This window comes from Zingiber officinale, chromosome 8B (genome assembly GCF_018446385.1).
Source record: "Zingiber officinale cultivar Zhangliang chromosome 8B, Zo_v1.1, whole genome shotgun sequence".
Taxonomy (NCBI): domain Eukaryota; kingdom Viridiplantae; phylum Streptophyta; class Magnoliopsida; order Zingiberales; family Zingiberaceae; genus Zingiber; species Zingiber officinale.
In genome coordinates this window covers 32,141,880-32,274,024 of record NC_056001.1, presented here as the reverse complement: position 1 = coordinate 32,274,024, position 132,145 = coordinate 32,141,880, and the positions used below count along the sequence as shown (strand labels likewise).

The following is a 132,145-nucleotide window of genomic DNA, read 5'->3' as shown; positions in this document are numbered from 1 at the left end:
CTGCATTTCAAGTATTTGGTCGAAAAATGAAATACACGGTGATTTACAATGATACACCTTTCACCCCGCCGGTAAGGCCGGAGGTGGTTCGCGTCCACGGCTAGTCGCCGTCCGTCCTCGCCCTCCAAATAATACGCCCGAGCGAGCTTTTGATTTGAAAGGGCCCGCCCATGGAGCTTCAAGCTTGCCGACCTCTCCAACCGGCTTGACTTTCTTCCGCATAAGATCGCCGACTTGAACGATCCGGGAATTACGCTAGTTTTGTTTCATCCACGACGGTATGCCATCACCGAACTGACGCTTTGCCTCTCTTCTTCTATCAAGTCCAGCTCCATGCTCGTCGTTGTCATCATCATAGCTCGATCCGGCCGACTCAACGCCGACTTCGACCGATGAACCTCACCGCCATATACCAAATGGAACGGTGTGACTCCTGTCCCTTCTTTTGGCGTCGTTCGGATGGCCCACAAGACGCTCGGCACTTCATCCGCCAACTCCTCCCAAATGGTCGAGCCGAGCGCGCAGAATACGAAGAATTTCCCGGTTGGCGACTTCACTGACCGTTGCTCGAGGACAGGCCACTGACGTGAAATGTTGCTCAATGCCGTAGCTTTTGCACCAATCCTCTAACATTTTCCCGTGAATCGTTGTCTGACACTAGTCGGCGAGGGATACCAACCGACAAATGATGTGTTGCCGGATGATTTTTTAACCATTTGTTCGGTGATCTTTGCCGGCCTCCACCCACTTGGAGAAATAGTCCACCGCCACTAGTAAAATTTCCTTTGCCGCCATCGGAAATGGACCCACAATATCCATTCCCCATTGATCGAACGGGCATGAAATGGTTGATGCCTTCATCTCCTCTCGGTGGGAGAAGTTGTGATACTTCGCATGAAAGGCATGTAGATACCGTCCGAGCATCTGCTTGTAAAGTTGGCCAAAAGTATCCCGCCAAGAGGATCTTCGCCAATGAGCGCCCGCCCGATGACCCCGCATGATCCTTGATGTACTTCCCGGAGGATGTAAGCTGCGTCCTCCGAGCTTATTAGCAAAGGGCGCGAGAAAGCTTTGTAAAGTCGATCTCCGAGTGTAAACCGACCGACTCTTCTTCCGAGGAGTCGGGCTGCATATTCATCGGGCGGTGTGGTGCCCGAACGGAGGAATTCTATAATAGGTGTCCTCCAATCACTTGGAAACGCGAGGCCTTGCATCCGGTCGACATGCGCCACCAGCAGCTTTTTCAATTAGTTGCCGAATGGCGACCTTATTGAGCTCGCGAGTTTGGCTAACTCGTCGCCGCCTGGTTCTCCGCTCAGGATCTTCTCAATAAGCACCTCTCGAAAGTAGCTTGAGTTTTTCAAAGGCCTCAACAGAGTTTGAGCCAACACGCTTGATTTCAAAGGTGCTTGGAAAGTTGCCGAGCGCCAACCGTGAATCGAATAGAGTGTCACCCGCCCGCCTCCCACATGCCGTCCGCATCCGCCATGAGGGCCTCATACTCGCTTCATTGTTAGTAGCTTTGTAATCTAGCCGACGGATAGGTGCATCTTTTCTTCCCGAGGTGAGAGTAGTAATATTCCGATCCCACTTCCGAGCCGAGTGGAGGATCCATCCACATATATTCTCCACATAGCTTCCGGCTCGGCCTTGCACTTTGGTCACAAAATCAGCCAAGGATTGGGCTTTAATCGCGAGCGGGCTGATATTGGATGTCAAATTCACTTAATTCGCGTCCACTTGATGAGCCGTCCGGACTCTCGATTCAACAAAGACTCTTCCGAGTGGACTGTTCGTCCGACAATAATGGTGTGAGCCAAGAAATACGGTCGCCGAGCGGCTAGAACCAAAGCAAAGGCCAACTTCGAGCCCGGTGTAACGAGATTCAACTCTTTAAAATGTGGCTTAGAAAATACACCTGCTGCTCCGCTTGCCTCACAAGTGCCGAGCCTACAGATGCTCATTGTCGACAGATACATATAAAGTGACTCACCCCGACCGGCTTGGCTAACACTGGCAGAGAATTCAGATATGTCTTCAACTCCTCAAATGCTCGGTCACATTCTTCATCCCACTGGAACTTAGTGGCCTTGCGCAAGATCTTGAAGAATGGCAGGCTCCGGTGAGATGAATCTGGATAAAGCAGTTATCCGACCGTCAACCTTGCACTTCTCTTGTATTTCTTGGGGCGGCATGTCTTGCAGTGCTTTAACCTTGCTGGGATTTGCTTGATTCCCCGCTCGGTCACTATGTACCCCAAGAAACGCCTCCTTTTGCTCAACAGACACTTTTGGGGATTTAGCTTGACTCCATATTTACGCAGCGTTCGAAGGTTTCTTCCATATCCTTGAAAAGATCGGCCGCTTCGGACGGATTTGATAAGAATGTCGCCCACATAAACTTCCAGATTCCGCCCGATCCGCTCCTTGAACACCTTGTTCATCAAGCGTTGATAGGTGGCACCGGATTCTTCAATCCGAACGGCATCACATTGTAACAATATGTGCCGTTAGTAACTTTTTCTTGATCTTCCCGGCGAGCGGCACTTGATGATATCCTTGGTAGGCGTCAAGCATGCAATTAATTCACCGTAGAGTCCACCAGTGATCTATCCGGCGAGGATAAAAACTTGGGCATGCCTTGTTTAAATCTCGAAGTCGATGCGGACCCTCCACTTGCCGCCCGCTTGAGACCAAGACTACGCTTGGCCCAACTCGAACTGCACCTCGCGATGTGGCCGGCCTTCAAGTTTTTCCACCTCCGGGATAATGGCATTCGCTCATCAAGTCCCTTTTTCTCCGCTTCATCGGCCAAGCGTCCGGTCGGACATGCAATTCTGCTGCGCTAGGCTTGGCGAAATTCCGGGTAACTCATGTGTCGACCGACGAAGACATCATGATTTCGTTGGAGGCATTGAATCAGCTTCTCCTTCTGCTTCCCGGATCGGAGGCGATAAAGTCGTGGCCTCCGATCGGGTCGGATGGATCCGGACTTCCTCCTTTTCATCATAAATTAAAGCAGGAGGTTTCTGGGTTATGGCGTGTTCAATTCGGGCGCCTCGAGCGGAACAAGCTCGCTCGGATCATCTCTATATAGCACCGACGAGCTGCTGATCTCCCCGCACTTCTCCTACTTTGTCCTCCACGGGAACTTTATCTTCCGGTGGAAGGTTGAGACCACCGCTCGGAATTCGCCGAGCGCCGATCGACGTTGTAGGATGAGGGAGAGTCGACCACCACGAAGTTTATTGTCCCGGTCCTCTGAGCGACTCTTCTCCCGAGGTAGCCACCGGATTTGTCCGACCATCAACTTCGCGTAAATCCGTAGAGCGGGGTCGCCATGGGCAGCAGCTCGGCTCGATCAATTTGCAGTTGATCGAACGCCTTCTTGAATATGATGTTGACCGAGCTACCTGTGTCAACAAATATGCGGTGAATGGTGTAATTTGCTATTACCGCTTTAATGAGCAGTGCGTCGTCATGGGGCACTTCTACTCCTTCTAAGTCCCCGGGTCCGAAAGTTATTTCCGGTCCACTTGCCCGCTCTTGGCTGCAGCCGACCGCGTGGATCTGCAGCTGCCGGACACCCGCCTTTCTGGCTCATTGATCTCGCCTCGGGAAGTGTTGCTTTTATTTTCTTCTTCGCGAGCGGATGGTCGGGATCGTTCTTTGGACGCTCGGCGATTCTCTTGCCTGGGTGAGCGATGCCGATCGGGAGTCTGTTGCCGTGGCCTATCAACTCGAGTCCGATTGGCTTCCCGAATTCTTTGTCGCCGATCGGCTGAGGGAGATCGCCGTCCGGCATTCCGCGGCACAGGATGAGCCACGAAGGGAAGACTTCGACAATCCCTGGTGTTGTGCGTATCCGTCTGGTGGAAGGAGCAGAACATCGGGGTCCATTTCTTCTTTGGCTTGCTTCGAGCGGCAGCTACTTCTTGTACCTGGGACCTTACACGAGGGGATCGGATTGCTTCTGCCCTCGGTCCTCTAGGTGGCTGCTGAGCGGCATGCTGTTTCCGCTCGGCATGAACAGGTGCCCGCTCTGTCGGAGTTTCCTTTTTCCGGGCGGCTTGCGCTTCTTCCACGTTAATGTACTCGTTGGCCCGATTTAGCATGTGATCATAATCTCGGGGCGGCTTGCGGATGAGCGATCGGAAGAAGTCGCCATCCACTAGGCCTTGTGTGAAGGCATTCATCATGGTCTCTGATGTGGCCGTTGGAATATCCATCGCCACTTGGTTGAATCGCTGGATGTAAGAAGCGATTCTCTCGGCTCTTGCTTGATGGCGAACAAGCTGACACTTGTCTTCCGATAACGCCGATCGCTAGCGAAGTGGTGGAGGAAGGCCGTTCGGAAGTCCTTGAAGCTAGTGATAGATCCGTCCGGCAGCCTCCGAAACCACCGTTGAGCCGATCCCGAGAGAGTTGTAAGGAAGACGCGACACTTTACTCCATCTGTATACTGATGGAGTGTAGCTATGTTATCAAACTTACCCAGATGATCATCCGGGTCCGTTGTTCCGTTGTACTCTCCGATCGTCGGAGGCACGTAATGCTTGGGCAAAGGGTCTCGTAGAATGGTCTCAGAGAATTGGCGATTGATCCGCCGGGAGATGAATCCGCTCGGGGACTTTCCCTTTTCTGGCGTCTCGCCTGGCATTTCGTCGAAGAAGATCCCTGTCTCTCCGAGCTGTACGGTTTGGGGTGCGGAATAGGGCCCGATGGAACGCCACGGTGGCTTGAGGTGCTTCCGCTCGGCCACCCGACGCAGATTGCTTGTTGCTCCCCGCTCGGCTGCTTTCTGCTTTCGCTCCACAAGTTTGGCGGCCCTCATCCAGCCGGAAGCCCAACTCTTCTTGTGAGAGTCATCACTCCCTGTCCCTGCTCCGTTGATGTCCCCATCAGGATGTCCGGGACGACGCCGCCACGATCCTCATCAAGCCCTCGACAAGCATCATGCACATGGACGCTCGCGCCGATTGAGGAGTGCTCCGGCGAACTCCGCAGGCCGACTGAGTGTCGGCCAACGGCCCGGAATCACGGAGATGAGGGCAAAGAATGGTGCTGCGGAGCTCCGGTGAAGAAATGGAGACCTTATATAGAGCTATCGAAAGAGCCGAGGCACGTCGATCGAGCAGTCATCTGCTTCACCATACCCAAGTATGGGCCTGTCAGAAGAGCATATATGAGGCCATACTGCTACTGTATCCACCTCTCCCTGATGTGACGGCGGGAGCTTCCATCGTGCAATCTCGGGTACGGCCTTATCATCAGACGTGCCTTCTCTGACATCCCATATCTCGAGACAAGCGCATAGGCCGCTCGGCTACCTTTGTACCCTCGCCCTTATCTTGGCCGAGCGGACCACCTGCTCGGCCCTTAGGTCCCAGCCGAGCGGACTCCTGCTCGGCCCTTAGGTCCTCCTGCCTTGGCGTCAGAAACCCAAGCCCATGGATGGGTTATCTATAGCTCCGCTCGGACCATTATCCGCTGGGCCAGCCCTCCCTCCGTCCTTAGGCTGGGACCCTTCAGAGGGTGGGCCCCCCATTCTTACCGCTGGATCATTGGGAATTAAAATTCTCAGGACATCAGAGGGGATAGTTCTAACACAATCCCATTATGTAGAATCAGTATTGAAAAGATTCAATGCGTACGATCTTTCTACTGTAAAAACACCTATGGATCTAAGTCAACACTTAGCGAAAAACCATGGTGAGACCATATCGCAGTTGGAATACTCTCGGATAATAGGCAGTTTGATGTATCTTACAAACTGCACACGTCCGGATATTGCCTGTACGGTCAACAAGCTGAGTCGTTTCACCAGTAATCCAAACGACGCCCATTGGAAGGCATTGATGCGAGTTCTTAGATATTTGAAATATACTATGAACTATGGATTACATTATGGAAAATATCCCGCTGTGTTGGAGGGATATTGTGATGCTAATTGGATATCAGATACAAAAGACTCCAAATCCACTAGTGGATATGTATTCACGATCGGTGGGGGAGCAGTATCTTGGAAATCCACTAAGCAGACGTGCATTGCTCGGTCAACTATGGAATCCGAGTTTATAGCACTAGACAAAGCAGCTGAGGAAGCTGAATGACTGCGGAACTTCTTAGAAGATATTCCGAGCTGGGAAAAACCTGTACCTGCCGTACTGATCCACTGTGATAGTCAATCGGCGATTGGAAGGGCACAGAGTAGTATGTATAATGGGAAGTCAAGACATATATGTCGTAGACATAATACCATTAGGCAGTTGATCTCGAATGGAGTGATTGCAATCGACTATGTTAAGTCCAAAGATAATTTGGCAGATCCTCTTACGAAAGGGTTGAGTCGAGATCAAGTATACTGCTCATCAAGAGGAATGAGATTAAAAATCTACAACTGAAAACGATGAAGTGGAAAACCCAACCTTGTTGATGGAGATCCCAAGATCTTGGTTCAATGGGACAACAAAGTTTCGAAGTTGTGGTTCAAGACAGAGATAGTTTATCTCTATCCCAATCCTAGGATGAATTTGTGCTGTCCTACCTCATGTAGTGAGGTTAAGCTTATGCTTTTAGTGACTTCTATACCTTATAAGGTGGAGTATGGTAGGATACTCTTGATAGAAGTATCACCTATGTGAGTGTGAAGACAGGCCGCTTCAATGAAACACTCATGAATCCAAGATGGTGTCTATGGCCAAAACGGAACCAACCATGAGAACCTAAAGTAGGTGAGATAGGTCTCTGTGTGGGTGTTATTGTCTTAGTATACACAAACAGCTGAGCAGTTCAAGACATCACGTTCACTGCGCAGCCTAGTATACTCGATAGCATTCCACTACGGAAGGTTCAAAGCCACAAGCTACCTCTCCCGATGCAGTGACTTATCGATTGGACTCTTGTAAAGTGTCAGCATGCATACACGCATTACATTAATTTCCATTCATGTGGGGGATTGTTGGATATTGGGGCTTAAATGGACCAATACGATTTTGAGGAGGAAAAATCGGAAGCCATCAATTGTTGAAAGTCATAATTGACTTCAAAATTGAAATCTACGTTTCGCGTAGATAGATTTAGACTATTAATTTGCTCAAAACCGATTAAGGGTGAATGAGAAATTAATGTTCAAAGTCGGCCCAAAATAACGTTGGTTATTCATTAAGGAAATGCAAGGGAGAATAGTCCCACATCGGAAATTTCCGATGTGCATTCCTTACTTATTAATGATGTTGAGTTATTGGAGTTAACTCAGAAAAGTACCATGTACTCTTTGCTCAGGGGCGAGCAGGTGCTCGCACCTGTGAGCCCGCCACCCGCCACGTGCGCACGTGCGCTTTGAGGCGCACTTTGCACTGCACTGCGTCGCGAGGAGCATTGAGGAGCTTAAATTTATGCTCCAGGTGACATTGCAGTGCCTACATGGCACGTGCGCGATGGTCGCTAGTATGGCAGTGCCTATGTGGCATCCTCGTGGGCAAAGAGAGATGACCGGACAGTTGGTTGGGCGAACGGATGGCGGCCGTTGATCAACGCTGATCAAAGAACGGATGGAGCCGTTGATCTAGGCGTTGGATCACAATGAGTCACGATCCGACGGCTTGGGATGAGACATGATCTGAAGCATCGGATCAATGGATCCAGATCCGATGGCTGATAGATCTGAGGGTCACAACTCTTAGATCTGATGGATGAGATTAAAGGGGCTATGTGAAGGGTTATAACTCTTCAGTCCGGACGGCCCAGATTAATCCACCCAAAGGTCACACCCCTCCCTAAAGCCTCTTCCTTCTGTATAAATAGAACCCTCCAGATTGGAATCAAATCACTCAACTTAATCTTCTCTTCCTCAAGTATTCACTCACTCATCTTGTGCATTCAAGAATCCAAGAAGCCTACGAGAAGGTTCGCTGGTCTCGGAAGTCGGAGTGCTACGATTCCGAGACGATTGTCGTCGTTGTATCTTGGGAATGAATTGCAACAATCCGTTAAGCACCGTAGCGGAGTAATATCGTTTACGGAGATAGTGTCGAACACTAGCCTCGACGATCAGTTTGCATACTCCGGAATTTACCGGTAACAACAATATATGCAATGAAGTTAATTTCCAATTATCTTATTGTGTTTTCATTTCAAATGGTAGGTCAATTATTCCAAACAATGATATTAATGTAATGATGATCTGTACTGTCCGTTGATCATAAATTTTAAGGGGACTTCTAGTTATAGATAAATATGATATTTATTATATTTATATTTTTAAATCTTTAGCAAATCAAACAATCAATCATACTTAATCAGAACTTATTAAATAATAGTATTAAAATAATTAAACTTATTCTCATTCTAAGTTACTATTAAATTTATTTTTATTTTTATCCTAGATCAAACGTCCCCTAAAAACATGGATCAATTAGCTATCATTGTGATGTAGCAAAAATAAAATATAATAATATGCACCGCTAACATAATTATTTAATATAATTCTAAACTCTTAAATTACAGCTTATCAAATGTTTTTCATCACTGACTGTCAATCCAAAAGTCCAACGTAACAAATGTAACTTAATGATAGAAAAATGAAGTACTTCCATACAAAGGCTATCATTACAAGGAAAATCCTTCTTATTAGCAAGATGATTTTAGGGTATGACGATGAAATCAAAATATTCGCAGCTATTGGGCTAAATTGTTTTTCTTATATTAACCTATGTAGGTTTATGATCGGATAATCGAACAAAAGGAGGGATGAATACTAATTGCAACTTATAAATACGTTCTATCTACTCTTGCACATAGCAAAGTCATAAACGGATTAGTACATCATAATAAGTATAAACAAACAATCACACTGACCAAATAAAAATACATTATTTAATATGATTTAGTAGTCCTTAGACTCCTCTTATTTAAAACAATCACACTTAAAGCATCAATAGGAACTCCCATTATAAATATGGTAAGGGGAAGGAACTCTCTCCCATAGTGTGAGGGAGCTCGTGCTCAGTGTTGGGAAGAAGCACTCTCAGTTTTGGAAGTCTTCTTCCTTCCTTTTTATTTTTTTTTAAATTTAAATAAAAAATGTTAATAAATTTTTTTATTTTAGGTTTTTTATTGTAAATAATGTAATTTATTTTTTAATTATTAATATTATTTAATGATAATTTATGAATTTAAATATTATTTATATATAAAGTAAAATATAATAAAAAAAATGTGGAATCCATAAAGAAGTTGGTTAAAGATTTTTTTGATAATAAAGAGATGTGTAAGATTTTTTACTTTTGATGTAGCGTATATGTGATAACGAAAGAGCTCATGGAGATTTTCCACAACGATGAATACCCTTAGCAAACAATCCACGTAGTTTTATAAGTTTGCTCCATGTTTTTTGATAAATTATGGGTGATCCAACGTCTAACACTTGCTATTTGATTGTAGCTTCACAGGGAGCCTTTAACTAGTTTTGGTGGCTCGATGTGAAGCATTGTTTATGGCAGCTTAGAATCCAAATTTACCTTTAAGTAAGTTTGGGATTATCCAATTGGGTTAAATGAAGGTAAAGTTATAAATGAGTCTAGCCGAGTTAAATTTTATAGTGTTTAAAATTATTTAATAAGTTAACTGAGTCAAATTAAACCGAACTTAAAATAAATCAAATTATAATGATTGTTTAAATTTGACTTAATTTTTTTTCTTTTTACGAGTTTGAGTTTGATTTGTTTAAATGTTCTCAATATCTTAATTCAAGTTTATTTAATTATTTAAAAATTTTATATTTTAAAATTTATTTGATTTATTATTCAAGAAGTTTGTTTATTTTTAAAATTTTATTTATTTATCATATTAATAAGAGTTTATTGATGAGCATTATTTGTGAATATTATTCACGAATTACTCATAATTTTTTTCATGAATATTAATAAATATATATATATTTAAATTTATTTATTTGATTTAATAAATTGTTCAAATTTATTAATTTAATTATATATATATATATATACTAGTGTGGTCGTGCACACGCGTTGCGTATGTAATATAATAAATTATTTGGGTCTTTGAAAATCCGAATTGTTTTATAAACCAAGAATTAATTATTTGGGTAAGATTAGAGAATTCCTTCCCTATGCAAAAAATTATTTTAATTTAATATTATACTTGTCTTAGTACTAAGAAAAGTAAACCAAGCTAGAGAATCTCTTCCCTATGTAAAAAATTATTTTAATTTAATATTATACTTGTCTTAGTAAAAAAAAACTAAGAAAAGTATATTTTTTAACATTGTCGGTTTAAAATATTTATAGAAGCTTCTTTAATCATAGTGTTGTCAATTTTAAAATATGGGACTAAAGAGAACTATATTTTTTTATATAAAACAATCAAAAAATTAATGATAAGAACAATTCTAGATTGTTTCGCTTGTGGAATTACTAATAAACCTTGAAATTATTTTTAGTATAAATAGAAAAAAGGGCGTTAACGTAAATACATTTTAGGCTTCACCAAAGTTAGTTAGTAAAGAGAGGAGATTTTTAATAAAATAATAAGATAATAAGATATATATTAAATAAACATAAATAAATTTTAACCAAATCGTAATGCTAAACTTACTTAAAAATATTTGATTCATTTATATAAATGGTAAAAGAGGACTTTGTCCTTCGACATCACCAGTGCGAAGACAATCGAAAAGGAGATAAATTATAATGGACGTGACACGTGAGCAGGATTTTATTCCCCACGAGTGATTAGTGAGAGTTATGGTCCGATGTAATTCGGATTCAAATTGGATTCGATGGTTGACCCGATAAGTTTTCGGATCAGCGACTGATTTACGGATTTATTCCGAACCGCCGGTCCGCTCAGCGGTTCGCCCCTTCCCTTGCTCCCTATTCCCTCCCTCCTCTCGAACTCTCTCACCGGCCGCCGCACACACTCGCGTCCACGGTCGCTGTGAGAGTCTGCGCCGCCCGTAGCTGCGAGGTCCGGCTACAGCCGAGACCAGTTCTCCCTCTCTCGTTTGCTTGAAGAAAGGAAGAAGGGAGATGAAGAGATGAAAATATGGCTCGATATACTTAAACCTAATTCACCCTCTAGACCGAAGCGAACTCCTCTGCTCCGTCCGCCACCTCCGAGTCCCTGCATTCTTGGCCGTTCTGACGACTGCTGAACTGGAAGCACCCTGTTGAGGAAGCGTCCGGTGTCTAGGGTTCGTGGAGCTGGAGCATTCTGACGCGCCGACCACGAGACAGCGGCCTACTCAAGCCTACGCTTTACTGTTTTGCAGTAAGCTCGTTCGGTCATGTCGACACTGGAAATTGAAGCGCGGGAGTAAGTCCTTTGTTTTAGGCTTCTCTTTATTGACAACAACTGCCTCATCCTCCTTTATCTTCTATGTAGGTAGAGTTGTTTTCTTCACCATTTGGGTTGGGATTTGTTGTACGTTTTGTGCTGGTATAGTTTCTGAAGGGGCAACCCTAAATTTAGAGTCATGGAAACTTATGTTATCAGGGAACTTAAAATGCGGAGGAAACCTAAAATTTGTGACCTGAGTTGTCATCGAGGAAACAACTTGTCCATTTGTTGAACGTTGATCCTCTCGCCACTTGTGTAATTGTATCCTGATAGACCATCACAACTGAAGCTAGTCCTACTGCAATGGCAAGCACCATTTCGCTGGAGGTCTAGGATAGTGATTTAGTTTGATGGAGATGGAGGACTTTATTTGCATTGTTGGGGATATAACACATTGTTAGAATTGTTAAAAAAAAAAGTCATTAAGCAAGCTTGGCTGACGCCCTATGCACTGGGTCAAGTGTGATGATTTAGAAATCTTACCCCCCTTGTCTATTCAATCAGAAGAATAGAGAACCTGAGTGAGGTGTGATTCAATTTATGCAGTGTATTTTTTCAGTTGAACTGGATGGAAACTTGTGTACCTGATAGTGTAGAGTCACCCCTTGTGTTTCAAAATGCTGATCAAGTGAGGATTTTGAGGTGATCAACAGATGAAAGTTGTGTCAATGGATAGTCAAATCATTTGTTAGGTTTCTTTTTTATTTAAGTTATTTTGAAGATTACTGCAAAGTGTATTCTAGTCACTGTCGTCTAGACATTATAAAAGCTTTGAAGGGGAAATATCTCACTGTGGTGCTTTGATTGCATCTTCATTTTCATGTAGTAAGTAAAATGATACTCCAACGGATCAATTTATTTTCTTTTACTCTAAACTTTTTCAGGAATAAGAGATTTTTTAAACTGATAACATTGCAGCTACTATGCAGAACCCCATTACAATTTTTTTCTTTATAATAAATCTTGTAAAAACTCCGCCCATGATGACTGGTCATGGCCGGTCTCAAGCCCGGATAAAAGAGGAGGGTTGCGTTAGGTTGTTAGCCAGCGTCAAAACTATGACAAATATTCAATGAATGGATCCATTAAACTATTGTGCTAATGCTAGGTCCTTCTCCGGAAGGAACATGTTGCAGGCTCTGACTATAACGTCTCGGCAAGGACCGTTGCATCTCCAGAACTCGGGTATAGTGCTAAATATGTAAGAGTTCGCGTTATAGGGTCCGACTAGCGAGGACCGTTACATTTCCATGAGAACTTTGGTGTAGTGTTAAATAGGCAATAGTTCTCACACCATAGGTTGGATAAGAACAAATATGATAAATAAACTAATAATCTAAGATTTGGAACATGGAACATGGAACATAGGAACTCTTACTGGTAAATCAATGGGGGTAGTAGATATGATGATTAGGAGAAGAATTAGTATTTTGTGTGTACAAGAGACAAAATGGACAGGCGAGAAGACAAAGATGATAGAGAATTCGGGTTTTAAGTTATGGTACACGAGAAAGAGTAAAGCGAGAAATGGAGTGAGTATTATTGTAGATAGTTTATTAAAGGATGAAGTTGTAGGAGTAGTTAGAAAAGGGGATAGAATTATAGCCCTTAAGATAATAGTGGCGAAAGAAAGTATGAATATAATTAGCGTATATGCACCACAAGTAGAATTAGATGAAGCTACCAAATTAAAGTTTTGGGAGAACTTAGATGAAATATTACAAAATATTCCACCAAATGAAATGATTTTAATAGGAGGTGATCTAAATGAGTATATCGGAGTGAAAAATGAGGAATATAAGAGAGTACATGAGAGTTATGGGTTTGGAACGAGGAATGATGAAGGGAAAACTATATTAGATTTTGCGATAGCATATGACCTTATATTAGCTAATACATTTTTTTAAGAAAAGAGAAGAACACTTAGTCACATTCAAAAGTGAGAATAATAAATCGCAAATTGACTTTCTTATGGCTAAGAAGAAGAATAGAAAGATTTGTAAAGATTGCAAAGTCATCCCTGGAGAAAGCTTAACTACCCAACATAAGGTAGTAGTGTTGGATATATGCCTCAAACATAGTATCAATAGAAAGAAAATATATACGATTCCTAGAATTAATTGATAGAAGTTAAAGGATAGGAAGCAACATATATTTAAGGAGAAGGTAGAAGTACAAGCATTAGGTGAAATATACGATGACTCTAATACAACATGGGATAAGATGATATCAAAGTTGAAAATAGTAGCTAAGAGTGTACTCGGTGAGTCAAAGGGACATGCACCACTAAGTAAAGAATCTTGGTGGTAGAATGAGAAAGTACCAGAGAAAGTGAAGGAAAAACGAATAGCTTATAAATATATTTGTAAGAACGAGGAAAACTTAAAAAAATATACAATAACCAAGAAAGAAGCTAAGAAAGTAGTGAGTGAAGCAAAAAATGAAACTTTTGAATGATTATATCAAAAATTGGATACAAAAGAGGGGGAAAGAGACATTTATAGAATAACTAAAGTGAGAGAAAGGAAAATAAGAGATCTTAGTCAAATAAAATGTATTAAAGATGAATGTAATAGGGTATTAGTAAACGATGGAGAAATAAAAGAGCAGTGGAAGAGGTATTTTCATCAACTTTTTAATGAAGGTTTAGGTGACCAACTTAACTTAGGTAATTTAAGTAGGTCAAATGAGCATAGAAATTTTAATTTTTATCGTAGAATTCAAACTTCAGAAGTAAAACAAACTTAGAATGAGATGCATAATGGAAAAGCCGTTGGACTAGACGATATTCCGATAGAGATATGGAAGTGCTTAGGGAAACCAGATATTGAATGACTTACAAAATTATTTAACATGATATTGAAAACAAAAAAAATGTCTGATCAATGGAGGATAAATACTCTAGTTCCCTTATATAAGAATAAGGGAGATGTACAAAATTGTGCAAACTATAGGGGTATTAAACTAATGAGTCATACTATGAAATTTTGGGGAAAAGTAATAGAAAAAAGATTAAGGAAGGAGACCACAGTGACAGAAAATCAATTTGGGTTTATGCCTGGAAGGTCGACAATAGAAGCTATACATCTTCTTAGACAATTAATTGAAAAATATCGGGAGCAAAAACAAGATCTACATATGGTATTCATTGACTTAGAAAAAGCTTATGATAGAGTCCCAAGAGAAATTATATGGAGAATTTTAGAAAAGAGAGGTGTTAGCGTAACATATATTGAACTAATTAAGGATATGTATGAGGATGTAACGACTAGAGTAAAGACTTCAGGCGGAGTAACTGAAGCATTTCCAATAAAGATAGGGTTACATCAAGGATCAGCTCTAAGTCTCTATCTTTTTACACTAATTATGGACAAACTCATTGCGCACATTCAAGACATAGTACTGTGGTGCATGTTGTTTGCATATGATATTATTTTGGTAGATAAAACACGTGAAGGAGTAAATGCTAAACTAGAATTTTGGAGGGAAACACTAGAAGGGAAAGATTTTAAGTTTAGCAGATTAAAGACAGAATATATGGAATTTAAGTTTAACAATATTAGAAGTAATGAAACAATTGTTAAGATAAGAGAGGACGAGTTATCCGGAACCGAGAGATTTAAATATTTAGGATCATTTTTGCAAAACGATGGAGGGATTGAGAGAGATGTCTTACATAGAATACAAGCAGGATGGGTGAAATGGAGGGGTGCGTCGAGTGTTTTATGTGACCGTAAAGTACCTCTTAAGCTTAAAGGTAAGTTCTATAAAAGCGCAGTTAGACCTCCTATGTTATATGGAGCTAAATGTTGAGCTATGACTCGAGCACATGAGCAAAAGATGAAAGCTGCAGAGATGAGGATGTTAAGGTGGATGTGTGGACATACGAGGATGGACAAAATAAGAAATGAGAGCATTAGAGAGAAAGTCGGAGTTGCATCTATTGAGGAAAAACTCCGAGAGACATGTTTGAGATGGTACGGACATATATTAGACGACCAATAAATGTTTCAGTTAGGCGATGTGAAACTATGATAAACATGTATATCAAACGAGGAAGAGGAAGACCAAAAAAAGACTTGGTTAGAAACAATAAAATAAGATAAAATTTATTTAAATATAGATGATGATATAATAGGAGATAGAGCTCAATGGCGTAAAAGGATTTATACAACCAATCTCACCTAATGGGAAAGACTTGGTTGTTGTTGTGTTGTTAATAAATTCTGTAAAAAAATTTTCTTTCTTTTTATAGTCTCATCATTTTCACCAAACAAACTTTTATGTTATTGATATATTATATTTTCCCTTGCTGACTTACTAGAGTCACTACTTAGATAATCTTATTTTCATTGCTTTGTATTGCAGTGTAATCAAAATTGTTCTTCAGTTCTGCAAAGAAAATTCATTACATGAAACCTTCCAGACGTTGCAGAGGGAGTGCCAAGTCTCATTAAACACTGTGGACAGTCTTGAAACATTTATCGCTGACATCAATAGTGGAAGATGGGATGCAATATTGCCTCAGGTTGCACAACTTAAACTTCCTAGAAAGAAACTGGAGGACCTCTATGAACAGGTTGGTAGCTTCAGATTTTGGTATCTTTTTGACTAATCGAACATTACTCCATTTTCATTTTTTTTATGTGACATTTTCCACCCTTTGTTTTAATTTTAAGTCTTTCTTTATTGCATACATCATTGTTGTTTATTGGGAGGAGAGTAGCTTGAAATTGTCGTAGATAATATATTATTTTATGTTCTAAGTGTAAGTGAGTGTCTATTCTATTTGTTCAATTTCTATTTTTTGAATTTGCAACTTTTTATGGGATTATTACCTATAGAACAGATCATTCATTTCTCACTTGAACATAATAATGTAAATTTTGTTCCATAAGCACTTGGATAAAATTGTCCCTTACTGATTTTCTTTATCTAAATGTAATGGTTTTTGTTAATTTAGTGAAGCCTGAGACCTATCTTACTGCCTTTTTTAAAGAATACTCAACATGCTTTTGTTGGATTTGCCAAAAATAACAATTTGTGAGATTTTGATTCCAGTTGTTGCCTGACAGATTGTTCTTGAAATGATTGAGCTTCGTGAGTTGGACACTGCACGAGCTATTCTTAGACAAACACAGGTTATGGGAGTAATGAAGCAAGAACAACCTGAGAGATATTTACGTCTTGAACATCTCTTAGTTCGAACATACTTTGATCCCAATGAGGTTTGTATTATTGGTTATTTTGATATGCAATTAATTTCAGCAATGTCTTTGTTAATCCTAGTTTAATCCCGTTATTATTACAAAATCATTGTCATATTTTTGTACTGGATTTTCTTTGTTTTGTTGACCATCCCGTTGACTATCCTGTCTTACCACTTCCACTATCTGTGTTTATTGGCTCCAATTTTTCAAGTTCAGTTCTGCCACATTATAACTCTCCTGAAACAACATACTAGGGTAACCAAAACAGTGAGTCATCTGATCGATGTACAGAAATTTCAGAAAGACAGTGCAGCTCTCTTTTTCCAAGAAGGCTAAATGGTTTAATGTGATTCTTAAAGCTACAAGGACCAATATAGATAATTTTTAGTTGAAAAATGTAGGTTCTATAACTTCCCATTAAAAATTCGTGCTATGTTCTAAGCTTCATCTTGACCTAGATTCTGTTGTATCCTCCTCAGCATGGAACATGTATCCTGTGTGCATTTTGTTTACTGTAGTTTGATCCTTCAATGTGATCATTCTTTGTTTGATATGGGTTGCTTTTGCCACTTATCAGGCATATCAAGAGTCTACCAAGGAGAAGCGCCGTTCACAAATCGCTCAAGGTTCCATTTTAACATTCAAGATTATGAATGTTCCTTCTCAATTTTTTATACTGGAATCTCTTTGTCAGATCTTGTTTGGTTTATTATGTCCATTGAGCATCTAGAATATATTGTTGTTTATATTGCATGTTTTTATAACTATTATAGACTTGATGAAACTAAAAGTGTAATATTTGAAAACTAAAAAGATCTGTATGCTATTAGTTCTAGCAAGTAGTAGATTGTAAGTGGCTATAAAACATTGATATTTTGAATTTCTTCTAGTGTTTCACTTGTTCCTATCTCAGAAATATATGAATTATATATAGGTTTTACTGGAACTGTTAGATGACCTATAGTGAAAGTTGGGACATTGAATTGAATTTTTGCCACAATTTTTGAACAATCTTCATGCACAAAATGTTTATTCTTTTATAATATTGTAAATAATCCTTTGTTTTATGCAAACAATTATAGATTTTAATATTGATTGCTCAAACACAGTGAGTAGGATTGTTCTATGCAGCAACATAGTTCTTGACTATATTTGAAAGGGAATTGTGAAAAACACAGTGTCCTTAGGCACATTGTCAATAATTATATTGTGATGTCCTTTCTTATATTTCCATGTGCATATGATCAACTGACATGAAAATATGATATCTTCTCTATAATATATTTTTTTGTGCAGCATACTTCTAATGACACAAAAGAAGACATGTTGAGTTTTAGCTAAGTTTCTTGGAGTTTTTTCAGTGCTATTATGATTGTTGGTTTGTGTCTTATTAATTGGTTGATAAAAAACAGTGCTTACCATCTATGTTGTTCCAGCTAAACACATCATATAATTTCTTGCAGTATATTCATCAATTTTTTTCTTCTGGAACTTTTCAGCTCTCGCTGCCGAAGTGTCTGTTGTACCACCTTCTCGATTGATGGCATTGATTGGCCAATCTTTGAAGTGGCAGCAACATCAAGGTCAAAATTTTAAGTTAAATTAATCTCAACCATCTTGGCTTTTATTGGTTTGAATCTCCTTCAATCAGAAGCCTGGTTTTCTTTTTGTATTTCCCAGGGTTGTTGCCCCCAGGCACTCAATTTGACTTGTTCCGGGGTACAACTGCAATGAAGCAAGATGAAGATGATATGTATCCAACAACCCTTGCACACCCAATAAAGGTATATGTTGATTGGTAGTATACTAGTATTTAGAAAATCTGTCAAGTGCTTCATAGTGTTTAATTTACTTATCATTTTTACTCAAAAGAATGCCTTTTGTTCTGGTCCTTTGACAAGCCATAGTTATGCAACCTAACGATCTTGTTACTGAAGTTTTAGCTATGTAAATTTGGAAATATGCTAGTATGCCACAATTTCTCATATAAACTGTATAATACTGACAAAAATATAATACTACTGTAGAATGTCTATCTAATGTCAAATCTAACAAACTGTAGAATATCCATCTTCCTCTCCTTTCTTGTTTATAGTGTTTCATCTCGTTTATAGTGTTTCATTTCGTTTATAGTGTTTCATCTCCTTTCCGTGATCAGCAGTGAGTCATGGGAACAAAATGTTCTATCTCGGCTAATACTAGCCAAGATAGAACCTATCTTCATCACTACCAGCGAAGTTGTGTTGGCAGGGGTGGCCCAACACAATATTAATGTCAATCAGCTGTCAGAACAATATGTTTTGGTCCTGCCGTTCAATATCGGATCAACACTTGAAATCATTTTTGATCATTGTAGAAGCTTCTGGTTTGGTCATATCAGAATAAGAGATTATATGATAATGATAAATATCACCATATAACATTCTTATTTATATTGCTTTCCTCAGATTGCATTAAACCTTACAAAGTCTAGCATATGCAAGAATTTGTTCAACGTATCATACTTCTAGTTACATGTGCTTTGGTGGTTTCTTCCAAATCTCCACTTTATGTAGACTTTCTCTCAGCAACTCTAGATGATGAACATATATATATTTTTTTAAGTGAAGAAATTCATCTCTTTTTAATGAATTCCAATGTACTATTTGGCCCTTTGCAGTTTGGAAAGAAAAGTCACCCTGAGTGCGCTCGATTTTCACCAGATGGTCAGTACCTGGTTTCATGCTCAGTTGATGGATTTGTAGAGGTAGGATATTGTATTAATTTTTCCATTCATGGTGCTTTGCGAGCGACAAGTTAATAGCATCACTCATTTCTCCAATTATATGCAGGTTTGGGATTATATAAGTGGGAAGCTTAAGAAGGATCTGCAGTATCAGGCTGATGTGAGTTAGTAACCCGAACATTCAATTTTCACTGCTATAAGAAATTTGTATTCATTTTAGATATTTCAAGTAGTAACGTCAGATTCCTGCCAGCTTTGAAACTTCAAATTTATTTTTTAGTTGGTCTAGGTGACAAAAATACTAAATGTATATTTCAAGAGTTTTCTACAAAGAGTAGCCTTAACTTTGTATCATGTGGATTAACATGTCTTATCCACATTTGAAAGTTTCACTCGGTGCTGGTTGGCACAGGTGAACACGTTTTACCCGCCAATTGACATGCATAATAGACCAATACTCATGGGCACTTTTGCACAATATATGAAACCTCCTATTCTTCTCCCTTCTCCTTTGAACACCAATGTTCCCCTCTTTCAAACCTTCGCTATCATGCAAGCACTGTGGCATCGTATTGCAATCTCATGGACGTTGGCTCCTCCTTTGTGCTGAAATTCTAACTAGCATATGTACTTCTTTCTTTTGTGCTGACTCTTTCGCCTCCTTCCATCTAGCTCCTCTACGTTGAAACTGCATCAAAATGCAGTTGGTACAGATAAATCTTCATCTCCTACTCTTCTTCCTCTGATGCTAACGTTGACACCTATGTTCTTTCTCCTCTCCTTGCCCCTTCTCCTTTGGCACACTTCAAACACCGATACAATACCGACTGATATTGTTTTGAGCCAACCGTGGTCTGAAACCCTGGCTCGACTTGATCTTTGATCTTATTTATGTTTTATCTGATTTCAAAAGAGATACTGCTTTGTGATGCAATATTAATTTGACAAATAAGATTGAGTGGGTAAAAGGCGTTGTAGAAGATTACTAGTTGGTACCTGGAATATTAGATTAAAATGTACGAATAATAAACAGGTTAGAAACATGATAGTGCGACAACTGTCACTTTATTGTGTCTGATTTCAATGAGTCAATACTTATAAAACGTACCTCTTTCATCAAAATAATTTTTATACATCAGTCAAGTTAACTTTATCAATAGAAGAAAGCAAAGTAAATTTTGACAATTGGCAATTAGGTCTATCAACATGTTTATAGGTGGTGTGAGGATTGTGGAGAGCTAGAGACTTATCAAAAATAGTAGGCAATAAAAATATAAAATGACCTTGTTTTAAGTATATCCTTGCTGAGTCAACATTGAGAACATATCTTTACAATTAACTATAAGTTGTTGCAAGGTTTAGAATCTTGACTCGTACTTAAGTTTTGGTCCCGGATCGGAGCGATACAGTTTCTATACCATATCGTGTCGTGCCGGCGAAGGGGAGCCTTGGCGCAACGGTAAAGTTGTTGCCATGTGACCAAAAGGTCACGAGTTCGAATTCTAGAAACAACCTCTTGCAAAAAAAAAAAAAAAACAGGGTAAGGCTGCGTACAATGGATCATTCCCAGGGACCCCGCATGGCGGAAGCTTCGTGCACCAGGCTGCCCTTATCGTGTCGTGCCGGTATGATTTCAATATTTTTTAAATATAAAATATATAAACTAAAAATAAAAATTAATCTAAATATTTAACAAGAATAATATATATTTAAAATATATATTAAATCAATAGGATAGTTTTATTAGGATTTAATTAAGGTTATATAAGTTATCCCAACTATAGTTAGAAGTTGATTGAAATTATTAACGTAAGTTTTTTAATTAAAAGCTAAGTTGATTGTTCCACCTTCTCCCGCTTCTTTGTGCCATGTTTCGCGTCGCTAGTGAACGCAAGGCCCGCGCTTGACATTTATAATGCATCATATATATGAACTTTCAAGTCTTAATATAGAATATCAGTTAGAAAATTTTAAACACTATTATTCCAATGTTACGAAGCATTAATAAATTAATCATATAGTAGACATATGAACAGTATAATATGACTCCAAGTATTTTATCTTTATATATCAAGGAATGACTTCAATAAGGTAATGATAACTATCTATCTAATGACAATAGTTAGAGTGAATTCTTCTACCCATGCTTTAAGAAGAAATCTTATATACTTAAAAAGTTTTCCTGATGCTATGGCACAAAGGGTATTTTCTACACCAACTGTCAATCATTAAAATGCCTAATCGAATGGAAATATAGTATAACTAGTCAAAGTTGTTGGAAGATAGATGAACTGTAAGAGACATAGGATCAAATTGTATGTTCATTAAACCCTAGCCTAATACAGATATGGATTGCTTTGTTCAGTTTGGATCCTATGACCATAAGATTCTATGATCCGGATCACAATCTTAACTACCATGGTTGGATGAGTCTCACAGATGAAGATAATTGTGCCTACCATGACATAGTTAAAATTAAAGTGTTTTGGCATCAAATTATAAAAAGGATAGTATGGCTCAATATATCGCAGTTTTAGTTTTTATAATTTCAGAAGAAAAATGAGAACATTGCAACTTATGCAAACAAACTATCCATGAATTGGTGATGGCCTAAAAGCAATTGCCACTTTGGCAGGAAGAATTTGATTGGGTGCTTGTACTTGTATGAAATGCAATTGTTTTCCAGACCATGATGGATCAACTTATATAGATAACCGAACTATTTGTAAAGATTGATTGGGACCATTGGGTCACTTTCATTCTTCTTTGAATGCTTATTCATTGATTTAGTTATCAATTTCATATCATTGGTGGATGCCGACAAATGCTGACATTGCCTTCTGTTCATGTATTGAATTGGTATTTTGTAGCAATTTCCTTCATCCATAACATGAACATAAAGTTGGTCCAATTTTTGTTGTCTTGTGACTCCTGTGTTGCTTAATCCTTGCAGGATGCTTTTATGATGCACGATGATGCAGTGCTTTGTGTTGATTTTAGTAGAGATTCTGAAATGCTAGCATCTGGGTCACAAGATGGAAAAATTAAGGTACAATAGTCCATCTATATTTTATATATTTGTTAAAGTAAAGCCTTCTTATTGTTTATTAATGTAAACATGCCTGGTTACTTAGTAGTTGTATAGCTGCTATTTGTCTTAGATTAACTTTCTTCCTTTTTTAAAGTTTATTTAGTACCTCAATCTTCATAATACAAATTTAAATGGTGTATTATCAGACTGCCTATTGGAGAGTGCTCCTTTATGTTTGGGTTTTTATGGTTTTTTATGTTCATTCTTGGTTGCAGTTTCTATTTCTACTTTATTCTTAATTGTATCTGATAAATTTGATGATTTGATGTTACAGGTTTGGCGTATTAGAACAGGTCAATGCTTGAGGCGCCTTGAACGAGCACATTCTCAAGGTGTAACCAGTCTTGTGTTTTCTCGTGATAGTAGCCAGCTATTGAGTGCATCCTTTGACGGTACAGCAAGGTTTTCTTCTCTCACAACCAATTTTCAACCTATCATGTACCCATAATTTCTCTTAACATCCTACCATATCATTTTATTGCAACTGAGCATTTGCTTAGAGATTTTCTGAGTGATTTTTTATCTTTATCAGTGTACAGTTGCTACTTAACTAATTAAATTTGAGCTAGAAAATAAAGTAATTGAATAAGTTCTTATTTCAACTACTACTTGAATATAGCTTTTTAAGAGATGAAGAATTTATGAGTTTCTCTACATTGATAATTTTGGAAGCTTGAACTTGTTTTGCAATTAGCTGCTTTAGCCATAGTATGAGATTGGTCATGTATTGAGAAAAAGATTAATTTGTGGCTATAGTATATTTAGACATTGTGAAATTTATTCTGAGCTTCTAAGTTCTAAACCTACAGCTGATGTATCATTCAACAATGAACAATTCCGATGTTATATTCGGCTGAGTTTGTAGGACATGTTGACTGAGTTAAATTTTGATATAAAGCTAAACTATGAATAAGGTTCAAGTTAGTATTGAACCAAGCTTTGAGGTAATGGTGAACCTCAATAAGTTCTGATTTCAGTATGTAATTGTGTCATGATTGTGAAAGTTCTGGCTTGTGCTGATGTGCAGTACTTGACTTATGCTGGCTTCTCAAGGCCTTTCCTACCTCTTCCCTCATGTCTACATTTGTTAGCCGCTCCCAAATGCTTTATTTGAGCTCCCTTGCTGGCTTCCTAATGCCTCTCATACCTCTTCTCTTATCTCTGCTTGTTGATTTCTCCTAAATGCTTTATTTGAGCTACCCTACATTGTAACTGCTGGACAAAAAGAATAGAAAAGAAACGAGATGGGGGAGGAGGGGGCATGGTGGCGTAATCAGCTAGAGGGACAATAAAGTGAAGCTAGAGAGTCCAATGTAGTATTGACTATTGAGGTTAGGCCCTAATTTTGCCCTGGATATATGCCACCTTGTGCTCAGATTGTCTACCTTTGCCTTCCTCAGCGTGAAGTGTGGAGGTTGTAGTAGTGCCACCTGAGAGAAGAGGGAAGTCAAGGGTTCCCCATTAATTTTATGTTAGCAAATAAAAAAAATAAAAGGATCCAAATAGACTTGGAATCCATTAATTCTATATAATTGACACCATTTAAATGTAAAAAAAAAAAAAAGATTATTAGAATATTTCCAAATAGACTTTGAATCCATTAACTCCATATAATTGACACTATAAAAATGTAAAAAAAAAAAAATTATCAGAATATTTTCAAAAAGATCTTACTATTTATTTAATAGTGCTAGGAGGTATTCAGTTTGATTGTCTACATGATATATGTTCCTATACTGTTGGAGGTCCACTATTCTCATTTAAATTAAAATTAGCAATTTATTTAAGCAATATTTGTTTTGTTATGGACCGTGGCATTAGTTCCTTCTAGAACATATATGCCATTATATATAACTTTTTGTCTAACTTGCCATGAAATATTGTCGCTCTTATCTTTATGATATGAGAAGGGGAGCCTTGGTGCAATGGTAATGTGACCTAGAGGTCATGGTTCGAATCTTGAAAACCCTTTCCCAGAACCCCGCATTGGAGCTTCGTGCATGAGGATGCCCTTTATGTTTTTGATGTGAAGATTCCCCCCTTTGAACATAGATCTTTATTTCATTCCAATTTTTGAATTTATCTTTTTTGGTCGTAGAATCCATGGTATGAAATCTGGCAAGTTGTTGAAGGAGTTCAGAGGTCACACTTCTTATGTGAACGATGCAATTTTCTCAAATGATGGCAGTCGTGTTATTACTGCCTCTAGTGACTGTACTGTGAAGGTACAAACATTAACTTTGACTGTTGGATTAATCCTTATTTACTAAAATAAAAATATACAACAACTATGCCCAACCATTTGGGATCAGTGAATTATTGCTATAGCAGCAAACAATAACAGCAATTACTCCTGAGATTTCATGGTATTGTTGGTTAGGTGTGGGACATGAAGAGCACAGATTGTTTACAAACCTTTAAGCCACCACCTCCACTAAGGGTATTTTGGATCTTTTAATTTATCTTCAATTTTAATATTTTTTTTAATGCCCTCAATTTGTTTGTAACGGAACAGTTTTTTGATTTTTCAGGGGGGTGATGCTTCTGTAAACTCTGTTCATTTGTCCCCCAAAAACAATGAGCATATAGTAGTTTGCAACAAGACTTCCTCAGTATACATAATGACTCTTCAGGGACAGGTGCTAATGCTCAGTATTTGAAATTAGTAAATTCAGTTACTTTAGTGCATATTTAATGAGCACACTATATTAATGATGCTCTTGCAGGTTGTAAAAAGTTTCTCTTCTGGAAAGAGAGAAGGAGGGGATTTTGTTGCAGCGTGTGTTTCCCCAAAAGGGGAATGGATCTACTGTGTTGGTGAAGACATGTATGAGTGTTCAGTCTTTTTCTATTTATCATTTGCTGTTTAGTTATTTACCGTTTCAATTATCTAATTTTAGATCTTTTTTTGTTCCTTTATGCAACTAATTTTAGATCTTGTTTCATTCTCTTATGCAACTAAGCTAAACGAAGAAATGTACCTAGTGGATTCTGTATTTGGTCTTAACACTGAGCCTACACATAACATATCAGCTAGTACATAGTCATATGCATCTAGGACTTCTCTCTCTAGGACACTACACTTTCATTACTTGGTTTGCCTAAAATAAGAACTAGATAATGGATTAGAGAATGCATGCAATTCAAGTAGTCAACTCTTACAATGGTATATTCTACCAAATTAAAAATTTCCTTTTTTAGTGTTAAGATTAATGTGTAACCAATTCACTGTATTCAATATGTTGGACTCATTCAGCTTTTCCCCGTAGATATTTTGGTTTTTGATATTCCATTGTTTCAATATTGTGCAGGAATATGTATTGTTTCAGCCATCAGTCTGGTAAACTGGAACACCTAATGAAGGTTCACATTATCAATCTATTTTATTCAGTTACTATGATCTTCTTTTGTGTAGATCTTTATTTTCATTGTTGCTTTAGAGATTTATTTGCAAGTCTAAAGTTTAAATGCCAGACAAATTTAGAGATTTATTTGCAAGTCTAAAGTTTAAATGCCAAGAAGGGGAGCCTTGGCGCAATGGTAAAGTTGTTGCCATGTGACTAAAAGGTCACGGGTTCGAATCCTGAAAACAGCCTCTTGCAAAAAGCAGGATAAGGCTGTGTACAATGGATCCTTCTTCCGGACCCCGCATGGCGGGAGCTTCGTGCACCGGGCTGCCCCTTCTAAAGTTTAAATGCCAGACAGCTTTTGCTGTACAATTTTCAAAGTTTGTGAAAGTAGTAGTATCCTATTTATTGGTATTTTTCTTTCTAAGTGGAAACTTCGAGAAACCAGGTGGGAAAGCTTTGTATGTATGGCGATAATTAGTAATTTGCTCGAGCCCTTGGGATAGGAAAGGTTTTCAATTATGAAGATAATTACCATACAAGTTTGACTAAACTAATTACCCAACTATTTGATCAAATTGAGGCTTAGCATATGATCTGTCTGACTTGCTGCACCTGATCCTCCATTTCTTCATATTGGTGCACTCTAGAACCTGATCTTCCATTTCTACATATCACTTGACTTCTCTAAAGTGATCATCCCTGAACTCCATCATGCTTGAGTTCGCCTATTTTCACATATTCATCTGAAGTCTTTTCTGCAACTTTAGCTTTGAAATTTTTTATTCTCTCATTTTCTTCCCATTATTATGCGAGATCATTTATATTAAATATAGCTAGTAGTGGAGGTACTGATTAGTGTTTATACTGGCAGCTATTCATTGTTGTGAAAAAGGACATGGCATCGGTTTGTAATAATCATATAAATCTTTTTTAGGTTAATAATCAGATTATTAAAATTGGTTGTCCTCATGGATAATTTGAAAAGGCTTTACAGAATTGGAATAGTTGGAATATTTATATGTCAAAATGTCTGAAAAAAATTAGATACTAACCAACCGACTTAGATCAGACAGAGTAGAAAAAAAGATCAAGATAGAGTAGAGGAGGGAAATGGTGGAAATATAAACTTTAAGATGATAAAAAGTGTTGTCTAATGGGCATTTGACTGAGAGAACTCATTTTACAACCCACTGTAGATTACACCCAGGAGGGAGAGGAACCAATTGCCAAGTGTCATTCGAATGCAAAGTATCCATCTCGTTCACCATTACTCTATCCCGGATCTAAAAATGCCTAGGAATATATTGTAAAGATTAAAAAACATTTGAGTGACAAGCTATAGAAGATATAAAATGTGAAATCCGATGAGAGATGGAGCATTTTTATTTACCTTTGCAAAAAACAATGAGAATGTCCAAATCAGTGGGAGAATCTGGCACAATTGTTAGTGATTGGAGAGTGAGTCTTTGAGAAAGCACTGAAGTACCTTCATGTGGTGGACATCGACTATACGCTTGTTTAGGAGGTGAAACCATATAATATATGTGGCATCTCAGGCGGTGAAATCACGTAAGGTGGAGGCAGGTCCACAACTGAGTGGGTAAGAATGGCAGTGTAGGAACAAGAAAACTTCCTTGATTGACTCAAATAAGAATGGAGGAGTTCAATAGTATGGAGTATTTACTAAGGACACGTCAGCACTGAATCACTTTTATTAATAATCATAAAAGAAGCACTTGAGAGACTCATCACAGCAAGGGGATATAAGATTATTAAGATGTACAAAACTAGTAAACCTAAAGACCCATGAAGGAAGAACATAGATAAGTGTCCTAGGGAAGAGGACAATTAATGAAGCCTAACTACGAAGAATGGAGAATGACATATAATTAGTAAGATAGTGTGAGGTATTAGTATTACCCACCCAAGAATGAAAGTGACACATGTATATGTAAGAGTAGAGTTCGAATGGGTTTGAAACACGCCAATTTTTCTTGTCGGCATACAATTTTGCTGAGGTGTGAAGACATGAAGATTGATGTAGAATGTCATCGAAAGATAGTAATCATTGGAATAAATCAGAGAGAATTATTTCTTGACATTAGCACTATGTAGAATTTTGATAGAGATTATACAATAGGAAATATAAAAAAATTGCAGAACTATCTTTCATTAGAAAGTACTATATTATTCTAGAATGACCATTGATGAAAATTGTGAAGCATTTTAATCAAAAGGAGAGTTGACACTATTTGGGCCATACACATCTAAATGAACTAAAGAAAAAGGTTCTGGACCACATTTATGGGCACTCATTGGGAAAGGGGACTTCATTTGTTGGCCTGATGATTCACGCTCTATGAACTATATGCTTCTAGTGTTGAAGGAAGGATGACTAAGACAATTGCTCAACTAGAGATGAGAGAATTTAGCCAAAAGAACAGATAATAGTGAAGGCACATCCAGCTAGTTAAGTGCAGAAGTAATGCCAATCACCTCGTCTAAATAGAAACAGAAGTAGTATTAAATATAACAACTAATAAATAATAACTTCAATGGAATGGAGAGTTAGCAATATAGAGGGCAGAAGATAAATAACACGAGGTTTATAAATAAGCGAGTCTATCGTGGCATTGGCAGGATGCGTGGGGGCATGAGAGTAGATACAAAAGATGCACTAGCAAAAATATGCTCAAAAGACCCTAGAGTCGAGGACCCAAGAGACAATTTGAAGGTATGTGATTTGTGATATAGATGCAGTAGAGGTTTCCTCCTTGGTTTAATGAGGTAGCTGACTGAGATGATGCATTGGTAGTCACCTGGAGCTGAAGCAGTTGAAACTACTATCTTGTCGGAATTGTAACAGTAGAATTTGACCAAGTAGATTTAGGAGTATCAAATTGTGTGACATGAGCAATGTAGGATGGATGATTGAGGGGGAGTTCATGAAGAGAGACACGTATCACAAACATGCCTAAACATATCACAGTGAGTGCACTTAATTGATTCTATTATCCATACGGGAGGGAGAAGGGAATCAACTTAGATTTATTCCAAATTAGGATATTACACAGTTACATATGAACCCACAACAATTACTTTACCTTTGACTACAATATATTTATATCAGCTATAGCACAACCAATAGCACATATTAAATGACAAGTTTTATCCATCATTATGGTCTAAAATTTATTCTGTGGAAAGATGATGTGGATGCTAAGTCTACAACACCCTTTTTAGTGCTATTGTTAACCACTAAACTGTATTGTTCTTCATACCAAAATCCTTCACTAATTCCATAAATATTTTTTGGAAGAATTGATTGTTATGTTAGTTAGCATTGCATTATGAAGAATGGACTTCTACTCAAATTTACAGTCTTTTTTGCTATTGTTGTATTTATGTATTCCCCCCTGCATAAACGATTTCTTAGAACTTTTATAACTTGCTTTCGTTTATGCTCCCACAGGTACATGACAAAGATGTCATCGGCGTAACTCATCACCCTCACAGAAATTTAGTTGTCACGTATGGTGAAGATGGTACAATGAAGATATGGAAACCTTGATCCTCATATTTACATGTCAATTAAACCTCTAATTGTAGCTTATTTATTTTGGGCAATCAAATCACTGTAGCATTTCTTAAGCTCACGCTTGTATCGTGCATCTGAAGTTCAGAAATCTGTTTTACTTGTCAAAATTCACTGGCTGTGTCATCTCCATTGCTGCAGAAAGCAAATAGGCAAGCTTCATCTCCGGGTACAAGCTATACCCATGTTTTTTTGCATCTATCAAATACCAAGCTCAGCGTTCTTTGATGTTGGCGTAGACAGGCTGATCATATTTGATTATTACAAGGGATTGAATTGTTAGAACTTTCTTTGTTGTTGATTCATCAGATGGTACACCTGGAATTTGACATGTGATTAGTTATCATATTCCTATTTAATTGTTTGGTTGTATCAAACTGTCTATTATTATTTTAAAATCATAACAGATTACAGAAAACATTACTGGCTATGCAAGCCTAATTTTGGCATCAATTGGGAACGAGACGAGAGATTTGAATTCAGTCGGATTGTAGTTTTCTGAACTAGGTTTAGTTTGGCCGAAATGGGTGAGGAGGGAAAGTAAGTGGTTTAACTTAGTTGGCATTCTTAGCTGTTTGATTGAGGTCTGATTAAGTAACACCAGGTGTTGGGATTTGGCTAGTGGTTCGAGTTGTGGATGATCGTGAAGGGAAAAGGTTGGTGATAAGCTGAAGTAAGGCTAGAGCAAAGTCCGAGTTGGAGACAAAACGATGAGTTGTAATTCTCTTCGCTTACAGGAATCTAGCCCACTATAAATAGGATACTCGGTCCTCTCAAACCTATTAGCTTTTGAATCCTTGTATTTTGAGTCAAACCTAGTTGAATTATGTAGCTATAGCCTTGGTTCCTGGAAGAGTTTTGGGGATCAGTGTAGACACATCTATGTACCCTTCGCCACAATCAACCTAACCTCCTGATCATGGAAGGCCTCTGAGACTGAAGCCATATCTTAATCAGTTCTTACACACTTTCTATAAATTTAAAGCGTATAGATTACCAAAAAAAAGTGTATACCTCATCAAAAAGATGCCCTATTAATTTTTCGTTCTGATAAATGCATAGTTATACAAAAATCAAATGACTGTCTTCTTGGTCCTTAGAATGATAACTGGTGAAATCCAGAGGTTTGAGCTGGGCAATGGTAGTCTTGAGTATATTTATGAAAAACGACGCGCGTGGTTGCGATATGAGTTTTGCCTGCCACTGCACCATAATCTAATCATGATGGATATGCAGACATTTCGGCGACTGCAGAGCTGAAGATGTGAAAACGAAGATCGAAGATACGATGTCCTTTCCGCTTGCTTGGTGAAATCGACTCCTTTGACTAATATGGGCAAATGCGCGAATAGCTAATGAAAAATAATAAATAACACAATACACTCTTAACGAAGATTATCATGATATTTTTGTGGAACCATGTTTGCTAAAGTTGCCCATGAGCTTATATAAAGACAACTCCAATTAATACATTTTGTCCGAAAACCTCTAACCAACTGTTTGAGCGGATATTATTGTTGAGCAACTAACAACTATATTACTTAAATCTTTATTCTACTCAGAGAGAATTTTAGACACTTGCTACTCTTAACAGAAATACTTTATTCATCAAATCCCTGTGTTTAGTTGACTTTTCAGCTGATTCGATCAATCCTCTCCTCTACTTAAAGTTGAAATGAGCTATCCCGTCAAAGGCGTTCAACCTATTCCTCAAACTAAGAGGCTACCTCGTGACATGCTTTGCTGTGCTCAGGGCCGACCTTGACTTTTGGGGGCCCTTGGGCAAAAAGAGAAAAGGGACCTCTATAAAAAAAATTATTAACTTACAATTTGAATATAGTATAATAGAAAAATTTAGAAATCAATATATTTCATTTAAAATATGGTAAACTCCATACAAAATATATTTCTCAATATTCTTCAAAAAGTATAACACCATATAAAATATATTTCCTAAGTTTCTCCAAAAAATGTAATACCTACAAATACAGAAAAAAAATATGAAATAATCGTTGAAAAAATTTATAGCTTCTAGCATTTTAAGAATAAAATTATCAATAAATCTTCAAAATTAAGTTTAAATTAAATTAGGATAATTTATTAAACTTTCAAATCTATAGAAAAAAAGTCACATATAAATATTACAAATATATATAGTAGATAACTTAAGTTTTAAGTTTATATATTGATGAATATTATATTGATGAAACTAAAATTTTAATTGAAATAAATTTTTCTAATTTAATTAGAAGAGATTCAAAGGGTTTTAATAAATTAATGAAGAAGAATAGAAAGAATTTTTTTTTTAAAACTACAAAAGAAAATATCAAAATATTTATTTTTTAAAAAACAATTTATTAGTTGTAAAAATAATAAAAATGATATAAAAATTATTAATATTTTTTGATACATTTTTATATATATAGAATAAATTTGTAATACAATTTATGCACATTTAGAATTGATTTTCAGACGGCCCTACTAGATCCATTTATATATTTGAGTCGCGTCCGTGTTTTTTTATCATGCCTAAAATTGCGCTCTAATAAATAATACATCAAATGAATTTAATGCGCAATTGCTATCCCAAAGTAAAAGATACGGTATACAGGTCGCTTGAGTTTCGAATTGACAACTCTAATGATACATCACCTATAGAAAGAGCATCCTTGTGCTTAGGGGACACTTCAGCAAGAATCACTTTCCGATACTTCAAAAAGCTTAAACGTTTGAGACGCATGACCCAAACTTTATGAGATGAAACATCAATAGTTTGCCTAGAGGGTACCAGAGAAGCAAATCGCACAGCATAATCTTCTTGGCAGAGACGAACGTTAACCATGAAAGGATATGCAGAGCCAGTGGTAACGACACTAGAAGAATTTAATCAAGAAGGAAATGAATTGTGGCTACTATAAGCACATAAGGCATTTCCTTATGGTGGTTTGGAATAGGAGCTATTCCAGGACCCTGAACTGAGCAAATAGACCATCCAAGTAGACGAGGATAAAATATGTCCGACGAAAAACAATTATAAAGCAGATATCACCATCACAGCATCAAATCTATCGTTAAGTCTTACATGCTTTCGACATGTTCAGATTAGGTGGGTTCAGAGAAGAAGAGTGAATCAGGCTGCAGGAGCATCAACCATCTCTTGTTCAATTGGGGTCGGCACCACAGGATAGTACTTGTAATGAAGCTCGCCGACATCATCACCAGACATCTTCTTCCATCCGTCAGGGCCAACGTAATAAACTGAAAAACGTAGCAGCATATTAACAAAAATATATCTAGGAAGTTGAGATCCAAATATAGAATTAATTGCGACGCGCATTCAACAGCTGTAGCAGCAGTTGCTATTAGTAGCATAAGATACAAAAACAAAGCTAGTTATTTTCAATTTTCATACAGATAAACACATCAAATAAAGATCTCGCTTCATTTCATCAAGTAAAGAAGAGAAGAATCTACTTGAAAACATCCCCCAATTTTCTATCCCTTCTCCAATCTGTGCCATTCATTTCCATCCTCCCAACTAAACCACAATATATAATGATCTATCTATCCCATGTTGGCAATGTGGCAATTATAAAGGTGATAAATACATACGTTGAAAAGTAAAAGCAGCCAATGAAAATGCTGAAATAATTTAAACTAAAGTAGAATAACACAAACTAATTAGTAATCAATTAATAGAATCAACAGGAATATCAAGGAAACAAAATAAAGAAAGAAGGAATACCGCTAGCTACTCCACCACTAGCTCCATCGCGGAAAGTTGCATGATAAATGGCTCGGCGTGCCAGTTCTGCAGCTTCCTCGACTGCCATGTCAAATCGATATCTGAATGACAAAAAGAACAAAGTTACTCAAATATTAAACTATAACGAGAAAAGATCCACCCCAAATCAATGGCAAAACGAATGCATACCCATTATCAAGAACACCGTAAGCATATGGACTTCCTGACCCAACTGAGAAGCGTGTTCCCTTGAGCCTTCCACCTTCACTGTCAACATAGTACAACCCAGGCCCCTAAATTCACGAGAATTCGTCATAGAACTTCATTAAAATCAGGTGAAAAGGAAAAATATATTATCATATATGTGCACCTTTTCATCCCATCCAGCAATCATGGTTCCTACTGAAAGTCCCATTCCTCGATAAGAGTAAAGTATATTAGATAACAGCTTTGAGGCTCCTGTGACTGAGATTCTTCTCTTGTTTGCCAGCTCATGAAGGCGACACTGCACAGGAAAAAAAATATAAATTTTATGAATTTTCACTGAAAAAAAATCCACATTTAGTACTTAAGGGAAATTATTTACCTAGATAAGATATAGATTTTACTTGTATAGAATATGCACACACTACCAATAACCGTACCTTGATGCCCAAGTTCCTATGCCAGAATTGACAATCTGCAGCACCTCCAGCCATTGTACCAAGCATATATGGATTTATCTCAATGATCTTCTTGACACTCTGTGAAGCTGCAGAAAGGTAAAAAGAGGACAATAAGGTGATCAGCATAATGTTGACCACAGTTTGGTATGACAGTGCTGATTTGACTGATCACTCAGAAAGCATTTTAATGAGACAATAATAGCTTGTGCCATTTGAAGTTGAATAAAGTACTATAAAATACACAGCACAGCTGGTCAGACTTTATCATGTTTTCTTCCTTTCCTTTGCCTTAATGATTATCTAGACCATCCTAAATATGAATAGAAATACTCAACATTTATAAGTAGCAGTCAGGAAGTTTATAGATACATTGAAGCATGATTTTAATGAAGATGAAAGTGGAGCTTCAAATACATGAGAGCAAATTGAATTAGGTAACCGCAAGCTCTGGAGCAATGGGGTTGTCCGGATGCAGTGAAAAAAAGTAACAATATATATTTGACAGGAAATTTTCTCACAACTCTAAAAATAAGATGGGCAAGATGTGCTGAAAGGTAGTAACAACATGATTGACAGGAAATCTTCTTGGGTTCTACAGATAAATCAGCATATACATGGCTGACAAAATTAGAAAGCGGTCCCAGATCGAAGGCACAATGCTTATGACTCCTGCTAACAATATTATTATTGGCAACAGAAGGGTTAGCTTTCATGATGGAAAAGAGCATTCAAATTCATGAAAGATTCGGTTGTTGATCTAATTGCCAAGTGAGAATGTGAGATCCATACCCAGAATGTTTAGCTTCACTTTGCATAGAATGATCAGAGAGATGGGCTAACCTAATATAGATACCATCCTTGTGAATCAAACAATAATGGTGAAAGTCCAATTTTAAAATAAAAACAATTAATTACAGAAATCATACAGAAACTATAGCTGCAGTTTCAATTTCATACATGAACTATTGTTTCCCTAAATCTGGCACATAGATTTACAAAAACAATTCAAGCAACTACATCTATCAATTTCACTTGATGGAATGTTGGCATGATTGATGAAAAAACTGCTTCATCAACAAAGTTTAACACACATACTTTTAATTATATTTTCAATCATTAAAAAATATTTGTGAATTTATGTTTTCATGTATTTTTTTTTATCTCTGATCTCTTCCTCTCTCTCTTCTCACAATCCGACACTCTACTTCCCCTACTCTTGAGCAAACACTCACATGACAACAAACCTAACATCCATCAATTTCACTTGATGGGATGTTGACATGATCACAAAAACAATGTCACATTAACAAAGTTTAATCAAAGACTCGTATCATGCCAAACCTGCTCCCTCTTTGGTTTTCCTTGCACCCTTTTCTTCTCTCACACTGCCCGCTTCCTATCACCACTTCCTCCCTGTTCACTCTTCCTCCCACCTTTTCATTCGCTTGCCTGAGTAGTGCTAGTTTGGTGAATGCATGGTGTAACTTTGAGAACTTATTGTGTTCATCAGCATTAGATACTTTAATAACACCACTCGTGTTCATATCAAATTGCTAGATTGATATCCTGTTATTTACCTCTACTATGATGCACCACATAGTGTTGCATTCTCGACATCCCTTTGCTCTTGCCTCCGTAGCTTCCCAAGGCAAGTCTTAGATGTATTGGGATGCACCACTAGACACAGCCTAACTTATTTTCCTGCTTGAATCTAAATATTTGAATCGCAATCTATCTATGGTTCAGTTTAAAATTTCTGTTACATTCTTCTTATATGTACAGTTAGTTTACATTTTGGGTCCAGTTGCTTATTTGTGGACGATTCCAGTTAGTATAGTGACAGTTTGCAATTATTCATTTATTTTTTATATAATTACTACACACTTTCTGATGATACGATATGACATGTGCTTTTGAATGTGATTGTTGCGCCATTACTAGAGCCTTGTCCATGAGAAAGGGTCCACTTGGGATAGTATATTTTTTATATTGTTGAAGCTAAAATGTATGTGTTTTGATAGAATCAAATTACAGGCGAACATCAACAATTGGTTCTCGATTATAAATCAATCAGATGAATGCATAAAAAAAAATAATCAAAAAGTAAAGAGGTATTAGCTTTTAAGACAACTATGCTAGAAGTTACGCTAGGATGTAACACCATAACATAATTAAAGCTGAAGATTTTGAATGAGCTAAATGCTTACAGATGTATCCTCCCATGCTGGCTCTCGAATCAGCAGCAACAATAACGCCCTCCTTAAAGATGAAAGCGAGCGTAGTAGTGCCTTTCGCGGGCTTCACCATCTGGACCGCGTCCTTCTGGAATCCATCAAACTGAAGAAAACACTCCATACATTAGCAATCGCAGATCCAGAAGAAACAAAACCCACAAATTCATCTAGAACAGACATCATCAGAACAGGCCGGGAGTTGGAAAGAAGGGGGCGCTGAGATGTCCTCGCCAAGATCGTCAATGGCGCTTCCGCGAACCAAACGATGCGATTCGAGGCCGCTGAAGTCGAGCTTCATTATACTCAATTCAGGAAGAAGACTAACCCTAGATCGGCGAGGGGAACTGAAACCGAATAAGAACAACTTGTGACTTGCGACGCAAGAATACGAGAGGAACAGTTGAAAGATCCGACCCGTCCGTCCGTTATGGCATGATGGGCCATCCAAATTAAAATTACAGACCTTAAATCCCTCCACCCAACTTCTGAATAATAAATAAAAAAATAAATTAGAGAATACTTACTGAACAAATAAATTTGATGTTCTCGATAAGAATTTATTTATATTTATTTAATATGTACCAGATAAATTAAATAAATAAATTTAAATAATTTATTAAATTAAATAAATAAATTTGAATAGTTCGTTATTTTTTTATGAATATTCACGAATAATATTCATAAATAATTATTATGAATAATATATATCAATATAATTCTTATCAACATGTTAAATAAATAAATGAAATTTTAAAATAAATAAATAAATTTGTATTATCAGATTTAATAATTAAATAATATTAATGGATAATTGTTGTGAATCATATATATCAATAAAATTATTATCAACATGTTAAATAAATAAGTTTGTATTATCAAATTTAATAACCAATTAAATAAGATTAAAATATAAAAATTTCAAATAATCAAATAAGTTTAAATTAAGAACTTATTAATATCAAAATGAATTAAATTAATTCAGGTTAAACTTAATTAAGCTCAAGTTTATAAAAAAAACAAACCAAAATAATGTTGAATAATCATTTCAACATGTTCATTTTAGGTTCGATTTGTTTACAATCTTACCCTCGAGCTATAGTGCAATGACATGGTGCCTACATAGTTTTCTAAGCATCATGATTTGATTCCCAACTATATTGTACTATAGGATATTTTTCTCTGGTAGGATAAAAAATTTGGGATGTTGAGTCATCTTGCTATTTGCGTTTTTGGAGTTGCCTTGTTGGTCCGCATGAAATTTTCATGGGACTAAGTCAATCATCTCTACAAATAATTAGTTGGTGAGAGATTTTTGTGAGATCGAGTCAGTCATCTTTAGATATGGGTGAGTAAAAATTTGGTTAAACCAAATAAACGAATCAAACTGGCCAAATTTTAAAATTCATTTTTTTTCCTAAAAAATTAGTTAATTCAATTAATTTGGTTCTAGTTCAGTTTTAAATTTTTTTTATTCAATTAAACTGAATAGACCGAATAAATTAAATTTTAGGGAAACGACGACTTTGTCAATAACCCTAGATCACCGAATAATAACAACTCTTATGACTTGCAATGCAAGAATGCTAACGGATCCGATCCGGACGGCTTGATGGACCATCCAAATTAGAATATAATATGAAATATCATATTTAGTATTATGTCCATAGAGATGTTCACGGATATAAGAATTTATTTATATTCGTTTAATATATGCAACATTAAATTTGATGCTTAACTTTATAATAATTTATTTATATTTATTTAACATATACCATATGAATTAAATAAATAAATTTAAATAATTCATTAAAATAAATAAATAAATAAATTTGAATACATACGTATTTAACTCGTTAATTTTCATAAACAATATTTACGAACAACATTTGAACAATAATTATGGATCATATAAATCAATACAATTCTTATTAATATATTCAAGAAATAAACGAAATTATCAAATTTAATAATCAACCAACCAAATTTAAAATATAAAAATTTCAAATAATTAAATAAGTTTAAATTAAGAGCTTATTAACATCTAAGAAGTAAGCTCATGCCAAACTTGAATTAAGCTCAAGTTTATAAAAAAAATAATAATAAAAATAAGGTTGAACAATCATTTTAACATATTTATTTTAAGCTCGATTTGTTTACAATCCTATCCTGAGCTATAGTGCAGTGACATGGTGCCTATATAGTTTTCCAAGCGCTCATGATTCTACTTCCAATTACTATTCTATAGGATAATTTTTTCTAGTGGGATAAAAAATCTGGGATATTGGGTCATCCTACCAATTGCGTTTTTGGATTTAACTTAGTTATCTATGGGAAATTTTCATAGGCTAAGTCAATCACCTCTATGAATAATTGGTTGGTGAGAAATTTTGGTAGGATTGAGTTAGTTATCTCTAGATAGAGGTGAGTAAAAATTTGATTAAACTAAACAAATCAATCAAATTTTAAAATTTGGTTTATTCATAACCTCGATTTTTCCCCTAAAAAACAATTAATTGTCAATTTAGTTTGAGTTTAGTTTTAAAAAATTTTACTTGAATAAATTAAATTTTTAGATTTAGATCCTAATTACAAAAATTTGATTAATTTAGTTTTTTCAAATTAACTGATATTTTATCGGTTTTAGTTTGTTTATTTTTTAAATTCAATTGATTCAATTAGTTTGAAAAAAATTAGTTCGATTTAGCTCAGTTTAGTTCAATTTTAATCACCTACTCATCCCTAGTTCAAAAAATTAAATACCTGGATTAAAAAAAATATTAAATTAGAGATATTAAATTTGAATAAATATATATTTTGTTTAAAAAATAAATAAAAACAATTAGATAAAAAAAAATAAGAGGACATCCTAGATTATTACTTATAAAAAGTAAGTTAAATTAATATTTTAATATATTTTTCATCCTAGATTATTACACAATTCAGGAAGATGGCGACGAAAACAAGAACCCTAGATCGACGAGGGGATTGTGAACTGAACACCACCGAATAAGAATAACTCCTTGTGACGTGTGATGCAAGAATGCGAATTGTTGAAAGGATCTGATCCGAACCGTTATGGCTTAATGGGTCATCCAAATTAGAATTCCATATCCGAAACCCACCACCCAACTTCTTAATAATATTTTAGAGGATATAATATAATATCATATTTAGTATTATTTTTATAGAGTAAATTAGAGAATGCCATGAATGAACTGAATATTCACAAATAAATTTAATCTTTAACATTATAAGAATTTATTAATATTTATTTCATATATACAAGATGAATTAAAAAATAAGTTTAAATAATTTATGAAATTAAATAAATACATTTGAATATATATGTATTCAATTCGTTAATTTTCGTAAACAATGTAAAACTACTATCAACATGTTCAATAAATAAATAAAATTTTAAATAAGCAAACAATTTGTATTATCAAGCTTAATAACCAACCAAATAAATTTAAAATATAAAAGTTCCAAATATTCAAATAAATTTAAATTAAGAGCTTGTTAACATCTAAATGAATTAAATTCAAGTCAAATTTTAAATTCAAGTCAAATTTAAATTAAGCTCAAGCTTATAAAAAAAACAAAATAAGGTTGAACCATCATTTCAACATGTTCATTTTAGGCTCGTGTTTACAACCCTATCCATATTCCAATTGTTGGGGTTGTTTTGGTACTAAAAAGGGTGATGATATGCAGCGGAATGAACAAAAAATAAAATTACAACACTAACACAAGGATTTACTTGGTATCCACCTCAAGAAGAGGTGACTAATCCAAGGATCCACACACGACACACACTCCACTAATCAAAACACTCCTTCTCACAATATACAACACCCACAAGAATAAAATACAAAAGATACAAATGAAAACTCTTTCTTCTTGCTTACTTGTTGCTTGTTGTTGCCTCTTAAACCTTGGAAGTATAACTACACTTGTGTCCAAGCATTTTCAAGATCTGGCTATGAAAGTGTGGAGAGGCTCGTGAGAATCGGCGCTGAGATTCGTTGTTGGAGGAGAAGATGCAAAGAAGACGCTCGCCAACGGCTATAACCTGTGCAACGGTCAGATCTCAATCGATTGAATGTCTCTCAATCGATTGGGGAGACTTTGAATCGATCGGCTGATCAATTCAGAGTTCCTATGTGCTTTCTGGAAAATAACTGAATCGATTGCTCGATCGATTTAGCTTCTATCGCGTGATTTCAAGCTTCCCAATCGATCGATTGATCGATTGGAGGTTTCAATCGATCAATTGATCGATTCAGAAGCTCACTGTTCGCTAAGAAATTCTCCCAATCAATTGACCAATCAATTGAGGAAGTTTTGATCGATTACCCAATTGATCAAGAAGGTGTCTGCACAAAATTGCGTCAACCAATCGATTGAAACCCCCAATCGATTGGCAAGCAGAAAACTGTGTAAAGCTTGAAACGAGCTTCGTTTCGCATTCGAGATCACCTCATTCCGATATCCGAGTCAAAAGTTATGACCTTCGGAAGTTTACTACGTCTGAACTTCCTAGTTCCATGCCAACTCTCTATTGGACTTACGACCGCTAAGTGTTCGATTAACTTTTGACCCATCAGGACTTTATTTTTGCCAACTTCTCATTGGACTTCTGATCACCAAGTGCGGTCCTCCTTAACCCACCAGATGTCCGGTCACCCTTGACCCATCTGGATTTCATTGTGGCAAGTATCTAGTCAACCCGGTTAATCCTTTAATCTATTTAGACTTCTCAATACCAGGTGCCCGATCAACCTTGACTCACCTAGATTTACACATGCCTTGCTTCACTCACCAGGTCTTTCCATCTGCCTAGCTTTACTCACTAGGACTTCCCATCTGCTTGGTTCACTCACCAGGACTTTCACCTAGCTTTACTCACTAGGGGTTTCACCTAGCTTCACTCACTGAGACTTTTCACCTGTCTGGCTTCACTCACCGGAACTTTCACCTGCCTGATTTCACTCACCAAGACTTTCACCTAGCTTCACCCACTAGAATTTTCCAACTGCCTAGCTTCACTCATTAGGTCTTTCACCTGACTTCACTCACCAGGATTTTTCATCTGCCTAATCTCCAGTTAGGACTTCCCCAGTCAAGTATCCAGTCAATTGTATCAATAATCTCCCCAAACGGGCGATTGCATTTACAATCTCTATGTATTGTCAAATATCGAAACTCAAATATCAAGACTTAAGTTTGAGTCAACTCAAGCTTAATCAACCAGGTCAACTTTGACCAAAAGGATATTGCACCAACAACAATGACATGGTGCCTATATAATTTTCTAAGCTCCCATGATTCGATTTCCAACTACAGTATACTATAGGATATTTTTTGTTTGGTGGGATAAAAAATCTGAGATGTTGGGTCATCCTGTCATTTGTTTTTTTAGATTTATCTTGGTGGGTTGTGGAAAATTTCCATGGATTTAAGTCAATCACCTCTACGAATAATTGGTTGGTGAGAAATTTCAATAAGATTGAGTAAGTTATCTCTAGATAGTGGTGAGTAAAATTCAGTTAAATCAAACAAACCAATCAAATCAACCAAATTTTAAAATTTGATTTATTCGAAACTTCGATTTTTTCCCTAAAAATCAATTAATTAAGTTAATTTGGTTTGAGTTTGTTTTTAAAATTTTTTATTTGGCTAAAATGAATAGACTGAATAAATCAAATTTTTGGACCAAACTAAATTTTTAGACCCTATTTTTTAAATTGAAACCAAATTTTATTAAAGAAATCAAATTTTTAGACCTTAATTAAAAAAATTCGGTTAATTCAATTTTTGACCGAATTAACTAATATTTTACCGGTTCGGTTTGTTTTGTTTTTTTTTTTAAAAATTCAATCGGTTTAGTTAGTTAAAAAAAATTAATTTAATTTAATCCAGTTTAATCCAATTTTAACAGAATACTTATCTCTATTTTCAGGATTAATTCGTTCAAAAAATTAAATATCTAGATTAAAAAGCATTAAACTAGAGATATTAAATTTGACTAAATATATATTTTGTTTAAAAAATAAATAAAAAATAATTAGATAAAAAATAAGAGGGCATCCAAAATTATTACTTATAAAAAATAAGTTAAATTAATATTTTAATATATTTTTCATCTTAAAATACTTTTATTTTAATTCGAATAATTTTGATAAATTAATAGGAATTTTTTGCAGATTTTCATTTATAATATTTTAAATTAAATTCAAAATTATTTATTTTAATATATTATAATAGCTACTTTTTAGCTCGTATAATAATGTTAAAATAATAAATATATTTTTAAATGAAAAATATAATTAAATGTTATTTTATTTTTTTTACAGAAATAATAATTAATGGTGTTTTTTTTTAATTTGATAAGAAAAAAACAAAATATTGATTTGTTTTACCCAATTAAAATGGAAATAAAAAAAATATTGATTTGTTTTAAATGATCTTATTTTTGGTCCTCTGTGAAGACCAAGAAATTGCTAATCGGCTCTAGATATTTCGCTTCGCTGTGGGCCGACCGCTGCCGGAGCACAACGAAATCGAAGGCGTTCGTGGTCGATCGTTCCAAGAGCACTGTAGATCTATCCTCTACTCGTCGCCGAGATCCGCGCCCCTCAGGTTAAGGTACCACCCGCCCTCATCGAATCGTTCTCCCCAATTGTGTGTGCCCGTCTTCGCCAAAATCTCAAAGCGTGGGTAGGAGGTTCGACTTCAGTGCAAGATATCAGTTAATTGCGTTTTATGGAGTTCAATTACAGTCCTAAGTAGAGTTTGTTCGTTATTGATTGGAATTTGTGCGTAATTGACTCTGAATTTGTGTTGATTTTCCTATAAAACAAGAATCAAGTTTGATTCCTCTTTATACTTTAATTTTTGTTGTTGTCTTCCTACTATTTTTCGTGAAAGGGAACGTATAATATATTTCATAATCTGTTAACTTGTATCCAAAGCTATTTCTTCGAGGGAGAAGGTTATTCATAAATTGTTTGCTTCTATGAAGTTGACTATTTTTCAGTTTTCACTCTTGATGTTGACTATTCGTCTCTTTGTTTTTTGTTGATGGACAGATGGAAAGATCCACACTTTCTTTAGCATTCAAGCGTTCCATTGCCGAGGCAATCAATGAATCAAGAAAGCAAAAGAAACTTTTCATGGTATACATTTCAGGTAACTTTATTGTGCACTAATTATAGCCGTTGCACTATTTAACTAATCTTTGATGGGGCACAACATAACAGGTGCTTAAAGTTTGATGTTTGCTTAGTATGTTTATCCGTTTATGTATAACCAGAAGCAAATTATCATAAGACAAGTCCATTTATGCTTGGTTGATGAAAAACAGCTATTAAGCATGGAAATATTTGCATTACTAATCGACAAGTTTGAATAAACTTATTTCCAAGGAGCTTCATTGATAAACAAAATACTCGGGTAATATATTTTTCTGAAAAAGGAATAAGTGCCTGCTTCCTTGAACATTAAGATGAGCATGGAGTGGGGATGCCAGACCAATGAATTATCTTTTTGTTGTTATCTTTGACAAATAAAAATGGAAGACAAATATTTTGAAGGGATGAATTTGATCATCCATCCTTCGTAGTTCATCCACCTAAAACTGGTAGAAAAACTTGAAATTTGTTTGAGCATAAAAATATCCATCTGCTCCATATATCTATTCATGGAAATAATTCAGGACAATTTCTTTCTCATCCCTTCCTTCCATTCTCTATCTCCCTGTATATCCTTTTTTTTCAATTCTTCATCTCACAAGGAAATAAACCCTAAATAACCATGACAAAGTTTATAACATTATTAATCTTAGAATACTGAAACGTTTTTTGAGTCCCTATTTTTGAGAATCTTGCATTGGCATTTGTGCATGATGACCCTCGTGCCCTAGATAGAATCTCTTCTGTGGGGGAGCTCATTCTCAACTTGGTTGAGCACTCAAGGCTGCCTTGGTATTGACCGTAAGGTTATTGGGTACCATCTAGTGTCAATACATTCACAATTCTGCATATGAAGCTGTAGTTTGTAGTCTTTCTTCTTTGAAGTGATTATAGGCTATTTTTATCCACTTTCCATCGTAGGGAAAAACACCTTGGGATAAACTTTCTAAAAGTTTGTTAATAATTCAAGGTTAAGTTTCACTTTTAATCATGATTTTAAAAATACATTACAATAATATATGGTCCAACAACTTCATAATGCATAATGCATATGCAGTATGTAAATGTAGTTTCGGGTTGTCTGATTTAATTTTTGTGCATGGTTCTTAAAAATAGTACTAGTTATACTGATAATAATGTTTAACATCATGCTTCAAAAATATGAATTTGCCTTTGTTATATATTGTCTCATAATCCATTCAAAACCATCGATATAAACAAATTTGTGTCACTTAAAAATAACAAGCAATCCATAATTCCATGTAAAATATTTTGAATAAAAGTGTAACAGTAAACAAATAAATATAACAATTCATGTTGGCCAACTAGCAGGGTACATCTGAAAGAAATTATATAGTGACCTGATACATAGAATATATTTTTATGTTTATGTATTTTGAGAAACTTCTTTAATCAAAGAGATGTTAACTTGAGCATGACTAGTGTAATTCGACAAACTAGGGAGTGATTTAGTCTGCATAAGCCTTATGAGGTAAGATGTAGACAAAAAACAGTCCTACATTGCATAAGCTTTTTGTGCTTGCATAAGCAGCTTATGCATAGGATTTATAAAACCATGCTTTTGAAGGGCAGAAAAATTCAGGATATTCTTTTTCATCACTCTATGAAATTGCAGGCTTTGCAAATGGTATCGATAATCTATTTGATTTGTTAATTGCTCTGATTTTCATGTGTTCTGTGTTAAATTTTGATTTAGTATCAGTCAGCTAGGTTGTCATGGACCAGTTAAATTATCAACTTGTGGTCTTATGTTGCCATACCCTAGCCAACCACTCGTTGAATGAGATTTGTGCACTGTTGAGCATTATGCAAGTAACAACGATGAGTAACACTTATAAATGACAAAACAATAAAGTGAATGAATTCGGAGTGGATCCACTTTTAAAATGGTAAAAGTACTTGTTTAAAGTGCTTATTGTTTTAAAATCTTTAATCTACCAGTTCAACTTAACTTGTTTTAAGGATTCCATGGTCATCAATGAAAACATGGTCATCAATGTAATGGGAATTGAATGATGATGTTGCATGATTTATTTATTGTTGACGAAATACATAATTGACTTATCTGACAATGTAGTCATAATGAATTTGTAATATTTTATCTTTCCTCATCAGGAGATGATGAAAACTCAGTCAAAATGGATGAAGAGACATGGTTGGATCAAAGAGTATGTTGTTGTTTCTCTTCTTATCAGATCAGACATTTAGAAATAGAGATATTTGACTGCTTTATTGTGCCCACCATATTCCCTTGTCTTGTCTTCTGACATTTATGCCTTCAATTAGGTGGGTGAATCAATATCAAAATGTTGCATATTATTGCACTTGACTGCAGGAAGTGTCGATGCATCACAATTTTCTGCAATTTGTATCCTATGCTGGTCAAGTTCTTATTATTTGAAAGTTTGTGCAGGATTATTCACTGGAATTTTCAAAGCAGTTTCATATTATTTTTGTTAATTTAACTGGTCTTTGGTACCATGCTGATGTCTCACCAACTGAACTGATAGTGAAATGACATTTACATTCTTTGATTCTCAACCTATAAAATGTCAGTTAAACCTTTCACTGCATAAGATGAGCAGAATCAATGATGCTATTCTTCATATACTTGGATCTCTGCCACACAACACAGATACAAATTGTTGTGGTTCATCTTGATTAATTTTGTCATGTGCTAGTCAAGGTCTCATGGGGTCATGGAAATTCCTTGTGATAATTTCTCTATACAATTTTCTTTATAATTTTTCATCTTGAGTTGCAATTTGTATTTTCCACCATACACTTTAAGAGAGATTTACTTTTGTGAAAATTCCAACTTTCATCTTCATTTCCTTTGTTGTAAAATCCACCTCCTCATGTGAAAGCAAAAAAAGGTACCTAATTATCATACTAGGTCTCTCTCCGTGCAACATCAAACCATGCTAAGTCTCAATTTCTCCATCTACCGAACTCTATAGAAAGTATCACTAATGAACTTCTCTATATATATTGATAGATTGATTGATTACATGCTGGTTCCAAATGATTCCCCTTTTTGGTTGAAAAATAGGCCATTCCTGAGCGCATCTCATTATATTGAAAGGAAATGCTCATTTTTGGTTCACTTTTTACTGTAGTTTAGTTTGTAGTGCTAGAGAACCTAGACGAGTTTCAATATAGACAACAATGTTTCAACTTCTCAGAAGATACATTGATGAGTCCGTCCTCATACATGTTGGCTTTGTTATTTAAAGGCACTTGATGCAGCATCTAATATTAGTCAAGGTGCAATGCCATACCTTTAAGTCTTATCAGGCAGGCAACTTCTGTCCATTGTGACCTAAGCAGGCGCCTCATGAGAAGTGATAGGAGAGTGCCACTTACCAGAGAAATAAAACTCCAACTAACTCTCATAGTGGATCTTATATCATCTAAGCTATCACTTCATTACCAAAGCAGTCAGTAACTTTTGTCTTGTTTTGTCAATTATTTGGAAGTGTTCACCTTGGCTATCGTCAACTTTCTCTCACTATGCCACCAAATTTTCTTTTCCTGCCATCGTGCACTTATAACATAAAGTCCATTTTTTTTTTTCTTTTTCTTTTATTATGACTTGGATTCAATTTCTGATTTATTTCCATTTCTTAATGGGTTAGACTTTGTCTAGATTTGTTTCAAGCATGGTTTAAAATTTCGAGCCGTTTTGCTCGATATGGGGCGAAACATCTCGTTCCACCCACATACTGGCACTATGCCGGTGTGCTGAATGCGTCGTGCGAGCCTAGCCACATCGCATGAGCCCGGTGACAAGTCTAGATGCATAGCGTGAGTTTGGCAATGTTGTCCAGACAAGTCGTGCTAGTCCGGAGATGCATTCGGACACATCGTGCGTGCCCGCAGTCGTCACGAACCGGAGCGGTTGTCGCAGAACAAGAAGAGGGTGAGGAGTTTTTAACTTAGGGTTTGATTAAATCCTTATACTAATAAATTTAATCAACTCTTAATTATGATTGAGATAATTTCAAGAGGCTTAATTAAAACATAATAAAATTATCGTATTATAAATATATTATTTATTTTCTAAATATTTAGATTAAATTTTTTATTTTTAGTTAATATATTTTATATTTAAAAAATATCGAAACTATATCGGTATGGTATGATTCTGAAACTACACCATTCCGGTCTAGGACCGAAACGTTGGCATGGTTCGAGATTTTAAACCATAGTTTCAAGTGAAATCCGTTGAATGATTCTAAGGTCCTATTATTATTTCACTTATTTACGTGTCTCGCAGTGTTTGCTGTCTTCATATTGTTCATGTTTTTCATGGTGGGAGTTTTTGAAGTCTAGGTAGTGAGAAAAAAAGATCAGAGATGAGAGGAAAAGTTGCCTTTTCTAATCTGAAGATAATTTTCTTTTCCTTTTCTTTTTATTTCCAGATGTAGCTTCTATGTATGCTAAAGTCCAATTGTCAAAACAATGCAGTGCTGACATTTGAAAAATATTTATCTTTATATCTTAACTTGTACCTTCTATGTATTAAAATTTCATGTGGCTGGTTATCACACAAATCATCTCTGAGATTTATATAATATGCTCACGGTATGAAGCTCTACAAGTTGGAACTCCTTTCTGTTTATCTTAGCATTGTTCAGATCCACAGAGAGCTACTCCAAGTATTACTGCCATTGGACTTAATGGTGTTATGCTATGGCATCATGGTAAATATGAATGCATATATCTCCCTTAGGAGTGCAGATTAGTTGTTCGGACTGACAAATTTGGCTATTCCTTGTCTTGTTTGCTGATTTGCCAGTGGGATGCATTACTACAGAAAATCTTATAACAAATATTGACAAAGCTTGGGCAGCACTGCAAATGCAGGTTTTTACTATACACAATGTTTTTTTGGTATTTATTGCTAGATTGTATTTACATCACACTGAGCCACTTGTTGCTTACAGGAGGCAGCTCTAACACTTTTGACAGTAGCGCTCTCATCCAAAGAGCCTGACACTCTAAATAATGTTCCCAGTTCCGGTGTGGTTCCATCTGGGCAATTAACCTCTGGTGAATCAAATGTTCCATCAACTTCATCTGATAAACCGACTGACAAGTCCGAATCTAAAACACCAACTGATTCTCAGCAATTGGTAAGGGAGAGCCTCAGTCAACCAATGAGTCCATTATGCTTTATGTATTTGTAAACATTTTTTTTCTGCGGTACTAGCTTGTTATTTACTACTGTGTTGCAGAAAGAAAATACACTAGTGGGGGAAACCAGTTCTCAAGCTGATTCTATTGCTGCTGTGAAGACTAGAAATGTGGATTGTTTAAGTGGTGAAGATCTGCATTCTCTAAAGAACATTAATTCTACAACTTCTGATCTTGGAGAAAATAATTTCCCAATTTTAAATACAACTGTTGATAACAGCCAGGCTGCAGCTTTTTCAGAGCCAGATGGGAACGATACTAGACTTTGTTCAATACCTTCTCAGGTTGCTACTGAAGCACAAGAGACAACTACTCAAGTTAAGAAGATTGATTTTTATAGTGGTGTGTCAAATACTGTGAAGTCAAATGATATTCATCTTAACATTCGTATGCCAACTGGGAACAATCTCCAGACGAAACTAACTATAAACGATACTCTGAATTCTGTGAAAATCTTTGTTGATGAGAACTTGGATAACGTTCTAAGTTTATATGATTTGGCTGTTCCTTATCCACGGAGGTTATTCAACAATGAAGGTAATCAACCTTTTAAATTTTGGCAACATCTTCAATCCTACCATATTTGGTAAACTTTGTTGATTTTGATCATGTATTCATGTTAAGATTTCATGGTGTTATTTCTTGCATGTTGTTTGGATCACCATGCTTTTATTAATGCTATTTTGACCAATTTTATCATTTGATTCATGTTAGTCATGATGAATGACTTTTTTGTATCATTCTCTTAGAGAGGCAAAACCAGTTGGCCAGTTGTTCCAAACCGAGGCTTAAAATCTTGTGTGTAGTGTTGGAACTTTGGTTTCCAACTGACAATTTAGCGCAATAAGTTATAATATTATAATTGTTGTGACTATTGATTACATCTTGCTAATACTAAAATGAGTGCCATGCATTATATGGGAGCAATGTTAAAGTATTATCTATGCTAGAGATTCTGCATTTAGCAAAAAAGTATGATTTCAACACTTATGCCAACACTCAATATGCCAACACTTATGACATGTGTTTAATCTGCAAATGCAATTTATGCTTTTGCTAATCAACAAACTGTAGTATCATTCCATTCTTTCCAAGTCTATGTTTCTACTTTACTGCTATGTCAGGTCCATGCACAGGATGTCCTAGATTACATTAATTTTCATTTAACTTGAAGTCCTTGCGACTAAAATTCCTGCAAACAATAACTATTTTTACCTCATCATTCTTGAGTACTTTTGAAGCCTTATCATGCTTCAACTCACCATTCTATCATCTTTTTTGTTGGCATTTGACATTATCAAGATATGACCTTTTAGTGAGCTTGACAGTAGAGAAATGTTCTTCTGAACTCCACGGATTGTGACTTAGTGACAATGTTATGGAAAATAAAGCGATCCTCAAATTTAAAGATTTATGTATTATTTGTTTACACAGATATGCGGAGAACATTGTCTGAACTTGGGTTTGCTAGCCGGCAAGCACTGATAGTAGTTCCCCGAAATCAAGCCACTCAGCCTCATAGGGTTCAACTTAGTATGAACATGACCACCTCAAATGACAGTAACAGAGGGTATTTCGATTACGTGAAAAGGGTTTTGTCGTATGTAAATCCCTTCTCCTATCTTGGTGGGAATAATAGCTCATCAAATTCTGAGACGCTTACAAGAACTGATGGCCCCTGGCAACACAGTAAGAATCCTACTTGTTCATTCATGCTCATTCAAGATTTTCGTCTTTATGTTCATCATGGATTATTTGATATTCCCCAATTCATTTTTTTTAGCAGAGACAATTTTCCAGTCTCACAGTTTTTATTCTTCGTTGTTGCTTAATAGGAAAACTTAACTGCGTGCATCTGCTTTTTCTTTTAGGCTCTAATCCAGCTCTTCAGAATCACTCGTTGGATTCTGATAACCGAAACACTGCTAGGGACAGTAGCGCCTCAAGTAGTGCCAGGCCAAGACCAGCCAGACAATTTGGCAGCAATATCCACACTCTGAGGCATGATGGTGATTCATCTAGCGACAAGAATGTTTTCTGGAACGGAAATTCCACACAGTTTGGAGGTGACGACAAGAAATAAGGTCTCATCCGCACCTTGGGCTACAAGAGTTACACAAGCAGGAAACCAACAGAAATTAAGGCGTCAATGTTCTTGGTAGTTGCATTTTCATGCCGTTTTTTTTTTTGTTAAACCTAGACTCGTGCGTGAGTGGAATAAAATTTCTTCTGTATGCATCATCTGAATCGTTAATGTAATAACATATCGTGGCTGTGGCTGTGGCTGTGGGCCAAACTGAGAATTCCCAGACAGTTTTCATGTGGCCGCATATCTTATCAACAGTAATTTGTGAATGCATATTCCAGGTTTTAGACTACTCAGGCTGTCAGGCATGTTATGAATATGATGGTAAGAAGGAAACATTCACAAGGGTAAGTACAAATCATTTTGAAAGAATTCATGCTTATTTGTGGTACATGCTCCATTGAGGAAAAAATTGATTTGCGTTAGCTTCATTGTATACTTATTTATCATCTATCATCTCAACCAAAAAAATTTGATACATAATTTTCCTTTTTCAAATTTTTTACTAATACAATTTTTCTAGATAAAGGAAAGATGGAAAATAAGTTATACCTTTTTTTTTTCCATAAATTGTTTCTATCCTCTTTCTTTAACTATTTTGTTTCTTGTTGTGTATGAGACATGTATATTCTCAGGATCTAGTTGAGTAAGAATTTGAATCGTGATTATGATAAATAATCCTTCTATATAGGTACTTTGCGTGAACTTTATCACGTTTTACGATGTTATAATTGCAAAAACGATAATATAAGGTAAGATTGTGTCCCATACATTCGATGCGATCTAGTTTTTTTTTTAGAAATTTCTTTTTGATGGAAATTTTATGTACCAAATTGTTTTTTGTAAATAAATATTAAATGATCAGCCATAATTGCAGTAACCAAAGATATTTATAAAATAATTTTTATTCCACTCTCAAATTTATAGAACTTCAATATATATACAGTGGATACTATCTAGCCACTTAAAAAATAATAAATTTATTGAAACAAAATGACAGTAAAAGTTCAAATAAAAAAAAATTAACAAACCATTGAGTGATTTTTTTTGCTTTAAGATTTGTGCATGTCGAGAGCATGCGTGTATTTTTGAAAACACACGAAGATGGTGTCAAAAACAACCTTATAATTTATGATTTCATTCATGTTTGGCAGCCGAAAATAGAAAGAGCGTGTATTTTGAAAAAGAAAATAAGGGTTTGGGCAAATCGAGAAACTAGGGCATCGACAGTCGTGCTTTGACTCCGTTTCCAAGCGCTTCCCAATCTTCCTTCATCGCTTGCAATCGCAAGGACTGATCCGGCCATGTATCGGATCAAGAGTTGGCCTTCCTTCTTCGTACTAGCAGCTGCCGTCTTCTTCTACTGGAAGCCGCCTCTTCAAGAAATGGCCGGGGAAGTTCCCAATTCCATCTACGATGTCCATGTGAAGGTAATATTTACCTCCTTTCGTTTCTTCCTTGTTTCTTCCTTGGTGCCATTATGTGATTCTTGATTTCGTATCGCAGGATATAAGCGGAAATGATGTTAGTCTGAGCAGTTACAGTGGAAAAGTTCTTCTTGTTGTCAACGTTGCTTCTAAATGGTATTTTGCTAATCAAATCCTCTTCTGTACAATTGATTCGAAGTCAGGTTTTTCATAGATAAAAATTTTGTTTTTTTTGTTGTCTGTTGGACATGTTCTGTTAAAATATAGTGATTACTTCTTTATGTTTGACCCATGCACCGTATGTAGGTAGATACCAGATGATTGACCTTTTTTGTTTCCTGTCTGCTATATTATCCAAATGGTCTTTCTATATTATTTCTTTCTATCATCACTTGCCTAGAAGAGTTGTTCCACTCCCGCGATATCTCTCATTTGTGCCAAGGCGGAAGAATCATGTGCTAAAATTTGGAAACATCCACTGTTGTAGCACTTCTCATGAAATGTGAGCCTATTTCCTTGCCATACAATTCGGGCCATGTTAGGTCAAACATCTAAAAACCTTTCTTAGATTGAACTTGGGATAAGAAAATTTTCATATAAAGCTACCACATAATTGTAGCTTACTAATATTCAGCAAACACTGTTATCTGTTGTATTCTGACTGACTTTTCGCTTACTGACTTTAGTGGTCTCACTCACTCCAACTACAAAGAGCTGAATGTTGTGTATGAGAAGTACAAAGATGAGGGTGTGATTTTATATTTTTTACTTGTCCTATTATATCATTCAAATATAACTTGTTCTTAAGGTATGTGGTTGCAAATTTGTTGTAGGACTTGAAATACTAGCATTTCCTTGCAACCAGTTTGGCAGTCAAGAACCTGGAACCAATGAAGAAATTAAGGAGACCGTATGCACAAGGTTCAAAGCTGAGTTTCCAATATTCGATAAGGTAATTACAGCCACATAATATTTGAAAACCCATGTAGCATTTTTCTTACAACCATATTTTCATTCTTTCTTGTATGTGCAAATTTCATGGTGTCAGAGGTATCTGTTTTAAGCAGAAAAGAGATATTGTCTCTCTCAAAGAATATTTTGATAGCACCTAGTAATTGTGCCAATAATGTATATTCTCAAGTTCAAATGTTGAACTTCACATACAGCCAATCTGACAATTTGATCTTCATGCATCTTTGGACTAAGGCTCTTAGACATGCTGTAAGTTCATGGTTGAGAGTTTCATATTAGTTTTTGAACTGTGATGCATGCACTCTAAGCATTGTAGTTTTACTCTTAAAGTTGATCAGCTAACTACTAATCCCGAAAATTAATCTTTTAGGGAAGAGACCAAAATATGTAGTCATATCCTTAACACTCCCATCATGTGTGGAATGTGGATGAGTATGCTTCACTTAATTGGTTCAAACCTAACTCATGATTTGATAATAAAATATTATTGTCACTAGGATATTTGAATATTAGACCTTCCACTCTAATACCATGTTATAGCTGATCAACTTAACACAAACTAGAGATTTTAAGAATCTATATATTTATACCCTTAAAAGGATATTAATACTAACTCAGCAAACTAACAATTGCTATTCCTCTCATTTATTTATTTTTTGTAGTACTACTTTTTCTAGCATAATGAGAAAGGCACATTTCTCTTTTTGCCCAATTACTAGGAAACCTTTTGCTTCAGAAGAAATATCTTCAGGAAAGGATCAGACTAAGCCAAAAGAAACTAGATGAAATTAATACATATATATGAACTTAAAAGACCATCTAAAAACCCAGAGAAGAATATGATTCCATGATAGTTGACATCATTGAGTAACGTCAACATTCCTTCATCTTTCCAGGTTGAAGTGAACGGTAAAAATGCTGCACCATTATACAAGTTCTTGAAATCAAAGAAAGGTGGGTTTCTAGGTAATCGCATCAAGTGGAACTTCACAAAGTTTCTTGTGGACAAAGATGGCACAGTTGTTGAGAGATATTTACCGATAACATCACCCTTAAAAATTGAGGTTCCACCACTAATTGCTATTTACATAATTGCTTGTACTTATATGAAGTTTACTATTATTGAATTTACTGTACTTGCAGAAGGACATTCAAAAACTATTGGGAACTGCATCAGGGTAAAAAGGTGGTCTTGTGCGATTGGAAATGTTATCTTAGGCTATCCAATAAATAATGATGAGAATGATGTAGCACTTCATTCAAAGTCATATTAATCCTTAAATGTCAATATTCTTGATACTATTTTGCTGTTATTAACTGAATTATGACATGAATAAGATCATCATGGTCTACTGCTTTCTGAAGCCTATGTGACAATTTAGAACTGTCTTGCATGGAATTGAGTTTTTTAGTTTGCAAACTTGCATAGTATAGAATTAAAAGATAGGAACTTGAGCTTTTTTTTTTTAAGCGATTAGCGAAACATGTAGCATACTCTCATCTCAACCTTACAAGATAATTTGCAAGATAGGCTCAATTGACCTAAATGAAAAATTATAAATTTTCACTTCATGTCCATTGTACGGGCCACGGTGGCCGTCCTGATGACAGTGTTTATTTAATTACTTGAGCATCCAGAAACAAATTATACAAACCTTTTGAGTTCTGATGCAGTGAAATATACAACCAATATGGAAAACCAAGCTACATTCTTCACTAGACGAGCTAAAATATTACACCTTCAGAAACATTTAGGAACATTTACAAAATCATTATATGTTACATATCAGTGTAAATTATCTAAGTATGCTTGATATGTAGGTAACTGTCATGAAGTCTTAGGTCAATAAGGGGAATCAATCAATTTAAATACATCTCAACAAACAGATGCAAGTCATGAGTTGCCAAAGTTCTCAGTCATCAGTATTTTGTTGTTTTTTTCTGTGTTCACTGGTGCCCACAGATCTGCTCCATTGCTTTGTGCAAGCTTGTGTATCGAGTTGATCGGCATGAGGCAGAGACCGCACCTTCTCAGACTGTAATGATCATTTTCCTTCATCCAATTTACAGTATCCAAATTATAGTATATATGCCATACTCTATATGTCATTTTTGGTAGATGACAAGTATATTTACTTGAGAATGTTTCACAGTGAATTCTTAGAGGTTACTCACTTCGATCTCCCCTTCCATTGTTGTCTCAAGATATGGAGCACTCAGCACCTGGACTTGTTCTTGGAGGAATTTGATATATGCAGCGGCCTCAGCAAGCACAGAGGCTGTATCTGTCTGAGTTCATGCAAAAAAATAAAATAAAATAAAAAGGTAAATTTCTACTTGTAAGTTTCAGTTATTGGCTCTCAAGTCAATCTCTCAATTCCAACCTTTCCAAAAGGTGAAACCAGTTGCTGAAGCTTTGCTACTCGTTCTCCAACCTTGTCCTTCTGCCGCACACCCCAATCTTGAGCATCAAAACATCGGTATCTGTATCGAGATTAAATTTGTAGAAAGAAAAGAAGAACACAGACCTTGGCAGGGATGTCAGTCTTAAGCCTCTCCTCACCAGCTAAGTTTCTCAGGACAAAACTATTATTATTACTGCAATTTCTTCTTCTTTTGTGATCAACCATTTTGGCCATCATCCACCATCATCATCTTCTCCTTCTACCCTCTGAAAGATTGTCTTGCCACTGATTTTAATTCGGCTCAGTTTAGAAGAAAATCTCTGAAAGATGAAGAAGAACTAGCACTAATTGAGGAGTTACTGTCTGCTTTTATTCCTCCATTAAAGTGGAGCTTTATGAATGATAGGTAGAGGAAGAGAAGAATAGATAGATAGGAGACAGATTATGGTGAGAAATTGAGGAAATTTATATGGGCAAATATAAATAATTTGATGGTTTTTTATGGCTTTCACAGCTAATATCCAACCCATGATGGTGCCCACAGATAGTCCTGATGTCATTCTCTTAGCTTGAGGACAAGAATTCAAGCTTTCAACTCAGGTTGTAGCTAGGGTTGCCCCTGAGATGCTTGTGAGGACTATTTAGTGTTCCTGTGGCTTCAAGCATGTTTCTTTTCCCTCAAATTGTTTGAGCTGCTACATGATTAGGGTGTTTCTATCCCAATAAAGACACATTCTGGAGGTCGACTTTTAAGTGTATATATATTGTGATGCAATACCAAAAAAAAAATAGAAACTTTATTTTGAATAAAAAAATATAAAAATTTAGTAGGAATTATAATTAATTTTCTATTTATTGTTTAAATAGAAAATAATATTTATCATATAACAAACAAATTAAATCTTTAATTTCGAATATTTTTTATTTATTTTATTTATGCAGATGCATTACTCTTGAGTATTGTTTGATTTATTTTCATTATTGCAGATGAGCTAATATTGAACATTTTTCAATTTATTTTCTTTTGTCGCCATGAACCAATTTGAAATTTGTTTTCAGATTTTTTTTCAAAATTATTATTATTATTGTATAATTTAATTCCTTGTCTGTAGTAGATTGTGCTTTCGAATTTATTAACGAATTTATTAAGTAGGCGAATTTGAGATGAAGATTATCTACTTTGTGGATTAATTGGACACTTGAATTATAAAAATAAATAAAATTATTTGTTTGATTTTTTTTTCCTTATTCAAATCAGGCCTCTCATGTTCCAGATCAAATCTTCTGTCCCCAAATTTCTCTGTCCCCGTGTCCCGACAAGGGGACAGAGAAATTTAGGAATAGAGGATTTGATCCACTCATGTTCAATATGTTCCAATTGGGATTTTGCAAATATTATTTTAAAAAGTCAAATATATTTTCTCATATTTCCATTGTATCATTGATGCATTAAGTAGACATTCAATGTTATAAAAAAAGAAAATTTCAATTTATCAAAGATTTTATTATTTTTATTTACTTATTATTGTTTTTCAATTTAAGTGTTTGTATCAATTTATCTCGCACCATTTTCTTATATTTTATTTTATTAATTTTACGAAGAGATAATTACCTCTAAAAACTAAATTTTAGTCGATCAAACGTCCAATCCTTGTTCCTTCTACCTTAATATATTAATCATCCAAATATTAACTTGGAATCACAAGAGGAATGATTATTTGTGTTGACAACGTGAATGCAAATGAATGAAATTAACTCCGATTAAAATGTGAAATAGTTTGATATTAAAAAATTTATGATAAAAAGGTTAATTTATATTGAATCACACCAGTACAATTATACAAGCACTGGTAGATGAAATAATTAATTTACACTAAATTAATAGACTTGCCTTGATTTACGCTAAAACTAAACGTGATATAGAGGTGTGAAGTTGAAGATTATACCTTTGACAGCTAAGAAGCATCGCTCTACTCGCCAAAGGTCATGAGTGATAGAAGATGTTCACTTATCACATGCTCACTCAGGATGTTGTGATTTACCTTCCTCGTGATGACCTTGGGTCGAGTGCGGCGGGGACGCTGGGGACGAGCGATTTCGTTTTTTTGCCACATCAGTTATAGAAGATGTAAATTAAGAACAAAGTCATCGGCTGAATTGAGGTGCAAGAAGTTTATCTTGAAAAAGGATTAGATCTATTTATACTCCATTTTATCCTGATTGTTATTGTAACTCGAATAATAATAATAATAGAAACATATTATATAATCAATTATTCAAAACTCAACTCCAACCTCTAAATCAAAACAGATCTAAATAAATTTTAACTTCGAGCTCCAACAAATTTTTTTACTAGACAGTTAACCTAAATATTGGCCATCCGCTGAGTTTTCATAGATGAAAAATTTATATAGAGCCTCATCAGTCATTCCCAAAAAAAAAAAAAAAAAAAAAAAAAAACAATCCTGCAGTTCTCCACCTCACACCCCCTCTAATGGCCAGGCCCTTTGGGGCTTGGCCCCGAGACCAGCCCCTCCCTCAAGCCCGCACTGCTTGTCTCCCTCACAGCCGGCGTCCCGGGCAGCGCTCTCCTGGCAGCCACCGCTACGCCGGAAGAAATGATCACGAGAACCACCATGAGCAAGAACGACCAGGCCGGCGCCACTCTCCTCGAACTCATCAGGCGGCAGCAGCAGGAGTTGGATTTACAGTTAGTTAGTTGCAGAAGGTATAATATAGCTAGCTAGCTCCATGACTTCAGTGCCCGCCTGCATGGAGGAGTACGTGGGGCGGTGGCCGGGAACGGCCGTAGCGGCGGAGAAGACGGTGGCTCGGCTTTTGGAATAGTATTATTGTAAGGGGGAGGTGCTGCGAGGAAGGGGGACAGGGCATGGGGAACGAGAGGAGGCTGAGTGCCTTCTGCTGCGTGTGTGAACATCTTTGTACCAATTTTGCAGGTTTCGAGGGTTTGAGGGAGGTATTTTTGGGGTTTAGTAGGGTTTAGGGTTTGATAGGGTTAAGTAGCGTATCATAGGCCGGCAGTTGCTGCATGGATTCATGCAGTGATTGATGCAAGTTTTATTTTTATTTTTACTTTATTTTTAGGGTCTAAGAAAAAAAAAACAAAATCGAGAATTTACCAAAATGTCTATCCAAACTTTTGAATTAAAAAAAGAAGGAAAAAAAATACATGTTATTTTATTATTTATCAAAAGATATATTTTTTTATGATGCTTTTTTCACTCTATATTGATTATTTTTCTTTTTATTTTCTTTGTCATTTTTCTCATTTTTCTTTTTCCTCCTATACATACAACGTTTTTTATCTTTCATCTCTTTTTTTCTTCTCTTTTGCACGTCGATTCTTCTAAAAATATTTTATCACTTCTGAGAATCCGAAATAAACAATGGATAATATATTTGAACTCCTTACAATCTCATATATCCATAGGAACTAAAATGAGTGCAATCAGAGCTCTCTAGGTCCATCAATGGATTTTGGTCAAAATCTACTGATGAACTTAGAAAGCTCTGATTACATTCATTTTAGTTCTTGTGAATTTTTGAAGTTATAAGGAGTTCAAATATATCATCCATTATTTATTTTGACCTAATATGGATTTTAGAAGTTAATATGGTGTGTATAGTCAATATTGAATGGATGTTTGATGAGTGAAATTTATGATGTGTCAAGGTTTAACATATGCTTGACAAGTGAAAGTCTAAGCATGTCAAAATTTATAGTAAAAATCTTAATATTTAACAAGTCAAAGATGATCATATGTTTACTCTCGATAGATAACATTGATCGGATGCTTAATAAATAGAAGTCAAAGTTAATAGATTGCGTCAAGTTGACAATATATATAATAGGTAAAATAGTGTTATTTGAAAAAAATACTTACAAAGATATTTTATAGTCAATTAAGACCTTAGACACAATACTAAGATAACTCATCTTACTTTATAAATTGCATCTTCACAATTTTAAAATCACCACAATACCACTCCTACTCGAAGCCTTTAGCATCATTGCCTCATCTAAATTCTCATGTACTAGAATAAAATTTTCAATTTGAAAAAGTGAAAAAAATGATAAATGGGCGGGGAAAGTGAAAATGAACCAAAAAAAGATCTCATGAGATCAACTGTTTTGACTTTGACAGCTTTGCGGATTAATTAGAACAAAAGAAAACGCAGCGATTTTATATGCGGTAGGCGCATCACCGTTCAATCCGACTCCATCACCAGGGTCCAGCATCCAAGATAACATCGGACAGTCAAAAGCACAGAGTCGCATATGCTTTATATGCAGTTGTCTTCACGCGTCGCGTTCTGGTGCACCGTCTGCTAGGCTAGTCAAGGACTTGCCCTTCCTTCCAACTCTTCTTTTCCAAATCAATATTTGATTTTTGTTTTTCCAAACATCAATTTCAAGGGCTTGGCAATCGAATTGAGTAGGCGGCGGAGTTGTATTCTTGTTCTCTTTTCGATTCGAAGAGGCGGAGTAGTTGATCTGTGTCGCAGTTCTTCTTCCCTGAGAAAGACTTGCTGTAAAAGAGGTAACTTTAATTTTCTTTCCATCTAATCGATTTCGTCTCGAACAGAGTATCGATCCAAACCTTGTGCTTTTCGTTTAGTTTAGCTTCAATTTTCTCCTATAGAATCGACAACGTAGAAATCAACGAAGAAATTTTCCATTTACTTCCTTAATTAGGTATTACGTAATTATCTCTCCATCTTGCAGTTTTCATTTGCTAGGCTTTAAGTAGTTATTTGGTACCCATGAACTTGTTGAATGCTTGGAATCACCTGTACTGAATGCTAATATTCTTAGTTATCTTGGTTGCTGTGCAGATTTTAGGGTTTGGTGCTGCAATGGACGCCCCTGAATCAGATCCTTGCCCAGTGAAGGAGAATGTGCCTTTGTTTAATTGCGATCAGTTTGACAAAGCTGTGGCACGAAAGATCTCGCAGATGCTACTCTTTGGATTGTCCACTGCTTGTGTGGACAATACAACTGGTCTGTTCAAGGGTCCTGCTTCAGTGGCTGTGGTCATTAGGAAGGAGATGGTAGACTATCTCAAACAAAGAAGTCAAGCGTATATTGCAGAAGCCACAATCCAAGGAGGTGCTAATGCCACTTCAGTGGATGAATTTCTTGAAGGTCCGACTGAAGTCGTGTCCGTTCTTATCGATGAGTTTGTTGGTACAAAGAGGAACTTGTTCAGTCGTGTTTCGGGGTGGTTATCGAGTGAGGGTCGAGAGGAGAAAATAGATGATTTTGTGCAGGAAATGGAGACAAATGTATTTTGGCCAATAGATCGGAGGGAAGCGGTTGCGGCAATTCTGATTCAAAATGTGGATTTGAGGAATGTTTTCCACTGTTCAATTAGGTTTGATTCTGCTGAACAGCTTGCTGAGCATAAAAGCCAGTGTGGATATAGGACATTGAATTGCATGAACAATGGATGTAAGGCTAAATTTTCTGCTATGCATGCTGAAAAACATGACTTAGAATGCCCTTTTAAGATTATCCCTTGCGAGCAAATGTGCTCAGAGATGATTATGAGGCGCGAGATGGATAAGCATTGCATTACTGTATGTGCAATGAAGCTTGTGAATTGCCCTTTCTTTCAAGTTGGCTGTGAGTCAGCCTTTCCTCAATGTAACCTTGAGAAGCACTGCTCGGAATTTCTTCAGTCACATTTACTGTATGTCCTCGGAGTGATTCACAAGCAAGAGGCTTCAATGGAAGAGCTAAGGATGCGTGTACAGTTGCTCGAAAAGGTGATATTATTTCTTCAATTTAATTCTATTATCATCGTCACGCTTTCTTTGAATCTTTGTCTAGTTAGAATTATACTTCCGGATCTAGATCTTGATTTGATTGTATCATGATTATCGTGTTGTCCTTCAACTTGTAGTTGCTATTCTAAAATTCTAAATGCTTATATTTACTACTTGTTTCAAGTGAACATAGTACACTGTCCTAAAATAGTACAAAAACAATACCGTACCATCACAAACTGAGTTTTATGATCCAATCAAAATTTGGTATAATGCAAACAACTTATAGGACAAGCAATATGATATCTCAAGGATTAGTCGAACCTTTCTTAAAATGTTATTTGTCCATGGAACCTCTTCTAAATTGCATCTCAGTTCTCTCAAGTTCCCACTACTAAGACACCATGTCATTTTTAATGTGGTTCAATATATTTTCTTTTTAGATTGATAGTTCGTGCCAATCTTTCGTGCATGGCAAATATTACGTAGTATTTATGAAAACTAATACTTGTGAATAATATCTGAATATATAAGTTAGAAGTCACTTGCCTATACATTTATTAGACACAGTCTGCAAGATCTGCTAGGCGATTGTGAAATTGTTTGTTGATTGTCAGGAAGTATCTAGGCATACAGATTACGAATAACTTAGGGGTAAAGATTTCTCTATTTTAGATTCTTCCTGGAATTCTTTAGGCAAAGAGATGCTTGATGTATGCTGCATTTCAACATGATGCAAGCAGTAAATGTTTAGGGCGAATCATATAGGATTTGGTTATAATAATTAAAAACTAATTATTATGGAAGGGATGTAAGCAAGGTTGTTAGGATTGAGTTCCTATATAAGAACAATCTGGGGTTTGTAGGTTCGAGCAGGATCTTAAAAATTACAATTCAAAAACTATATATTTTTGTTTAATAGGGATCTATAACTCATTTTTGAGTTTCTAGCTTACTACATTAAACATTACATCCTTATAATAGCGTAACACAATTAAAACTACTCATATAGTAGATATATAAACAATGTTAAACGTTAATCTGTTACATTTTAGGTATGAAATAGTAATTTCTTGTCAATGAAAAAACTAAAAAGATTTCTTTTCAAAAATTAAAAAGGCTTCTTATATAATTTGAATTTTTTTGATGCTACGATATGATGGTAGCTTGCTAAGTTCATTAGAACTGAATCCAATTTAGATCTTACTTAGGATCTGGATTGTCAAGGGAGATTTAGTCTATAAGCATTTTTATACTCTGGAGAACAATATTAAAAGAAAATATCTATAACTTGTTTCCACATGTTATTGAAGCTAAACCGAAAGCAAAAAATGGATGTGTTGGGCAAAAAGGAAATCCAATCCGTCAATTTCTAGTTGTCTAAACGAGGATAGGACAATGAAAGTAGAGTCACGAAGCAACCTCATGCCTTCCTAATGTCGCTGGTAGTGATGTTATTTGAATACCACCAATGGACATGAGTGTAGCTTGTAAAATAAAATCTTAATAATCAATGTGAAGCACACGTAAGCTTGAAATCAAAGTTCACATTAGGAAACCTATGGACTTCACTAGTGAATTAACTCACAAATTAGAAATATAAATTCCTTGCATAAAACAGTTGTTGAATCATGTTATTTTCTGGCAATTGTGCACTGTATACTTGTGTCAAACTAATTATGCATCAGAAATGCCAAGTGTGCATACTTGCTGATGTTGTTATCACTTTGCCAACCTAGCTATAAAATAGAGGGAGTAGTTACTTCTTGCCACAACTCTCTAAATTTCAAACACAATGTTGAAGTGATGTTTTTGGTTTTGCAGTCGCACTCGATAAATGAGTTATCTGAAGCCTTGGATGTGAGATCACTTACCCTTGCGATTAAGGAGCAAGAAGCAAAGATGAGGAAACTGGAACGCAATGTCAGTAAAATTCAGAATCAACAAGAGCTAATCAAGAATACAAAATGAGCTATAAAATTCTCTTCTTCTGCCTTTCTTCAGTCGTGATCTCCATTTATTTTTTTATTTGGAGTATACAAATTATTTCTTTGCTATGTAAATTAGATGGATTTCATATCAATATAAGTTCATGAAGAGGTGTCCCAGAGCTGGCTTGTCTGGGATGGTTCCAAACTTCTAACTTGGATTTGGAATGGGGATATACAAAGGCTATCCACGATCATTTCTTCAATGTTATTTCATTTGTTATGACAATTACCAAAACAAAAACAGGTTTACCATCACAATTTGTAACACCCCAAAGGTCATTATAGATACAACAACTATTAAGTTTTTATCTCATTAAGTGAAGTTGATTACATTGATTTTCCTATGTCATTGGATTAGATTTCTTATTTTATAATCATCTATATTTAAATAAATTTTATTATATTTTATAATTATTAATTAAGTCTTCTTTAGTTTTCTTAGATATTTTTCATGATTTTATATTACCTAATTGAAGTGTTTATTGATCGCTTGAGTATATTTTTATATCATTTTAAATGGATATTGGAATTTCACTTAATATGTACAATTTCACTTTGTTTTTTCTAATATTTTTATTTTTTTTTATCTTTTTCATTCTTATATATTTATACATTTATTTTGATATTCTCATCTTGACTCATCTTTTTCTCATGTGCTTGTTAAAGGTCATTGTAGATAGAATGCTGTGGCGACATTATTGTATAATTATGGTTATCGTAAAGGCAATAGTAATGGTTGCTACTATACTTCTCGTATTTAGTAATGTTTTCTAAATTGTTAGGGACATCATATAAAACCCCAAGGACGAGTATAAATGTAAAGAGAATTTAGCTTTACATTGTAAATGTCATGCACTGAAGCTACAAGGTGTAAATAGAAAGATAGTGAAGCCTCCTACTATACATAATACATGCCTTAAGTAACCGAAAAAAATGTATGTGAATTGATACCATAGACGATATAAAATGATTATTCATCTAAGACACATGATTAGGAAGGCAAAGTTACTTTGAAATTTTTAAAAGTAAATTTATGTTTGGGGAAAAAAAAATCTTTTTTTGACTTCTCGGTAGGAGTTTGTCTTGTCGACTTCTTATCCTTAAATAACATCTTTGCTCTTTCTGTCATAAAAACAAACGAAAGAACCAAACAATGTCTTTGTATGTCTTTGCTATGGAGCTACCAAAAATCTCCACAAGAGCACAATCCATCTTTGAAATGGTGGAACCTACTTGAATCCCTTACAGTGATTTCTCTCTCGACAATCTTGGCTATTACCTTGATTGCGGCATGGCAATCTGTGCACGCTCGTATGTTCTTCATCACAACTATGGGTGTTCCAGGACCCGTGTTTAGGATAGCGAATGCAATCGCTAGCCTTTCGCTGTGGTACCTCAAGGACACAATTTTGCTCTCTTCATCCACCAAATGAAGTGCACAGCCAGCATCTGGCCTATAACCTTCCTTTTCCATCTCCTCACTTAGCTTATCAAGTAGATCTTTGATCTCATTAATCTGAGGGTTCATGTTGTCATTGGAAGAGAAAACATAGATTTTGTGCATGATCTCGACCCAACTATATGCTGGTTCCTTCCTCAGTCCTCGGTCCCTCATCATTTTCTTAACCTTGGCAGCAGCATCCCATTGGCCCGCCCGAGCATAGACATTTGACATGATGACAAAAGGAGCCGAATCCTTGATATTCATACTAAAGAGTCGATCAGCTGCATGTCTAGCCAATTCTTGGTTCCCATGTATCCTAGATGAGTTCAGGATAGAGTTCCATATGATCTGATCTGCCTCGAAAGGGATCTCATCGACGAGTTTTTCCACCTCATCTAGCCGCCCGACACGACCCATCAAATCTATGACACAAGCATAATGCTCTCTCTTTGGCTTCAGTTCGTATAATTTGCTCATGGAATGAAAATATTGTAAGCCTTCTTCGACGAGGCCATTGTGACCGCAAGCGGAAATAACACAGAGGATAGTGACAGAATCTGGTTTGACATCCTGTCGAAGCATTTCTTCAAATAGTTCGATGGCTTCCCTACCCTGTCCGTTCTGCGCGTGTGCAGATAACATTGTGTTCCATGAAACTATATTCTTGTTGGTCATCTCATTGAAAATTTTCCGAGCCAAGATAAGGTATCCACATCTTGCATACATGTCAAGAATTGCACTCCCTGCAAACACATCGATCATGTAACCGCACCTGATAACGTTAGAATGTAGTTGCTTCCCGAGCGAAAGCAAAGCCAGACTAGATGCAGCTCTCAAGATGCTCGAAAATGTAGCTCTATCGGGACTCATGCCACCTCTTCTCATCTCACAGAACAGTCCCACTGCTGCTTCGAATAGCCCATTCTCTACATAGCCTGATATCATAGCAGTCCATGAAACTGTGTCCTTATCTATCCCATTCCTGAATATCAACATAGCAGTCTTGAGATGACCACATTTTGAGTACATATCGACAAGGGCATTGCACGCAATGTTATCGCATGCCAACCCTGTTAGAATCACTTGAGCATGGATCTGCCTCCCCATTTTAAGATCAGGTAGACTTCCTGCAACACTTAGCAGACTAGGAAAAGGAAATTGACTCCTATCGAAACCAAGGAACTGCATCTCTGTAAGGAGCTCAATTAGTTCCTCAATGTGCCGATCCCAAGCATAGCCGGATACCATAATATTGTAAGAAACATTGTCCCTCTCTTCCATCCCATCAAATAGTGCCCTGGCCTCAGTTAAGCAACAGCACTTCGAATAGAAATCCAGCAAAGAATTGCATACGAACACGTTCCAACTGAAATTCGTCTTAATGACGAGACCATGAATTTGTTGGCCTAGTCCAAGATTGGACAAACCAGCAGCAGTGGTTAGAACTCCAGAAAATGTGAACTGAGATGGCTTCAGCCTCAAATTCCTCATGGTGACAAATAGCTCCAATGCCTCAGAGTAGGATCCCTCTTTTGAGTGACCCATTAGCATTGCATTGAAGGTAACAGAATCCCTTTCTCGTGCCTCATTAAACAACTTTCTACCCAACCGGACATTGCCGCACTTACAGTATGAGTCCACCATGGTATTGTAGACCATAACTGTGTTGCCTAATCCAGACTTAATGATGTGCGTGTGAACCTGAACGACGCAGCTCGATGTGTCTGGTGAGCTGCAAGAACTCAGCAACGCCACGATCGCCACATGATCAGGACTGATTCCCGATCTCCACATGCACCGGAAGAGGTCAAAAGCTTCTTCAGGTCGGCCAGCCTGGGAGTAGGCATTGATTAGGATAGTCCACGTGACTGCAGTGCGGTCTGCCGTGCAGTTGAAGAATCGACGAGCCTCTTCGAGGTAGCCATTCTTTGCATAGCCAGATATCATGCGGTTGGCAGTGAAAGTGTTCTTCAAAGGCATTTCGTCGAACAGCTTGCGTGCTCTCAACAGTTGTCCCTGGTCAAGCAGAGACTGGAGGTGGTGATTAGAGTGGTAGGTTTGGAGATCAAAGCCAGTCTTGATCATGTGAGCATCGACATGGAATGGGCTGACAATGGACTTGAAGGGAGACTTGGGATTTACTGAGGCAAATGCTTTGAGTTTAAATAGTTTCATCACAAATGCGACAGGAAGATTCCCAGTTCCCAACTAAAGCATTTACTGAGGCAAATGCTTTTATTTATTTATTTTCTTTTATCATGGATGAAAATTTTATATTTATTATTTTTTTTAAAAATATTTTCTTTCCCATTGTACTTTTATTTCCTTCTTTGTATTACTATTTTTTTTTTTATCAAAATACTGTTTATCAAATTTAGTCAAAATTATTCCAATTTAACCAAATCGCTTTAACTTGATAAAATTATTTAAAAATTATTATAACAACTATAACTATAGTTACAGAAACAATTACATCATCGTTGCATAATTATAATACTTTGGAAGTCATTTTGACCAATATAAAATAATTTTTAATAAATTTAGATAACTTTAACCAAATTAATAAAAAAAGTATAAATCAATTTATTTTAACAAATTATACCGATAGTAACTACTACAAATCCAAATATGAATATTTTTAAGATGAAAAATATACTAATGTGCTATTTTTATTTTTATTTTAAAAAATACTCAATTAAAAAGCTTAAAATAATATTGTTAATCCAGTATCTCCCATAGGGATATTTGGATGGCCCCCTCTAGGGATTAATAGTAAGGATTACGGAGACGGGCCCAGGCCGGGCCCAGATCCGACCAGGGTCGGGTCTACAGATGATACAGCACGGCAATTTGATGGGCTGCGGATCTGCTGTCTCTCACCATCACGCTCCGCCAAGACAGTGATGACGATCAGCTTAGAGCTAATCTTTCTGCTGTTTAAATTATTTAATAAGATAATCGTATTTAATCAGTCGGAGAAATATTCTCACCACCGCGGAAGCTCTTATAATGTGTCAATAAAGGAATTTACGGAGTAATTTAGGTTCAATTTATTTAGATAGAACAAACAAAAGAGTTGAAAAAAAAATAATCATAAAGTTACGCATAAAACTCCATTATGATATTATTAAAATATGACTCTTATTGCATACACGACAAGGTTTGAAAGACAGTGATTCACTCCCGGGCAATCACCACCAACTGTTTCCCGACGTTGCGACCGGAGAAGAGGCCCACTAGAGCCGCCGGAGCATTCTCGAGTCCTTCAGCGACATCCTCGACGTATGTGATCTTCCCTTCCCTTATCAGCTGCACCACCTCGTCCTCAAACTCTCGGTAGAGGTGATAAAATTCGGACACCAAGAACCCTTGCATCCTGACCTGTTTAATGAGGAGACAAAACAGGTTGTGCACAGGATCAGGCTTCTCCAGGTTTAACTGAGATATCATCCCACACACAGGGATTCGACCATAGGCTCGCATGTTGGGAAGAACCGCATCGAGCATCCGGCCTCCTACGTTCTCGAAATAAATGTCGATCCCTTCGGGCAAGCACCTAGCAAGGAAGAATTGTTGTTGACAAGGAACAAGCTAAGGGATTCTCAGAACGTAACGAGATTTATATAGATATATATATACTGACCTCTTTAAGGCTGCATCTAGATCAGTTTCTTGCTTATAATTGAAAGCTTCGTCAAAACCAAACTTGTTCTTCAATAGGTCCACCTGAACAATAATATTCAAACAATTTAATTCAGAATGGATCTTGAATCGATCCGCTGTGAATTTGAGTTGCATTTTGGGACAAAACCTTTTCATCAGACCCAGCACTCCCAACCACGTAGCAATCCATGCGTTTGGCTAATTGCCCAACAAGTTGGCCAACGGCACCTGAGGCAGAAGAAACAAAGACCCGTTCGCCTTTCTTCGGCTGTGCGACTTGAGAAAATCCAGCATAAGCTGTAAAGCCAGGCATGCCTGAGACCAAACGCAATGGAAAAGTAGATCGAGTCACAAATCCTTAATTAAAAAGTCCATTGAAATGGAGTTGATCAGATGGATGGATGAATGAAGTTAAGACCATGGAGCAATCAAATGGTATGCAGTTTTATGCATGAATTCCTTCAGTTTAACCTTACAAATCATAAAAATTAACTAATCGGCAAACGTCGATGCAGATCAGATGCATGGAAAGATGACGAGGAGACAAATCGACAATTTGAGGCATAAAAGCTGACCTAAAAGACCGGTATAGTAAGAAAGGGGCAAGTCCGTGTATCTGATCTTGAAGAAACTCCCCAAATTAGAGACGAGGAGAGTGTACTCTTCCCATCCGGTAATGCCCCAAATCAGATCACCGACTATGAAATCGGGATGCGTGGATTCCACCACTCTACTCACTCCCAAGCCAGTAATCACCTTCAAACAGAGTAAGAAACATGCAATCGAATCTCATTCAACTATTATATATATATATATCACAGCAATCGAAGTCGATTTTAGGGATGCGATGTGGGTACAGAGCCGGGAGTGAAGTCGGGGATGTAGCTAGGCGTGTCGTGCTTGGTCATGCGGCCGCGCATGTAGGGATCGCAGGAGAGGTAGAGATTCTTAACGAGGATCGCCGGCGGAGAGCCCTCGGGAATCGCCAGAGCGACGGTCTCCGTCGCCACGACCTCCACGTCGCTCTCCCTGGGGCTGCGTCCGGCCTCCACGTACTGCTTCAGCACTACCTTCTTGTTCCTCACCGCTTCCGAACCCATCGCTCGCTCTGCTTCTGCTTCTTCTTCTTCTTCTTCTTCTTCAGAGGGCGTTCGATGAGCAAATAGAGGTTGAAGAAGGTTGTAGATTTATAGAGACGAGAGGAAGGATTTGACAGCGACATCCGATGGGCTGGTGCTTACGGTGCGAATCATCCATGCAAGACAAAATTTAATAGATTCTAAAATTTAAATAATTAATTAAAAATAGTACGTTTGGATAAAGTTTAAAAAGGGAGGTGCCCGATTAAAGGAGGGAAGAAATTTAATGTGAATAAAAAAGGGGCAAAAAAGGAAAAAAAGAGAGGATATTTTGTGAGGGGAGAGGAAGCTTTTAAGTGACCGCGATTAAGAATGACAATTTCTTTTGGATCAATTTCGATATCTTTTATATATATAATTCTGTAAATCTGTATCCATCCGTTAAATTAAGAAGAAAGTAGATATAATATTAAATTTTACTTTTGATCAAAGAATATTGTGAGTCTGGTGTGGAGTGGGTAGATTATGATCATGTTGATCCTCGTCTGTAATCAAATTAGGTCCAACGTGATCTTAATCTCTAGGAGATCATGTCTAAGCGTTCTAATTAAAAAATAACATAATAATGGAACACCTTTAGGGAGCCCGAAATACACGTTAAGACTCCTTGCAATATGTGAAACCCACGGTACCTATAACGAATGTAATCTGAGTTATCTAGATCAATTTTGATCGAAACTTACGGATAAATCTAGGCTATTTGGATTTCTGTAAACTTACACCCATCCGATAGGATTGAGTGAGATGCAAATAAATATGATGTCAAATCTTGGTTCTGATCAAGAAATACTGTTGGCCTTGTGTGGGGAGACCAAGACCAAGTTGGTTCTACTTGGTCCTAGTATGCTATCAAGTCATGTCCAATGTTGTTATGGTCTTTAGGAGTAGACCAGGACAAAGTTGGGTATAGTCTACCCACACAAAGCTCATAGTGTTTCTTGATCAGAATTAAGGTTTAACACAATATTTATCTTCTTCTCACTTGATCCTACTGTTAGTACCCCAAACTAGTTTTGATGTGATCAACCAAGTCAGGTTAGGTCATATTGATTTTTAACCTTGTATCTAAGTGTGCAAGAACTTAGGAGCATAGGAAGTCGAGCGAAAGACGCAGCTAGCGAGAAGGATGACACAGGAGAGAGCCGACGAACTCGGTGTGTCCGAGGGATGAGGTGCTGCAGAAGAGTACGCGGGCAGACGAGAAGGAGGCGCGCGGCGTTTCCGAAGGACGAGAAGCCGAAGCGGAAGATTGCTCGAAGGCCGGAAGTTGGGTTCGGGTGAGCCCTATTTCAGATGGCCCAGATCACCCAAGCGAGCAGAGCCTGAGCGGAGGATCCGGACTAATACGAGCGGGACTGGAGCGGAAGACCTGGACCAAAAAGTCAACTAGAAGTTGACTTTCTGGTCTAGGCGCCCAGAACCAAAAAGTTAGCCATTTGCGACGTGGCGCATCTCGTTGCGTCAGGGATAAACTTTTATCTTATTCCAGGTGTCTGGAACCCTTCTAGGCGCCCCGAACAGGGCTATAAAAGTAGTCCTACTCCTAGAAGCTAAATACAATAAGAAAAAGAGAGAGAGAACACTTGTAAACGATTTCTTTTGTCTAGCTTCATATTTTTAGTACTTCAACTACTGTAAAGAGGGTTTTCCGCCTGAAGGAGAGTTTAGTGTGCTTTTCATCTTTCTTAGATTAACAACCTCCCCGGTTGTAACTAAGTAAACTCTTCGTGCCTCTTCTTTACTTTAGTTTCTTATATTTATTTTATGCAAGTGTTAATCTTAATTAAGTTATAAAAGTTTGAGGAAGGTTTTTCATTTTTTTCTTTGTAGGGCTATTCACTCCCTCAAGCCGCCCGCCAAGGGTCCTAACACCTACAGGGTAGTTACAAGTTTGCATAAATCCAAATATCCTAGGTTAATTAATGGATTTTAGTCAAAAATTACTAATCGATCTAGAGAGTTCAGATTACCTCCATTTTTGGTCATATGGGTTTTTGAGATTATAAGAAGTTTAAAGATGTCATCCATTAATTGTTTTGGGTTCCCTAGAGGTGCTCTAGTATTATATTAACTTTTAACTAGAACGCTTGGGCTTGGTCTGCTCCTAGAGACTAGGATCATGTTAGGCATGATTTGAGAGCAGACTAGGGCCAAGTTGGTGCTACTTGTTCCTAGTCTCCCCACACCAAGCCATATTGTTCTTTGATTAGAACTAAGATTTGACAGCATATTATCTTCCTCTCTCTCAACCCTACCGAATGGTTGTAATTTTACAAAAATCTAAATAGCCTAGGTCCATAAGTGGTTTCAGTCAAAATCCACTGATCAACCTAAAGAGCTTAAATTACACTGATTTTAGGTATTATGAGTTTTTGAGGTTGCAAGGAATTCAAATGTGTCATCCATTATATTTTTTGGGCTTCCCAAAGGTGTTACAGTATTATACTAACTTTTAGCTATAACGCTTAGGCCTGATCTACACTCATATCAAAGACAACATGGTCCTAGTCTTCCCACGCTAGTTCCTTCCTTAATCAGAACTAAGGTTTGACATCATATCTATCTTCTTCTCACTCGACAGGTGGATGCAAGTTTATAGAAATCCAAATAGCTTAGATCCATCATTGATCTACCCAGAGAGCTCAGATTGTATTCATTTCAGATCCTGTAGATTTTTGAGATTGCAATGAGTCTAGATATACCCTCAATTACTATTTTTGAACTTCTCTAGTGGCGGTCAAGAGGTTTTTCCTTGTAGAGGTCATAACTTTTAACTCAAGATGAATTTTGGAGTGTTCGAGGAGCCAAAATGAAGCTTATTTAAAGATCTACGATTTGTTATTGGGTTAATCCCTAATTTCCTAATTTCAAACCCCAAAAGCATCATTTAAGGTCTTTTCGAAGGTTCAATAGATTTTTTTCTCTTTTACTCTACTAGGGAGCTCCGAAATAGTAAAGACATTTGGACTCCTTGACATTTAAAAAACTAGATTTTGATTAAAATCTACTGATGGAACTATGTTATTTAGATTTCTATGAATTTGCAATCATATGAAAGAGAAAAGTTTCGAAAAGGTAGACTTGATGTCAAATCTTAGTTCTGATTTTAGTAGTTAAATTTAAAAAATATATATATTTGAATGGTATAAGAGAGATTTGTTTCCATGAGTGAAGAGAGAGAGGGAGAGAAATATTGAGGTTGTATGCATTCAAACCACATAAATAAGTTTTATATTTAATATTTTGAATGCTACTCAGATACTTAGGAAGTAGGAATTGAAATATGCAGTTGACAGGAGAGATAGAATAAATAAGACGCAAAATAGTACGTTTTTTGATCATTCTCAAAGTATGCCACATGAGTCTAAAATTTCCCAACTATGTGAGCTATTTAGTAAAATGCAAAACAAAATTAAACATATTTCTGAAATTTTAATAATTATTAATTAATTTTTTTAAGGAGAAGTTTAAAAAGTGTTTTTTTAAAGTTGGCCTATCCATCTTATTTATGTCTATTAATTTTAGGATGATTATCTCGATTCCATAAAACTTTTTCATCGGCTATTGGATAAATAAAAAAACTCTAAGGTGACATTTGGTTCTCTCCTAGAAATCGGAATGAGAATGGGTATCATAGTATTATGGAATGAGAATGAGTATGAACTTGAGTATCATTCTTAAAAATAATGTTTGGTTAGTTGAATATTTTCAATCGGAATGAACATAAATTTTGTTTTTTTACCCTTAGTGGAAAATAAGGAAAAATTAGATTGAAGAGAAAGTTGAATGTGAGAGAAACATATGATGAGGGAGAATGATGAGAGAGAAAGTGTGATGAGAAAGAAATTATGATGGGAAAAAATGAAGAGAGGGAAAGTGTGATGAAAGAAAATGAGGAGAGAGAGCGTGATAGGAGAGATTGCGAAGAGAAAAAGTCTGATGAGAGAGAAAGTGTGCTGAGAGAAAAAGAGTGATGGGAAAAAATGAAGAGAGAGAAAGTATGATGAGAGAAAATGAGAAATTGAAAAGAGAAAGTATGATGAGAAAGAAAGTGTGATGGGAAAAATGAAGAGAGGAAAAGTGTGATGAGAGAAAATGAGGAGAGAGAGTGTGATAAAAGAGAATGAAGAGAGAGAAAATGTAATGAAAGAAAATATGGAGAGAGAGTATGGTAAGAGAAATTGAGGAGAGAGAAAGTATGATGAGAAAATGAGGAGAGAATGAAGAGAGAGAAAATAATGAGAGAGTGTGTGATAAAAGAGAATACAAAGAGAAAATAGTAGAGAATGTGTAATGAGAGAGAATGAGGAGAGCGAAAGTTGATAGAGAAAGTGTGATGATAGAATGAGGAGAGAAAAAATATGATGAGAGAGAATAAGGAGTGAGAGTGAAATGAAAGAAAAATTGAACAAATATACTAATGGTATTTTCGTCCAAAACTTAATTCTCATTTCCATTCCATCAAAACCCAAGGAAGAGGGTGAGTTTCATCCCTACTCAAATTTTTGGGTTTCATTTCAAAATCTTGATTTCATTTCCATCAACCAAATACAAAGTTTGAGAATGAATTCATTCCTTCATTCCCAAACTTCTAAATCAAACGCTACGTAATTGTGAGTGACTAATCAATCCAATATTTATAGATTAATTGTTCATTTATTCATTAATTTACTAAGACTGAAATTCGATCGTGCCTGAGAAATTGAGAGACGTCCTACGGGGTCTTAAAGAGAGCTATTGTTTTAATGGTGAAGAGGTCGGGTGACTGAGACCGTCCACGACCATGGGATTGCTCTTCGATTATGAGCAATCTCGTGGCGCCATGGGAGACATTCGAACGAGGTAGGTGGATAGCTTGTTCCGTCTGATTTTGAACGGATTAAAAATATTAAAATATTAATGCACGAGTGAATTTTTTAATTTATATGTCTACCATTTTACATTGAATTAAAGGGGGATATCCCTTCTATCTTCTCTTATGGAACATCTAGAATGTTATTATAAGTAGCATATTAATATAAATGAATTTAATCAAAATGATTAATTAAACAATATTTATCATTTTAATTAAAATTATTTAAATTTTATCAAAAAAATTAGTTTTAGATAAAATATATTAGGATATTATTTAAAATGTTAAAAACAAAAGAGAGTCTTTTAATAAATAGTAATAATTAGGGTGTTCTTTTGAAATAAAATTATTTAGAAAATAATTTAAAGGATCAATATTCTATTCTTAGTGAGGAATTCCAATTTAAAAAATAATTTAAAAAATGGATAAATCAAGACAAACATAAAAGCAAAAGTGTTGGTTGTAAAGAAAATTAATGTTACGATTTCAATGTCTTGCTTGTAAAGATAAATAAACATTAATTAATTTTTTGACAAAAAAAATGCCATCGAGTCATTTGTTCAAATTAAACCCACAATTATAAAAGATAGTGCAATTAAAAAAGATATTATATAATATAATTGAATTCTTTCGCTAGAGATACAATCACTTTAATATATAAATAATTTTTTATTTATTTGAATAATATAATTTATTCATTATTATAATATAAATTGGGACGAGAGTCTTTATTATTGTTTTGGTCAAAAGATGTCTTTGAAAAAAAAATTAAAATCTTAATAAATAAGGAATAAGAAATTAAATTAAAAATTATATTAATTTCAAAATAATTAAATATACAATATAAAGTCGACTCGACTGAATAGTAAAGATGAAGATAAATTTTTTAAATAAAAAATCTATAAACCGTAATAGAGATTATAATTATTCCATATTTATTATTAAAATAGAAAATATCAATTATCACATACATATTAATTATTTTTCTAATTTATTAAAAGTGCATCAATTTTGAATACTTTTAAATTTATTTTTATTTATTACACATGCGTCAATCTTAAATATTTTCTATTTAAAATTTTGTAAAATTTCTTTCCTTTTTCTGAACGTATCTAAAATTTATCTTTAATTTATTTTCTTTCCAATGATATTTGTTTCATTACCTGCATTACTATTTTTATCAAAATACTTTTCATCAAATTTGATCAAAATTGTTCAAATTTGACCAAAATTGTTTCAAGGCTAGAACAATTATGTCATACTTGCTATAATTATAATAGCTATGATATAGCTACAACAATAATTTTGAAGTGATTTTGACCAATATAAAATATTTTTTAATAAATTTAAATAATTTTAATGAAGTTAATAAAGAATATTTTGATATAATGATATTTTTGATATAATAATTTTGATTAAGTTGAATTGATTTATTTTAACATATTATATTTTTTAAGATGAAAAATATACTAAGGTGTTATTTTAATATATATATATATATATATATATATATATATAGTTCAACAAAAATGTAAATGAGGGATACTCTTTACATTTTTGCTCATATAAATTTCTATCCCTAACTAAACTCATATTACATAGAATGGAATTCAATATATTTCTTTGCTAAAAACAAAATTCTAGCATTACTTAATGACTTATTATATCTATGCATATTAAAAGGGTGATTTCACTCATTTATTTAGTCAATTAGTAATACTACAAATAAACATAAAGGAGAGTCTAATTCAATATAAAATATCAAAATACTTAAGTGATGATCTTAACTAATATTGTTAATCCCACTTATAACGAGTCCAATAAAGGAATTCTTTTAGCTTCAATTTATTTAGATAGAACAAACAATAGAGTTGAAAAAAGCAAAACTTAAAGTTAAAAAAGTGCAATTGATATCATTGTAAGGCAATCTTGTTATTGAAGTATAAATTCAACTTTAACTTCTTGTTATTGAAGTCTAAATTCAACTTTAATTTATTTATTAAGTGGCATGAGTAGATAATCTCATGTTGCTATGTATGAATGGATAAGTAGCTTGGGTGGTTGTGTTGTTGGGAAGATTTGGTCGAGATTCGAGGCTGAGATGTCTACCAAGATGTTTGTTGTGGCTTGAGGCCGATATGTCCGTCGAGACACGAAGCTGAGATGTTTATCGAGTCATGAGGTCGAGATGAATGCTGAGATGACTGTCGAGACCCGAGGTCAAGATGTCCATTAAGACACGAGGCCAAGATATTTGCCGAGACCCAAGGCCAAAATGTCCGCCAAGATGACTACCAAGATCCAAGGTCGAGATGTCTACTGAGACACGAGGTCGAGATGTCTGCCGAGACATGAGGCCAAGATGTCTGCTGAGACACGAGACCAAGATGTCTGCCAAGACCCGAGGCCAAGATGTCTACCGAGACACGAGACCAAGATAACTACTGAGACCAAAGCCGAGATGTTTACCAAGACACGAAAAGAAGATACCGAGGCCTATGTTTGATGCAGTTTTCTTAAAATAGATTCGTCCTCCTCCGATAGTACTTCGAGGTTACGATGAATGTTTGTTTTCCATGATACAATGGAGAAACCACAATCGCACTCTAGCATAGATTGTTTGTGATGAATTGAGAATGTATCAGAGTATTATTATTGATTGACTGCCGATCAAAATGAATTGGCAGAGAAGAAAGAGGGGGGGGGGGGGGGACAAAGGTAAAGAATTCTTTTTTTTTTTGTTTTGCTATTGCATTCCTCTGCTCTCAAGGTCATGACCTCCTTTTATAGGAGCTCCATGCCTTCACTACATTGAATGACCTAGCAATAATCATTCATTGCCTCTAGCCACTCGGTCTTGACCGTTTGCAATCGACGGTTATAGATTCTCCATTAATCATTGATTAATGCAACTGTTCCATTTGAGTGACAAATAAAAAGATTCAGGTGGTAAAATATTGGCTCATTCGCTTGGGCTAATTTTGCCTTGACTGATCCGACATTTGACACGCGCAAGTCGTACTCGCACACGAATCAAGACCCTAAATTTGCACTTCTTGTGGGCCCATGCATGAGAGAGAGTTTTTTCCCATGCATTTATTCACAACATCAATATTTATGAATCAATATAAAGCAACAAAAGTGTATTTAAACTTTCAATATGGGGCTAAAGTATGATTAACAATAGAGTATATCAGTTGAGTCTAATATATAATAGATATATTCTTACCCTTTGAACATTCCCTTAAAAAGATTTATTTGCTTATTGACTAACAGTAAATACAATATCCTTGAATTGTTCTATTATCTATATAAGCATTGATATATCTCACCTAGAACTTTCCTTGATAAAATTCAAGTCTTATGAGTGTGTTCATTCTTGACCATGAATATGCTTGGTGAAAAATTCTAAAAATTGTATTTCCAATTCTCTTTGAAGCGATCTCACTTCTTTCTCACATAGGTGATCTTTTAAGATATTCCATATTACTCTATTAGATCATTAAAAATTGGGTGTTGAACCTCCGGCTTTCATTAATACATTGGGTCATTCCCCCATAGTAAATAACTTTGTCGATGTAATTAGGTTGTTTATTTGAACATAGTTCTTGAGATCTCTAGTCTACATAGGTTGGATTTTCTTTGCACCAACATTTCTCATTGGCATCAAGCTCATCCGTCACGATAAGTTTGTAACTAACTTTCTGTTTAACCCTTTAGTTAATGGATCCACTAGGTTATCCTTTGACTTCACATAATCAACAGTGATAAGAAATGACATTTGCCATTGAGAGTAGTTGTCTAATGGTATTGTGTTTACGACGTATATATTTAGACTTATCATTATATAGATGATTATATATCTGACCCACTATAAGAAATGCGTCGATTAGTGATTGAAATTTCGGTTGCTAATTTTTTGGTCACTAACATCATTTAGCGATGGAAATTAATTTTTCACTGTTAATTAGCGACGACATTTAAATTTTGTCACTAAAATTAGCGATGAAATTAATTTTCCATCATTAATTTTAGTGATGGAATTAATTTTTTGCCGCTAAATTTAGTGATCAAAGATTAATTCCGTCGCTAAATTTAGCTATGGAAAATTAATTCTATCGTTATATTCATTTGTGATTGCTAAATTTAGCGACGAATGTCGTTTAATATCTGTCACTAAATTTAGCAATGAAATTAAATTTTTGTAGCTAATTTTAGTTCAAAATTTTCCAAAACACTCTTAAAAATATTAAAATCATGGAATATTATATCACATAATTTAATTCAAAAACCTTAAACAAAACAACATTCAAAATTCAGCTTATGCTCCAATTAAAATAATATCAACGTACAAATCATCAATATCAACACTAATCATCAAAATAATATTATTAACAACATAATGTACACAATTATAATATCAATACTAATCAAAATTAAATTTACTAACAATATCCAAGTGTACACATTCTTGGAAGCACTATATTTAAAAACATTAATCAAAATCTTCTTTGTTAACTACATATGTCTCAATTTATTGTCCAATCTTCAAAGTTCCAGCAATTCTTCATGGATTTTCTAAATTTGCAATTGCACTTCAACAAATTCCCTTGTCCTTTCCTCTTTTTGTTTCCCCAGCTCCTACAAAAGTGGTGCTACAGCTCCTCCAGACATGACTATAATTACAATATTAAGATAGTAACAATTGATTCTAAAAAGATATATGGGAATGTCATGTCATATGATGGTCTTATAAGACAATAAATATATGGTAGGTATAACATTTAGCTCACATGCTTCGTCCGCATATCATGAACATGAAAATTATGTCTCAATACACAACTCATGCATTCAATTACAGAACTAAGTTTCCACAAAAAATTTAAAAACTAAATAATGAAAAAAAATAAGTTTAGCTAAATTCCTCACTTAACACCTGGATAAACTGACTAACAAATGAGGACATTAAGATAAGAAGGTAGGTAAAAGTAACAAAGAGTCATGTATGATTAAAATCAAACAGTATTAATTAATGAATCAAAATAGACCGTCATTTGCAATATATCTATAAAACAAAGTTTTTTACTTTATGAGCAACTTACTCTTGTAGCATGAATCTGAGTGAATTTACTGGGTAGCATATTCATTTTTTACCATCATGAATCTGAGTGAGTTTACTACCATATGATCCTCATCCATCAAGGAGAATGTTGAGGTGCTCAAATCTTAAAGAGAACTGTGCTCCATAACAAACAACTGCAAACCAAACTTAAAGCAAATAAACCCCAATTCAAATATTGATTTTAGTAGGGCTACCGATATATAAAAGGGAACAATTAATCCCTAGATTGTTGTCCAACAGTTAATTAAAATAAAAGTTGAATTATTTTATGGAGATTGCTTGTAATAATAAATTCTCTTTTCAAGGTATTTAGGTTTCCTTTCATTTAAATTAATCTAAAAACAAAGCGAGCGCATGATTTTCCATATGACAGGGCATTCAACACTTCTCAAAGCTATTTACGTAGTAATATAGACTTTAATATTAGGGAGCACTCAATAAACCTATTCTAAATATTGTAAACATTAGCATTAGCTATTTTAAATTCGAATTTTATCAAGAAGGGGCTGAGATTTGAGAGGTAAATACCTTAAATACAATGTATATATAGTTCATTTAGATCAAAATTAAATTCTTCAGAACTATTAAGAGTCTTGGTAAGCATGTCAATTAGTCTTGCACGCCGTTCTCGCAGTCTAATCTCACATCTAACTTTGGCTTGATCAAAGTGAAACTATAAGTAGAAAAAGATTAATAACAGATTAAAAAAATATCGTGAAAGACTTCAAAATTAGGAGAAAAAATGTGGCAAGTTAAGAAAATTGAGAATTTGAACATATCATATCCTAAGGAAAACATCTCCAACCTACTGAGAGTGTGCAACAATATTAGTATGTAACAATAATGTAGTAGACCTCCAACCAGATCAATTTAGGGGATAATCAAATGAATAAAACGGATCAAGTATAAAGAACATATTCCCTTTCATGAATTTAATTTTATTTCCAATCTGATTCAAAAAATAAAGACAATTAATTAAAAGAAAATTGAATTAAAAAGCTTGGAGGACCAAGCCAACTCCTTTATATTCTAGATCAAAAGCTCAATGAGGAAATGAAGACTAAATCAATGGACCTACAATCTTGACAAATACTTATTCAGACTTAAGATATAGTAAATGTATCATTTACAGAAGTAGCTAGCTGAGCTCTGTGTTCACAAGTCAGCCAGATCAAAAGTTCTAGACATGGCCTTGTGTCAAGATTCAGCCCTTCCCTTTCTCACTTCTTCAAATAATTCGGGATGAAATATTGTATGCTTTTCTTGATATCCAGAGGCAAGTATATATCCATTCTTCAGTCCAGACACCAATAGCTAGTCCAGTAGCATAAGCTGCTCCCAGCGCTGAAGTTTCAATATCTGTAGGTCATGCCCATTAGATCAGCCTACCATAAAGAAGATATCGAGAAATTTTGCTAAGGTCTATAAAAACAAGTGAAAACATGTTGGCAAAGTCAATGGTTGCAAAATAACAGGGTAAAGTTTGTTTAGTTCTTCAACTCAGGAAAATCAATTTACCAATAATATTCACCTATTTTAATCCAAAATTTGCAAACTATATATACAATTGTGTACAGATGAACAACCAGGATGAAAATGACAGGAATTGTTTTAGAGCACTGCACGAGGCCACCTCTACCGGTGTTGAGGGCACAACCAGGGATGAGCGGCCACGGTTGAGGGTGCAGCTGGCCACGAGGCAGCGACTAGCCTGCCTCGCGAGCACAGGAAAGGACATCAGAGAGGGGAAGGGAAGGAAGAGGTTTACATGCGATAAAAATTAAATTTCTACATTAAATAGAGACAAAAGTTTAATTTTCATTTAACGACGGAAATAAAATTACGTCACTAATTTTTCTAGATTAATCATAATTTTATTATGGAGACGGAAATAAAATTTCATCATTAATTAGTGACCGAATTTTATTTCTGTTGCTAATTAGAAACGGAAATATAATTCTATCGCTAATGACGGATTTTTTTTGCAATAGTCAAATGCTAATTGACTATCGTAATATATGCAAATTAACAACATATGTTTTGGCCATCTAGGAATATATTTTAAGAATTATCATAGTCATTGAGCCTCTTTATCATATTTGTTAAGAGCTACAAATTCAAATTCCAACGTGGATCTGGTTTACGGTTTGTATAGAAGATTTCCACTAAATGGTTGTACGTCCCAAAGTAAATATATATCCACTTGTAGACTTCGAGTCTTTCATATAAGATATCAAATTTGTATTGTTGTATTCTTGGATCACAGCATGATATCTCAAATAGTGCAATTCATATCTATGAGTATACCTCAAATACCTTAGTACTCTTGTTATCCTTTTCTGGTGCTCAACATCGTGATTACTCATGTATCTGCTCGGTTTACTTATTACGTAGACTAAGTCTAGTCGTGTATAACTTATTAAGTATATCAGACTTTCTATTACTTGAGAGTACTCTATATGAGAGATACTTTCTCCTTGATTCTTTGATAAATATTGACGTGTATCTATCGATGTTCATGCCAACACAGTATCACTCTTGATGATTTTCTCAAAAATCTTATCCGCGTAATGAGACTGACTAAGAATAAATCTTTTTCTTGTTCTAAAAATTTTAATTTCTAGAATTACATCAGCTAGACTCATGTCTTTCATGTTAAATCTTGAGTTCAACATGTCTTTAGTGGATTCAATTATTTTATTATTACTCCTAATGATAAGTATGTCATCTGTATATAGACACAAGATGACATAATCATTCTTTGTGATTTTCATGTAGACATATTTATCACATTCATTGATTTTGAATGAAATTATCAAAATTTGCATGTCACTATATTGGTGCTTGTTTCAAGTCGTATAACTTTTCCAATCTACAAAGCTTATTTTACTGTCCTAACACAGAAAACCCTTCAGGTTGCTCTATGTAGATTTATTCTCCTAAATTCCTATTTAGAAAAGTCATCTTTGCATCCATCTGATGCATGTTTAGATTTCATAGAATGACGCTAGTCAACAATACTCTAATAGAAGTTATTCTCGACACCGGAGAATACGTATCAAACTAATTAAGGTCTTATTTTTGTCGGTAACCTTTAATTATCAATCTAACCTTGTACTTATCAATTGTGTCATCTGGTTTAATTTTCTTTTTGAAGATCCAATTATAACCTAGTAGTTTACTTTCTTAAGGAAGATCCACAAGTTTTCAAGTATGATTTTGCAAGATAGAATATATATTAGATGCAATTGTCTCTTTCCAGAGAGGTCTATCAGAAAAGTTTACTGCTTCTAAGTAACTTTGGTGCTCATCTTCTAATATAAAAGTGATAAAATTTATTCTGTAGAATTTTTCTATAGGACCGGTGTGATTGATAGAGGGGGTGAATATCAATTCTTCTTTTCATGCTCATTTTGTTGTTCATTCGATCTATCAGATTAGTACTTGTAGCATAATATAATAAAAATAATAACGAAAGAACACTCACGGATTTATGCCTAACCTCCACGTAGTGCTTCAACACTACCTTCTTTTCCTCACTATTTTGAAGTCATCGCTCGCTCACTCTTTTGTTGATAAAAGTAAATATATATCATCAAAATGTACAACATGTTGGTGCGGTTAGCACTAACGGTCTAACTCAGGTTTTGATGAATGACAAATCAGGTTAAGTTAGGTTTGTTGTTGTCTGACACTTTTATCAAGTGTGCAGGAAAAGTCCAGCTAGGTCGACGGGCTGACCGGATAGCTGGCGAGAAGTCCAAGCGGGTCGACGGGCTGACCGGACGCTTGGCAAGAAGTCCAGTTAGGTCGACGGGCTGACCGGATAGCTGGCGAGAAGTCCAAGCGGGTCGACGGGCTGACCGGACGCTTGGCGAGAAGTCCAGTTAGGTCGACGGCTGACCGGACGTCTGGTAAGTGAGGTAAGTCACCGGAAGGGAGTGACTGTGAGGACCCAGGAAGGGAACATTAGCGTCGATCCGGCTTAGATCCATTTCGGATGTCTAAGTCGAGATCGTGACTAGATTCGGTCTCGAAAGACGGAATCTAAGTCATACTCTTTCTTATCCATCTATTGAACTTTAAGCGTGCTAACTCTGTTTTACAGATACATATTTGCCTCGGACTAACCCTGTTTTGCAGGAAAATGAGCTCGAAAGGTGATCCGGGGGCCCGGAAGGCAAATTTCATCCAGCCGAGTCGTCGCCACGTGGAGCATCATGGTTCGTGCAGCTACGTCACGTTCCAGGCGCCCGGAAGGGATCCAGGCGCCCGGGACAGCATATAAAAGAAGCCCCAGGTAGGAGCTTCAAAAAGATCAAGTCTGCACTGAAAACTTACTGCTTGCTCTGCTGCTCTACGCTCCTGCGACGCCACGAGGCTATTCCGACAAAGCGCTTTCTTAAAGTCTAACTCTTCTTCTCTTGTCGGTATTTTATTTCTGTCAATTCTTGTACTTATTTGTAATCTTCATTCGAATTGATAGTGATTGCCCAACGAAAGTACTCACGGAGTACGGGCCTTCGAGTAGGAGTCGTCACAGGCTCTGAACGAAGTAAAAAACACCTGTGTCTATTTTAGTTTTCCGCTGCGTTTATACTCATCTTTATCGAATCGATATTCACCCCCCCTCTATCGAATCCAACGGTCCTACAAGTGGTATCAGAGCGGGTACCGCTCTGATTTGGTGCAATCACCAATCAGACAGGGGGTGAAAATTTTTTTTAATTCCAAACTGATATTATTATCTTTTTGGAAGATTTTTTCCCGTTGCACTTAAAATCTAAATTGGTACAACACCAACTTAGAGTTTCTATTTTTTCCCGCACTGCTAATCCAAGATGAAGTCTTGGGATTTTCTTTTTCCAGTTAATTTAGTGTGTGCAGGATAAGATGTCTCAACAAGAAGGCTTCAGCACAGTACGTCCTCCCCTATTCAATGGGGATGATTTTTCGTACTGGAAGAGGAGAATGGAGGTCTACATGAAGACAGACTACGACCAATGGATGAGCGTCACAAAGGCTTACAAAATTCCAGTAGACAACTCCGGGAAAATAGTAGACCCTGAAGAATGGACAAATGATTTAAAGAAAAAGGCATCAATTGAAAACAAAGCCATCAATACTCTACACTGCGGACTAACACGAGAAGAACTGAACCGGGTCGGACCGCATGAAAACGCTAAGGAGCTTTGGGATAAACTGATTGAGCTGCACGAAGGAACAAGCGACGCGAAGGTAACAAAAAGAGATTTGCTGTTAAACAAAATTTTTAATATAAAAATGCAGGAAGGAGAAACGGCAAGTCAGCTCCACGCGAGGGTCAAAGATATCCTCAACGGTCTCCACGCGATAGGCCACCAAATGGAGAACCGAGACTTAATAAGGTACGCGTTAAATGCTTTTCCGCGAAATAATTTGTGGGCATCAATTGTAGATGCCTACAAAATTTCAAAAAATTTATCTAAATTAAAATTGGATGAACTCTTCTGTGAATTAGAACTTCATGAGCAAACTAACGCCAGGGTCGAGAAAGGTGTAGCTTTATTCGCAGGTTCCTCTAAAGAAAAGAAGAACAAACCCGAATCTGAAGAAGATTCCGATCAAGACTCTGAAGACGAAGAACACCTGGTGAACCTGGTAAGGAAAATGTTCACCAGGAAAAAGAGAAGCTTCAGCAAACAGGATCTTCAAAAGATCAGTTCGCCAGAAATGTCACATGTTTCGGATGTAACAAAAAGGGGCACTACAAGAACGAATGCCCAAGATTGAAACTTGACAAACCAAAGTCAACAAAGAAGAAAGCCCTCAAAGCAACATGGGACGATTTCTCCTCAGACGAATCGGAGGGAGAAAGGTAAAAGCACCAAAGTCACCTCGCGCTGATGGCTCGCGAAGCTGAAACGGAAGACGAATCAGAGGAATCGGAAGACGGGTCCGAACCCGAATCGAGCCACGAGTCCGCACTCGTTTCCGAAGGTTCCGAAGAGGTATACCTAAACTTAAATCGTAAATTCTTTAGAATTATCTCGTGTTTAAATAAAAAATTAGTTAAATTGGAAAATGAAAATAAATCACTTCTTGAGGAAAATCAAAACCTCAAGGAACAATTAAAAAATTCGAATCCAACTCAAGATCGAACACTTGAGGAGGAGAATTTATCATTAAAATTGAAATTAATAAGTTAAAAGAATTGTTGGAAAAATTCACAACAAGATCTAAAAATTTAGATTTAATTCTAAATAACCAAAAGGCATGCTATAATAAAACCGGACTTGGATATAAGTCAAACTCAAACAAAACCTTTAAATCATTATTAACCCAACACAAAGCAACTAAACAAGCTTGGGTCCCGAAAGCGTGCTTAACCACACAAGTAGGACTTAATCAATTCTATATACCTAAAGATAAAATACATTATATAAACTTGAATAAATCAGATCAAAAACTAAAATATAAATTTAACTTAAAATCAAAATTCAAAACTCAACAAAACTTAGACTATCACCAAGTTGATTATAATTATAAAAAGAATCGACACAAACCCAAAATCTAAATTAATGGCCAATAAATCAGGGGGAGGCTCCAGAATAGCTGGCACCTCCAAAACTAACCTACCCGACAGGGTAATCCAAAAACAAACTAACCCGGCAGGGAAATTAGGATTAGTTGAAGAGAGACCAAGTTTAACTTGAATCATGGTACTGGTGAAGTTTTTTGATGATAGTACGTTTGGGAAGCTTGGGCATCGCATGTCTAGAAAGATATGGCTTCGATCTGGTGCATTTGGCCAAGTGGAACTGACCGAAGCTACCCTTAAACGAATCCTAACCAGTTAGACCAAGATTTAGTACTAAGTTCCATGGATAGGACTATTCGGAAAATTTCGAAAGGTTGGTTACTTCTAATGATGTCCATGTGACTCACCAAGCTTAGAAATTTATCCGAAGAATGCCTATTTGTGGAAACCAAAACTAAATCTGAATCTAACACAAGTTAAATCAAACTCTATAATTAAAAATCTAATTTCATCTCACAAAATCATAGGATTCCCTGATTGATAATATAGATCGGATGAGATGAATAAGGCTTAATTTTTTTTAAAATTAATTTCAAACTTAAAAATTAAATTCAAAATTTTAATTTTAAACTTAAAAACTAATTTAAAAAATTTTAATTTTAAACTTTTCAAAATTTAATTTTAAACTTAAAAATTAATTTAAAAACTTTAATTTTAAACTTAAAAATTAATTTCAAAACTTTAATTTTAAACTTAATTTCAAAACTTTAAACTTAAAAATTATTTTCAAAATTTTAATTTTAAACTTAAAAACTAATTTCAAAAATTTTAATTTTAAACTTTTCAAAATTTAATTTTAAACTTAAAAATTAATTTCAAAACTTTAATTTTAAACTTAAAAATTAATTTCAAAACTTTAATTTTAAACTTAAAAAATTAATTTCAAAACTTTAAACTTAAAAATTATTTTCAAAATTTTAAACTTAAAAACTAATTTCAAAAATTTTAATTTTAAACTTTTCAAAATTTTAATTTTAAACTTAAAAAATTAATTTCAAAACTTTAATTTTAAACTTAAAAATTATTTTCAAAATTTTAATTTTAAACTTAAAAACTAATTTCAAAAATTTTAATTTTAAACTTTTCGAAATTAAATTTTAAACTTAAAAATTAATTTCAAAACTTTAATTTTAAACTTAAAAAATTAATTTCAAAACTTTAAACTTAAAAATTATTTTCAAAATTTTAAACTTAAAAACTAATTTCAAAAATTTTAATTTTAAACTTTTCAAAATTTTAATTTTAAACTTAAAAAATTAATTTCAAAACTTTAATTTTAAACTTAAAAATTATTTTCAAAATTTTAATTTTAAACTTAAAAACTAATTTCAAAAATTTTAATTTTAAACTTTTCAAAATTAAATTTTAAACTTAAAAATTAATTTCAAAACTTTAATTTTAAACTTAAAAATTAATTTCAAAACTTTAATTTTAAACTTAAAAAATTAATTTCAAAACTTTAAACTTAAAAATTATTTTCAAAATTTTAAACTTAAAAACTAATTTCAAAAATTTTAATTTTAAAATTTTCAAAATTTTAATTTTAAACTTAAAAAATTAATTTCAAAACTTTAATTTTAAACTTAAAAATTATTTTCAAAATTTTAAACTTAATTTCAAAACTTTAAACTTAAAAATTATTTTCAAAATTTTAAACTTAAAAACTAATTTCAAAAATTTTAATTTTAAACTTTTCAAAATTTTAATTTTAAACTTAAAAAATTAATTTCAAAACTTTAATTTTAAACTTAAAAATTATTTTCAAAATTTTAAACTTAATTTCAAAACTTTAAACTTAAAAATTATTTTCAAAATTTTAAACTTAAAAACTAATTTCAAAAATTTTAATTTTAAACTTTTCAAAATTTTAATTTTAAACTTTTCAAAATTTTAATTTTAAACTTAAAAATTAATTTCAAAACTTTAATTTTAAACTTAAAAAATTAATTTCAAAACTTTAAACTTAAAAATTATTTTCAAAATTTTAAACTTAAAAACTAATTTCAAAAATTTTAATTTTAAACTTTTCAAAATTTTAATTTTAAACTTAAAAAATTAATTTCAAAACTTTAATTTTAAACTTAAAAATTATTTTCAAAATTTTAAACTTAATTTCAAAACTTTAAACTTAAAAATTATTTTCAAAATTTTAAACTTAATTTCAAAACTTTAAACTTAAAAATTATTTTCAAAATTTTAAACTTAAAAACTAATTTAAAAAATTTTAATTTTAAACTTAAAAATTAATTTCAAAACTTTAATTTTAAACTTAAAAATTAATTTCAAAACTTTAATTTTAAACTTAAAAATTACTTTCAAAATTTTAAACTTAAAAATTAATTTCAAAATTTTAATTTTAAACTTAAAAATTAATTTCAAAACTTTAATTTTAAACTTAAAAATTATTTTCAAAATTTTAAACTTAAAAATTAATTTCAAAATTTTAATTTTAAACTTAAAAATTAATTTCAAAATTTTAATTTTAAACTTAAAATTTTTTTCAAAATTTTAATCTCAATTAAAAAAAAATAAAATATATTTACTTAAATAATGATTGATTAAAAATTGATAAACTAAGACTAACATAAAAAATCCTACTTGTTGTAGGAAACCAAGTGGATTTTGGACAGTGGTTGCTCCAAACATATGACTGGAGATCACTCTAAGTTTACTCAATTAACCTACAAAAGCCTAGGAACAGTTGCCTTTGGAAACAACGGTAAACTCAAGGTAATTGGTATAGGTAATATTGAATTAAAAATAGATTTCATAATTTCAAATGTTCTACTTGTTGAAAATTTTAAATATAATCTTCTGAGTATAAGTCAACTATGTGACACTAGGTATAAGGTAAAATTTCTATCCACAGAATGTTTGATCAAACATCTAGATAATCCAACTATAAGCCTAAAAGGCTTTAGAAAAGACAATATCTATGCCATCAACTTAACTACTTCTTCAGTCAAGTGTTATTTAACGCAAAAAGAAGAAACCTGGTTATGGCACAGAAGAATGTCACACACCCATTTCAGAAACATAAGTAAATTAAATGGTCTAGTTAGAGGCTTACCAAAATTACCTAACTTAGATTCAACAATATGTAATGCTTGTCAACAAGGCAAACAAACAAAATCTACCCACAAACCAATTAATGAATCCCAAACCAACTCAGTCCTAGAACTTTTACACTTAGATTTATTTGACTCCCACGGGGTCAAATCAATAAATGGAAGTCTGTACTGTTTAGTTATAATAGATGACTATTCTAGGTTCACTTGGGTCAAATTCTTAAAAAATAAAGATGAAACCTTTGGATTTTTATGAATTTCTGCAAACAAATTGAAAATGAAAAAGGCATAAAAATTAAAAGAATCAGAAGTGATAATGGAGGAGAATTTAAAAATCATAATTTTGATAAATTTTGCCTTGAAAATGGCTACCATCATGAATTTTCTTGCCCTAAAACTCTCCAACAAAATGGAATTGTAGAAAGGAAAAATAGAACCTTACTTGAAGCATCTAGAACTATGCTAAATGAATATAACTTACCTAAATATTTTTGGGCAGAAGCTGTTAGTAGAGCCTGCTATGTACAAAACCGAACAACACTAAACAAAAATCACAATAAAACATTTTTTGAAATATTTTACAACAAACAACCTAATATAAAATACTTTAAGGTATTTGGCTGTCCAGCCTTTATCCTAAATACTAGAGAACACTTAGGCAAATTCACTTCCAAAATAGAAAATGGAATTTTTCTAGGTTACTCTCTGAATAGCAGAGGCTACAGAATTTATAATAAAATCACTTTAAGAATTGAGGAAACCACCAATGTAAAATTCAAAGAATCCAATCAAAACCTAGAACAAAACCAACCAGTTGACTCTGTTCACGAACATATCAATTCTGAGGGAACAAACCAAACCCAAAATCATGAAGAAGAAGAACAACTACAAGAAAGTCAACCTCCTAGAACCATAAGAGTCAACCCAAATCATCCTACTAATCAAATAATTGGTGACCCAGACCTGAGGGTCCAAACTAGGTCATCTTTCAGAAACCTAAGTCAAATCTCGTTAATCTCAAATATTGAACCCAAAACTGTAGCTGAATCTCTACTTGACCCAGACTGGGTCATAGCTATGCAAGAAGAATTAGCTCAATTTGAGCGCAATGAAGTTTGGGACCTAGTACCTCCACCTAACGATAAGAAAATAATAGAAACCAAATGGGTATTTCGAAACAAGTTAAGTGAAACTGGAGAAATTACTAGGAACAAAGCCAGGTTAGTTGCCAAAGGGTTCAGTCAAGTTGAAGGACTTGACTATGATGAAACTTATGCCCCGGTAGCTAGACTAGAGTCTATTAGAATGTTACTAAGCTATGCAGCCCATAAAGGATTCAAACTATACCAAATGGATGTCAAGTCTGCCTTTCTTAATGGATTGATAAAAGAAGAAGTTTATGTAGGTCAGCCACCAGGTTTTGAAAGCCTAGAACACCCTGATTATGTCTACAAATTAAAAAAGGCATTATATGGACTTAAACAGGCACCTAGGGCATGGTATGAAAGATTAACCTCTTACTTAACCTCTAAAGGGTTCAATCAAGGTCAAATTGACCCAACACTATTTGTGAAATCAATAAAAGAAGATATTTTTATAGCTCAAATTTATGTAGATGATATCATCTTTGGTTCAACCAACTCAGAATTTTTAAATGAATTTACAAACCTAATGGAACACGAATTCGAAATGAGTCTGGTAGGAAAATTAACTTATTTTCTAGGGTTACAAGTCAAACAAACAAATGAAGGAAATTATATTTATCAACAAAAATATACTAAGGAGTTACTTAGAAAATTTGGAATGGAAAATACTAAAGAAATAAAAACACCTATGGCCGTAAACACAATCCTGGATGATGATCCTAATGGAAAACCAGTAGACTTAAAACATTATCGGAGCGCAATAGGTAGTCTACTTTACTTAACTGCAAGCCGACCTGACATTTTATTTGCAGTTAGTATGTGTGCTCGATACCAAACCTGTGCTAAAGAATCTCATTTGACTCAAGTCAAAAGAATCTTTAGATACCTCAAAGGAACCACGAATGTAGGTATTTGGTATCCTAGGACCAACAACTTTGAATTAATAGGATATTCTGATTCAGATTATGCCGGATGCAAATTAGACCGCAAAAGCACAAGTGGTGGATGCCAACTACTTGGTCCATCCCTTGTCAGCTGGTTTAGTAGAAAGCAACACTGTGTTGCACTATCTACAACTGAGTCAGAATACATAGCTATAGGCGAGTGTGTTGCACAAATATTATGGATGATGCATACTCTAAAAGATTTCAACTTAAATATCACAAATGTAAAAGTATTAATTGATAATATAAGTTCGATTAACTTAACTAAGAATCCTGTGCATCATTCAAGAACCAAACATATTGAAGTTAGGCATCACTTCATCAGGGATCATGTTACTAAAGGTGATATTGAACTCAAGTACATTGAGTCTAAATCAAATTTAGCTGACATTTTTACAAAACCACTCCCTGAAAGTGAATTTAGCAACTTACGACGACAATTAGGGATGTGCTCAATAGCCTAGGAAATTTCAAAAATCCTTTCAAAAATGATTTTATCAACTTATAGGCTAAACTCTTTTGTTTTCAAAATTTCCATTCTTAGACTTTCAAAAACAGTTTTGGCCTTAGACTAAGTTTACATCCTTAGAAAGCATGTACCCATAGGACTAGTTTTTGAGCATCTCACCAACACCCTAGGGTTACCTTGCTTGTGTTTGACAAACATAGAAAGGGGTGAGATGCATAGGCCAACTGTCTAGACTTAAGATGCTTATTTCAGTGCATCAGCATAAGTCTGGACGTTAAATACAAATCAGATATTAATCAGATTAAAGTTCATCAGTCAAGTCAAACACTGACTGATTATAATTAACTTAATCTGACTAACCTAGTGAACGCTACTATCTTCTGATAGTTAGTTAGTACCTAATTGGTTAGACAGCTGGTTAGAGATAGGTATCAAATTCAGGGGGAGAAATATAACTATTTAGTTTTCCAAATTGAATTTTAAACTTAATTTTGAAAATCAAAGTTTAAAAACAACTTGTTAAAAAAAAAAAAAAAAAAAAAACTGACTTTTTCAAGTATTTTAAACCGCTTTTGAATCTAATACCTTTTTGAAAATTTGATTTTAAACAATTGGTATTTTCAAGTATTTTTCTTGATTTTGAAAGTTGAATCTTGTACAATTAGTTTAAAATATATATATATATATATATATATATATATATATATATATATATATATATATATATATATATATATATATATATATATATATAGATTTTGAATTTTGGTGTTGAAAACTTATGTTTATATAGCATTTCAAACTTATGTTGAAACTTGTTTTGAAATTTTTTTTTGAAATTTAGTCCTTATACACTTATGTTTGAAAATTAACCTATCTACACTTAGCATTTTTTCTAAAAACTAAAAGCTAATGCTTTAAACAAGGTTTCAAACTTTATACTCCCCCAAGTCAATTTGATCTTTTCTTGGATTTAAAAACTCAGTTATTTTTCAAGGTCTTATTGTTTTCAGTAATTCTCACTATGTTTGTTTACCCTCGTTTTTTGATGTATGCCAAAGGGGGAGGGTTAGGTTGGTTAAGTTAGAGCAACTTAATGCAAACTTGAAAAACTAACTTAAACCTTAAAAACCTCAATAATCATGCTTGATTCTTGCATATTTTATTATCACTAACTTAACCAGGTTGTCATTCCATCAAAAAGGGGGAGATTGTTGGTGCGGTTAGCACTAACGGTCTAACTCAGGTTTTGATGAATGACAAATCAGGTTAAGTTAGGTTTGTTGTTGTCTGACACTTTTATCAAGTGTGCAGGAAAAGTCCAGCTAGGTCGACGGGCTGACCGGATAGCTGGCGAGAAGTCCAAGCGGGTCGACGGGCTGACCGGACGCTTGGCAAGAAGTCCAGTTAGGTCGACGGGCTGACCGGATAGCTGGCGAGAAGTCCAAGCGGGTCGACGGGCTGACCGGACGCTTGGCGAGAAGTCCAGACGGGTCGACGGGCTGACCGGACGTCTGGCAGGTAAGTGAGGTAAGTCATTGGAGGGGAGTGACTGTGAGGACGCGTTCCCGGGAAGGGGACATTAGGCGTCGATCCGGCTTAGATCCATTTCGGATGTCTAAGTCGAGATCGTGACTAGATTCCGGTCTCGGAAAGACGGAATCTAAGTCATAGTCTCTTTATCTATCTGCTGAACTTTAACTGTGCTAATCATTTGTTTAACAGGATATATATTTGCCTCGGACTAACCTTGTTTTGCAGGAAAAAGGAGTCTTTCTGAAACAAGGTGGTTCGGGCGCCCGGAAGGCAAATTTCATCCAGCCGAGTCGTCGCCACGTGGAGCATCATGGTTCGTGCAGCTTCGTCACGTTCCAGGCGCCCGGAAGGGATCCAGGCGCCCGGTACAGCATATAAAAGAAGCCCCAGGTAGGAGCTTCAAAAAAGATCAAGTCTTCACTGAGAACTTACTGCTTGCTCTGCTGCTCTACGCTCCTGCGACGCCACGAGGCTATTCCGACAAAGCGCTTTCTTAAAGTCTAACTCTTCTTCTCTTGTCGGTATTTTATTTCTGTCAATTCTTGTACTTATTTGTAATCTTCATTCGAATTGATAGTGATTGCCCAACGAAAGTACGGGCCTTCGAGTAGGAGTCGTCACAGGCTTCGAACGAAGTAAAAAAATACCTGTGTCTATTTTAGTTTTCCGCTGCGTTTATACTCATCTTTATCGAATCGATATTCAGCCCCCTCTATCGAATCCAACGGTCTTACACAACATACATGTGTCCAAAGATAGTTGTTCATTTATGATGAAGTATCAGTTCTAAGTAGATGTCTAAAGGGAAAGATACATGCATGTGTACCCTCATAAATACCATCCTTACTACTAGTGGGCTAGTATCAACACACTAAATACAAATATCACGAAACAAATGTCAGTCTCTATGCAAGTCAAGTGTCGTCTAGTATCTAAGCCATTTGAAGTTGTCCTCCTAAACCCTCCTCTGTCACACGCCGCGCCCCCCTCCCCCTAAAAAAAAAAAAAAAAATCATAACCTGCCATGTAGATGACTCATCCCCTTAGCCAGTGATGAAGTCTCCTCCTATAACGTGTGTCATTAGCTATCTTCCATAGTCTACCCTGTGTAGGTATCCCATCTGTCATCCTCTGCTAATCTTCGCTAATCTATCAACTAACTACATACATCCAACTGTTGTCCATTTGCCATCCTCTTGGCCTCCACATCTCCTTATTTACCTATTTCGATGCTCATCAGAATGTTGATCTCATCCTCAAGCTGCCCATCCTCCTAATCTTCTCCACCTTAGCCTCAGCCCGCACCATGCACCTCTGGAGGTCAGTTCTGATGCCTCCGATAACCTCTAAATGTTAGCTTTGGTGCCTCTAATCACATCTGCATACCTCTGATCCTCTCATCACACAAAGATGCCTACTATCTGGAGTTGTCCATCCTCTCATCCTCTATAGAGCAGTACCACTACCACTATAGACTAACCTCATCAAGCTTCATGCACATCTAGATGTCTGCTCAATTTTGTTTTAAATATACCTGTGACATACAAAATAAGGCTACACAAGGCTATGTACCTATTTCTATACACTTACATCCCCCCCCAAAACAAAAAAAAAAATGTGTACATGCTCACCTCACACAACTCAAAAAAATATTGCACCAACAAAATAAGGTTACACAAGATTCTATACCTGCCATTATAGTTAGATATATACCCTCACAATTGAAAACCAAGAAGTATATCCTCACCTCTCCTAGACCAAAATGCATATTCACCCCTCACAACTCAATGACCTCATGGTTGATAAAATAAAGTTATACGAGGCTCTATATCTATCACTATGACAATATATACACCATTTGATCTCATGACTCAAAATAACAAAGTGTCCTAATAGAAGACTCCAATACCTACTCATTTAGACGTAGAATCATGTTTGAGTAGCTGTGAAGTATCAACAAATGGCTGCATGATCAAAGAAGTGCTCTTATATTAGACGAGATGTCTAATCTTAATGTCAAAAATCCTACGCATCTAGAAGTAGTAACTTGCCTGAGCAATCGTGAAGTATCAACAAAAGCATCATGATCGAAGAAGTGCTCCCATGGAAGACAAGGTGTATAATATGAATGTCCAAAATCCTACTTCAATAGAAGACTCTAGTAGGTTGACAAGTTGCTCAATTTGATTTTTTTTTTCTTCCAAGGTTTCACTACACACTTCCTTCACGAAACTAAGATGCATACCCACTCATCTCACAATCCAAAATGTATACTCTCACCACTCATAACTCAAAAAACATTGTAACGACAAAATAAAGTTATACAAGGCTCTATACCTGTTACTATGACAAGATACACATCCCAGAATGACAGAATGACCTATGCCAACAAAATAAGATTACATAAGACTATGTACCTATCACTATACACCCAAGATATATACCCTTCCCATAATGTAGAATCTCACCTCTCACAACTCAAAAGCTTGTGTCAACAAAGAGTGCACAAAAGATCTATATCTTCAGTATGACAAGATATCTATCCTTCTTTCCATCAAAACAAGGTGCATTCTCTCCCAATCATGTCTAAAATATAAATACGAGCATAGCTCTAACTGATTTTTTTTAATATCTATTCAGGTTTGGTGTAATATCAAATCTGAATAAATATCCAAAGATCGGTATACACAAGTGTGAGTAGAAGTTCAACATTAAATATTTCCCTCTCGAAAACCAAGTGGTTACGAGCTTGCTAAATATGGTTGATCATGGTAAACATAGCTATGTGGTGAGCCTGCATCAACCTGCTGGTCCTCTTGTAGTAACATGAAAACATTTATATCATCCTCCAATAGGTAGTCATCTCATGTGTTATATACAACCAAAATTTGATACGGTCCCAAAGTTGCCTCTATAGGATCGATGCACATGAAGGGAGGGGGGGGGGGGGGGGGAATCATGTGATTTTTAAAAATATTTTATTTTTATAATTTTATAAAATAAGTATGCAACGGAAAAGATGAATAAAAAGAAAGAAGAAAACACGAACACAATCAGTTACTTGGTTCGAGCTTTCGACGACTTTTATTCTAAGACCCACAATCTTTCAGACCGTATTGATGGACAATCCACTATAAAACTCTTTCGGAACCGTCAGAAGAAAGATTGAGTACAAAAATGAAGAGTAGGACAGTGTAACAAACCTACACTACCTAAGCAATAAAATAAATGACTTTAATTAAATAGTTACCAACACTATGAAGTCTAAGTGGAACACTCATGTGTCAGTGTTCGATCTGTCGGCAACTGTCAGATATAGCAAAGTAGTAGCACGACAGCAGCATAGCGTAGTCAGAGTAGCAGAAGAATCATTGAGATTTGTATATTAACTCTATAACTTTTACTAGTTGAACAAGTCTTTTATTGAGCACTGAGGGCCCCACAAAGCTCATTCGAGGTGCTCTGAGACACCTCCAAGCGCTCATTCGGGGGTGCTTCCAACACACTCCAGGGCGCCTATCCGCAGTGCAAACTCTATCTCCTTGAGGGCGCCTCCGACAGGTCCAAGACACCTCCAAGCGCTGATTTGAGGTGCCTCCTCAAATCTTCGAGGTACCTCAGACATTGTTCATCCGAGGTTTTTCTCTAATTTTGCTCCTATCAAAAGAGTTAATCCACAAAGTAAAATATACTCTACAAAACAGAGTTAGTACAATAAAATAATATTATTAATTAGATTATGTCTTTCCAAGACCAAGATCTAGTCATGATCTTAGTTTAGATTTTTAAAATAGACCTAAATTGGACCAACACTTATAATCCCAACTCGGAATCACACTCACTGGATCACTATACTCCAATGACTTACCTCACTTACTATTTAAAGTCACTTGACTTGCCTTTTGACCCACCAGAGTTTTCTGCCAGTTGTCAGGTCAGTAGATCCAACTGGATTTCCACTAACTGTTAGGTCCCGCAGATCCAATTGGACCTCTTGCCATATATTAGGTCACTTCTTGACCTATCTAAACTTCATGCTAGTTATCAGGTCCTCAGACCTAACTTGCCTTCAATCTGATGTCAGGTTTTCTTGATTCATCAATTCTTGCACACTTGGTAGCAAGGTTAGACAACACAACATCTAAGTTTAATTCATTTATCATTCATCAAAACCTAAGTTTGATCATTGGTGCTAACTGCACCAACAACCTCACCTATCGACATTCAAAAAAGATATGCTCTTGTATTTCCACCTCCGCACTACAAAATAGGCATACTTTGTTAGAAATCCCTAGGTACTCTAGTTGATCCCTAGTAGCTAACCTACGGGATACAGTGTGCAAGTAACTATAGAATGGATTTGTGACTTGACTACAAGTATTTCTTCCATATTATTCCTGCCTATGGCTTACGGGCTCCAGTGTCTCAAAAAAAATTGTAGGCCCGACTAATGCTTCTATGATGAAGATGGTGTTGACTAAACCACTCTGCTAGCCTCTACTACGCCATCACTGTGGACCCCATTGTTGTTACTATCTAAACACGTATATGTGTCAAACTTTTGAGGAGCGGAGAGTCAGTGCGGTTTGTTTGTCATTCTCATATATCAATTGTTTTTAAATAAGCATGATGAACTAGAGCTGTCAAATGTGCTGACTCGTTGCGAGATGGGTCGATCCATGACAGGCTGCTATTTGGCTGGGCGGAGCAAGCCGACCCTCATCTTGGTAGGTTGAAAAATCTCCAATCCAACCTAACTCAAGGCGAGTTGCGGGTTATGTGGGCCAACTCACGAGTCCACCAAAAAATAAAATAAAATAAAAAAGTTTGCAGTGGCTTGAGCCCGTAGGTTGCTCATCCAGTTAGAGAAAATGTTCATGAATCAAAATAAATTTAACACCTATTAATCAGGAAAACGTAAGTTTAGAAAGCTTACCATAAAAATAATTATAAATCAATCTAGTAACCCCAATTGCATCAATGCACTGTAAAACATCAACAAATGTACTCTTAGCTCTAGTGAACACGAGAGAAGTGCCAAGGGACCTCAACAACTATTCAACGTGCATGAGCGACTGCTTCAGCATTTCCTTAACCCACGGGCCAATCTAAGCCTGCCACGGGTTGACTCGCGCGAGTGGCGGGCCCAAGCGGGTTGGCATAACTCGACTTGCCTTTAAATGGATTGATAAAATTTCAACCCAATCCATTTAAATTGTTTGATGGGATGAACTAACCCGACATGTCCAATCCAAATTGACGATTTTATAGTGAACCTATCGAATCCACAACACATCTTGTTTATCTTGTATACGCCATAATACTTTTGCATGTAACATATTCTTTCAGGCCTTTAACTTCCTAAATCCCATGACTCCTTTTTCCTTGGGTTTACACATCTCTGACCAAGTAATGAGAGGAGTGTTTTGTTGTCCACATGAAATTATGACAAATACTATATATGTGCTCTACAACTCCACTGGGTATTGGCAAAATTGACATCAAATAACATTCAACTCCTTGTAAGACTCACTTAATCAGCTGTGCTTTTCCTACATATGAAAGTGTATTTCTTTGCCATACATTAATCTTTTTACCAAGGCATTAATCTATGGACAATAATATGCAATCTTTAATTTTTCAGAGGCCAGTAGAATTCCTAGATACCTATATAGCATCCTTCCTTCTTGAAATTTTGTGATAGTAAGAAGTTCCTGCCATGTATGCTCCTCTAATGCATCCATGTAAATATTAGATTTGTTCAGATTTGCTCTTAAGCCAACCATTTTCTCAAATTTTCCTAAGCAACCCATGAGGAAACTAATAAAGAAGGACTCACTCCTAGAGAAAAGAAATAGATCATCTGCATTGACAGGGTGTGTTATCCTCAATTCATGACTTTTTGGGTAGAAATTAAAATTTTCCCTTCGAGTGTGCTAATTCAACTTACGTACCAGATACTTCTGACATATGCTAGAGAGATATGGGGAGAGAGGGTTCCGTGCCCTAGACCTCGAGTTCCTTTGAAATATCCATACATTTATCCATTGATGGTTAAGGAGAAAGATATGGTCGTAACACACTCCTGTGTCCATGCTATGAAGGTGTGAAGAAATTGTAATCCAACAAGTGCATCTAGTAAGAAATCCAAGTGGACCATGTCAAAAAGCTTTCTGTTGGTCCACTTTATGTGTGCTTCTTGGGGAAATTATCTTCCTTGTGTAATTCTGTATTAATTCTTGATCAAGGTGTATATTATTTGCAATGTTTCTACCTTTGATGAAAGATGCCTAGGCAAGATGGAAGATGTGCTCAACTACTACTAGTCTCGCTGCTAATAATTTAGAGATAACCTTGTAGAAAATAGTGCTTCAGGAGATGAGGTGGTAATCTACAACTCGAGTTACATGTGCCACTTTGGGCACTATAGATATGAGGGAGTGATTCCATTGCTTAAGGAGCTTCCCATTTTTAAAATATTCCATGTCAACTGCTACCAAATCTATATTGATGATGTCCCATAGTGCTTAAAGAACTTTGCTCTGTAGCCATCAGGGCCCAGTGCCTTTTGAATTCCAATATTGAATAGAGCTTATTTGATTTAATCTTCTGTGGATTTTCTTATCAGTGTTGCTTGTTGCTTTGTAGTTATAAATTTTCCAAAGGATAAAAGGCAATCATATTGAAATTACTTTTTGGAATATTTGTGCCAAGTACTGTTGGTGCAGTAGGGTCGGCAAGAGGGGAGAAGTGAATTGCCTGCAAAATAAAAATACCCTCCTCAAACTTTCAACTCAAGAAATAGCAACAATAGTAAAAACAAAATCAATTAATGGAAAAGTAGGAAGGAAGACTCAGCAGTTGACTTGGTTACAACCAAGAAAGTTGTTAATCTATGGCGGTGGAATAGCGCACTATCAATCTCCTTCTCTGAAGGCGGAGAAGCCTTTTGCACACTAAAAGCTCTTACAAGTTGTTAGGAATTGAATACTTAGTTGAATGAATAATTTTCTAGCTCCAGGGGCTTTTATATAGCTCCTGGAAATCCTATCTCGAGTGTTGAGGGCGCCTCCAATGAGGTTGAGGGCGCCTCCAAGAGGTTTGACCGGATAAAACTTTATCCGATTACAAACGCCCACTTTGGCCAGGTCGAAGGCGCCTCCAATGGTCTTGAAGGCGTCCTGGACTGGTTGAGGGTGCCTTCAAGCCAATGAAGGTGCCTCCAACACTGCAGGCAGCACAGGCGCCTTCAGCCCTTTGTTGAAGGCGCCTCCAACCCTTCGTTGAAGGCGCCTCCAGCTAGCTTTTCAGCTCTTTTTGACTTGTTTTCTTCTTCCGAGGCTCCGATTGCTTGGGTGATTTCGGCCAACCGAAATAGGGCTCACCCGAACCTAATTTCAGGCCTTCTCCTCGAGCAGGTTTCCGACCTGGCTTCTCGTCCCTCGAACGCGGCACACGTTCTTCTCGTCCACCAGTGTACTCTTCTGCAGCTCTCTCGTCCTTTGGACGCACCGAGCCCATCGGCTCCCTTCCCGTATCGTCCTTCTCGCTAGCTGCGTCTTCCACTCGACTTCTTGTGCTCCTAAGCTCCTGCACACTTAGACACAGGGATCAAATAACAAGCAGGACCTAACCCAACTTAGTTGATCACATCAAAACAACCATAGGGTTCAACAAGTACCCCTTAAAAGGTGTTCAGGAATTCATCAACAATTTCCCCTATAGGAGTGATATTTCCTTCATCCCTTTTCTCAAGTACCACTATTTCCCTTCTTCTATTAGTTCTTTTCACTAGTACATGAAAATAGATGATATTATTGGTGCAATCGACCTCCAAAATTTTGATGTTTGTTTAACAATATGTTTAATAGAGTAGTCAGGTTAAAGTTAATCAACTGACTAGCAAATGGAAAAGTCCAAGTGGTCAAGGTGACCGGAGGCTTGACAATGGTAAGAAGTCTACTGAGTGAGTAGGTCTAACTGAAGGTTAGGTAAGAGAAGGTCCTAATTAGAGGTTAGGCAGTGGTGAGACACCACACATCATATGCATATGTATATGTATGTGTCACTCCTATTGATGTGTACCCGTAAGTATATGAGTGTCGTTAAGTAATGAAATATCAATCCCACATAGACTGGATATAAGCACTAGAATTTGAGCACAACATACTAGCTAAACTATTGAAAGATTTAAGATTGCAAACGCAAATGTAAAGGAAAGTAAATAAGAGAAAGAGAAAGAGTGTTGAGGAGTTTGGTTTGGGAAGTGTTCTAGGAGTTCAATTTCATTGTGATGATAATCAATATATCATGGATCACCTATCGCTCATTCTCTATTCCTATGCACTTATAGGAAGTTAGATTCATTACCGACTCTTCCCCGTGGAGGTTAAGCTGGAATGTTATTTTATCCATATCCTATACTACTGAATGGAAGTGATTCCTATGAAGTCCGATAACAGAATACCCCTGTTACTAGGGCTCCTCGATCATACAACATAAAAATGTTAGTTGCTATGCGAAATATCATACCGGTTCTCTTGTACAAAAATTTTGTACAAGTCCTGAACCTTTACTAACAACCTATTGTGTTCTTTAGAAATTAAATTAGGAATCGCAAACGGAACTTAACATTATTGATTCCAAATTTAACTTATCTGTTCTTAGTGGTTTAGACTTGGATCGCAAACGATGCTTAACATTATTAATCCAAGTCCACCCATGTTACAAAGTCGATTAAATTTTTATTTTTAAAATTGGCTTACAGGACTGCATGGCGAGACACTAGGCCTTCTTGGGTATGAGAACATCCACCACCGCCTAGACAAAGCCTTTAAAGAAATTTAATATTTAATTTCCTTATATAACTCTAGGTTTAACCAAATAGAACAATCGAATCACAAATTCGAAAAAAAAAACACAAACTCGAATTACAAATTCGAAACATAGAATCATATGCCTCTTGTGTTTGGTATTTCAAAAACTATACAAAGAAAACTAGCATGATGCGGAATAGAATTATTAGTTATACCTTTCTTTGTAAACAACAACCTCTTGATCTTCTATCGTATTCCTTTTCTTATCTCGGAAGTTGTGTGGGCAACGATCTACCGAGATGAGAACCACCCAATCTCCTTCTTCTCTAAGGAAGTTTCGGCCACCGCAAAAACTCCAAGAGTGGATGAGGTTCAGCCACCACCACCAAGCTTCAAGGGATGCTAGAAACAATGTCTCCTTTCTCTACTTTTTCTCCAAGCAAAATCCGGCCACCAACTTGCTCCTTGAGGGTTGATGTCGCCGGCCACCAATTGAAGAAGAAAAGGAGGAGAGGAAGAAGATGAGGGTCGGCCACCACAAGGAAGAGAGGGAGGAAAATAGAAGAGAGTTGTATCACATGAAGGCATCCTCTCCCTCTCTTTTATAATCCTTAGTCTTGACAAATAAGGAAAATTTAAATAAAAACTTTCTTATTTTCTTTACCATGAAAAGGAAAATTTAATTGATTAAAAATAATTTCCTTTTCTTAAATCAACATGGTCGGCCACCTCATAGCTCCAAGCAAGGAAAGTTTTAATAACACAAGAATTAAAACTTCCTAATTTGTTTCCAGAAATTTTTAAAATAAAATTTTCTCTATTAATTTTTCCTTCATGGTTGGTTATAAAAGGAATTTTATAAATTAAAAATTTTCTATTAAAACACATGGATGATATCCAAAAATGAAAGATATCTTTAAAATTAAAATTTTCCTCTCAATCTACAAATAAGGAAAGATATCAAATCTTTTCTTAATCTTTTGTAGAGACTTATAAAAGGAAAAATTTATAATTTTAAAACTTTCTTTTAAATCATGAACATAGTTACAAAAAAGAAAAGTTTTCTCAAAATTAAAATCTTCCTTTCCATCTACAAATAAGAAAAGATATCAAATCTTTTCTTAATTTTTGTAGAAAGCTATAAAAGGAAATATTTAAATTTTAAACTCTCTTTTAAAATCATGGAATTCACATAAGAAAATTTTTAAAAAAATTGAAATCCTTTTAATTTGATGTGGCCGACCACACCAAGCTTGAGTTCAAGCTAGGGCCGACCACACAACTTGGCTCATACTATTTGCTTGGCCGACCACCTTAGGATGGATATAAAGGTGGGTATAATACTTTATAAATAAGAGGCTACGATAGGGACCGAGAGTAGGAATTGGTTTTGATCTCCCGACGAAATTAAGCTTCCCGTGTTGCCCCGAACACCCAACTTAATTTCATCAATAATAATTCATACCACTAAAAAATTATTATTAAACTATCGCACCAATCCCAAATTACATTTTAGGCTCATTCTTATTATGAGTGTGTTAGTTTCCCTGTGTTTAAGATGTCGAATGTCCACTAATTAATTGAGTTACTGATAACTCACTTTAATTAATATCTTAGTCCAAGAGTAGTACCACTCAACCTTATCGTCATGTTGGACTAAGTCCATTTGCAGGGTTTAACATGACAATCTTTATGAACTCCTCTTGGGGACATTATCAACCTATATTACTAGGACACAGTTTCCTTCTATAATAAAAAACACACACTATAAATAATATCACTTCCCAACTTATCGGGCCTTTTGATTTATCGAGTTAAATCTCACCCTTTGATAAGTTAAAGAAATAAATACTAAATATATGTACTTGTTATTATATTATGATTAAGAGCACACACTTCCATAATAACTAAGGTTTTGTTCTTTTATTAAGTCAGTATAAAAAGAACTTACCTTAAATGGTCCTGCTCAATACACTCAAAGTGTACTAGTGTAATTTATTAATCAAGATAAACTAATACCTAATTACACTACGACTATTCCAATGGTTTGTTCTTTTCTATCTTAGTCGTGAGCTACTGTTTATAATTTATAAAGAACTGATAACATTATCTTCTGTGTGTGACACTACACACCATGTTATCTATAATATAAATTAATTGAACAACTACACTTATCATGTAGATATTTGACCAATGTGATATTTATTTGTAGATATTTGACTAATGTGATTCTTATTTCTAAAATAAATGTTTATACAAAAAGCTAGATTTTTTGTATATACTCTAACAAAAAATATACTAACACTCAATAATATAGAGAGAAATAACAATTACATTCAATTCCCTACTTCCTTGTGGAGAATTGATTTTCCTTTCAAGGCAATGCCCCAGATGTCCGGAAATAGGATACCCTTATTACTAGGGTCCCTCGGTCATATGATCTAGAGTATTTCCTCTACAGAATTAGCAATTCTATATAAACATTCAATCAAACATGAAAATTAAGCTCAAGCACATTACACACAGATAAGATCAAGTATATATAAGGCATAACAATGTTATTTAGATAGAAAATTCACAAATCCATGAGTTTTACATCAATTCACATTACAATTACACCCTTAATCTTAGAATAAGAAATATACTCTATAACTAGGAGGAGAGAATCCAAAGATATAAAAATTTAAGCTAAAATCACCCAAAACTCGAGAAGAGAAAGGGAAGAAGGTTTATCCTATACGAAGTCCAGATCTCACCCAAGTTGGATCTTCCAAAGGGGAGAACCTTATTCCCTTGAAAAGGGGAAGAGCTCCCCTTAAAAAGAGCTGGGCACAGTCCTAGCATGGTCTGTGCCATGGTCGTGTGGAATCCACACGGCCGAAGCCTACCTTGGCTCTGGTCCAATGGCATAGTCGTGTGGATTCCATACGACCGTGTGCTGCTTCGGCTCTGGAAATTGATACAGTCGTGTAGATTCCACACGACCGTGTGGTTGCTTGCTTTGCTTTGTGGCATGGCCATGTGGATTCCACACTGCCAGACCATTTTTCTTCGTTTGTTCTCTGAGTCATCTACAAGCGTCGTTTTCTCTCCAAAAGTGCATCCTGTCAATAAGAAAAATACACAAATAGCATATCACTGACAAAGAAGAGTAATTATGCTAAAAATATGATAAGAGGTGTAAAAGTGCATAGATCAAGCATAAATAAAGTATATGAATGTGCGTCAGGACATGCATAAAAATGTATATAATCTACGCACATCACAAACAAATGCAACAATTACAAGCAAATGCAGATATATCTCCAAAAGATGCACCGCGCATCATATGTATATGCACATGTATACGTCACTCTTACACACCACCCCAAGCTACCACTACATCCTCATGGTTGAGTGGGCAGGACTGTGACAACTGCTCGTGTCTCTAAGATACCACTACATCAATGTAGCCGAGATGTGCAGGATGCAAAGTAGCTATCTAGCTATATAACAAAAAGATCACTAAGTGCGCGACTCTAGCTACCACTACATAGAGTGGCCGAGCAGGAAGGGTGGGACAGGTTGAACTCAACTGCAAGCTACCACTTCACCTGAGTGTCAGAATGGATAGCAAAATGACTAACAACTATCTCATACCACAAGAGATTAATGGTTGTCAGCATGCATATAGGGGAATAATAAACGTGATGTAAATAATCATGATATCAATACAATCATTATCAATGCAACGACCCAAACATCATAGGTATATCCAGTACATGATCTATCTATCACCTAAGACTAAAGGTACGGATAGATCCAACAAATGTCTACTATACAACAACTACAATAAATAACAACACCTATAATACATATTAGATATGTGTGTACACACAACATAGGTATAATCAATATGATACCTCCAATAGTTATATTAGACACGTGTGCTCACACAATATGAGTATAATCAACATGATTCCTCCAATAGCATATATCAGAGATGTGTACTCACATTACATAGGTATGATCAACATGATTTCTCCAATAGTACACATTAAATACGTGTGCATACACAACATACAAATATACAATTAGCATGGTATCTCCTATGGTATGCACTATATATGTGTATACTCTATATCATATGCATAATCAATGTGTTAACTCCTATAGTGCACACCATACACATGTGTATACTATATGCATATAATCAGTCAATATGGTATCTCCTATAGTACATACTCTATAGAGTATAGATATCCAAAATTTAGACTGTATAAGCAATAAATAGATCATCTAAGAGATCAAGCACATAATTATCAAGTATGGATAAATACGAGTAGATTTAAGGTAAATCAACATAATCCATCAATTTAAAACTATACACTAAGTTCAATAAACTATAGAGGCAAAGGGAGAAGTATCTGCCTGAAATGTAGATTGCCCTAAACTATCTCTATGCCGGGACATGTCTCCAATTAATATCCTACAACACAGAATACATAGCATAGCTAAGTTTTATCATAAACCAAATAGCTAAACCTAATCCTAATCTGATTAGGAAATCATATTTTAATTCCATTTAATGATCCAACACTTCCTTCATAGCTAATCTCCTTATGAATTAATCTAATTCAATTAGTTAACCCTTCTCGTTAACATGCTTCAATTATCCAATAAGACATGAACTAACAATCCAATTAATCCATTATCTCTTATCACTATAATTGATTATCCTACCAACAAGAATCAATCCACTTTCATTTACACTCAAATTCTAATTAACATCATCAACTTTGGCATTAACAGAACATTAATTACCACCAAACAATCCACCATATTGTTTCCTTCCAACACCCATGATCAAATCTTGCATCCTGATTAATCAGAGAATGGTTTAGTCAATCACAACAATTGGATTTAGTTAGGGTTTACTCTAATTAGCTGCTTCTTCTCTAGTAGCAGCTCACTGTAGATAGCGGTGGTCGGCTGGAGGTGGCAACAACCACTAGGTCGGGTTGTGGCAGCGACTGCTGGGATCATATCTCAAAGAGAGCGACGGTGCACTGTGAGATTACCTCTTACTCGTGGTTGGAAAGGGAGTCAATGACTCATAGGATCGGTGGTGTTGTCTAGGATGACAACGCTTGAGGACGACGGTGGATCAGGAGCTAGGGCAAGACTCAACGTGGCTTGCGAGCGATGACATTTGTAGAGACACATGAGGGAGAGGAGGCGACATCCGGGTCGAACCCACGGTCGGGAGAAGACACACCCAGCATCGACAATGGGGCTTCTGACAGCCAGAGCAGTGATGAAGTCGACGACGTGCGAGAAGGGGAGAGGCGACAGATGGAATCAAGATCGGGCAGAGGAATCAGGAGAGGAGAAGTGAACTTAGGGTTTTCGATTAATAGCTTTGGTTAAATACTTCCAACTTTCTGTTAATGAAAGTAATCAACTCTCAACTTAATTGATATTCTAAAAAACCTTTCTCTACACCTAGTAGACTCACCCCTTTAAACGTATCATACGGACTTCGTTTTAATCCCAAAAAAAATCTAAAAATTCTTTAAAAAAATCTCATAAAGTTATTTATCAAATAACACTTATTATTAAATTGTCATATCTTACACAATCGAAGATGGTAATGTTGGTTTGATCTATCAATAGAAGGTTCAATCGACCGAACTCAATTAGATAACCATAGATCAAATAAGATCAAATCACGCGACAAAGGAAATTATAGATTTCGATCGACCGATCAGGAAGTCAGTCGACTGAACACATTTGGCAAATGAGGATCAACTTGGATCGAATCAAACAATAAAGGAAATTTCAAGGTTCAGTTGACCAAACAGTTATTCGGTCGATCAATAAAAGTTGATTTTATGACAGATATGAGCTGGGAAGATCCTGAACCTGGACGGGAAGTCAAGAAAGTTTGAAAGTCGATTGATTGAAAAATGGTTCAGTTGACCAAATAAAAAAGTTATAAAAGAAGTCTCGAGGTTCAACATTTAGTATCAATTTTCTACACTCAACTTTGACCAATCTCTCTCTGCCGCTCTACTCCATCTGTGCAAGTGTTGATATGTCAAAGCTCTACGACAACCTACACTCAATTTCATTAAAGTTGTTGTTGGTAATCATTTTATTACTTGCATTTATTTAAAGTGATAGTATTGCGTTACTATCCATCTTCATTTATTGTACGATTCTAGCTTCATATCATATAGTGGATTGTCCATCAAAACGGTCAAAGATTGCGAGCCTTGGAGTAGTAGTTAATTGGGCTACGAACTAAGTAAAACTGACCGAGTTCTGTGTACTTTATTATTTCCATTATGTACCTCTCTCTTTGTGTTTCAAAATAAAAGAATGTTTTCAAATTAGCTATATTCAACCGCCCCCCCTTTATCATAGTTTTCGGCCCTACACTTTACTCCTAAGATATACTCAAGGTCTCTCATATCTATTATGTTAAAATATAATGAATGCTATAATTTGACTTCTATCACAAACTTTATGTTACTTTTGGCTATTAGTATATCATCAACATATAATGATAAGATGATAAACTTTTCTTTTTTTCCCTTTATTAGGTAAACATAATGATCCTTATTGATCATTTCAAAATCATAAGATAAATGACTTAATTAAATCTTATGCTTCATTGTCTTAACGCTTGCTTTAGACTATATATAGACTTTTTAAGTCTACATACTTTATTCTATTGACTTTAAAAAATGTAACCTTATGGGTATGTCATATAGATTTTTTCGTCGAAATTACCATTAAGGAAGCTATTTTTATATTCATTTTATATAATTCCATATCAAAATGTGCTTATATAGCTAAAACAACACAAATTGACACAAATTTCATAATAGGAGAAAATATCTTTTCAAAATTAATACTCTTTTATTGGGTATATCATTTTGTAACTAGATGAGCTTTGTATCAATTAATTGATCCTATGCTTTCCTCTTAATCCTGAGAATTCACTTGTTCCCAATAGACTTTCGGCCTGAAGGAAAATTGGTTAATTCCCAAACTTAATTCTTTTTCATAGACATCATTTCTTTATCCATTGTAACTTTTTATTTTTCTTTAACTGAGAATCTCAAAGCTTTTTCAACCGTTCAAAGTTCCTCATCATCAACTGAGAGAATCATAAATGTCTTATTCTTAATGTCAAACTTTTTCTGAGGAATAATCTGATAACTACTTTGTAGGCTAGACTGTTGAGAAATCAACTCATTTATTGACAAATCACTCCCATTAGGTTAATATTTAAGCATCCTTGTGATATCTAATTTGTTGATAAAGTATCATCCTCCACCTTTATTGCAAATAGGAATCCAGTCAAACATAGGATCAAGACACTGGAATAGATAAAGAGGATATTCAGATATCTTAAATGGATAATAGATTATTGTCTCTATTTCTAAAAATCTAAGATCAACCTAAAGAGCTACACAAATGCAGATTGGGCAGGGAACCTTGATAGAAAATCTACATCCGGCTATGTCTTTTGTTGAATGGTGGCATCAATTTATGGAACAGCAAGAAATATACTTATATAGCGCTGTCAATAATAGAAACTGAGTATGTAACTTGTGCAGTGACAGTACAAGATGTTGTCTGATTAAGAAGGTATTTGAAGCATCTGAAGATTGTTGAGGACAATGGGTGTCTTGTTAATATGTACTATGACAATCAAGTTACTATAGTTTTTTCTAAGGATCTCAAATATCATAGCAAAGGCAAACACATAGCTATTAAATATAATTTTGTAAGGAATATTGTTGACAAGAAAAGGATAGTTTTTTAGTACATCTCTACACATGCTATACTTACAAATCCTTTTATTAATCTATTGACTAAAGAGTCATTTCAAGAACATGTGAAGTCTTTGAGATTTCATAGAATATAACATATTGTAAAGACAATCAAATATGTAAAATGTCATGATCTATTTAGTGTATATATCTTTGTTACATTTAAATAAAGTCTAAGTGAGCATGTTGCCAGATTGAGATTGGTCTACTCAATGAGTAATTATCTCCATTTGGTAAGTATAAATAGAGGTAAGATAATTACTTATGGAAGAGCTTGTGAAACTGTGAATGGAGACGTATATGTAAGTTGGGGGTCACCATGATAGTTGTATCAAGATGTGATCATTTATGAATTGATGATGATCAGAGTAAATGTACCCACTATTTATTGTATTGGTGCAATATCCCCTGAGTTAGTTGACCAGGTTGACTAAGCTTGAGTTGGCTTGTTGTGTGAGTCTTGTACGAGGTTTCTCCACCTCCGGTAGTTACCGAGAAAGAGTATTTTTCATAGTAGAGAGTGTGTCATGTGTGGATCCTTGGATTAGTCACCTCTTTTTGAGGTGGATACCAAGTAAATCCTTTGTATTAGCGTTGTGAGTGTTGCTTCAAGTTCTATCTGTTGCACATCATCATCACGAAGCAAGCAAATGAAGCACAACGATCTATTCACCCCTCCTCCCCCTCCCCCCCCAAGCTACGGCTAGAGGCAAGATTAAAATTCATGAGTTGTATTCAGGATTAGACATTGGGAATATTTAGATCTAAATCTATACGATATTAATATTGAGAAAGATATGCACTCGTTATTAGTAAAGAGAAAAAACATCATAATATGTGATTCATACCATATGTGCAACAGCGACAATAAGAGTAGTAAGAGAATGAATCTTCTACTTCTTTACTATGTAAGATCCATGAGATTATAAAATATCAATTTTACCCTTAGTGACTATTTAGTTGTCTATTTGAAGTTTTAATTAGTATCTTCTACTTTAGCATGTATCCTAATGACTTTGGATGATTTTAGTCTACGAAACATAATTAAAAAAGCAATTGATTAAAGTAAATAGATTCTAGCTAAAAAGAAAAATTAAAATAGATTTATATTTTGACATTTATTCACTAGTCGACTAATTATATTCTTTTGTTGAGTACATAAAATGTGATTATGAATAATTGTATTGATTAGAGATATTTAACATATTCTCGATAAAATAATTATTACGAGGCATTAGAGATATTTATATTGATGAAAATAATTTAATTTAAGTAAATATAAGTTGTTCATGTCTCAAATTTATTTTGAAAAGTGACTATGTAAAATGTAATAATTATATTAATCGTTTAATATATTTACTGTCAAATGAACCATTTTTCTTTAAATAAAGTATAAATATATCATTGTGACTAATTGGTCTTCTATCATAAATGATTTTTGTTGATTTAGATGAGTAGAAGATATTAGTAGTGGGGATTCTTAACAGAGAGTGTGCAAAATTCTCTAGTTCATGGATCATGTCATAACATCCAAACGAATATAAGGGATTTGGTTCCTTAACTTTTGAAGGGCGGTTTAATCTCGTGATCACTACTCTGACAACAATTACGAAGGACAGAATTTACTAACAAATACGGTAAGTGTTTACAAATTTGTATTTCAAGCATTAGACACATAAACTCCGGGATCCTACTTGCTCTGTTTTTAAATGGGTTGAAAATGTAACTGATTGAATTGTATAAATTCTGCCGATTCTTCCTGAGTTGATACCGTGCCTTCTCGATCGAGGAGGTTTAAGAAGCTTCTAGATTTATAGAGGGGAGAGGACGAGTGACAGCGACATCCAATTATGAGCTAGCGCTTACGATAGGAATCTTCCATGCAAATCAAAATTTGATATATTCTAAGTAGGACGGTAAACAAATTCAGTCGAGTCGAGTCGAGTCGAGTCGAATTTTGAGATGTTCAATCTTATTTGATAAGATAATCAAGTCGAATCGAACTTAAAATGAATCAAATTATTGAAATGAGTGTTAAAACTTTGCTTGGTTTATTTTTTATGAGTTTGAGTTTGTTTGAAGCTTGACTTGAGTTTGGTTCATTTAGATGTTATCAAGTTCTCAATTCAAGCTTGGCTTGAGCTTAGTTCGAGCTTGGCTTGAGCTTGGTTCGAGTTTGGCTTGAGCATGGTTCGAGTTGGATTAGTTTAGATGTTATCAAGCTATCAATTCAAACTTGTTTGATTGTTTGAAACTTTTAGTTGTTTGATTGATTATTGAGCTTGATAATTTAAATTTATTTATTTATTTTATTATTTATTTAGCGTATTGAAAAAAGTTTTATTAATGAACATTGTTCGTGAACATTGTTCATGAACGTTGTTCATGAACATTGTTCACAAACGTTGTTCACGAACGTTAACGAGCTGCACGCATATGTGTTCAAACTTGTTTGTTTAGCTTAACGAGTTGTTCAAGCTTGTTTGTTTAATTAATCTTATGTATTTTAAACGAATATAAATAAGTTCTTACCAAGTTGAATACTAAATTTATTTACGAACGTTTGATCCATTTATAATCCTAATTCTAAGATTTAAATAATTAATTAAAAAAGAACATTTTGGTAAAGCTTAAAAAGGGAGCTTTGTTTTAAGTGCAAATTAAACTCAACTTAATTCCTTCTCTGTTTATAGGTCAGAAAAAAAAATGTGTTCTTGTCCTGTAGATATAAAATTTTCTTTGTTTAACTCTCTAATATATATTGATTTATCTAATTATTTTTATTTTTCTAAATAAAAAGTAAACATAATTCCTCTTAAATTCAGCACATTGAAATTAAAATCTACTATATTTTCTATCAACTTGATCATAACTCCTTGATCAATCGATTAGAAACTCATACTAATCGATTGACTTAGGCTCCCAATCAATTAACTTAAGTCAATCGATTGGTATAACTCACAATCGATTGGTAGGTAGAAAAATAGTCGTGTTCAATTGGATAGAAAATATATTTGATTCTAGTTAAATAGTGTTGAATTCAAAAGGAATTACATCTCATTTTAGATTTTTTATATCTATAAAAAATAATAAGGACTCCTGTTCCCTTACAATAAATCAATCGATTGCCAATTGATTCCCAATTTATCAGAGCTATCTAATTGATAGAAAATATATTAGATTTTAATTAAATAATGTTGAATTTAAGAAAAATTATATTTTATTTTAGACTTTTATATTTGAAAAATATAAGGATAATTAGATAAATTGGTATGCATTAGAGAATTAAAAGAGAGTTAGAGTAAAGAAAAATTTACCTGAAATGTAAAGAGTAAGAAAACTAAGTTTGCATAGAGAAATTTTAGGGCAATTTGATGGTGTTTTAATGCTAAGGTAGGTATGGATTGGAGGCAAGAAATTTAAATTTTCAATCTGAAAAAGAACAAGATTGAAAAAAAAAAAAAAATGAGAAAGAGAGTGGAATATTTTATGAAGTTGTAACCATGAGCAAGTCTATTTATTTATGTAGTAAAAAGTGATTTGTTCTTCCCTAATTTATCTCAGCGCCTTCACTAATTTATCTTTAGGTTAAGATAGAAAAAGTAAATTACGAATGGTTAATAGTCATTAGAGTAGGTGGTCAAGATATAGAAAAATATATACTCGGGCACGCAGGACCGTCTCAACTATTCTTGAGGCCCTAGGCGAAAAAAGAATTTAATATTTTTTTAAATAAATATTAGAAACATTTAATTTTATTAGTTATAGCAAAAGGTGGAATTTGTCACCCTAACAGCCCAACACGACTAATCCTACGACTATCTGTGAGGAGGTAAATCGGAAAACTGTAGTTGGCTACTGTGGGGAGAGCATTTTTCTTGACTTTGTCGAGATTCGACACCTTGCCCATTGTAACAATATCTACCTGTATAGCCAACTCAACCATATCCCGGGGGCGACATTTAATTTTGTTAATAAAATTTAAAAGGGTAGTTTCATATATTGTCAATGATTATTTATACAATTAGTAGCAGTGACCAACTAGGCCACAAAAACTTTATCTTATGTCAAATCTCACTTTTTTATTATTAGTAAAATTTAAAAAATAAAAAATATTTTATGTTATCTGATTTAGAAAAAATAATAAATTATTGTAATATTATTAATATAGATTTTAATTATAATTTTTTAAAAAAATATCAATCATTTTTAACTTCGAGAAAAGAAAGTTTCGACACAACAATAAAATTATTGTATGACCTAGAAGAAATAGGTTCGAGTACTAAATATAGTCATTATGTATAATAGACTCTTCCTCGGAAGTTTCGTGAACAAAACTGTCTTTTTATTTATTTTAACTTTGATAAATTATTAATAAAATTTATTTATCTAAAAATATTTAGCTAGAAAATATTGATCATGAATTATTAAAAAAATGAAATAAAAATAAAATTTAAGAAAGAAATAATTCTACATTTTGAATATGTTTTTGACTATTAAAAGTGTATATATATATATATATATATATATAAATTAAGTGTAATCAATAAATATATCATTAAAAAATTTAAAATTACTAATTAAATTTAAATAAAAAAATAAAAATAAATTACTAACTAAATTTAATTTTAATAGTAAAAAATTAAAATTATCAATTAAATCTAACACAAGTAAAAAAATAAAAATGATCCAAATTTAATCTATAAAAAGTTTAAAATTTTTGACCAAATATAATTTAACTAGTAAAAAATTACAATTACCGATAAAAATAAATCTCAACTAAATTTTATTTTAACCATAATTTTAAATATTTAATATTCATACTCATATGTTTTTAAATTAATATTCATATTTAAATTACATAGATATATATATATATATATATGTAAAATTTATGAGCCCCAATATAATAGGGGCCCTAGGCATAGGTCTTAATGGCCTATGCCTTGAGCCGCTTTGCGGGTACGTCGAGTTTGACCTCAAAATTTTATATAATAATCTTAATATTTTAACCATCGTACCATAAGCTAGTCTACTCACGATTGCAAATTTACTATTAGTGATGGCAAGTGAGGTCGTCTGAAGTCATTTGTTAGATTCGAACAAGGTAGATTGATGACGACGAAGAAAAGAAAGCTCGTTCTGTTCAATTTTCAACAAATAAAAAATTATTCAAAAAATTGATCACAAATGAATTTTTTTAATCCGTTTATCCATTATTTTACAATGAATAAATAGAAAAAAGATATACAAATCAAAATATCTCGATAAAATATCGATTTTCTAACATTGTTAATATAAATCAACTCAATATATCTTTTAGATCAATTTGATCAAAATAACTAACACTTTGTATAAAAAATTATTTATCAACTTAATTAAAATTATTCAAACTTTATTAAAATTATTTAAAATTTTCTTAATTCAATTTAAAATTATGGTAGTAATTATTATATATATAGTTGTTATAATAATTTTAAATTAATTTTGATCAAATTAAAATAAGTTAAATGGTTTAAATAAATCAATAAAGAATATTTAATATAATAGTGTTCGTCATATGATAATTTTAATTAAATTATATTAATTTTACGCAGCTATAAGTGTATTTTTTTTAAAAAAAAATATGTTCTGAGGTTTTTTTGACAGTTTAATATAAAGAAATTCCCACGAAAACAATAATTTGGGTACTTTTTCATTTTGCACCTTACTTTTTTTTTTAAAAAAAATAGATTAAAAAAGTAATCATAAAGAATCAATATTCTATTCTTAGAGAGGAATTCCAATTTCAAAAATAATTAAAGAAGGATAAATCAAACAAACATACAATTAATTTTTTTTTCTAAACAACGAAAAGAAAGAAAGAGTGTTGCTCAAGGGCAAAGAAAATTAATGTTTTTAAAAAATAAACATTAATTGAATTTTTGACAAAAAAAAATTCCATCGAGTCATTTGTTCAATTGAGCTGATAATACTACAAAAGTATTATCACAAATATTTGGAAAATGCTATTACACTATTTGACCAATATGCAAATTGACCCACTTTATAAAAGATAGTACATTTTAAAAAATATTATATAATATAATTTAATTCTTTAGCTAGAGATACAATCACTTTAATAAATAAATATTTTATATTATTTTTATTGATTTGAATAATATAATTTATTCATGATTATAATATAAATTGGGACCTCAGTCTTTATTATTGTTTTGGTCAAAGATGCCTTTGAAAAAAAAAGTCTTCATTATTGTTTTGGTCAAAGATGCCTTTGAAAAAAAAATAAATCTTAATAAATAAGGCACAAGAGACGTTAACTATCTATAAATTTCGCTTGGACCTACAACATTACATCAACGTCAAGTCAGGAAAGGGATTCTCGACATTAGCCCTTCGACATTCAAGTCAATCATCAACGATGAAGTATAAGATAAAGCAATAAGAAAACTGTAGCGCAAATAATGAATATTACATACCTCCACCGATGCTTGGACCCCTCTTTATATGGAGCTCTTGTAGCGCGCGTGCATGCTCCCTAAAGCAGACACACTTTCCTAAGTTTTTCTTAAAAAAACTTGTCAGTAAAGTGTCACTGACACAGTATCGCAACAGGCCGAGCATATCTCTGAAGTGACAGTGGAGCTTTCGTCGTACGATTTTCTGACTGTCCATGTCTGGTGTTGGCGACACTAACTCCCAAAAGGATGTCGATGGATATCAGAGGGAGTGTACTTCTAGGCCGAACAGGTTAGCCGCTCGGTCGGAATTCTGCCGCTTTGGTGTCTCGTCCGGTCGACAATAACCTCGCTACTCCTGTGCGTGTGTCCTCTCGACCGCAATTCCATTGTGCTCGTGTCACGTCCGCTCGGCCAAAATTCTGCTCTGTCAATGTCAATGTCAAGTCTTACTGCTCGGTCGAGCGAGGTAGCCACTCGACCGAAGTTGAACTCTGCCAATGCTAGCCCTGTTGCCTCACCGAGGGGAGAAGTCGCTCGGTTTGGCTTCTGCACATCGTCACTTCCATTGAGCGTCGGTCGTTTGACTCCTCACCCGTGTCGAACACGGGATCTGACCGAAACCTTCTCCCTCTGGTTGGGTCATGCTCGCCCGATCGATCAAGGATATCTGAACGTTGACCGTCTTGACTTTGACCTCTACCGTGTCCACTATCTTTTGTAGGATGAGACCCCTCTTTAACACCACATTTTATATATCTTAATAGAGATTATAATTATTCCTTATTTATTATAAAAAATTCAAATAATAATAATTAATTTTTTAATTTATTATTGATCCTGTCCGAACGATGAATCGATGGACGCTGGGCACGTGGCGCTCTTCCAACTAATGACGTGAGTCTCTGACCTGCCGTAGGAATCTCCGGCGAACCTGCAAGGAAGTCTGGCCGGGAAGGGGTTTCCGGCGACGACCCTCCGACGCTCAAGTCAGGCAAGAGGAAAATGATAGTGGCTTCGAAGATGTGAGATCGCGTGATTGCATACTTTTGGCGAAGTCTAGGGGCTCTTATATAGAGCTATGGGGAGGCTCAGGCACACCTAACGAGGCATATACGTGTCCTTTGCCCATGCCTTAGCATGGGCTTACCAGAGGAGCATGTCTAACCCCATACTGCTATAGTCCGAGAAACTCTCTGATGGGACCGCAGAACCTTCTGTCGTGAGATTTTGCGTATGATTTGATTGTTGAACATGCCTGTTGTCAGAAGATGTTTCCCAATGTCCCCTTGCCCTTGTCCTCTTTTACCCGTGCCGAGCGCCCACCCGCTCGGCAGTTACATTATCGGTCCGACCGGGAGGCCTTCCCGGTCGCGTGCTCGGATCTGCTGAGAATGTTCACAGCATTGCTATTTTATACCTTGGCCAAGCGGGCAGCCCGCTCGGCCGTCACCATGAACGTCGGAGACCCGACTCCCCGTCGGGTTGTCTTTGATTCTGTTCTGACCCGTTCGGCCGGCTGACCCGACCCTTATCCGATCGACCGAATCTCATACGGCCCTTGACTTTTGACTTCCACGTGACGTTGACTCCCCTCAAAGGGGGTCCCCTATCTTTACTGCCGGATCAATTATAATTGTATCAATTTTAAATATTTTCTTTTATATATATATATATATATCCGGGGGAGTAATCTTGGTGTTTTGTTTGAAAACATCCACAACCCACTTTCATCATGACACTCACTATTTTATCAAAAAAGTATGAAGCCCACTGACACAATATATTTTTTTTAATCATATTTTTTAATATTAACATTAATTATTTATGGGTCTCATATTTCATTAAATTATTTTAAAATTAATCTTATTAAATAAATATATTTTAAAAATATAGATCCATACAATTTTATTTATTGATTTTAAAATTTTAAATATTAAATTTTTTATTTTAAAATTTGGAATTTTAAAATAAACTCACCTGATGCATGCAGCACCAGGTGAGATATTTTTTTAATAAATAATATTTTATTTTTTATTATTTTATTTATAAAGAAAGATCAAACACATAACACGTTCAATTCCACACATTAATGTCCACCAATAATAACTTATCATTAGGGAAGTCTTGATAAGAAATTATTTATATTTATTTAATATACATCATATCAATTAAATAAATAATTAAAATAACTCATTAAATTAAATAAATAAATTTGAATACATTTAACTTATTAAGATTCATGAATAATATTTATAAATAACATTCGTAAATCATACTTATTAATAAAACTTTTATCAAAATACTAAATAAAAAAAATTAATTAATTATCAAATCCAATAATCAATTAAATAAGTAAAAGTTTCAAAAATAAAATAAATTTGAATTGAGAGCTTGATAACATCTAAATTAATTAAGCTTAAACCATACTTGAATTAAAAGCTCAATAACATCTACATAAACCAAATTCAAGTCAAACTCATTACAAATAAATCAAATCAAGTTTGAATAATTCTTTCAAAAACTTAATTTATTTTAGACTCAATTTAATTAACTCAATTATCTTATCAAATAAACTTAAACATCCTAAAATTTAACTAAGCTTGGCTTATTTGTCCCTTTACTTAAAAGCATACTTTAAAAAGCATCCCACCACTTATTTTATATCCAAATTTCCTTTTTATTTTCAAAATTTAATCACAAAAATATTAATCGACGGCTTGATAACCTAATTCATAGTCTAAACTAGAAGTGCTACATTACACCAAACACCAAAGTGAAAGACAAAAAAATATTTTTGATATTAAATTATAAATAAAACTTTATTTTAATCATTTTTAAAAGGTAGATACTTTTTGACGATATGAATAAAAAAGAAAGCAATTTTAATTTTTTATCTAAATATATTACACATTAGAGATACAGTCAAACCGCAAAGTTTGCTTGAGTCTATAAACCACAAAAATAATTGTACAATTTTTAGCTTTTCAATAGTTGAGACACAAAAAAATCATTTACCTTGAGATTTAGTCCGGCAAAGTCTAAGCATTTAAATTATCAAATTACCTATATGAAAATCCAAATGAAGCAACATTACCACTAATACAATCTCAAAAACAAAATAATTCTCAACAAAGCTTTTTTCTTAGAGAATTCACATAAAAATCAGCTCATCTAGTAAGAACTTGAAACTGAATGATCAAAGATCACTGTAAACAGCTCAAGTTAAATTGAGTAGCGCCATTAGAGAGATGTAGTAGTAGATTGCCACTCATGTACAAACACAACAACAAAAACATGGAAATAGTAGAAATCCAGAGAAAAATATTTTTTTTAAAAAAAGAAGAGATTATCATCATATTTTTTACTTACATATACTATTTTAAGTTCCTTTGAAACAACTTGATCTACAAGGCCACTTTAAGTTCCATTAAGGCACGAAATAAATGTTGCTTTGCTGCCTTAAGAAATGCTTAAATAGATTGCCAAACTTATATATTACTTCGCCACGATAAGTTCCTCGAGGGTTTCAGCATCGTTGCTTGGGACCGGAAAGAGAATATCATCGCCTGTTGAGAAATGGTACTTCTCCCCGATTGCTCTTAGGAGTTGGCATACTTCGAACATGGTAGGCCTCTCCTTGGGACCAGGCAAAACACAAGAACAAGCAACTTTCAAGAATTGAAACAGCTCACTGTTGTTGTCCTCCCCAATTAAAGATTCATCGATCGCATCCTGAAGAAGAGAGTTATTTGTGAGAGAGGTTACCCATTCCACCAGGCTGCCTCTAAAGGTTTCTGAAGCCTTGGAAACTTGAGTGGATTTTTCACCAGTGATCAATTCAAGAAGTACTACTCCGAAACTGTAGACGTCACCCTTCAGTGTTGCAACTAGCGTACGAGAATACTCGGGAGCTACATAACCTAAGTCGCCAAACTCACCGTTCACGAAAGTGCTGAGATGTGTATCTAGCGGATTCATAAGCCTTGCAAGTCCAAAATCAGAGATTTTGGGCTCGTAATCTTCATCCAGGAGTATGCTTTTAGAACTAATGTTTCGGTGGAGAATGCGTGGGTTGCAGCTGTGGTGAAGCCAAGCTATTCCTTTTGCTGCACCGACACTAATTTTCAGTCTTGTTGGCCATTCTAAACTTTTCCCTTGTGAAGCAGAATCATGCAGCTGATCATGGAGGGTCCCCAAGGGCATGTACTTGTAAACCAAGAGCTTTTCCTTTTTGGCAATGCAATAACCCAAAAGTGGAACCAAGTTTTGATGCCGAACATTTCCAAGCGTTGCCATCTCTGATACAAACTGCTTTTCAGATTTCTGCGAGTCCTGCAATCTTTTGATAGCAAGAAAAGTGCCATCTGGAAGTGTTGCCTTGTACAGAGTCCCAGTTCTACCAGCACCAATCATATTATCTTTGCTGAAATCATTTGTTGCTTTCATGAGATCGCTCAACTTCATCTTCGACACAGATTTCTCAAACATAGACACCTAAGCATAAGAAAAAGAATCACCATTAGACTTCAAATATTGACAGAACAAAAAAGAGAACAAGCCATATCTATCGTAACTTAGCAAACCTAGAAAAAGTTTCAGCTCATTCAAATAAAAGTACTCTCATCTTACCTTGGCACCTTTAACTCCTTTTATCGACTTCGCCCACTTGTTTTCTTCTAGGTCCTTTTCTTTTTTCTTGATAGGCATTCTCCGCATGCAAAAATACAAAACCACCCCAACAATAATGACGGTTATAACAACACCAGCCACAGCTGAGCCTATAATTACCCCAGGATTGGAATTCTTTGAACTCCCTGCACATCCATCCAATGGTCGTCCGCATAGTCCAGGGTTGCCTGAAAAGCTCATTGCTGGAATATTATGTTCAAATGATGGGATTGGACCAGCTAACTGATTGTTAGAAACATCAAAGTCTGTCAGCCTATCGAGGCGGCCTAGTTCCCAAGGAATCAGTCCACTCAATTGATTATGCTGGAGCTTGAGGGAATTAAGATAGCTGCAATTAAAAAGGCTGAGAGGAATTGCACCTGAGAAACTATTGAATGAAAGATCAAGCCTAGTGACAAAAGGTACCCTTTTGTCAATATCAGAAGGAATAGATCCAGTAAAGTTATTGCCCGATAGGTCAAGCGCAGTCAGGCTCGTACAATTCTCAAGTCCCAATGGGAACTGGCCTTGGAGTCCCATGTAGGAAAGATGAAGATTGAGGATTCTGCTTTCATCAGGATGCCAACACTCAACACCAGCAAACTTGCATATAGACCCATCTGTTGTGTTGTCAAAACTCCACGAATCAAATACATTGTGTTGAGGGTCGTTTACAGAACCCCTGAACCTTCTTAAGCATTCAATGTCGGTCAGAGTACCATAACATATATAATTGAGTGAAAACCAAATTAGTATCTGAAGAATAGGAACAAAGCGTCTACACTTCATGGGCACAGATAGAAAATTTCTTCTTAGTCCCTTTTCCATAGCTAAGTAGAGAGACAGAGGACTAATATATTCACCATTATTCAGCTGCACCATGATGAAAAATAGAATTCAGTTTAGATAAGGCAACAAATATCTATATAAACGAACGGTCCCTGGTGTAGATTTCCAATATACCAAAACTATGGTGTTTCCATATGGGCTTGTTCAAGAAGATTCCAGAACAACATTAAACTAATGACATCATAAATAAAACTAGACAACCAATGATTAATAAACTACGCAGCAATTTCCAGAAAGACCATCTAATACAACTGAGCAATGAAATGATACGGGCAATTTACCACATCTTTCCTTTTTGTTTTCATTGTTTTACAAGATGCAACCTAGTTTCCCAAATTTAACAAATCACACCCAATTTCAGCTTTTTCTTTTCCTATCTACTCTTACCTTGCGCCCAACAAGCTGATTTCAGCATTTTGAAACAGAGTGTTGACTCATTTTGGAGTGTTTAGGACATTTTAGTATGAAATAAACCTCAAAATCATTTTAGGTGTAAATGAATTCGCATGCAAGATTCCCAACACAAAATTAGTCAATTCATTTTGTTAAGAATTTTGTGCATTTCTGCACCCAACAAGTTGACTCTGAAATTAGCTTATTGACAGATTTTTAGGATAGTTTAGGACGGGATAAATCTTAAAATCCAAACATCAAGCATAAATGAAGTCACTTGAAGGTTTCAACCCAAGATAAATCAACAAACTCACTAGCTTGTAGAGTGTTGTGTGCATTTATGCCCCCAACAAGTTGATTTTGAAATCATTATATTACCTCATTTTGGGCTGCTTAAGATATTTTAGGATGGAATAAGTTGTGAAATCTACATTTCAAGTTTAAATGAACTCCTGATTCTGAAATCAGCTTGTTAACTCATTTTGCATTGACTAAGACAATTTTACGGATAATCCCCAAACCCACATTTCAAATGTAAATGAACTCACATGCAAACAATTTCAATTCAAAATGAAAATCAGCTAATTGAGCAAATAAGGTTTTGTACATCTCTACACCCAACAAGTTAATTCTATAATTAGATTGCTGACTTATTTGGAGCTATTAAGGATGTTCTAGAATGGTACCATTGGTGCAACTGCAATCATACTTCAAATGATCGAAAGTTTAAATTAGGTTAATGTTGTGTTTATTAATTTGCTTATTAAGTGTGCAGGTGCAAAAAATTTGATGGGTAACAACAGGTGCAATGGTAGGGAGAAGTCTAAGTGGGTCAAATTTAACTGATATTTGGTGGATGGAGAAGTTTCACAAAAATTAGCAATAAAAAGTATGGAAAAGTCCAAGTCGGCCAAGTTAACTAATATTTGGTGGATGGAGAGGTTCCACAAAAATTGGCAACAAAAAGTCTTGATAAATCAATGTTGACTGGAACCTTGATAGACGGATGAAGCCCAATACGCGAAAACAACTACTAATAGATGGAAGAAGAACAAAGGTAAGACTTCTTGCCATGTGAGATGTGAGAGATTATAAGAGATTTTTGAGTAGACTTTACCTAATCATGCACTCAACCAAAAAATAGGGTATTCCAGGGACATTTAAGTCTTGACGAGCAAAATGAGTCAAAAGAATAGTCAAGTTCGACAGTCAATTGACAAGCCAACTTGGTAGCTGACTGAAAACATTTTGCTCACAAACAAAAGTGTTATATTTCAACTTAACATAATTTAGACGATAGATGGAAACAACTTGCTTTTGATTTGAGTCGACTGAGCAATCAGTTAAGTTCATTTAAGCCTTGACGAGCAGAATGAGTCAAAAGAATAGTCAAGTTTGATGGTCAATTGACGATCAACTTGATAGCCAACTAAAAACATTTTGCTAACAAACAAAAGTTTTCTATTTCAACTTTAATCAACTTAATGTAATTTAGTCGACATATGGAAACAACTTGCTCATGATTTGAGTCGACTGAGCAATCAACTAAATTATTGTTTGAAATTTAAAGATTTGATCGTTTAAGTGGATCTTGTCTATTTTAGTCGACCGACAAAATTTGATTCAACTAGCTTCGATTTGAGTCAACTAAAATGTTTTAAATCAACTAGAATCACAATCAGCCAAAAGGTAAACTTGAGATTTGATCTAGTTGAGTCAAGAAGAAGAAAATCAGATTGTTGGACACAGGATACAGGGACATTGCAAAAAACTGAATGGTGGCATGATTTGATAACCCTACGAAACTAGGGGACAACCGAGTGAAAATTTTAAAAATGATACGAATTGGTAAATTGGCCAAAAGATAAAGAGCAACTCTTTTTGTGAGAGAATAAATAAATAAATAAGACACTGCTATAGATGCATTGGGCATATAAAAAATCTCATTCTTGCCTCACCTTTTCACTCAAAATCTTGACCTGAACAACCTCTGAGGATTACTCTTATAGGTGTAGTATTAAAAGAATTGAAGACACCAAGTATGGTCTAAATTCTGACAAGTGACAATTAATACCTGCTCTTCTTACATCATATTTCTTATCCTGTATAACTGAGTTTTTAAAAAAAAACTGCTATATGGAGATGCATTGATCATATCAGAATCTCTTTTTTGCCTCACATTTTTCATTCAAAATCTAGAAAACCCTGCAATAGCCCTAATATTACTCTTATAGGTGTAAGTACTAAAGGAATTGAAGACAACAACAAGAAGTCTCAACAGTATGGTCTAAGTTCTGGCAAGCGACAACTAATACCTACTCTACTAACTTCTACCTATCTCATCCTGTATAAGGGAATTTTCAAACTACAAATTGTACCTCATACAGTAGTGAAGCAAATAAGAAAAAGATAGGTCTGAAGAAGCAGAAACAACATAACACCTAACCATTAGACAGGACTAGCCATGTAACAAATGTCTTCTGCTGACATATAAAATTGGAATGCATAAGAATCGTATGAACTATTGTTAGCTAGGAAATCCTGCAGGACTAAACTCAAACATGCACAGCAGAGAGATCACACAACCTAGAAATTAACAAATACACCCATTCAGCCCATCAAATGCGCCATCAGAGCAAACAGGACATACTGGAAATTATAATCATACCAAAGCAGCAACATATTACAGCGAGGAACACAAAGAGGCACAAACACTGATCAAAATCCATCTCAAGATAGCTCACCCAGTAACACGAAAGTCTACAGCTTGAATTAGGTATGCATAATTAGGATATCAGGAACACAATAAAGATACTACTTTTTCACTTATTCTCTGCCATGAACAATAAATAAAGAAGGGCCAAATAAAAAGCAAATCTTTTTAAAGAGATTTTACGAAAACCAACTGAACGATAAATAAATCAATAAATAAGGAAGCACAACCTTAAAAAAAATCCTAGAACATCAAGCAAAACACAATCAACGACAACCAATCGACATACGGAATCAGCAAGGGAAGAACAAGCCTAATACGCCTAATCAGCAGCGTAGGAAGCAAGAGACAGAACTTGGAGCAGCCACAAAACCCCAGTCTCCCTCCTCGAAAGAGCCCCAATTTGAGACGCGCAGTTGAAGCTCGAGAGGAAAAGGCATCCTCGTCTCCAGAGAGTCACTGGTCCACATTTCCAACTTGAACCGGACACTTTGAAACGCTTCGGTTCAGTCGACCCGAGCAATTTTTTCTCTTTTGGACTTTTAAACTGTTTTGTCTAATTAATTTTCTAATTGGAACACAACACTTTATATATTTTTAAACAGTTTTGAAAATAAGAAACCCGCTTGGATCGGTTCAGGATGCGGACCGGAAGTGGGTGTGAACGGGTTTTTCGTTGAGCTCCGGTGAACGTAAGGAACGTGTTCCGTCCGATGACTTGACTCTTAGTCAATGCTGTACTAATTAAACGCCACGGCTGCACTTTGTTACCCAACTCTACCCGGACTGTTATTTGATGGGGATATAATTTTTTTAAAAGGGACAGCATTTGTCTTCTAATAAAAATTGAAGATGACTTGAAATCAAAGTTGACCCATTCTCTTTGCGAACGCCCCCATCCACGTGGGGCCCATGACGGCAAAGATAAGTCAAACAAATGAAAAATTATATAATTGCTTTTGTTTGTTGTTAAGGATGAACACACGTAGAAAAAGATGAACGGAAAATTATTTTTTATTTTCATTTTTATTAAAAAAATATCTTATTTTTTTTAAATACTAAATATGCATCTTATATTTCAAAAAAAATTATTATAGTAAATTTAGCAAAAATTACTTCAACCGCTCTCTAAAATTGTTAAAACATGGAGCAACTTTGATCAAAATTGTTATAGATAATTTTGATCAACTTTGTTTTTTTAATCAAAATTCTTCTATTGAGCAATTTTGACTAAATTAAAGTAGTTTTAATTAATATTTAAGTAAGTTTGACCAATATTGAAATAATATTAATTATAATTACTTACTCATTTTGAATATTTTAAGTAATTTTAGTGGCTGTTACACTTACAATAACAGTGAAAAATATTATTTTTTTAAATACTAGACACTTTTTTATTTTTATCAAAAGAAATACTAGATACTCTTTTATTTTTATTTCTTTTGATAAAGTAGGGCATTTTTTTTTAATGATAATAAAACTAAAGAGCGTGTTTTTAGTGCTTTTTTTTTTGTCAAAGAAGATTGACTTTGTTCCTTCAATAACATGAACACATAGTATTAGTAGAGCATCTAGTTTTTAATTTTTAGAAAAAATTTTTAATGGATGATTAATCTAAAAATATTAAACTGATGGTCACTTGCTATAATTACTTTTTAATTTACATTGTTAATCAGTGGAAAATTTTTATGAGATTAATTTGATCACCTTCAAAATTAGTCAGTATAAACCAACTATCTGATGTCAACTTCTAAGAGCTTGGGTCTCCTAATAATCCCTCTCGATTTTGTGATTGACCTCGAGCACTCTCTTAGCATCCTAAATGTTCAACATCATGGCCACTCTAATTTCCCTCACGAGCTTTGTTATCGAGTACCACTACTCGCCTCAACTAGGTGATTCAAGTACTTCGATTTAACACCTCTAGTATTTTGCATGCTCATTTCAACTCATAATCTCGATTCACTTGGCCTTCGGTTTAAGCACAATATATTCAACTTACCCATCCAAACATCGTGAATCCCTATCCATCTCTAAATGATGAGTCTAATCCCCTAAAGGAATGACAAAACTTAGCTCACTATAAGTAAAAGTGAGTATTCAATTAATTCGATCCATAAATTAATCGAATTAATCGAAAATCGATTTAATATTGACTAACCGAATAAAATTAAAGTTTTTCTAAAATCCAATTAACCGAATCATATTAAAAATCGATTATTTTAATTAACATTGAATTAATCAATTTTTTTTTAAAAATAATAAAAAAGATTATATAAAATTAATACCAAATAATTAACCGAATTAATTGATCCCTACCTATAAGTTTTTTTTACCTATGGTGAACTATCATTATTTTTTTTTAACTTCTTTATAATAATAATATTATTATTATTATTATTATTTAATAATAAATAGATGACATTTTTCTTAGTTTATTAAATCTAAGTACAATTTATACATATTTAAAAATAAACCTTCTAAATATTAGTCAGTGTTGTATTAGTAAAAATTCCCAAACAAATAATACTTATTATGATCCAAAACTATTATATAGATCTAAACTAAATAATTTTTAAAAATGAAGTGTGTGGACCTACATTGATCAAATTTTCAAAATAAATCTTTTTATGTGATCACTGAAGTTTTTAAAGCCTTTCCATGCTTATATTTTTCAATTTTTTTTTGACTAATTTATGCCCATATAGCAGTTTTGAAAAAATTGTTATATGAATATTTCTTATAATACGACTTACATGGCTAATTAAGGAGTAAGCTCTTAATTAAATAAGTTTTATGACGTGTCCTATATTTTTTTTTTTCGGAAAATATCATCTGAGACAATAATAATTTTCCTATATTCTGGATTATCCATTTTAAGATTGGATTAATCATTTAATACTACCTGGTTAATTTTTTGAATTATTATTATTATTATTATTATTATTATTATAATAAGTCTCCAACTAAGGAGAATTATATGATAAAAAATACAGGAAATAAAGATAGAATTTATCCATCGCTAAATACATATTGCAACGAAATAGTGATGAAAAATATCCGTCGTGCAAATTTTAGTCGTTGATATTGTAGCGATAAATATTTATATTTCGTCACTATATATAGCACGAATGTCTAAATTTTTGTGGATCCTAGTAAAAATCTCTGTTAAAGTATTAACAACAGAAAATTTAAATACACGTCTAGCGACGAATATTTAAATTAATCATTGCTATTAGAGACAAATATTTAGATTATCCGTCATAGATATTTAAAATTTCATCACTAATATTTTATTTTATGTATCAAAACATATCGTAAAAATATCGCAACCTTGATAGTAGCAACGGACATTTGACTTTCCATCGCTACTAGCGGCGGATATTTGAAAATATATCGCTAAGAGCGACAATTTAAAAAATATTTATCGCTATTAGCGACAGAAAATCAAGTATCCATCGTTAATCTATTCTACAGGTTGTTAATTCTCTTTTTATTTTTTTTGTTTCCCCTATTTACATATAAATCTAAACCTCTCCAATCATTACAAACGATGATTTTCACAAAAAAGTCATAATACGTAACAATAAACTCACTACCATCAACAATTACAACATAACAAACTCACAACACATAATCGTTGGTGCAGTGGGGCCGATAAGAGGATGGTGAATTACTTGTAAATTAAAAATGGACTTTTCTCTATCCTTTCAAACAAGATTAAAGTAATTTAACAATTAATAAAATAAAGAGGCTAAGAAAGTTATTTGGTTACAATGTAGGTGATTATTAATCCAAGGCAAAAGAAAACATTAAAGATCTCCTTTGGTAAAGGTGGAGAAACCTCTTACACGCATTAAATGCTTAGAAAATTACTAGGAAATGAATACTTAAGTTATTAAACATTTCCTAAGTCCAGGAGTCTTTTTATAGCTCATGAAAAATCTTATCCGAGGTTGGAACGCGCCTCCAATAGGGTGGAAGGCACCTCCAACAGGGAGGAAGGCGCCTCCAACGAGGCAAGTAAAAATAAGATTTTATCTCCGCTAACAGTTACATTTTGCCAGTCTAAGGCGCCTTCCATATGTGGTTAAAGGGCACCTTCCCACAGATACGCGAGGAGGCGCCTCCAACTGCTGGTTGCTACTCGGAAAACCTAGAGGTTCCACTGTACAAAAATTTTGTACAAAGGTTTGAACCTTTTCCTAGCTACCATGTGTTCTTTTAAATTAAATTTTGGATCGCCTGCGGAACTTAACACGTTTGATCCAAAACTTAATCTATTCGTTCTTTTAGGTTTTGACTTGGGTCTCCTGCGAAACTTAACACGTTCGACCCAAATCACCTTAAGTTATTAATTCCATTAAATATTAATTTCCATAATTGGTTCCCAGTACTGACGTGGCGAGGCACATTGCCTTCTTGGATATGGGAGCAACCACCACCGGCTAGACAAAACCTTTTATAGAAAGCTAATATTTAATTTCCTAAAATAACTTTAGGTTAACCGAAAAGAACAATCAAATCACAAGGGAAAGAAAAACAAAAGAACACTATATCGAAAACAAATTCGAAACTCTAGAATCGTATGCCTCTTGTATTTAGTATTATTTCCAAAAATAACTAGTATGATGCGGAAACAAAAATTACTAGTTATACCTTTTAGAAAGACCTCTTGATCTTCTACCGTATTCCTCTTCTAACCTCGGACGTTGTGTGAGCAACGATCTTCCGAGATGAGAACCACCAAGCACCTTCTTCTTCCTTACAAGTTTCGGCCATCAAAACTTCTCCTAGGATGAAGAGGTTCGGCCACCACCACCATGCTCCAAGGGATGCTAGAAAAGAGGCTTCTTTTCTCTCCTTCTTCTCCTTCTTAGATCCGACCACCAAAGCTATCTCCACCATGAGAAGGTTTCGGCCACACAAAGGAGAGGAGAGGAAAGAAAGGGCCGGCCATACCCAAGGAGAAAAGAGAGGAAAAATAGAATAGAGTCGTTAGCATTGAAGCCTCCTCTACCCCCTCTTTTATAATCCTTGATCTTGGCAAATAAGGAAAATTTAATAAAAACTTCCTTAATTCTTTTGCCATTGAAAAGGAAAATTTATTTAATTAAAATAATTTTCTCTTTTCAAATTATAATGGCCGGCCACTCTTCTCCCCAAAACAAGGAGAGTTTTAATTAAAACAAAAATTAAAACTTCCTAATTTGTTTCTAGAAATTTATAAAAATTTCTCCAATAATTTTAATCCCTTCATGATTGGTTAATAAAAAAAAATTTTATAAATTAAAATCTTTCTTTTAAACATGTGGATAATTTCCAAAAAGGAAAGTTATCTCTAAAAAATTAAAATCTCCTTTCAATCTACAAATAAGGAAAGATATTAAATCTTTTCTTAATCTTTTATAGAAACTAATAAAAGAGAATTTTTAATTTTTAAACTTTCTTTTAAATCATGAATATAATTAAAAGGAAAGTTTTTACCAAAATTAAAATCAACCTTTTAATCTACAAATAAGGAAAAAGATTTTAACTCTTCTCTTAATCTTTTGTAGAATCTTATAAAAGAAAGGATTTAAATTTTTAAACTCTCTTTTAAATTATATTATCCACATAATAAAATTTTTAAAATTAAAATTCCTTTTTATTTTAATAGGGACGGCCACATGAATTCACCCATGAACATACCCATGGCCTGCCCTAGCTTGGTCTCCAAGCTAGCTTGGCCGGCCCCTATAGGATGGGTAAGAAGGTGGGTATAGGTGGGTATAGTACTCTATAATTAAGAGGCTATGATAGGGACCGAGAGGAGGAATTGGTTTTGGTCTCCCGATAAAATTAAGCATCCCGTGCTCGCCCCGAACACACAACTTAATTTTATCAATAATAATTCATTCCACTAGAGAACTATTATTGAACTACCGCACCAATCCCAAATTACATTTTGGGCTCCTTCTTATTATGAGTATGTCAGTCTCCCTGTGTTTAAGATAACAAATGTCCACTAATTAAGTAAGTTACTGACAACTCACTTAATTAATATCTAGTTCCAAGAGTAGTACCACTCAACCTTATCGTCATGTTGGACTAAGTCCACCTGCAGGGTTTAACATGACAATCCTTATGAGCTCCTCTTGGGGACATTCTCAACCTAGATTACTAGGACACAGTTTCATTCTATAATCAACAACACACACTATAAGTGATATCATTTCCCAACTTATCGGGCTTATTGATTCATCGAACTAAATCTCACCCATTGATAAATTAAAGAAATAAATATCAAATATATGTGCTTGTTATTATATTAGGATTAAGAGCACACACTTTCATAATAACTGAGGTCTTTATTTCTTTATAAAGTCAGTATAAAAGAAACGATCTCTAATGGTCCTACTCAATACACTCTTAGTGTACTAGTGTAATTATATAGTTAAGATAAACTAACACCTAATTACACTACGACCTTCCAATGGTTTGTTCCTTTCCATCATGGTCGTGAGCTACTGTTTATAATTTATAAGGTACTGATAACATGATCTTCTGTGTGTGACACCACACACCATGTTATCTACAATATAAATTAATTGAACAACTACATTTATCACAAATGTAGACATTTGACCAATGTGATTCTTATTTCTAGATAAATATTTTATACCAAAAGCTAGGCTTTTAGTATACATCCTAACACCAACCACATTGAGGGCGCCTCCAACAGCTCCCCATTGGCTTTTCCATTGCTCCGATCACCTGGGTGATTTCGTCCATCTGGAATTGAGCTCACTCAGACTCATCTTCCAGCCTTCTCCTCAAGCAGACTTCCTCTGGAACCCATCGTTTTGCCCCTTAAGGATACCTTCCATCTTTTTTAGGGTCTGTTCAATTTTGTTAAGCTTTGACCTCAAGACTTGATTTTCTTTCCATAAATACCTAGATTTTGGTTTATCATTAAATCCTTGAGTGTTTCTATTTCTAAGCTTATAACTAAGGTCTTTAGTGTTCGTGCCTAATTTATCTACCTTCCTAGCCTTAGGTATGGTAGTTTTAGCATGATAAGCCACATGCTTTTCTTTAATTCTATCATGCATCCTATTTTATGGTAAATAGTATTAAAATGATATAAGTTAGAATTAGCATGCTTGTTACCATTACTTAAAAGAGTTGGTTCAATAAATGATACCTTGGGTTTGCTCTTATAAGCTCCCCCTTGACTTGAGCTTCCTCCTTTAGGCTTGATCGATTTCTTCCCCTTTAGACATTAGCTCTGATAATATCCTTTTTGGTTGCAAGAAAAGCACACAATGTGCTCCTTGCTATTCTTTGTTATGGGGACAATCTCCTTGAGCTTCTCCTTGCCCTTAGGTGCCACTTGGCTCTTCTTCTTGGCCAATT

At 35.0% G+C, this 132,145-nt stretch overlaps 9 protein-coding genes across 20 annotated transcripts in view; 4 read left to right on the top strand and 5 right to left on the bottom strand.

The window, feature by feature from the left end:
- LOC122013647 (proteasome subunit beta type-5-like) overlaps positions 1-1,500 on the bottom strand; it is a 5,275-nt gene extending 3,775 nt beyond the window's left edge. The window contains exon 1 of the mRNA XM_042569894.1: positions 1,338-1,500. Within this exon, the coding sequence (XP_042425828.1) occupies positions 1,338-1,500 (163 nt within the window). The remainder of the gene's footprint in view (positions 1-1,337) is intronic.
- Positions 1,501-10,866: 9,366 nt separating this feature from the next.
- LOC122014984 (suppressor of mec-8 and unc-52 protein homolog 1) lies at positions 10,867-29,703 on the top strand. The gene is made up of 16 exons (XM_042571567.1): positions 10,867-11,336; positions 15,729-15,939; positions 16,436-16,588; positions 17,148-17,196; positions 18,070-18,153; positions 18,251-18,354; positions 19,230-19,316; positions 19,402-19,455; positions 22,249-22,344; positions 22,661-22,788; positions 24,485-24,611; positions 24,767-24,826; positions 24,918-25,025; positions 25,113-25,213; positions 25,698-25,749; positions 29,209-29,703. The coding sequence occupies exons 1-16, from the start codon at positions 11,308-11,310 to the stop codon at positions 29,305-29,307; spliced, it is 1,542 nt and encodes a 513-aa protein (XP_042427501.1). The 5' UTR covers positions 10,867-11,307; the 3' UTR covers positions 29,308-29,703.
- A 2,642-nt stretch (positions 29,704-32,345) lies between these two features.
- Positions 32,346-36,379, bottom strand: LOC122016968 (proteasome subunit beta type-5-like). Its single transcript, XM_042574409.1, has 7 exons — positions 36,154-36,379; positions 35,949-36,078; positions 33,721-33,827; positions 33,447-33,581; positions 33,266-33,369; positions 33,077-33,177; positions 32,346-32,589 (listed from the first exon to the last, which is right to left on the bottom strand). Exons 1-7 carry the CDS (start codon positions 36,271-36,273, stop codon positions 32,462-32,464), a joined length of 825 nt encoding a protein of 274 aa, XP_042430343.1. The 5' UTR covers positions 36,274-36,379; the 3' UTR covers positions 32,346-32,461.
- A 6,075-nt stretch (positions 36,380-42,454) lies between these two features.
- On the top strand, positions 42,455-50,766 carry LOC122015880 (plant UBX domain-containing protein 11-like). Of its 5 annotated transcripts, none has more exons than XM_042572952.1 (10): positions 42,455-42,617; positions 43,067-43,166; positions 45,305-45,357; positions 45,476-45,557; positions 47,830-47,895; positions 47,991-48,058; positions 48,139-48,327; positions 48,430-48,925; positions 49,823-50,077; positions 50,260-50,766. In XM_042572952.1, the coding sequence occupies exons 2-10, from the start codon at positions 43,067-43,069 to the stop codon at positions 50,469-50,471; spliced, it is 1,521 nt and encodes a 506-aa protein (XP_042428886.1). In that variant the 5' UTR covers positions 42,455-42,617; the 3' UTR covers positions 50,472-50,766. The 5 variants fall into 5 exon arrangements, with proteins under 5 accessions (XP_042428886.1, XP_042428883.1, XP_042428888.1 ...); XM_042572949.1 differs by having other exon boundaries at positions 42,455-42,623; XM_042572954.1 differs by having other exon boundaries at positions 42,455-42,695.
- Positions 50,767-51,629: 863 nt separating this feature from the next.
- Positions 51,630-56,036, top strand: LOC122015881 (probable glutathione peroxidase 2). 6 transcript variants are annotated; one of them, XM_042572961.1, is made up of 9 exons: positions 51,630-51,904; positions 51,981-52,057; positions 52,588-52,649; positions 52,735-52,853; positions 53,770-53,937; positions 54,017-54,059; positions 54,837-54,911; positions 55,027-55,198; positions 55,269-56,036. In XM_042572961.1, the coding sequence occupies exons 1-6, from the start codon at positions 51,779-51,781 to the stop codon at positions 54,053-54,055; spliced, it is 591 nt and encodes a 196-aa protein (XP_042428895.1). In that variant the 5' UTR covers positions 51,630-51,778; the 3' UTR covers positions 54,056-54,059; positions 54,837-54,911; positions 55,027-55,198; positions 55,269-56,036. The 6 variants fall into 6 exon arrangements, with proteins under 6 accessions (XP_042428895.1, XP_042428894.1, XP_042428890.1 ...); XM_042572960.1 differs by having other exon boundaries at positions 54,695-54,911; XM_042572956.1 differs by lacking the exon at positions 54,017-54,059 and having other exon boundaries at positions 55,079-55,198.
- A 3,574-nt stretch (positions 56,037-59,610) lies between these two features.
- Positions 59,611-63,389, top strand: LOC122017150 (TNF receptor-associated factor family protein DDB_G0290965-like). Its single transcript, XM_042574684.1, has 3 exons — positions 59,611-59,840; positions 60,136-61,068; positions 62,893-63,389. The coding sequence occupies exons 2-3, from the start codon at positions 60,157-60,159 to the stop codon at positions 63,037-63,039; spliced, it is 1,059 nt and encodes a 352-aa protein (XP_042430618.1). The 5' UTR covers positions 59,611-59,840; positions 60,136-60,156; the 3' UTR covers positions 63,040-63,389.
- Positions 63,390-63,958: 569 nt separating this feature from the next.
- LOC122014602 (putative pentatricopeptide repeat-containing protein At2g01510) lies at positions 63,959-66,693 on the bottom strand. The gene has a single exon (XM_042570929.1). The coding sequence runs from the start codon at positions 66,676-66,678 to the stop codon at positions 64,240-64,242; it is 2,439 nt and encodes an 812-aa protein (XP_042426863.1). The 5' UTR covers positions 66,679-66,693; the 3' UTR covers positions 63,959-64,239.
- Positions 66,694-67,602: 909 nt separating this feature from the next.
- On the bottom strand, positions 67,603-69,360 carry LOC122017041 (2-alkenal reductase (NADP(+)-dependent)-like). Its single transcript, XM_042574506.1, has 5 exons — positions 69,024-69,360; positions 68,742-68,922; positions 68,315-68,481; positions 68,147-68,229; positions 67,603-68,059 (listed from the first exon to the last, which is right to left on the bottom strand). The coding sequence occupies exons 1-5, from the start codon at positions 69,264-69,266 to the stop codon at positions 67,681-67,683; spliced, it is 1,053 nt and encodes a 350-aa protein (XP_042430440.1). The 5' UTR covers positions 69,267-69,360; the 3' UTR covers positions 67,603-67,680.
- A 50,065-nt stretch (positions 69,361-119,425) lies between these two features.
- Positions 119,426-125,251, bottom strand: LOC122017913 (probably inactive leucine-rich repeat receptor-like protein kinase At5g48380). Of its 3 annotated transcripts, none has more exons than XM_042575631.1 (3): positions 125,103-125,251; positions 120,754-121,665; positions 119,426-120,618 (listed from the first exon to the last, which is right to left on the bottom strand). In XM_042575631.1, exons 2-3 carry the CDS (start codon positions 121,618-121,620, stop codon positions 119,620-119,622), a joined length of 1,866 nt encoding a protein of 621 aa, XP_042431565.1. In that variant the 5' UTR covers positions 121,621-121,665; positions 125,103-125,251; the 3' UTR covers positions 119,426-119,619. The 3 variants fall into 3 exon arrangements, with proteins under 3 accessions (XP_042431565.1, XP_042431564.1, XP_042431563.1); XM_042575630.1 differs by having other exon boundaries at positions 124,978-125,221; XM_042575629.1 differs by having other exon boundaries at positions 125,037-125,221.
- Between the last annotated feature and the right edge of the window lie 6,894 nt (positions 125,252-132,145).

Excerpts from the sequence above, each read along its gene's own strand:
- LOC122017913 (XM_042575631.1), bottom strand. The coding sequence starts at position 121,620 with ATGGAAAAGGGACTAAGAAGAAATTTTCTATCTGTGCCCATGAAGTGT. Across the intron at positions 120,619-120,753 it reads AAGGAGTTAAAGGTGCCAAG|GTGTCTATGTTTGAGAAATC; the intron begins GTAAGATGAGAG and ends TCTTATGCTTAG.
- LOC122017150 (XM_042574684.1), top strand. The coding sequence starts at position 60,157 with ATGGACGCCCCTGAATCAGATCCTTGCCCAGTGAAGGAGAATGTGCCT. Across the intron at positions 61,069-62,892 it reads GTGTACAGTTGCTCGAAAAG|TCGCACTCGATAAATGAGTT; the intron begins GTGATATTATTT and ends TTGGTTTTGCAG.
- LOC122017041 (XM_042574506.1), bottom strand. The coding sequence starts at position 69,266 with ATGGGTTCGGAAGCGGTGAGGAACAAGAAGGTAGTGCTGAAGCAGTAC. Across the intron at positions 68,482-68,741 it reads TTACTATACCGGTCTTTTAG|GCATGCCTGGCTTTACAGCT; the intron begins GTCAGCTTTTAT and ends GTTTGGTCTCAG. Across the intron at positions 68,230-68,314 it reads GTGCTGGGTCTGATGAAAAG|GTGGACCTATTGAAGAACAA; the intron begins GTTTTGTCCCAA and ends ATTATTGTTCAG.
- LOC122015881 (XM_042572955.1), top strand. The coding sequence starts at position 51,779 with ATGTATCGGATCAAGAGTTGGCCTTCCTTCTTCGTACTAGCAGCTGCC. Across the intron at positions 51,905-51,980 it reads TCTACGATGTCCATGTGAAG|GATATAAGCGGAAATGATGT; the intron begins GTAATATTTACC and ends TTCGTATCGCAG. Across the intron at positions 52,650-52,734 it reads TGAGAAGTACAAAGATGAGG|GACTTGAAATACTAGCATTT; the intron begins GTGTGATTTTAT and ends AATTTGTTGTAG.
- LOC122016968 (XM_042574409.1), bottom strand. The coding sequence starts at position 36,273 with ATGAAGCTCGACTTCAGCGGCCTCGAATCGCATCGTTTGGTTCGCGGA. Across the intron at positions 36,079-36,153 it reads TCCCGGCCTGTTCTGATGAT|TTTGATGGATTCCAGAAGGA; the intron begins GTCTGTTCTAGA and ends TGTTTTCTTCAG. Across the intron at positions 33,828-35,948 it reads CAGCATGGGAGGATACATCT|CTTCACAGAGTGTCAAGAAG; the intron begins GTAAGCATTTAG and ends ACCTTTCTGCAG.
- LOC122015880 (XM_042572952.1), top strand. The coding sequence starts at position 43,067 with ATGGAAAGATCCACACTTTCTTTAGCATTCAAGCGTTCCATTGCCGAG. Across the intron at positions 45,358-45,475 it reads AGACATGGTTGGATCAAAGA|GTGGGTGAATCAATATCAAA; the intron begins GTATGTTGTTGT and ends GCCTTCAATTAG. Across the intron at positions 50,078-50,259 it reads TGATGGCCCCTGGCAACACA|GCTCTAATCCAGCTCTTCAG; the intron begins GTAAGAATCCTA and ends TTTTTCTTTTAG.
- LOC122014602 (XM_042570929.1), bottom strand. The coding sequence starts at position 66,678 with ATGAAACTATTTAAACTCAAAGCATTTGCCTCAGTAAATCCCAAGTCT.
- LOC122014984 (XM_042571567.1), top strand. The coding sequence starts at position 11,308 with ATGTCGACACTGGAAATTGAAGCGCGGGA. Across the intron at positions 15,940-16,435 it reads TGGAGGACCTCTATGAACAG|ATTGTTCTTGAAATGATTGA; the intron begins GTTGGTAGCTTC and ends GTTGCCTGACAG. Across the intron at positions 25,214-25,697 it reads TACTGTGTTGGTGAAGACAT|GAATATGTATTGTTTCAGCC; the intron begins GTATGAGTGTTC and ends AATATTGTGCAG.